Here is a 144179-nt window from a genome sequence, read left to right as displayed (position 1 = left end):
TGGTGCTTTCCCAAAATAGGGTCCACTCCTTACCCTCTGTCTCTCAGCTGCACATAGAACTGCATCCCCAGCGTGTGCCTGTGCCCCCGCGGCCCCCAGCAGCTCCCTCTCGATGCGTCCCAGCCACAGGTGGAGGTCCTCCTGGCTGGAGGTGCAGCGGCTGGAGGCCTCCAAGGCCTGCTCCAGCCTCTGCAGAACGTCCAGGCTGCTCAGGCTCAGCACAGAGCAGCGGATGCGGAGCGCGTCCATCTTCTCCTGCACCTGCAGGGCCTCCTCCTCTGTATCAACAATGATGAAGACATGATTAAGATAATAATGAAAAGGTGTGCTTTTTGATTTGTAGAAAAGCAATGTATGTAAATTGTTTTTTTTACATGATAGCGTACCTGATATTGCTTCCATGAGATCACGACCTGACTGCTGTAATTCTCCTAACTCAGCGCTTTTCACTTTAATCTCTTCAACAGCAGCCTGCAGAACAAAATGAAAACGTTAGAAGTAAATAAATTAACCCCTACAGTGCTTTGATGCACGGATTAAGCAGAATCCTACTATGCTCCCGGAGTAAGACCCCTGTTAGCCCAGAACTTACACAGCTCGATTAGCCCTGGGGCTAACATAGCTCTGGTCCATAGCATTAGTGGAGTTCTCCCTAGCGCTATGTTCCTCTACCTCCCAAATCCTTGGCAAATCCAGAAAGACCCGTCGTCTGGTCCGAAAATAACAAAGACTGTTTCGCCCCTCACCAAACCAAAGTGGACAGTTGTAAGCTTACTCTACTTAGTGGACGCGGTCTGAGCCCCCCACCACACGATTAAAATACATTTCTAGGGCAATATTCCACCGGATGGAGACATTCTTCCTGGTTGAAGACTGTTTTTACGAAACAGCACTTCCAACGTCGAGTTGAATAACACCCAATGAGACTAATGTTCTGCGTAATTCCGGATTTGCCAAGGATTTGGGAGGTAGACGAACATAGCGTTAGGGAGAACTCCACTAACGCTATGGACCAGAGCTAGGGCTAACAGAACTCACACAACTTGGAATGTGTGATATCCCTGCCCTTAGCTCAGAGCAGAAATAGAAATATGTACAGTATAATAAGTGTGAGAATCCCTAATTATTAGGTGGTATTATTCCAACCTTGGCCCGCTGTGTAGCCTCGGGGACATGCAGCATCACCCTCTCAGCGTTCCGCAGTTCTGCAAGCTCCTGCTCCACAGAAATCAGCCATTGCTGCAGGCCATCTACCCCTTCCTGGAAGAGCTGGGCCCTGGGCAAAATGAGCTCCAGGCTTGCCCTCCTGCCAACAGCAGTCCACATAAGCACCATTAGTTATTACTCGTTCACTCATATCACTCATTCTTAGTTTTATAAGCCTCATCACACACATTAGATATTTATATATCTGAACACACCATCCAAGTGATGAAAATGTTAAGCTGTCTGGCTGCCTGCATTAGCCTTAAACCAGAAATTGAATACAATTCCTGTCACACAGCAGACCTCAAAGCATTGCCATTTGCCAGGGATTGTACTGACCTTTGCTTCGCCTCCTGGAGCAAGGCCTCCCACTTGTGTTTGAGGGTGGAGAGCTTGAGCGCTGCCTGTTCCCCTTCCTCTCCTGGGTGGGCCTCCGCCAGCCGAGGGCCCTCCAACATCACAGCCTCCATGCTCTTCCTCCGGTCTGCTAGGAGGCGCTGCAGAAGCTGAGAAATGGCAGAATGCGCTCATGTAAAAAGAAATGGCAATATAACTTTTTCCCCCTGTTGTATCCTACAATTTATTAGACACATATTTTACACTTATCCTACTCGACCATGATTGGACTGATTGGCCTGTCTCCTCCACCAAAACTGAAACTGCTCTTTTCTCCTCACAGGAGATAAGGCTTATGTATGGACCAAATATTCTATAGTAACTAGTATTATCAGAACATAGACCAATTTCGTTATTATTTGAATTAAATGAAATCCTGTACGCTACCTTTAAATGAGGAGGACAAAAATCTGTGATAAAGACGTAATAATCTTGGCTGAATTCAATATTACTTGTAGGAATTAACCATTTAATGGTATACTTCCTGATAAATTTTACTTGCGAACTGCTGTGAGAATGGCAATGAGTGCCCTCTTGTTAACTTGCCTTTGTGTCAGTGTAAATAAAGCCCTGTCTCATGTGTCACGCTTACATTGTTCAAAATCAGGCAGGTTTCACCTCATCCACTGAACTCACAACAATGGCAGCCGTTTCCAACTGAATGGTGGATGGGTTTTCTGTTCCTTTCTTACCCCCAGGAAATGTTCACAAAGCCATACTTACTGATGCTCTTTGTGAGAAAGAATCCCACCTATTCATCACTGAATAAAGTAGAATTTATGGCATAAAGGGAGCATTTGAGCATTTTTTTCCATTACCTCATGTGCCCTTTCTATAGGTAAGTCTCTCAATCTTTCAGCTATATAGTATACTTCAAAGAGTTTTTCTTTTTTTTGCAATAACTATGAACTGATACAATGGTGTTAGTGTTCTGTTGTGTTACTGTAACACACCTTCTGTTCTTGCAGCTGAGCTTTCACTACTTTGACCTCTGAAGATGGGGGCTTCTGATTGGCTGTGAGCTCCTCTATCTCACACACCCAGGTAAGCAACGCCTCCAGGTTTGGGAGGTAAGGCTCCGCTTCTGTCGACTCATCCCTTAGAGTTAAGGCGGATCTTGTTCCCTTGATAAACAGAAAAATTAGGTGTCACGCAGTGCAGAGATTTTATTGGCCACTACACGTGTGCTGTATGCATGTATGTATGTACTGTATGTATGTACGGTATTGACACAGTTACAGAGTTTTGATAAGAAACACAACAGTGTCAAAGCCTACCCTCCATCTATCCAGGCTGGAATCCTGGTCAGAGCTAGAGTGCCCATCACTTTGAATCTGTAATACAGTATAAAAGCAAACACCTTACACAAAAATGCTGCGTTGTATCATACAGTAGTATTTTTAAGGCCGACCAATATGCTACAGTAAAAACAAAAAACATAACAAAACATTGCTGATAATGAATGAGATTTGACAGCTGATGATCAGATGGTGAAACAAAGAATGACATGGATAGATGACATTGAGGTTGGCTGGTGTTTTGCTTTCAATTGACCTCGGCAAGTTCCTCCGCAACTCCATTCAGCACCCTAACAGTTCTGGTGACGATGGGGTCACCTCCTTTATCTCCGGTCGGATACTCAGTGACCTCAACGATCTCCGTCACGATGGTCTCGGTCACCTCAGTGACCTCTGTGACCTCGCGGGATGCTAGGGTCTTCCAGTGCCAGGGGCTTCCTTCCCTGGAGTCTCTCCGTTGGAAGCTGGCCCGCCTCTCCGCAGCGCTCTTGTTGGGGTGAGCCAGCGGAGACCTGCCCAAAGTGCCCATATCCGGCGGAACGGTTATCCTAGTCAGCGTCCCGTTTCTGGATGTTTTTATCGGGGAAGGTGTGCTGTGGTGCCAGCCCTTATCCAGAGTACTGGTGCTCGTGATCGTAGGAGCAGGAGAGCTGCGGAGGGTTTTGTCCGAGACAGGCGTGCGAACCGCCTCCTCCCTCTCTCGGTCCATTTCTTGTGCCTCCTCACTCTGCTTCTCTGCGTCTTCCTCCTCCCTGGGCTTGTCGCTGGCCACCTCTTCTCGCTTGGCTTCCCCATGGTGCTCCGGGGTCGGCCGCTCTATCCTTCGCTGGTAGCACTCCTTCAGGAAGTCCTCGTCTGACCTCACGTGCTTGGACTTCTGGCCCAGGCAGCTGGGCCGGCTGACAAGGTTACCCATAATCCTTCAGCCCGGGAGCTAGTGAGGTAATAGGTGAGGGGGGGCCCCACGGCCATGCATGCAGAAGATCCTTCAGCTGCCTACAATAAGACAAGGGGGCTTGGGGTCATCATAGATTGTAAACAATATCTTCCTTTTTTAAATTATGCAACAGTTTGTAACTAATTTGATTGGTAAAATGTCCTTCAATGAGTGCTGGTATAGCATAAAGTACAACAGCAACAAGGTCTCACTCCTCTAGCTAGATAACTTATCTTTCCACCTAGTCAAGACTGATCATGGACATAGTAGTAAATGTTTTGTTGATGGATTCCTGAAATAACTATTGGTGGAGGGCGATTCAACAAACAAGTAAGCAACAGAATCATAAAATATCCCCCATTACTATTGATAAATAGTTCGTAGTAGAACTGGTGCTGTAAACTTTACATCTATCTAATCTGTCAATGAGTCAGTCAGTCAATGATCTGGATCTTGAGATTGGCTTAAATATAATTTCTAAGCAGAATGATATACAAAAAATATAAATTGAACTAGAAGCAGTGCTCTTCCGAGCAATGTCCCGCAATATGACATCATATTGCGGGACGGACGGAGGGGAAAACATACTCTCCACTCAGCCTTCGGCTGGTGGAGGCAATGAGGAAAATGCCACATTATTCTGCCTTGTACTGAACAAATCACACCTAGCGTGAAGTGAGCGGTGCTATTTATGAGTCAATTTCGTCAAGCGTCCCGCTAGCCAATCACAGCGCGCCATGCGAGCTTGGCTGGATTTAGGCCGTACATTGTAGCTGCGCTTTCAGTTTACTTAAGCCCAGACATATTTTTACACGTTTTCTCATTGGTTTTTGACTGGTCAAAGCCAAATGTTGGAGCTATAGCTCCAGTTCCAGGAGCACCGCTCAAAAACCTGTAGACTATATTTACGTGCTTGGTTAGGCCACTTGGCTAGGTCTCATATATGTGTCAATAAAATAGCATAGATATTTATGACCCCTATTATCAATGTTGAAATATTCTGAAAAATTTAAATCTGAACTCATTTCAGCCATGAAATAAGAATCCTGCAGCATTCCCACAATTGAGACCTACATAAAGTGTGCATCTCTCCAAGGTGGCCTAGAAGACAAGTCCTGGAAAACCCAGATCTCTGATTAGATATTATAAAAAAAAGCAGAAATCACTTGTTACTACATAATTTATTGAAGGTGAGAAGGGGTTAGGAGAGGACTGGGGGAGTGACTGGGACTTGATCTGGTGTTTTATTAGTAAACTACATAAATGTTATAACAAGGGAGCAAATCAGGACAGACCTCACATCTTGGCCTTTCTGTCTGTATAATGCCACTGATTGCTGAAGTTACAGGTGCTGCACCATGAATGTTTTCTATCATGACATTGTCCGTCAACAGGTTAGATGTCAGTCAACGACAGATGATCCCGACCATATTAGCTGACCCAAACACGTGTTGCTTCAAGCAGTCTGATCAAAATGAATATGGGCAGTGACAGTTTCAAACTGTCTGACTGCCCCCCAGTTCAGTGCCTTCATTGTTGTGCAGGTTAAAGGTGAGTGTAATTATGTTGGTCAAGGGGAGCTGAGGTGAGGCAGAACACAGGGAGGCTCAGTGTTCTCCCTCTTCTCGGGATGGCCAGGATCAGCCCGTACAAACGGCCACAGGCCACCCCAGGTCACGGCTAGTCACTTCAGATCAGCAGGGGGCCAATCTGGCTAAGGGAAGGGGAAATTGGGCAAGATTTGGGTTCCCCAACCTGCTCAGTGTGTTTTCTGGGTCGACGGAGCAGAAGACAGCAGTTTCACAGTGATGTGTCCATCTGTGTTGCTTATTATTACTTACAATGAACATAGAATAGCCCATCAGAGATCAGACTGCAAGAAGTCCAAATTGATTAAGCTACTTGAATATGAGGACATTTATCTTTGTCATAGGTTAGTGACAAAGTCTGCAGCAGTATTAAAGCAGTATTATTGTGCTAGCATCAGCAATTTCTAATTTACTGTACATGCAAATATTTTATTTTTATTTTTTCCTGCTGCCTTAAAGTGATGAAACCAATTAGAACCCAGATAGATCACCGCCTTTAATTAGATAAGGGTGCAAGAAACCGTCCTACTTTAATTAGATGTCTCCATGTGTGCATTAGGCTAGTAATTACCTTCATCATGCATGTCTCTGCCGAGCACATGATGCAGTCATGGGATCCACCGGGGAGCACCCAGTCAGATCAGAGAGTGGTGCCCAGACAAAAGCCCAAGATCAATGATTACTCAGTTAGCTCAAATCACTGGCCGGCAGTCTCCTGAGGAGAGCAGAATGTGTCTGAGGCCGTGTCCACATGGGTTAACAATTCAAGACCAAGGCTGGGCCGTGTCTGGTTACTACTGCACCTGATGTGTAGTCATTTACTGAATTACACGGTGGCTTGATGATCTTACATTATATATACATGTTACCTAACAAGTAAGGTAAATGCTTTTTAAAAATGCTAACTTGGCCAGAATGGCCACCAAACCAAATCGATCATGCACACACAAGCCAATGTTATTGCCAGTTGAACTCCTCCAGTACATTAATACAGGAGTTTTCAAAGTGGGTGACGGGGCACCTTGGGGTGCTGCGACGGCAGTCCAGGGGTGCCGCGAGATTATTTGATAATATTTGGAATCTATTTGGAAACTTGAAAAAATATTTAGTATCATTTTAAACTTGAAGTACTAAGTTATTTTCAGTCAGTTCTAGCTTAGATCTGCTGTTTTCACTAGTTTAGTTAATTTTATAGACGATAAATACAAAACGAACGGTTTCGGACATACAAGGTTTCCACTCGATAACAACGATATGCTATAAATATAAGGTGCTGGGAGTGAAAATTATAATGTAGGGGTGCCCCGGATTAAAACAAATATTCGTGGGGTGCCATGAGACAAAAATGTTTGGGAACCCCTGCATTAATACATTAACCTAATCTATTTAACAGGTATGGTTGACCCAACTAAAACCTAGAAATAACATTAGCTCTGGATGACATCATCTTAAAATCCTTTATGTGTGTGTTATGCCCATGCTATGACTCAAGCATGAACCAGACAGCCGATCCCCCACTTAACCCGTATCAGAGATGACCTAACCCACTCCTGCACTCAACCTGCCAAGAGAGGCTGCATGCGCATGTCATTCAGACCCAGCCTTTTCCCCCATATGTGCTCAGCTTTGATTTACGATATATGACCGCACTCCATTTCCTGATGAATCTGATTATAGGCATTGTGAAGCAGGCTCTCAATGGAGCATTAAATGATGAGGTTGGTTCAAAACGTATTGAAAGAAATATATATTTGAATTTGGTATCTATTTCCTGTCATAATAAGATGTAGTCTTAACAGATGTTTTCACGTGAGAGGACCCTGTTATTATGCGTTAATAATGCAACCTGTTTTGGGCACCACCCACACACCAACACGCTGCACAAAAGGCAGGACTGGTGACCTATTTACATGATATGAACCACACGCCCATTTCATTCTGCCTGGAGACCAAAGACATTGGCTCAATTAAAGAATGAGAATCGTGACCATTAATCACGAAAACAGTAGAGACACGTAATGTTGTGTCAGCGTCCATTCACGGAGGGCCTAAGTAAGTAGTAATCATGATAGTGGTCCCTAATCAAGAATGACAGCTGTGCATTCACCCATGAGACTCATAACATCTTGGGGTGGGTATCTAACAAGGTCATCCGTTCACCAATAAGACAGGCCTCAAACAAAGCATGCAACACATAACATCATAGGGCAATGACAATGACAACTAATTACTGTATGGTTCAAGGAATGCTAATTGTTTTTAATAAAATGTACGATCTTATCAATACCCTTAGATCAAAAAATAATTGCTGAATTATGATTACTGTCACTTACTATCTACAGCATACACTATGTTGGTTATGTTTCCTATCAAAATATATATATATACTGTATTTCTCCCAGAAAAAAAATATTTTCACTGAATCACATAATGTCCCATTTAATTTCCTTATTTAAATTAGTTTTAACATCTGAATCTCCATGTATCACATCTTATCAGTAAAAGTAACCTACAATGAGCCAATTCTGTGCTGAAACACTGCTTACACAGCACCAAACTATCAAACTCAAAGCCAGTATACTTACAACAGAATGATACATTCATGTTGCTGGCACAACTTTCTATTGGGAACGTTGGAACAAGAACACCCCTGGCATTTCACACTCCATGGGCCCCGGACCCGGTCCCTTTGGCTTGGTCAAGACAAGTGAAGAAAAATAGGCCAGTCACTTTGCATTGTCACATGGGTTTCTGCTGCAACCACTGACCAGCAAACTCCAAAAAAACTAAAGTTTCTCTGAGCCAATCCTGGCCTACAGGCAGTTTTGGCGGTTACATGACGCATACTTACCCTGAAGCAGAGCCGGGCACGATGGTTAGAGTGAAGGAATTCAACAAGGCTTCAATCACCATTCAAAAAAGAGAGAAAGGGAGAGAGAAAGAAATCCAGCTTTGTTTGAGCATCCTTTGAATGGCCTCCCAGCTCCAACATCCCAATGTGTACGCTTCTCACACACATGCATGCTCCCCTCAACACACATGCATAGCCCTCATGCACATACAGGTGCACTCATTCACACATACAGTACAAACACACTTTCCAAAATAACTCATGCTTCTCCGTTGCCCACAGCCACAGGCAAACAATGTCCTCCTCCTCCTCTCCCTCCACGCTGCACCCCTCCTCTCCTCTGCCCTCCCCTCCCCTCCCCTCACTTCTCCTCCCACCAGCTCTGCTCCTCTCCCTTTCTTCTTTGTTGTTGGAGCTGCGAATAGAGGAATTCCTTCCTTGTTAATGCCGCCAATGGGATAGTGCGCCGGGACGAGCACAATGTAGCCCAACGGCTCCGGTTGTACTCCCACAGTTCTCGGCCAAGAAGTGTTTCGGCATGGAGGGCAGGCGGTGCCAGTTCCCAGTGGCACAGTCTACGGCACTGCTCAGGTTGTTCCTGTACCAGGGCAGTTAGACGGCAAAGTGCACCCTATACCTTCCTTCTCCTTGCCTCTTTCCCCTCCCTCTTCATCCCCCTCCTCCTCATCCCAAAGCCCCTCCTGTGGGGTTCTCTTTGGGCTCAGAAACTCCACGCTGCTTCGGGTGAAAAAATGTGGGGGGGTGAACGAAAAGAGAAAAAAAAGGGAGAGTTTTCAAAAGACCCCCGAGCTGCCCTCGAAACATTCACATGTTAAGTGACAGCTGCCTCAACCCCTGCTCTCTCCAGCACACTCAGCAATAGACAGGGAGCGCGGTACACGGGCCACAAAAGGAGGGACCCCCACCCATCATCCCCCCAAAACCCAGCCCCCCAGTCCATTCAGAGTCAGTGCAGTAGTCTCCACGGCAGCAACAAAGACGACTAATTACTGTAAAACATCTCAGATTACTTTTCAACCCACTTCCAGCCATTACAACTCTGACCCATAAACAAAGAGCGCGGGAGAGCAAACGCAAAATACCAATCATTGCATGGATAATGTGCCGTCCTTTCTCTGGCCCTGGCCTGGGAACGCCAAAGGAAGAACTCCTGCTGTGTGCTCATATCAATCTCTCTCTCTCTATAGTCACAACATCATCAATAAATCAAGTGCACGACAGGAAAACAGCGTCTAAATTTTTGCTTCTTTTTCCCCCCTTACTGTGCAACTAAAACTTTTTTTTTTTGTTTAGCAAATAATATGCTTTAGTTATAACTTTGAATACCAGACCATCACCCTTTCAATGAGATCAAGACAGGATGTATTCCTTGAAGATGAGTGTCTTTAGGTCTACACGCAATATCTTCACTAACTGGAAGAGGACAGGTGTAGCAGCAGGTGCACTGAAACCCAAGAGACACATGTACAGGTGGCACCTTCACACAGAGGTGCTTATGCCCTGGAGCGAAATCAAACTGATGTGAACCTCTCTCTCTCTCTCTCTCTCTCTCTCTCTCTCTCTCTCTCTCTCTCTCTCTCACACACACTCACACTCACACACACACACACACACACACACACACACACACACACACACACACGCGCACAGACACACACTCTTGTCCCGCCCCTGAACCTCCTACATAATCCACATGGCCATTCATTCCAGTGGGTGTCTGCAAGAATTAATCGCAGGGAGAAAGTGGCAGACGGTGGACGAACCACATCATTGACTCAGTAAACAACCGCATGTGGTTCACATTACGCAGCATATAGCCGTCTCTCTCTGCGTGTTTTCAAACTGCTCCAGCCTGCCATTACGTTATGTATTTGTCCTGCTGATGAGGTGGAGGAATTTGGCTTCTCCTGCATACAATCTACAGCAGGGGTCTTCAACAGGGGATCCGGGACCCCTAGGGAGGCTCAGAGTTACTGCAGGGGGTCCGACAAATCTTTGTGTGATAGAAACCTTTTTTACTCCTTTTCCACTTGAACCTTAGCGTCCATATTCTGAGAACTTTAGCCAAAAATAGCAGATCCACAAGCTCACAACGCCTCGCAGCGCGAGGCGTTGTGAGCTTGTAGATCGGCTATTTTCGGCAAAGAGGTTTGGTTTAGAGGGGAAAAAGAGCAGACTAAGTACAGAGTAAAAGGTCGAGTTTATTAAGTATTGACGGTTCAAGTGGTTAAATATCTGAAACACCAATTTACATGAATCCAAAATACACTGATGATCGTGCTGTCAAACGATGAAACTATATGGAATCTATGAAAAGGTTGTGCTTCATATCTCTCTCTCGACTAAGGGGTCCTTGGCCTGAAAACGTTGAAGACCCCTGATCTACAGTGCAAATATAGACAATTTATACTGTACTGCAGCCATTTAATGTAAGAGCATGCAATCGATACCACTCTCACTGGTGTAAATTGATTTGTGGAAAATCTATGGATGAGAATATGTCTCTGGACCTGTCAATACAAAGTCAGTTCATTAGATGTGTTCCATCTGGTTTAACACTCAGGATTGGGTGTGTATCCGGAATTGCCCGTGTAGGAGTTTTCTTTTAAACATTGATTTACAAAGGTTTTATTTATTTTAGTATTATTAACCCATGTACCTGCAGAAACCCATGGGAATTTTAAGTAGTACATAATACTGAGTGATTACTAATTATGGTGAATTACATCATAAGAATTGTGTGCTTGTCATGAATTATGTAACAATATAAGGTACAGTATGGTTTGAATAAATATAAGGTATCAAATAAGGTTTTAAGTTGACTTGTGCTGTTTTCTTATACTTACAGTACGTCCTACCATCAACAGCAATATTAGCCGCGATCTACAAGATCACGTGTTGATCTTCTATTTCTATTCTATTCAATGTTTTCTAAAGATTATTATTTATATATTTCTTTTTTTCAAAATAGCAACATTTTTATTTTGGAAATTCTTTAGGTTATTTTGCCTATAATGACATGCTCAATATAGTGACACAAGTGGTTCAATCTGTTTTCCTGCGACCTGACTGTGACCTGAAATGACCACAGTAAATTATCTTAACCGGAGTTAACTTTTCAGTTCATATTACTATTCATCCTATAGCAGTTAAAACCTCCCTGCATAATGAATGAAAACAAAACAGATTGGTGAGAGTGATTACAGGCTATAAACACTTCTTTGTTTTTAGTTTTTTTCCAGAGGACTATGGGAGCCATGTCCCTATCCACCACAGCTTTTACATTTCTGACCCATTTCTGTCCCAACCCCCTCTAAATGTATGCAAAGTGCACAAAAAAAGACAAAAGCAAAGGGTGTAAAAAAAAAAGAAAACCTGAAAATGCCTGTCACTCTGGCTGCTGATGAGAAAGAGAATGAATTGAATAGAATGACCCCCTCGGGGTCAAGTTATTTAACCCCCTGTGTACCTTGGTACTGATGCAAGAAGATCCTTTTATGTGCCCAGACACCTTCATCTGACAAAAGGCTCATCAGACTCATTCATAAACTAAGTATGAAATGTCCACACACACAAACAGATAGCGATAGAGTGTCCTGTTATGAGACCTACACAACACAATCTGTGTAGTCAAGCACAAAGGGTTTCCACCGTGCCTCAAAGCAAATTTCGTCTGCGGTCCGGTGCAACTCAGGAACGGACGGGACTGAATATGTAGAAGGAAGGCACTGAAGCCTTTTCATTCACAGGATGCAGGTAACAGAGTGTATTTCGATGTCAATACATCTTCGATGACAAAGATGTATTGACATCCTGACATCCTGCATCCTGTGAATAAAAATACTTAGATTGTCCGAGTTTGCTCCAGTACTTTCTTTCTACACAATCCGTGTAGTATTTTATTATCACCCCAGATTTTACTCTGTAGTGTCTTCAGCTGTTTAACAAGCAGCCAAGTGCTTGTGTTTATCCCCTTCCCCATTTCTCTCCTACTGAGGAGCTGGCAGAGATGATGCGCTGCCTCGCCAGTTAAGCATTGTTGTGAACCAACAGCACCTGATCCTGGCATTCAGCATCCATCTCCCACCCTCGCTGTTCTAATTAAATCGTTTCGCCAAAACACAACGTCCCCTCCATTTCACAGTAATCACACATACGGCAAGTGCTCCAACCTCAAAAGGACTAGAGCAGGCACCCGGGTGGTGCAGGGGTAAAGTTCCTGCCCACCACTGTGGAGACTGGGCGCTGGCCACTCCAAAAAGCACAATAGGCTGTGTTCGCCAGTGCGAGGCTGGCACTGGCAGGTCATAAGACTCACAGTACTAGTGACGCCTACAGGTTGGTGAGGGCACCTGTTCAGCTGGGAGCAGCAACGATACTGTGTATAGGGGAATTGCACGTAAAAACAAAATCAAATTACAAAAGTTAGGGGTGGAGAAAAAACAAATAGTACCGTGGAAAGTTTACACTGCATGCTTCTAGCTTTGTACTCATGTGAGAGATAGATAAATATTGGAAATAAACAAAAAGGGTGCTCATTGGGGGAAACGTTTCATACACTTCGTTGCATGAGCATGATACAGGATTACATATGAAACCCCCTGTGTCACTATTGCTACAGTATGTACTACATTATTTAGATAGATGCTCAGAATTTTACTTCACTTCATATGCTGTATGCTGCATACATTATTTAGACAAATGCTTAGCTCTCTATTCACTTGTTTTCCTTGTTGTTGGTTGACTAGTGTTGGTTGACGACGCTCCACATCAAGTTTATGGTTCCAATACATTTTCTATCCACGACTTTTCAAAAATACCAAATCTACAAGCTCGCAGCGCAGCACTCGGTGCCGCGCTGTGAGCTTGTATATCTGCTATTTTTCAATAGTTAAAGTACCCAGGAACCAGAATTTGGTGTGACACCCCTGGATCAGTGTAATAGCTCATGTGCACGCTGCCAGCAGGCCAATCCCCAAATATTTCTTTCACATTGGTCAATGAGAACTATAAGCTATTGTTGTGAATACATAACTCAAGCCCACCATCTCTCCGAGATAGGGGATACGTGTTGGCAAGCCAATGGAGAGTGACTAGCCAATCGGAACCAAGCTGTCCATCCGCCATACAGGATCTACTACTAACCAATTACAATGTCCCTTGTGCCGGAAGAGAGTGAGACACAAAGAGGTTGTTCACCTATGATTCAGTTAAAGCCCATGTCTGATCAACACCAACAGATATGTGCGCATGCATGCACTCGCACCAGACAGCGAGAGAGAGAGGAAGACTTGCAGTTTGATGTTACTGCCTTTGCATTATTATTGAAGCGTGCCTCCGGATGGAGATTTGCGCTCCACTGGGCACCCCTTATAAGAGCATCTGAAAAATGAGATGTAACACGAGACGTTTCCAAATGAATGTGATTCCAAATTAGCTGCGAATGGGGTGACCAAATTTGATCATAGCCCCATGTGTGCGCCAAAGGACCTGATACAGATTAATCATACAGGCTTGTCTTCCCATCCTCCACCATCTCCTGATCTCCCTTGCCTTCAAATTAAATAAAACCCTCAATGGCTCCTCCACAGCACATGGTAATTAGGCCCTCTTCAGGAGACATGAAACAAGAAGGGGGTCCCTTATAAGGGTCAGAGCAGAAGCACGATTCAGCATGCACACTGTCATTTATCACCAGAAGAGCTCGCTTCCCAGAAAAGTGTGGGGTTTGTCTGCCCTCCCCACTGGGTTGCCTGGACCCCGCTGGGCTGCCTGGAAACTGGAAATCCTAGTCATTGGTTGAGGAAAGGAGGATTTAGGAGGGTTCGACAACCACATCATCAACCCGTGTTTGACTCAACTCTTCCTTGGATTGGAAGACAGGATTTATAACCATGAGTCCCGATTTTCCAATCAACAACGGGATATGGCGGGATAACAAAGGACGGGCTGTAATGTGGCAATAACCCAGGAAAATCTCTTTGGATCGAAATACTCTTACTGAGCAGAGAGATTACTTCATGTTATATGAGATAAGAATTGTTTCTGTAAGCATGACAGGCCGCCTAGCAATAGAAAATAATCAATTGGGGTCTAAAACCTCCATCTCTGTTTGAGTAACAGTTTATCTTCCACCCTGCTATTGACCAAACTTCATCCTTAGGTGATCCACAGCAGTGAAAACAGGCTTCTGTTCCCACAGGTTATGGCTGTGTAAGAGGGCAGGGATGCTGTTTGCTGGCTGTCAGGAGGAGAGAGGGGAAGGATAATAAGCTTTGCTCTTTCACCCTCTGTTTGTAGGTTGTGTGTACGGGCTTATTTGGGATGCATCGTCTGCCGCGGGCTCGGGGAAACCGGAGCACTTTAAGACACAGAGAGTCTTTATTCAGCAGTTCCTCATCGGTGAAGGGGGCGGGGGGTACTGAAAAGGCAGAAGAACTTTTGACCCTAATCTGACTGTCCAAATAGACTGAGTGCCTTTTCGACTTCTCAGTGACATAATTTATTACGTCATTACAGTGTTTTCAACGGATGTGCTTTGAAAGGCGAGCGAGGTAAAGTTGATGAAAAGTTGTTCATCATGGAGTAACAGGCATAACAGGCGCTTTATTCCAATGGATGGCTCAGTCTTTATTGACAAATATTCACTATCTCATCTGGCTAAAAACAAACCAGAAACAAACCAGTTTGTCTTGTGCATAAAGGAACATGTGAAGCAGTGAGGTGAAAATATTCAATTGTTATTTTATTTTCAATAATAGTTTAAATAGACGATCTACAACCACACAACGCTTCACACCGGGATGCATTGTGAGCTTGTACATCAGCTATTTTAGCTACATTTGCTTGACTGTCCATACAACAAATTATAAAATAGGGCATTGGTTTACCGGACCACCCTGCTCTAACTGGGTTAAGGAGGTTAAGATGTGCTGCAGCATGCTCTAACCAGCAGGTGTGTAGCTCTCCTGAGTGCTGTTGAAGGGTCTGTATGTGGGGGATGTCCTCATTCATGCGGCTAACTAACGAGTCCCCAAGGCCCAGACTGGAACCAGCAGTGGAGCAGACTGACAGCATTACCATGACAAAGGTCTGTGGTTGGATGCAGTGCGATAAAGATAAAAGACTGTAGAAACCAAAGCTCTCCAAACGTTGCGACCTTCCATTACACAACACTCTGAGCCACTGCCCTTTATTGGGCATGACATTATTTTTCAAAAGAAATTCCAGAAGAAAATCTAACCATTTCAGGAATTTTCAAAAACAAAAATGTGCGGATCTACAAGATGAAAACATGTTGCATCGTGACGTGATGTGATGTGAGCTAGCTTGTTGTACATTTTCGCTATTTTCTAAACAGGTTAAAATGTTAAAATAGTTAAAAAGACTTGTTTGTGCACTTAAATGTCAATCCCAAAGTAAACAGAAGGTCTTTTTGGCTAGTGGTTTGACCAAACTGAATTCCTTACATTCTGCCCAAGCTCACCCTAGCCATTGATTATTACATTTGATATACAGTAGGGTTGCATCAGAGAATGCATTAGCCTGAGAAATACATTCTCTGATTTCATTTAGTCATCTGTCTCTCCTTAACCATACAATCAATAAATCAATCAAACAATCAGGGCAATGGAGCACTTGCATGGACACTAAATCACCCAAAGCCAATTTATAACAATAAAATACATCAAAGACACTTAATCTTGTTGTGTGATGAATGCACAAAGCATTTGAAGGAATTCAGCAACCATCTATACTATAATTTTGCGAATGTCTGAGTGAGTGTCTGAAACAGCGTTTCTCCTCAGTGGCTGGAGCAATTGATCTGAAATCGCATCACCATTAGCATATGAACACACCTAACATAACTGTGAAGCCCGTTTGTCACTTTCACAAATCATATACTGTATATTAGCATTTTTATGGTGTATCTACTATCTATTCTGCATCTAGCATGAGGCACATCTATTCTGCATCTAGCATGAGGCAACATGTTTAACCAGCTCTCTGTGTGTGTGTGTGTGTGTGTGTGTGTGTGTGTGTGTGTGTGTGCAGGCAGGCGGGTGTGTGCGCAGGCGGGTGGGCGGGTGGGCGGGTGGGCGGGCGGGCTGGGGGGGGTAGCCATTAAACAAAACGGGTATTTCTTACATTGATGCTCCTACATATTATCATGCAAGCACCAGTTAAAGTTACTTTCCATCCCTCATATACTGTATGCACAGTGCACATCCCATAACCCACACACTGCACATCATTTTGGAGCTCATATCTTTGAACGGGTAAGGGCTAGTTTACTATATTCAAAGAATCCCCACAATGTTAACTGCTGATGTTTTAGAGTGTGCGTACCCAAATAGTGCATAATAGAAACAATGATCTTTATTTAAAAGGCTGAATCAATTATCTCAATGTTGAGTCATACAATTAGACAACACACCCATTCTGCTGGAATCCCACAGATATAAACAGTAACGAATTACTCATGTTCAGCAAACGCCTCGATGGCCAGATCAGAAAGCTGCTGGCTGCCAGCTCCTGCTTTTTCTTTTTCTCTTTCTCATCTCGTTTTGCCTCATCCTCCCATCTGAGTCTAATGTCCTTTCAGCATGTTCGCTCATGTGTGCAGAGGGCCTCCACTGGTGAGCCTGGCTGTCCAGCACTGGCACAATGGAGCCTGATTACCCAGTCGCTCTCTCCTAAAGAGGTCTCACTGCAGGACATGCTGAAGGACCACCTCAGGATCCGTCTATGTGTCTGCATCCTAAAACCCAGAATCCCTTGCACTTCTTCTTGCATTGTATAGACCTGTCTCTGTGTGACCTTGGTATATTGCTGAAGAAGTTCCAGACATGACAATCTGACACTTAAAATAAACTGGGAGCAAATATAGCAGTGTGCTGACTTTGTTTTCTTTATGATGTTTATTGCAACACATTATCTTCTTGCATTCCTTATCCAAGAATATATGCTGCCTTCTCTCTGTGTGTGTCTTCCCCCACTCTCTCTCTCTCTTTCTCTCACCCACCCCACCCAGTCTCTCCTCCTTTGCAGTTTACTACTGTTTGGACAGCATTACCCTCTGTGGATCCCAAAGCATTCGCTAGGCATGCTTACCCCACACCATGGGGACAGTGGATTACATGAATGAGGTTCGACACAACTCACTGGCTCCATTTGGACTCTTCTTCAGTTTTCACCCAGCCCACACAATTACAACACAAACGGACCGCTGCAGGCACAAGGATCTAAGCTAGTGTCAAGCCTGTATGCCTCGAGGGCATCATATCAAAGGATAACAACTTTACTCTGAACTTTCTGTTCATTTAATGACGGCCATTCGTTTTAGCAAGCACTGCATTTGTCTCTTCATCTCACTCTCAATGGTGCTTCAGTGTCAGGATAATGAGTCACATGGAGGCAGGCTGATGATGTACAGTATCTAGATGACGTTTCGATGATTGAAGCGTGTGAAAAGAAAAATAAATCGATATGAAGTGAGCCGAATGCTGTGACGAGAGAGGCAAAAGTATTGGAAGAGAGAGAGCTAAAGAGACATAGAGGGAGACATACAGTACAACCCAACTAACCGTGTTGTCCTGAGGAGGCAATCTCATCTCCATGCTCTTCAGCCACTGCCTGAGGGCTCTGATCTGTTCTCTGAATTCACACTGCCACTGGCTCAGGTCCTCTGTGTCTCTCCTGAAGCAGAGAGGACTATTACATAATAGCTATACGTGTAGAGATTATACAGATCAAATGTCAACAATTAAACTAGTCTAGTCTGTATCACTGTACTTAAACAATCAATGCATTGTTTATTTTTTTTAGTGTAATTTTTTTGTTTTATGCTTGAAACATATCCCAGTATCTGTACAGAATCTTATACTGTGTGTAGGCCTATATGATTATCTGATGATCTGTAGTTCTGTACATAATCTTATAGCACTAGCATAAAGCAAAAGTTGATGAAGAGATATGACAGCATAATGTACAGTATAAGCCAGGACTCGATTCCACAATTGCTCAGTTGCATTGGCAAAATGAGACAAAAGAATGTACCTAATCAATATGATTTTTACTCAACCAGGGCAATGTCTGAAATGTCTAAAAGATGTCAAGAGGCATCATTAGATCATGAGGCATCTGTTCTGTTGGTCTGGAACCTTGTTGCATCTGATTGTGTCTGCAGCAGACAGACAGTTTCCACTGTGCCCAGAACCCATTCCATGTACACTGTACATAATAATACTATACTGTATGTGCCTTTGTACTGCTGGCACGTCCAGACCAGTGTTGCCATGTCTGCTTATTATAAGTGACTTTGGGCTTGTTTTCCTGTACCAAATGAATGTATTTCTCTGCAGATCCCAATCTGACTTTTTTTCTCCTTTCAAATAAGCTCACAGCGACACAGCGATCGTGATGTGACACGTTGTGAGTGTGACCTTGTAGATTGTCCACTTTCAAATAGCCCAGATGCACAGGAGTCAAAGAGTTGTCCTTGTCCATGGCAATTTTTAGATTTTCTATTTTACACAGCATTATAATGTTCTTATTTTGATCATAAGACCCAATTACTGAATGCCAAGTCTCCAGGTTTTATTCTGAATATGTATGACATTGATTTACCACGACACTATGACACATTATGTCCACTAGTACTAGTGGTTCTCAAACATTAAATTTGCAAGGACCCCCATAACTCTGAGTGTCCATTTGGTTCCATTTGTACACTCAGAGTTACAGACCTTTTATGGTCATTCAGGGTTATGTGAACCCTTTCTGGTAATTCTCATTTTGTATATCCGTGGCAATCTTTTTTAAACATATGTTTGACTCCTCCACAAGCCAACATGGCGATGATGACCCCTGCCGATGGTTTAAAGTGTCATGTGGCCTATAGTTGCTTCTTTGGGCTTGTTTTCCTAGACCTCGTTGCCTATACCTCTCATCAAACCTGGCAACACTGGTCACAAATCTGAGACAATCAACCAACTGTCATCTCAAGCTGTTTGTTGGGTTGACCTATCAGTAGGCGGTCATGTTGTGTTTAACAGGCCACCCACATCCAGTGCTTTCAATCCAACTGCTTCTATATTGTTATAGCCAGTGTTGCTATATCTGCTTATTATAAGCGACATTGGGCTTGTTTTTTCTGTAAAGTCAATAGTAAATACATATCGGTAGTTGCAAGTGGCGTTTTTTTTGCTTGTTCCTAAAGTGTAGTTGCTTATTTGGGATTGCTATCTAATGTTGTTTAAACTAGTGGTTCTCAAACATTTTCATGTCAAGGACCCCCAAATTAATAAAATGTATAAAATATGTCCACGGTCCCCCATCTGAAAATAATTTGTGCCAGAGACCCCCATACAAGATTTGTGTGGATTTGAAAATATTCCACAAATTTACTTTGAAAATAGCCGATATACATATAGATTTAGTGCTTAGGCTATGTGGCCTAATAATCACTTCTTTTGGACTTCTTTGGATCACTTCTTTCATAGACCTGGTTGCTTATTTCTCTCGCAAAATCTGGCAACACTGTTTATAATCAAACTGTTTTCACCAACACTGACTACAGCCATTCATTTTATTATGAAGGTGTCTTTTACAACATAAAATTGCCATACCCATATCTCTGATCCTTTGATGCAAGTGTTGGTGACCCAAACAAAGTATCTCTTTCATCCTGAAAGAGGCAACAATATAAAGCCACTAATTTGAATAGTCTATTAGGACAGGTAAACATTGATTCATGTAGACTATTAAATCAATCATGAAATATAAATTAAGGTTAGCCTATATCATGCTAGCACCTCTTAGTCTTAAGTGAGTATTTTTGCAGTTTGGCCTTATTATAGCCTACCTAAAGCCATCATCATAAGACATGCTTGTCATAACTTGTAACACATTTTGGATTAAAAAACATGATATGAGATGTTCTTGAAAGTCAATAGGCCTATGCTATATGCATTATGCACAGCAGCCATTTTGGCGAGAAGGGTTGTTCCACAGGGGGTTCTAAATGATCCCTTACATTAAAAGGTGTGTGGGGGTCCTTGAAATACAAGATTTGAGAACCACTGTGGTAGCCTCATAGAGTAGCCTACATGAAATGCAACAGAGCCTTCATTAGTCATTGCTAACACCTGTGAAGGAGGTGAGAAGACAACTTCTCTACATGGCTGCTGTGCATAATAGCCTATTATCTACAGTTAACAATTCTATCGTACGTGTGTCAATTCGACACATAGGCCTACGCCTAAATTATGACCCTTCTTACGAGGGTATATTTGAGGCTTTTCCACGGTGTTCTTACCTCCCTGCCTCCTGCTTCTGATGGAGGATACAGGGTTGGGAGGGAAAGGGTGAGGTCTGAGTCGCCAAGGGAGCTCAGGGAGGAATCCTGTGAAGTGAATGTCCCATTGCTGGCGATGACAGGGTCTTCCATCAAACGTGTGGGCTAACATTTGGCACACACAAATATACAGACGTGCAGTGGTGGAGTCAAAGGATAGGCAATGCTATGCATAGCCTGCCCTATAGGCTACTGATTAACAATTGGACTATGCCATGATTCATGTTTTATCTAAAATGCCACTAAACTAAAACGATGAAACAATCTTGGTGTTGTTGGTGATCTAATCTAATGGGTCTTTCTTTAGACTCACTTATTTGAGTAGAGGATGGATTTGGTGAAATACGTAAATTAAGTTACAGTGCCCTCTTGTGGTTAACAAAAGTAATTATATTCAGGCTTGTCAACATTTAACATTGGCAATATTGCCTTAATAGTTCTTTCTAGAAATGTGTGTGTTGTGTGCTTAATCAACAAACATTGTTCAGTAGCTAAATACCAATTTCACTTGTTCATCTTGTGTTTATATGAATGACAAGCGGATTTGATGAAAGCACATTTATTTACATTATAGTGTTATCTTTAAAACATACATCAGAATCCACTCGCCATGCCTTTCATAGCAAATATCTGTTCATAATGATATCCAACCAGTTAGTTTTAATGAAATGCTGCTAATGTTTAAAACAGCATATAAAAACAGGTGTTGCTGAGTAGTAACATTTTCACTTACTTTCTTTATTTTACATCTATCTTTACCCAAAATATTCTTTGTAAAGTTAGTAAAACATGCAGGGCAAATTCATAATAATATCAAAAACATGATGAAAAATGAAAACAGAATATAAAGGATTTACAGTGGTAAAACACTTTCAAGAAGCAGAACAGAAATACTTCATAGGAAAGCAGCTCAAGCAAAAATATATAAGATAACAATGCTTCAAAATCATTTTCAGTTTCTGAAGAAAATGAATAGCAAATTGTCAACTGAAATGTAGTATTTCTATATAAAACATACATTCATGCAATGTGTGTTGTAACAAATGGCACATCTCTCCAAAAATAATGTTAGCACTTTGGTTTTGACTGAATTTACAGTGAGACATTACAGGAAAAAATAACTACTTAGTGGACTTAAGACTACATAAATGAAGATGCACTATATTCAATGACTACAGTTCATCTTCATAATAACACAAGTCCACACATCTGTGTGCAATGCCAGCTTTTCCAAAATAATAAGTGGACATAATGATTGACATTAAAATTCAAGTAATGATTATGCAGAAAGGTGATGGATGAAGATTGTTCCTAATGCATCCCAAGAAGGTGTCAGTCTCAACTTTCTTCAAATGTGATGTGTAACGGAAGAAAGGACATACTCAATGGCAGATCTAGAAACAAAAATAAAAAGCACAATTATGACCAAAGCATACAGAAACAAAATAATACAAAAAAAGATGAAATTTGAAAAATAAGCAAATAATAAAACTATGAAAATGGATTTGGTGATATTGACTTTTATATAGTTTGTTTACCTGCATAACTGGGTGAGGGTGATGGGGGCTCACAAATCCATCCAAGTTGATTGGCTCGTAAGCCCCTGCTAATTGAGTATCTGAACTCCCATGGTGGATGCTGAAGGGTTTGGGTAGCTGTTAAAAAGAAATACAGATTCATCAGTAAATCGCAATAATAAAGTTGAACACAAATCAGTTGCCTGCTAGATCTACAATCTACAAGCAATTTGCATGGGGTGGGGGGGCATGGAAACAGGACAAAAAAATAATGTAATAAAATAACAGATGAGTAAAGACAAAAAAGAAAAGAATGATATAGCAACTTACAAGAACCAAAACAACAGTTGCCGGTCAGGGACAGCAGGATCAAGCCTTACACCATCTTGGGACTGAGTTTACCAGGAACACAGGTTGAATAGGCTATATGCATATACGCCATTTTGTTCTTCTTCCGGGTGTCTTTCGACTTCCTTCACAGGTGTTACCGATGATACTAATAAAGGGTCTGTTCCATTCTGCTCAAACAGAGTCAGGGTGCTGCTATTGGGTTGGCTCACTGGAAACACTCTGCTACACCAGTGGGTCTCAAAGTGTTCTTGAGTGGATTCCAAATGTCCCCATACAGGTGTGTAACTCTGAGAGTGTACAAATGGAAGCAAATGGACCTGCAAGGGTCCATTTGATTCCATTTGTACAGAGTTATGGGGGTCCTTGAAATTAAAGAACCACTGTACAATAAATCAAACAGAGCCTTAATTAGTATCATCAGTAACACCTGTGAAGGAAGTCAAAAGAGACCCAGAAGTAGAACAAAATGGCGTATATGCATAGAGCCTATTGGTTGTCCAGTAATGGAGTGTATAATTATATAATGAGCAGATGGGATGTTAAAGTCCACTGGCATGGGGACATGAGTGCACTGTAAGAATAGCTGTGAATGGGGGAATGGGGGTACAGTCCACGTAATTGTGATGGGTGCACTCTTTTCCAGTGTTTTATTTTGGTAGTGTAATTTTCCTGTCTTATAGTTGTATTCTGCTCGGCAAGGAGTTGGCTAATTGGTTTACAGATAATCTTAAAAAAAAGAATCGGGCCAACCTCTATACAAACATTCACAAAATTTAAAGGCATCTACATATGTCTACAGTATATCTATGTTGGCATATCGTGTTGTCTATCATCAAAAGGATAACAAAAAAATAGAGGATACTCTTATGTTTCAAAGGAAAAGAAGGAATACTGGAAAAATATATCTTTTCAAAGTACATACTATATATATATTAGTTTCAGACTGCATAAGTATACAAGTTTTGTTAAAAAGAATAAAAGGCAAACTATAAAATCAGTTGTGGTCACTTGGAAAACAAAAAAGAAATTAACTATATTTCTTTCAAAAATAGAAATTGATTTGATGCTCAATATTAAAGAAACTTCAGATTGTTCCTCTCAGTTCTTAGCAGTTAAGGCTGGATATGTAAGGCATGGGTTTAGATATCTATTATATATGAAAAAACGCAATTTTCAGCTACCAAGCCATTTCTTAATGTGACCACGTGCAGAGCAGAATAAATAATGTATCTATTTTTAACCTAAACTATTTCTCCTATGAATTATGCAACTCTAGTGTGCATTAGCATCATAATTGATGAGTCCCCATGTTCTTATTGGGGTGGCCTTTTAACTGCTAGTGCTTCAAGGGCCAGGGTTAACTAATCCTGGTTAGAATCGGCGGCTGTAGCCAGTGGAGCTGGACGTGAAAGAGGAAGATGAAAAGTTCATGCTGAAGCCAGAGCCAGCGTCAATGCTGCCTCTCCGAGAGCCTGATCTCGATCCAGTCCTGGAGCCGCTCCGGGAGCCACTGAGAGACCCTGGCCCGCTGGCGTTGTAGGGGCTATAGAGGCCTTTGCTGGACTGTGAGCAGGCCTCCAGCAGCCTCAGAGCAGATCCTTCCTCCACCATGCTTCTGTCCATGGCATCTTTGAAAGAGATTTTGAGTTTGGTTTTGGGACATGTTAGATATTTGGAGTAAGCGCTGACATCTCTCAGCTTCTGAGCAGTGCGGGCATCAATGGAGCCTTTCCTGATGGACTCATCTAAAGTCACTCTGCCCTCAATGTCTGGCTCAATAAGCCCACCAGTGAGATACTGAACCTCAAGGAAGCGCTGCCCAGCCTCATAATACAGCCAGCCTTTCTTTAAAGCCTGGGAGGCAGACATCTTTGTTTTGGTTCTGGGGTCCTCAAATCCAATGAATGCTTTCTGAGCCAGGTTGATGCGATCAACCATGACCTTATCCAAAAGACCCTTTTCAGTTGCTTCAATGGCAGTGAATCTCTCCCCAGTTGTGGGATCAATTATTCCACCAGTGCAGGCCTGGGCCTCCAGTAACCTTTGCCCGGTTATGTTGTCTACCAGGTTTCTGTGCATAGCCTCAGTGATCGACACCTTCTCCAGAGTGTCTGTGTCCAAGATTCCAGCTATGGGGACGGTCACATCTGTTGGGTCATTCCAGATGACTGCTGGTGCTTTAATGGAGGGTATGGGGCTCATGGGGAAAGAGGAGGTGGATCCAGTGGTCGACCCAAAGGAGGATGAGCGAGAGCGGAAGCCCCCACTGTTTCCAGAGAGCATATCTGCAAATTCTGTGATGGACAAGTTTCCAGAACGATATGTATCGAGAGCTTTCTGGTCAATGAGACCACGTGTGAGGGCATCATGAACATCATACTGTCTTCCTGACCTTCTGTCGATGATAATAGATTTTGCAGTACCATCAGAGGAGGTGGTGGTGACCTCTTCCCATTCACACTCTTGCTCAGCAAGCTCCAGGTAGGTCTGGTGGTCGATAAGTCCTTTCCTGTAGGCCTCATACACAGTCATCTCTTTGCCTGTTTCAGGGTCTACAATGACTACCCTGCGTTTACGCACAGAGGACTTGGAAGAGGTTTTACTTTCGCGTTTCTTCTCCTTGAGAAGCAGAAGCACCAGGCCAGTGTTTGGGTCAGTAAAGCACCTTTCCATTAGCTCAAGGTAAGTTAGATTTTCCTCAGTGTTGGGATCAAAGAAGCCCTTGGTATCATCTGATGGATCTGTCAGAATCTCATTCATCTCTTCATCAAAGAGCCCACGTTCGAAGGCCACCTCGACTGGCAGACGGTGACTTTCATCAGGGTCAATGATTCCACCGGTGGCAATCTGTGCCTCCAAGAGACGGATGCCATGGTCTTTCAAGATGAGACCCTTTTTCATGGCTTGGAACAGGGAGATTGTCTTGCCTGAATAGGGATCTCTGTATCCTGTCACTGCACGTTCAGCAGAGCGAAGCTTGTCTTTGAATTCTGGACCTACAATGCCCATTCTGACAGCCTCATCTACAGTCAGTTTGAGGTTTTTGATTGGGTCGATGACATATCCTGTGGCTGCCTGGGCCTCAAGCAATTCAAAGGCAGTGCCTGGCCTGATCATATTCTTCTTCATGGCTTGGTAAATTGACAGACGCTCATTACTGCTCTCTACATAAACACCAGCAATACAGCTTGTGCCCTCAAGATATCGTGATAGTCTGGTGCTAACTTCCTCCACTGAAATTAGGCCTTCATTCAACTGAGTGACAGTCAGCTCGTCAATGATATGTGACCTGAGCAGCTCCTCAATTGTGATTTGCTTCCTCAGACCCTTGAACATCAGTCTCTTGTCTCCCAGGGACAGGACACGCAGCCCACTATCCAATTTACACCTCTTGAGCAGTTGAGAATATGACAGCTTTTCTTCAGTGACAGGGTCAACGAATCCCTTGACATCATTCAGCCTCTCATTGGTTTCCTTGTTGATGTACCCTCTCTGCGTGGCAACATCTGCTGGAAGGTGGAATTGGAATTCAGGATCAATGATGCCCCCAGTGGCAGACTGGGCCTCCAACATTTTTAGGGCATACTCCTCGAGTACAAGATCTTTCTTCATTGCTTGGAAGAGAGAGATGGTTTTTCCACTGTATGGATCTTTGTATCCTGTGACTGCTCTCTCAGCTGACAGAAGTTTGTCATGGATCTCTGGGCCAACAACACCCTTACGAACAGCCTCATCAACAGTGAGAGTTTCATTTTTCACTGGATCAACAATGAATCCTGTGGCAGCTTGTGCCTCAAGGAGGCCGAGTGCAATTTCTGGCTTCAAGAAGCCTCTCTTCATTGCCTGGTAGATGCTCATCCTAGACATGGAGTCAGTCGTGACCCCAGCAACACATCCTGTGCCATATAGATATTGCTTCACACTGGTCATCTCCATTATGTCCTGGATGTTCCTCTTGCCTTGTTTGAGAAGATTGTATGTCTCCAGGTCAATGATGCGGGCATTGTACAGCTCTTCGATAGTTATCCTCCGCCTGATTGTGGCACATGACATCGCACTCTCCCCTCTGATGATCTCTCTTTGCTCCATTATCTCGATAATTATGATGATCATGCGTTCTTTAGTGATATTACCAGAGCGATATTCGGCCATGAGCCTCTCTCTCTCCCGCTCTGGGAGTAGATTTGAGTTCATGACATCCCAAAGATTCATTGGCTTATCAATGAGACCTTCAATTGAAGGTAGATCAATCTGGGTAGTGCTCAGGTCATTCTGAGTCTGCTCCTCAGTGTAGAGGTATGTCTTCTCCACAACAGTTGGAGACTGAGGCTTAGAGAGCGTGAGGAGAACCAGGCCTGTCTCTGGATCTTTTGTGCACTTGTCTTTCAGCTGCTTGTATGTTACATTCTCGTCAGTTTCGGGGTCTGAGAAGGCTTTGGTATCATCGCAAGGTTCAGAGAGGGTGTTGGCAGTTTCTTTGTTCAAGATATTCTTTTGGTACGCAACATCAATGGGGACACGATGACTGTTTACAGGGTCAATGACTCCTCCTGTGACCATCTGTGCTTCCAACAGTGGCATGGCATGCTCCTTCAAGATGAGCTCCTTTTGCATTGCTTGGAAGAGAGAGATTCTTTCACCCGTGAATGGGTCTTTATAGCCAGTGACAGCTTTTTCAGCAGAGAGCAGTTTTTCATGTAGCTCAGGCCCAACAAGTCCTGATTTCACAGCATCATCTACCGACACAAACTGGTTTCTCAATGGATCTACAATGAAGCCAGTGGCAGCTTGGGCCTCAAGAAGAGAAAGCCCTGTGTTGTGTCTAAGAAGCTTCTTCTTCATAGCCTGATAGATGGTGATTTTCTCCTTTGTTGAGTCCAAATAGATACCACCTATACAGTCAGAACCCTGGAGATATTTTCTGACATTGGGATTATCACTGACTTGTTTAGGTGTAGTTTTGCCTTGCTTCAATAGGTCAAAGGTTGATTTGTCAATGATTTTTGAGTCGTATAAGGAGCTTGCTGGGACAGGAGCCCTGAGACCCTTGAAGCTGGACTGCTCTTGTTTCTTGGCCTCTTTCTCATCTACAATCGTGATGACAATCTTTATGATCTTTTCAATTGTCACCTTGCCTGACCTGTACTGTCTGATAAGTTCAAGCCTTTGTTCCTCTGTGAGATAATCAGAGTTAATGATTTCCCAGATGGTCATCTTCTGTCCTTTAAATGGTCCAGACTGAAGCTCCATGGTTGCCTGCATGGCCTCTTTGGTCTGTGCCTCTGTGTATGTCTGCTCCTCTTTTGTACTGATGGCTTCATCAGAAAGGGGAAGAAGCTGGAGGCCAGTGTTCTTGTCAGTGACACATCTCTTGAATAGCTCTGAGTAGGTGACATTCTCCTGTTTGTTGGGGTCAAAGAAACATTTTGTTTCATTTGTGGGGTTGAGCAGAATCTGGTTAGTTTCATCGTCAAAATAGCCTCTCTTACAGGCAACATCATGTGGTACTCGGTGGCTTTTCACTGGATCGATGATGCCGCCTGTGGTCAGCTGGGCATCAAGCAGACGGATTCCTTGTTCTTTAGGTATGAGATCTTTCTTCATGGCTTCAAAGAGAGATACAGTCTTTCCAGTGTATGGATCCTTGTATCCTGTTACCGCTCTTTCTGCAGATAAGAGTTTTTCGTGTAGCTCGGGGCCAACAACACCTGCTTTAACAGCTTCATCGACAGTGTGCTTTTGATTTCTTACAGGATCGAGCACATATCCTGTTCCAGCTTGGGCCTCCAGCATATGCAAAGCAGGTCCTGCCCTCATCATGTCCTTCTTTATCGCCTGATAGAAAGACATTGTCTCCTTTGTTGAGTCAATAACCACGCCTCCAATACAGTTCGTACCCTTCAGTGCTTTGTGGACAGGCGCCATTTCGGACACCTCTTTCACTGTTGTATTACCCTTGTGCAGCTTGTTGTACAGATCTTTGTCAATGACCTTAGATTCCAGGAGCTCAGTGGCAGGGACAGGGGCTCTCAGACCATCAAAGGCAAGTTCGTTCTTCTTCTCTTTCTCCTCTGCTACAGTGATCACAATCTTGATGATTTTTTCTATTGTGATTTTGCCTGTCTTATACTGGCGGAGAAGGTCCTTTCTCTGGTCCTCACTGAAGTACTCAGAATTAATGATTTCCCAGATAGTAACAGTTTTGCCCTTGAATCTTCCAAATGGTATAGACACAGTTGTTTTGTTGAAGACTTCCCTGGTCTCCTCCTCTGTGTAAATCCTAGAGCAATGGGCAGCCTTATCTGTGATTGGCAGGATAAGCAGACCGGTGTCAGGATCAGTGATACACCTCTCCATCAGCTGAGCATATGTCAATGGTTCCTGTGTGCTGGGGTCAAAGAATCCCTTTGTGTCGTCTGAGGGATCCTCCAGAATTTTGTTCATCTCTGTGTCATATTGTCCCTGTTTGCAAGCTGTTTCAACTGAAACACGGTGGCTATTAATAGGGTCAATGATGCCGCCAGTAGCTATCTGAGCCTCGAGGACTCTAATGACTTGATCATGTTCAATCAGACCCTTCTTCATAGCCTCAAAGATAGAGATTCTCCCATCGGTGTATGGGTCTTTGTAGCCTAAAACAGCCCTCTCAGCAGAAAGCATTTTATTGTGAAGTTCAGGGCCAATCAGGCCCTCCTTGACAGCCTCGCTCACAGTGAATTTCTTGTTCTTTATGGGGTCAATCATGTATCCTGTGGCTGCCTGGGCTTCCAGGAGGATCATGGCTGTACCTGGAGTGATCTTCTTCTCTTTCGATGCTTGATAGATTGATATTTTCTGATTAGATGGTGTCAACAGACCAGCAATGCAGTTCTTTCCTTTTAGAATGGTTCTCAGTTTTTCACCCTCACCTAGCTCTTGCACAGTCGTTTTGCCTTTCTTCAGTTTATCAAAGTCCTTTTTGCTCAAATGACCAAGATCACGGAGTCTGCTTGCAGGAACCTTATCACGTATGCCATCAAAAGCCAATGGATCAATTTTACCCACGCTGTCCACTTCATCACCATTTTGGCCATTGAAAACACTCCCTGTCGTCGACACTGTGGTCTCAAGGACTACTTCGTTCACAGGGACTTTGGCAGCTGCTTTCCGAGCCTCCTCAAGCTGCTGCAGTTGGTCCCGCAGTTTCTGGTTCTCTTCTGCCAGGATCTTTTCCTGCTCTAGCCTCTGCCTTTCCAGCTCCTGCATCTCTTTTTGTTTGTTCAGCATCTCCTGCTCAGCCTCTTTCTGCTTACTGAGGGCAGCGTTCATGGTGTCCTGGAGTTTCTTCTTCTCCTCCTCCATTTGCTTTCTCTGGCGCTCTTGTTCGTCTTTGAGGACTTGGGCCTTTTTGACCTCCTCTTCAAACTCTTTCTCCAGCTTCTTTTTCTCATCCTCTATGAGCTTCTCCTTCTTCAGCAGCATCTCCTTCTCAGTCAGGAATGTCTGCTGGAGCAACGTCTTCTCTTGCTCCATTTGTTTCTGCTGAGCATCAGCCATCTGATGGACGAAAGAAGACAAAATAAAAAGTTAAAAAAGTATTTTTATGTATGGCATATTCTTCACACATTTGGCTTGATTTAATTTCTAATAAGGTGTAATTTGTACAATGCACTGTGCTTATGCATAATATTTATTTTACTATAATGTCAGACCTGTGATTATTACATTTATTATATTATAGATTACTAAAAGTTTATGGAACCATTGTATTCCAATGTAAGATTTGTTTCGTGATTGTGTTTATTGTCACTTGGTAGGGATTACTTTTATGTTAAAGAAAGGATTAGAGCATTATAATGCCTTATAAATGAGCTTATAATGCATTATAAAGGTGACCTTAATATCAAGTGTTAGCATTTTTTTTTCTAAAATTATGTCTGCGAGATGAGAACATTTGAGAACTTTTACCATATCCAAATCAGGGTTAAGGGTCATTCCCACCGGGCAAGATAAAGATAAAAAAAAAGCTTTTTCATTTGAAGTGGATGGTAGTGTCCATACTGGGCGCTACCATCCACTACAATTGAGAAAGATATTTGTTAGCTTTATCTTGCCCGAAGGTAATGACCCTTTAGCCAGTAATTAGTTACTTTTAATATATTACTGTAATATAATTATTTACTTGGTATTACTTGACAAAAAACAGTAATAGTATACATACTATGTAAAAAAAAATAGTACATATTACTTGTTAGCTGCCTTTTGAAAACATTATTGTTTAAAAGGTCAAGAGAGGTTGCTGCTTTATTTTATAACCTTTTTGGCTGATTGGTGACTCTTATTATTATTATTCCAAACATTTGGATTCAGTTCTAAAAGGAGCTGGCTAAACAGATTGTGTTGTTGAACTTCTCTCTCTCCCTCTCTTTTGGTGGGAGGGAGAATGGGCAAAAATAATATGTAATATGTAATGTAATATATAACTCTTGATTCCAAGTAAAGTAAGTGATATAATATTAATACTTTTTTTAAAGGTAGTGTGAAGTGATATTTTTTGGTTAAAACAAAAAGGCTTTTGTTAAAAGGTTAAAGCATTATATTCTGATACTAATTGCTATAGAGTGTTTGTTCTGTAACAGGGGTCTTCCTGTCACTACAGTCTTTAATAAACAGAAAATAATGTTTCAGGTAGGACAAAATGTCAGCCAATCAGGAGAGAGTAGGCATTTATCAGCTTAATTTTTATAGTGTTCCTGTTCCAATTTCGTCTGCTAATTTCTTTGTCATCACTTTTTTCACTTGTTTAATCTGTATCCTGACTGAGTTCTCTATCCTGATTGGATAACATTGGACCTGAAAATGCATTTCCTATTTAATAAAGAGCAGAAAAGATATTCAGACTCCTGTTACTGAACAAACAATCTATATTAATGAGTATTATCAGAATATACAGCATGTATATCTTTCCTAAAGGAAATAATACCCTACCTTTAAGGAGTAAGTAATGTGTAATAAGTAACATTATTCTCATCCTAATATGAGTAATATTGCCCAACACTGATCCAGATTGGAATCCAATTTGTTTTATGAAGTCTGAACAGAAAAAGAAGTCACAAGGAATTACAATTCTTGTAAGTCATACTTTAGCCACATTCAGAGGTGGTTTCAAATGCGATTAAAATCTGATTTCTAAAGATTTCTCAGTCAGAACAGTGAACACTCTAACCTGATCTAAACACCCAAGTCGCATATCTAACTGTCCAAAAAGCCACCCCATCCAATGACGTCATAAGAGAGTGCAAGAGTAGATTGTTATCTACGAGTGTGAGCGATAATCATAATGAAAAACAAAACAATAGCGGTATTATTTTATGGAAGAAATGGCGAGTTGAGATATGGCCACCTTTTTCATTCATGTACTTGTATTTTTGTTGTGTCTTCTGTTGTTTCTTGAACTTAAGCAACGTCATAACGTTGTTACGTTGTTATAACAGCAACCAAAGCAGATAGGTCGCGCAGGGCAGCTCTGGGTTGATGTTATTTTTTTTGATATAGCATTGTTTTGGGAACAAGGAAATGGTTGGACATATGGGACGTTACAGCATGGTGACAATTATAACGTTACAGCATGGTGACAATTATAAAACGGTTTGGTCAAATCAATAAATCTGATTGGTTAATACAGTGGGTGTGGTATAATAACCATCTAACATGGGTACGAAGTCTGCCTTTGTACCGTTTTCTATCACTCCACAGCTAAGACAAATGCTAATAGAACAATGGAAGCTTGTCTGCAGATGATCACTATTTCACCTGTACGGTAAAACAGTTTCTGTTAAAATCTTTGGTGAGAAATAGGCCATGCATTGCTCAATATTGATGATTGGTGATTTGGTCTGATATAATCTCTCATTTGGTCCATATACTTATTTTATGTATACATATCTATGTAGGTCCCTGGACCTACATACTGTAGATACTATATGTATAGACGTAACAGATATATGGACCAAATGTTGAGAACCACCACTCTACCATACATATTGGTAGAGCAGTGGCCATACAAAATTATGTTTTATTTATTAGAATAAGTCCTGGATGGTACAGTATAGCTTTAACCTATTTGTAGTATACCATCGCTGTCGGGCAGAAAGCAGCTATCTCGATGTTTAAATCTTTCTTTTTAAACCCTGGCTATCTCCACATTAATAGTTAAAAACCTCCACTTGAGATGCATTTGGGTAAATGGATGATTATAAGGACACATTCAAGTATCTATAAACATGTTTTTGTAGTTGTTGTTTTTTTTGTTTTGTTTTTTTCATTTCCTGAAAAGTTAGTTAATAAGTTATTATATATTTTTTAAATACAGCTTTAATTTTGGTTGAATCTGATATGATTTAAGGAACGCAATAATATATATTTTTTTGGAAAGAAAAAGAAAACAAAACATGAAGCTGGAAAATATAAAAGCGTTCCAACATTCCAGGATATAATCAGCATGAACATAGTGCATTGTAAAAAATTAAAGTAATGATGAAATCAAAGAAATTGAACAAAACAATCAAAAGGATGTGATTTCATGATTAGTAGGTTTGATAAATAGAATAAAGGATATTTAAAGGAAATTTGGGTTAGGGTTTTCAGATAGACGGTTAACAATGACATAAGCTGCACTGTTATGCCATTTTGACACAATACCTCTTTAGAATTATTTTGAAGGTCTTCAGCCTCCTTTTTCAGTCTAGCCTTCTCGCGTTCTAGGTCTGCGATAGCTTTGCGCAATTCATCTGCCTCTTTGCCGCTGCTTAGTCTTTGGATTTCCAGTTTTTCTACAACAGTCACTCTCTCTTTGGTGGCTAGTTCTGTCTCATGGAGACGGGCAGCAACTGCATCTGCTTGCTCCTTGAATTTCCTAGCCTCCTCTTGAGCTTTGGTTTGGGCATCACTGAGTTGAGACACTTGAAGTTTGAGCTTCTCTGCTTCCGCTCTAATCTCCAGCTGTCTCTTCCTCTCTGCCTCAAGTGACTTCTGGTAGCCCTCCGTCTCTTCATCAAGACGCTGTTGCATTAATTGTTTATCTTCAAGCAGCTTTTGGGCCTGCTCTTGGGCCAAGTCTTTTTGCCTTTGTAGCATTTCCGCCTCAGCTCTCAATTTAGATGCCTCTTGTATGGCTTGCATTTTTTCCTTAAGCATCTTTTCTGCGAGTGCTCTTTGCTGATTGAGGTCAGCTTCAGCAAGCTGTCTCAAGTGTGCAGCTTCATGGGCCTCTATGCTGAGCCGGGCAGCTTCCTCTGCCAGCTTTTTCATATTCTCAGCCTCTTCTTCAAGGCATTTCTGTGTGTTATCTTTGTCTTTCTGAATGAGGCGCTTGTTTTCTTCTTCAATTTTGAGTTTCAGTTTGAGCAGCTCCTCCATATGGACCTTGACTTTGTACAGCTCCTCCTCCACCTGGGCCTTTTGTTTGACAGCATCGCCAACCTCATCCTTCAAGCGTTGCAACTCTTCGTCAAGGATTGATTTCTGCGTATCAGTTTCATCAAGCTGAAGTTTTACCTTTGTAAGCTCTTGCTCTACTTGGAATTTCTGTTTCAGTGTTTGCTCTGCCAGTTTCTTGTGCTTGGCCATTTCAGCATCGGCCAGCTGCTTCTGTTTGAGTGCAGAAGATTCTGCCTGTGCTCTTTTAGCGGCTTCAAACTCTGCCTCCTTCCTCAACCTCTCAGCATCCTCCTGAGCTTTGGCTTGATTTGCAGCTTCTTGTTCAGCAGCCTGTTTCTGCCGTTCCGCATCCTCTGCTTGTTGACGGAAAAGAGCTGCCTCCCTCTCTGCCTTTTCCCTAGCAAATTCTGCCTCTTTAGCATGCTTCTTGGCTTTCTCATACTCTGCCTTAAGCTTCTGCTGTATAAGGTTGTCTTCTTTCCGCTGGACAAGAACACTTTGCACTTGCTGTTCAGCTGCACTGCATTTCTGGGCTGCTTGTTGAGCTGCGACAATATGCATCTCTGCTTCTTTGTCTGCCTCTTCTTTCTGCTTTCTGGCTTCTTCTGCTTTCTTTTTGAGACGTGCAACCTCCTCTTGTGCCGCCTTCTGTTGCCTGGCTGCTTCTTCCTCTGCAGCAGTGATCTTCTTCACCTTTTCTTCTGCTTCCCTCCTCCTCTTCTCCTCCTCCAGTGCAAGTTTCCTCAATTTTTCTGCCTCCTCCTCAGCTCGGAGTCGACTTTGTTGAGTTTCGTCTGCAATGTTTTTCAGTTTGTTCAGCTCTAGCTCTAGATCAAGCTTCCCAGATGAGGCCTTTTCAAAGTTGAGCTTGAGAATTCGGATTTCCTCTTCAACAATACGTCTCTGTTTGAGAGTGTCATCCACGATAGCTTTCTGTCTTCCCATCTCAGCCTCAGAAGACTTCTTGAGCAGGACTATCTTCTCCTCAATGTCTTGTTTATGCTGGGTGGCCTGATCTTCCAGATTCTTCCTCTGGTAAGCCTCTTCCTCAGCTTGCCGTCTGAGCCTCTCATTTTCAGCCTCCTTCTCCTTCAGGGCGATTTCGGCCTTTGTTTTCATACGAGTGGCTTCATTGATGGCAGCAAGTTTCTCCTTGAGGATCCTTTCTGCCTCTGCTCTCTGACGAGCAGCCTCTTCCTCGGCAACCTGCCTCTGACGCTTGGCTTCCTCACAAATGGATCGAAGTTTGGCGGCCTCTTCTGCCAGGTCCCTCATTTTAGCCGCTTCGGTCTCCAGGAGTTGTTTGCTTTTTTCTGTGTTGGACATGCTCTCCTTTTCTGCCTTGGCCTTCATTTGAAGGAGCATGTCCATTTCACTTCTCACTTTGATCAGTTCATCCTCCAGCTGTTTTCTGTCTTGTTGTGCTGCGCTGACTTCGTTTTTCAGTCTGTAAAGTTCACTATCAAGTAGAGATCTCTGCTGTTCTGCATGGTCAAAGTCTGCCCTGAGGCGTATTAGTTCTTGTTCTGCAGAGAGCTTTTGCTGAGCTGTGCCCTCAGCTATCTTCCTCTGCCTCTCCAGTTCTTTCTCAGCCATCTCCTTCTGCTTCAGTGCAGACTCTTCAGCTTTGGCTCTCTTTTTGGCTGCACGCTCAGCCTCATCTTTTTGTTTCTCAGCTTCCTCTTGGGCAACGCTCTTTTTGTGGGCTTCTTCCTCAGCCTGGAGCCTCAGGCGGAGAGCCTCATTGGCCTTTTGTCTCCATTTTTCAAGTTCTTTTTCAGCCTCCTCCCTGGCCTTCTCTGCATCCTCCTGCTGTTGCTTGAGCCGTGTGGCCTCCTGCTGTAGGTGCAGGACAGTGCCATGCTCTTGTTTAAGAGATTCCTCCAACTTTGAGGTCTTTTCCATGTAGGACAAGCGTTTGCTCTGCAGCTCAACAGCGGCACTCTTCTGGGCTGCGTCCTGGGCCAGGTTGATTTGTCTCATCTTCTCTACCTCTGCCTGCTTCATTTGCCTTTCTGCCTCCTCTGCCTGCATCTTGAGTTGATTAAGGTCTTCCAGGGCTTTTTGCTTTTGCCTTGCAGCTTCCTGCTCTGCTTCCGATTTGCGTTTGAGTTCCTCCTCTGCTTTGCGCTTCTTCTGTGTCTCCTCGTTGACTTGTTTGCGTAGCTTCTCTGCCTCCTCTTGCGCTGCCTTTCTGAGTTTCTCAGCTTCGTCTGCTTTTCTGCGGAGCTGTTGTAGCTCGTTCTCCGCTGTGGATTTCTGTTTCACCGTTGTCTCAAGTTGCATTCTGATGAGATAGATTTCCTCCTCAATCTTGACCCTGCTCTTCAGCGCCTCTTCAACCTGTTGGCTTTTGTCCTTGATCTGTTGCTCTGAGAGGTTTTTGAGCTCATTAAGCTCCTGCTGGATGTTGTGCTTTTGCTTTTCTGCATCTACAGCCACAATTTCTCTCCTGCTGACTTCCTCCTGCATTTTGAGCTTCAGCTCATGAGCCTCTTGCTCTGCCTTGGCAATGGCCTTTGCATGACCTTGAGCTAACTGCTTCTGTTTGTCTAACTCGGCCTGCATTTCAGCGATTTTTTTCCTCTCTTCCGCTTTGAGTTTCTCTGCAGCTTTCTGTATTAGTGGAAGCAAATGGTAAAGGAAGAATTGTAATTAAACATGAAAGGTTAAATTTAAGGTAACACTTCACATTAACCGACTCAAATGAGTGTGTATTATCACCATAATTACTTTGGTAATCACAGTATAAACACACTGATATGAGCAGTTTAATGTATTGTATTACCCACTCTATGTTAAGGTTAAAAGTTAGCTAAAAGATCAAGTCAAACGTTTAGTCACATGTTCATTAAGATGTTAAATTCACGATGCAGTTAAAAGTAATTATTCAAGGCAAGACAACACAAGACAAATGGATGATGGGGATGTATCAATTAATGTATGGAAACAAAAGATCACTTCACAATACAGCAAGGAAATCATATGGCATGCAACTGTAGCTGTTAATCTCAAATTTGTGCGACAAGTAAACTGCAATATTATATCAGCAAAACTCTTTCCTTCTACATGAGCTCATTTGGTTTAGACTGCCATAGTGGTATGAGCAATGCTCAAATTTCCACTTGACTGTGTAGCACCTCACTCAGCCCATTTTATGATCAAACAAAAAAAAACTACTCTAAATATCAATGATAAAACTACACTACATACAACATCATTGGTACATTGGAGTAGGAATTCTTGGTTAAAGTAGCCATTTACATCCTCAGCAACTTCTTCTGATCTCTTTCAATTCATAGGGGGTTCTTTATGTCACTTGTCAAGAAAATGATGTAAAAAGGAAAGGCAAGGTCAAAAGGACAGTCAAGCATTAAGTTAAGAGACCACTATTCAGTAGTTTAACAAGATTGATAGTGCCCATGAGCAATAGAAATAGTAAAAGAAGGCAGGATTTGTTAAAACCGCTTAAACCCTATATATTTTGTTATACAGTATGACAAATAGCTAAAGTAGCCAATCTGCAAGCTCACAACACATCACAATGTGATGCATTGTGTGCTTGTAGACGCCAAGGTCAAAGTGTATAATAGCAAAGAGAAGTTGAAGTTGCTGCAGTAACAAACAGTATAAGAAAGAAGTGGTAGCAGATCAGGCTAATACGTAAATGCAGTATAGTTCGAGAGAGATGGGTGAGGATGAGAGACAGAATGAAGGATATAGATACCTGACGCACTGTGTATAATTTTCCTCTTTAACGCCCAAACAAGTTAAGCATTCATCATGACAAAGCACTGGCAAGCAGTTAAGAGAAGCAAAGGAAAATAAAACATTAGGGTTAGAAAAGAAATCAAGACTTTGAACTCGAGTTAATTAGAAAAAGGACATTTGAAGACCATGGAAAACAGCCTGAAGCATAGTGAGAACTTTGAAATACATATAAGACAAAGTGATCAATGAGAAAAGAAAAGGGAAAACACAACAGTGAAAGAAAGGCCCCCTATGGCAAATCTACAACGGCACATCACTTCACATCAAATCAATGAAGATGCATTGGCCAATTTAAACATATTTTTATGAAAAGATGATGGTTTTAAAATGATATTGGGGATGCTCTTCAACCTTAGTCTCGGTCTGCATTATTCTCAGCACATTTCACTAATGCATTCACTGCAATTTCACTGCACTCCAATGCTCCAAACATCATGCATCCACCATAACGGGTTGTTTGAAATTAAGATCCCTAAAATACTGCCATCTTATTAAAATATTGACATGGCTATGGGAAATACTACAGCTTAGCTACAGTATGCCAATGTTTCATGCTTGTATGTAAATGCAAAGGAACAAATCGTCACCAGTACATTAATTGTGTGTGGACTCTGTGGAGGGGTGTATGTCCATGTTGAAGAGTGAACATAATGTGCGTGCATGTGTGTGTGTGTGTGTGTGTGTGTATGCATGCGTGCGGTTGGAAGGTCGGTTGATTGGTTGGTTGATTGGTTGTTGGACGGTCGGTCGGTTGGTTGGTTATTTGGTTGATTAATTGGTTGTTTGGTTGGGTTAAAGTTAGACCTCAGACTGGTTCTGAACCCCAGTGAGATGTCACGCACCTCCTCGTCCTCCAGGCGGCGCTGCGAATCTGTGATGAACTTAATGTACTGACTGGTCAGAGTCATCAGCTCGCTGTAGCGGGTCCTCAGAGTCACATACTGATAGACAGGGGAAAAAGACAATAAAGTAAATAAAATGTAATTATTTTAAGCTGCCACACTTTTGTAATGCCCCTAATCAAGGTTCTAGGTAATCAGTCTTTTCACAGTAGTTTGAAACCAACCTCCTGAATGATGTTATCAGATGCAGAATCCATCTTGGTCTTCTTAAGTGGGGCAGAAAGTGGTTCCATTTGAGCTCTGTAGGCCACCAACTGGAGTTCATAATCCTGTCAAAACAATTAAAGGGTTAGAATCATAGTTATGTTTCCTTAATATGATGCTGTACAATAGTCACAATAAAATGCAGGGTAGATGCATTGCTTACTGTACCTTGATCGTGTCAATGTAAGCCTTGGCATATTGTTGACACTCATCAACCTTTTCCTTGTTCTTCTCTATCTCCTCCAGAAGTTTCTGTTTGGAATAACAAAAAAAATAACAAAAAATGTGTGGGTTTATGGGGTCATCTCACTATTTTAATGAATTACCAATGGTGAAACCAATTTGCTATGACATGAAAACCTGGATAAACTACCCAACTTTCATTACTGGGCAAACAATGTACCTTCTCCTGGGCCAGTTGCTCCTTCAGAGTTTTGCTGTCAGTGATGGGTACAGCCTGGATCTTCTCTTGCCTCTGCTTGGCATCTGCAATCCAGGTGATCAGCCAGTCATAGCTCTGCCGGTAGTAGCCCAACTGGCGGCCCAGCTGTTCAAGCTCCCTCAGGCGTAGGTCGATCTGGGTGAACACGACCTTCCAGCGGTCTTGAAGCCCGGACAGGTGCTGGCGGTAATGCTCCAGGTCAACGTCACGCTCGCTGTGCACGCGGGACATCTTTTCATTGACTGCAGAAGCCTTCTTCAGTTCTCCCTCCAGGGCATCGAATACTGGCTGCTGGCCTTCGGCTTCAGTTCGCATTTTCTATGGGTTTAGCAAAAAGCAAGGAGAATGTCCTGATTCCATGCATTTTACACATCTTCAATATAATGTAGGTGAAACTAGTAGTTTTCATTGACAATCAATGCAACAGATAGCCTACATACAGTAGAACAGGGCTATAATGCTAATCAACAGCTTCCACCCTAATTTGACACAGTAAAACTCACAACAAACTACTGTGCACTCTAAAACTTGTCAAACTGTCAAACCACGCTGCCGAACGGAAAAAAGCTCTCTCCTGCCCAAAGTGTAAGACTCTAGGACAGAGGCCTGTTTGTTCTGCTAAAAGGTTTATACAACGCAGAGGCAATGCCTAATGATACTGACCTTCAGCTGGGTGCGGTAAGTCTCAACCTCCTTGACGTCATTGGGAACGGTGTGCACCTCGCGCAGGCTATCCTCGTACTTCTTGAGAACTCCCTCGGCACCCTGCGTGTTCCGAACCACCACTTCTATAGTTTTCAGCCTGAAGCAAGGAAAAGTACCGGAGCAAAAGGAAAAGCAGCATGGGAAAGTTACGATTTTCTCTGGTCATATACCATATTCACACAGTGGCCATTTTGTTCTAACTTCATACTTGGGGATGGGGTGGAAAACCCCTACTTCGAGTATGAAGTAATAAAATAGCCACCAATTTAATAAGGTAAAACAAATGTAATTGGCAAGTGGGGTTCATGGGGAATCATGACTCACTTCTCCAGATATACGGAGGACAGCATGTAGGTGTGATCCATCTTCTGCACAGTGAGATCAAGCTCCGAGCGCAGGACTGGGGCCGACGCAGACTGCGGAGAGGAGGCCAACACCTCCTCTGTCTTCACAGCCACCTTGTTAAGGTCTTGCTTGATGCCTTCCAGCTCTGTTTGCACTTTCTGTGGAATGAAAGAAGAAATTAGGGGGTTAACTAAAACAGGACACAGTCACAGAGAAACTGGCAAAAAGGGAAAAAAAACATCACACTTGTCGAAAGAAGAGAAACAACAATGAGGAGGGAAGAAAAAGTATAATCACATCCGCGTCAACCTGTGTGGGGTTCTGTGCCAGCTGCACAGGCCACAGGTGCTGAATAAGTGCCAATAGACTCAGGGCCAGTACGGACCACAGAAACTGCACTAGTAATGTGGTCAGCGGGCCTGAAAGGTTGCCATCTTCTGCCTCCTCCATTGAGCTGCATACAAATTCAAAGCCTAAACAGAACGGTCGGAGGCACAGCGATGTTCTCCGGTTCCATGTCCACTTCCCTCTCCAGAGCGTTTTCTGCCAGGCACACAGTTGGGCGAAACCTATCCCTCCTCCCTCTCTCTTTCTTTCTATCTAACTCGGCTCCGCCTAGAACATTTTCCACTAAGTCATTGCTCCTCTCTGTCCTAGAGCCTTGCCTTCTTTCTTTTTCTTTTCTTCTCTTTTTTTCTACATTCTCAAACCATTTATTCTAACCAGGAAGAAAATTAGTGAGAAAATTAGTGTCAAATGTCCACCTATTAGGCCGTCTTATATTTCCACGCCGCTCTGTGAAGAGCATTGTCTTCCTGTGTGTGCGGTGCCTGTCGGCAGACCAGAATAATGTATTTTGTTGTTTCCACTTCCTTAGAAATCCGCTGGTTTTATCTACTACTGTGTGTGATTTGTAAATGGTAAGCAAGATATTTTGAGTGAGCATAGTACCTTCTGTTCTGTGGTCTTTTGAGCATAATGTTTCAGAGGCTCCTGTGTCACAGGTTGCCGAATGCGTGCCACAGTTTGGCCCTCACAGCCCTCGATGCGCAGACGCAGGTCCTTGATCTGACTGATGTAGGACTTGCAGACAAACTCGTCTTGTTCACCTGTGGAGTAACACAATAAGGGAGTTAGGCTTCATTTATACTTTGTCATACTACTGTGTTGCATGACGAAAATAATGTATTTTCCTGTTGTGCAATGAAGTATAAATTAGCCTTTAGATAAACAATTACAATTACTCCCTCTGATTAAAGAGTGAATAGATACTGTAGATGGGGGCATATGGAACTCATTAGATTTAACTTGTGTCAAGGTAATACAAATGAAAAAATAGTATCATAAAGTACAATACAAATGTAGATGATTAAATATTCTACATTTACAGTATATCTTTGACAGGGATGGAGCATAACATGGCATATTTATGAGATGACATTGCGGATAAGTTGCCAAATCATCATCAATCATGTCCTTTCACAATATACACAGTATTTGCATTCTCAAGCCACTGCAATTTGTGGATACTTAGTTGGTAAGTGCCCGTTGGAACAGCATCTAACATGCATGTGTTCATGTATTGTCTCTCACACGCACGTACACACACGCGCGCATACACACTCGCTTGCTCGTGGTATTTGCACATTTCATTATTATTATTGTCAGCCTTTGCACCTATTTCGTGGTATGACTATTTTGCACACGACAATAATCAAATAGCTTAAAGCCTGATAGCCTAACAAACCTCAGCAAATAACAAAATAAACATGCAGTCACTCAGAACTCTATGAGCTATAGCAACGGACAACATGGAACATGAACTGTCAGTTGCTCTAGACAGGAGTGATGAAAAGCACTAGTGTAACTGAACACTCCATCCATGGCTCAAACGCATGGCCATACATTGTCCTGGTGAGCTATAGCTTAGAGCCCCTTCACTCGGTTAACATCACTCACCTTTGCGTTTAGTAACCATTTTTCCTGAAAGGTGAATTCACAGTTATCTGATGATACTAAACATCTGCAGTCACTAACTACAAAATACAGAAGTAAATCCAAATGTTTGATACAGTATAATGACAAAATGCAGCCAGTTGAGTTTGAACAACGTTGCACTGACTTTAACCACTTAAACCCTATATGTTCTAAAAGCATTACAATCAGAGACAGATCTGTTTTATTTTCACACAAATGTTCGCCGAATGTTCGCCTAAATGACAAGCCCAGAATAGGGATGCTAGGGTTCATGTGGTTAAGTAAAGCTAGCTCTTTGGAGTAACTCTGAGGTAGGCTACCTTTCTCCAAGGAGCGAAGCAGGTTGTCAAAGTGCTGGGTTGTCTTGGCGTAGTCTCCCTCAATCTGCGTTCGGTCGTCTGGGCCGAAGAGCTGCGAGTCCTGGCTGTCACGCATGAAGTCCTGGTAATGGAGTTCCAGGTTCTTCATCATCAGCCTGTATTCCTCTGTCTTCATCGTCTTAAACTGTACAACAAAAGAGGAGGTGTTAAGCTTGATGGCGTAATTTATTTTGCCAAAGCATAAATAAAGGACGCTTAATGCGAGAGTGCAATTCATTCCACAATAATCAAAAGAATGTGCTACTATAATGGTATTAAGAACATGTTGCTATTCCTATTTTATTACATGTCATTACATGTCATTAGGTCGAACACCCTTTGGATCGACCACCAACCTCTAACCCAAACCCTAATCCTAACCTCAGTAAAACTATGCCTAACTCTAACCCTAACCCTAAACCTAACCTCAGTAACCGTGACGCGGGTGATTATCTAACCTACCGACGCTCGCGGGTCATTATCTAACCTGCCGACGCTGTTTGACCCAACGGGAGTTCGACCTATGGGGCAGTCACCATTTCCCGCGCTATAAAGGGTAAACGCTGTTCCAAACAGTGCAATGAATTTCCCTGTTTGATTGAATTTAGATTATCTTTAATGTAATCAACCTTCTAAATCCAGGTATAAAAGTGTTGAATAGTCTTACAGAGTCTTATCTCCATTATACAGAATTCGTCAATGGTGAATTTAGAACCACATTGTCATAAGAAAAAAACAGATATCATTTACCAAATGCTTATCAGTCAATGTTGACATTCTCAATGGCTTTACACATGGGGGGCATGGCGAATAGGCCTAATTGATATGAAACTGTGAATTACTCTCTGGCGAATATTTAGCATCGAAAATACAGTTAATACCTACAGGTGGATGGCTTTATTTGCAGGGCAGAAGTTACGAAAAGTCAACATAGTTCCAAATAAACATTACATTCCTTTATCGCGACATTACATATGACACATACATACTACCCATGACACAAACAACAGTTCCAAACAATGTATTTTCGGGGCGAGTTAATCGCATGAAAACACGCCCCCGGGATGTGTAAGGATATTCAGAGTTAAGTGGACACTGTGGATCTTATTATGTGTATACTGTGTACCGTAATACATTGTGTGCAGAACATGTGTACTGTAAGACTGACCATGGTGATGTTCCAGGTTCGTATCTGCTGGATGTCCCTCATGAGGTACTGCCAGGACAGTAGACTCTTCATGTCCACGTGGAGTCTCTGCCACAGAACCGTCATCTGCTGATGTCCGGCATCCAGGCTAAAAGGAGGAGAGGGCAGATAGAGACAGAGGTACCCTATGTCAGAAAGACTGTAAGAGAATGCACTTCGGCAATTATTAGACACGTACGGTAATGTACGATGATGTTGATCGCCAAAAACAGCCAATCTACAAGCTTACAGTCGCGGCAACGCTCGCTTGCAAACCAGTTATATTCGGCGAGCAACACCACTGCACGATGAAGCATACATTAGGCTTAATAGTTAAATGAACACATGATTGTGCTGGACTAAGACTTCACCTGGCCACGCTGTCCACTGCCTCCTTGTTGACTGGGGGGACGAGGAAACAGACGGAGGGGACCACCGCCTCATGGCCTGACTGGTTCAGCACCTTCCATTTGAACGGCTGCGAGTTGTTGAGCAGAGCACATTCATCTCCTTTATGGACAATGATCTGAAACAGGAGCCAGAAAAGCCTATTTTATAACCCACATTTAGTTGATGGTCATTTTATAGACTTTCTTTCTTCTAGACTCTCCTATTTGTGTGTTTGCATGGATCCTAATTTTTTTGTAGTATGTTTTGTCTGTTTTATTTAGGAAATTATTATAACTAGGACCTTGCCCGGGGGGTGTGCACAGTATATGAGGGATTGAATGTAGGAGTCTCAGAAGTAATGCTGGAGAACCCTGACGTATCAGTGATGTCAGTCATCTCCAAATTTGGGCATTGTTTCAGCATGCGGATGATTTGTTTATATCGCTAGAGAGAATAACCGCTAATGTTGAATGACATTCCTTATGTGTGGTCTCTATAGACCATAGTTATAGATACACAAATTGTACCGTAAACAGCAGGCACTCACCTCCATCTGTTTGAAGTCGCAGACAGCCTGAACGGGCAGTTTGCCTTTGATAGCGGCGGTGGGGTTGCGTGGCTTCAACTGGATGATGGACCTGGCTCTCTTGTTCAAGCTGGTCATATGAGTCTTGAATTCATTCAATTGCTCCTTCTCATCCTGTTGTGAAACAAGATAAATTCAATCACAATCAATTAACCCTGGGCTCCAAAACAAGAAGGACATCTTCAAATCTCCCCGCTTGGTAAAAGCATCTGTGTAAATATTTGCCCCATGGTCTGTGAAGTCAGTTATATGTGCAATAATGACGCACCACCGCATCCTGCAGCAGATCTTCCAGGCGTGTGGCCGTGGTGGAGCGATCGCAGCTGTACTTCTTCTTCATGCTGTCCTGCATCTTCTTTAGCTTCTCCTGAGCCTCTTTCACGTCAGCGAAGAACTGTCAGGCAAGGAAACAGCAAAGAATGACAGAGAATTAACTTCCGAAGGTTTGACTTGTGTGAGTGTTGCATGGGGTGTTGAATGGGGCCGCTATTGAAAGGTATGTGATTTTTCTTTTGGCATCATTTTAACCACTTAATCCCTACATACTTCACTGCACAACGAATCATGAAAACAGATGATGTACAAGGTAATAACACAACACTTTGGAAGCTTGTAGTTCTGCTATTTCTGAAACATTAAAAAGAAAATGCAACAACTTGATCCATACCTGGTAGTAGGCAGTGTTTTCTTTGAGATGAGCCTCGATGCAACAGCACAGCTGGAGGATCCAGCTCCACTGAGTCTGCAGGGCAGCTGTGAAGGCCTGGCAGGATCAAGGAACAGATTACTTTGGTTAAATATTGAGTATCGACAACGGCACATGAATGCCACCAGGTGGCGTTCTAGTACTCAGTAAATGAAAATGTCTGCATCAAAAGGGACAAGGTCCTGTCCTGATAATCAAATGTTTTACTAGTGCAACATTAAGTGGCTTTCTAATCTGTGTCAGAGGAATATAATCTACTGCAGGAGACACAAAATGTTCTATAATAATATGAAATGAACCAAGAAACTATGTTGAACAATCAATCCGATAGAACTAATCTTTTGCTTTTGTTGCAGAAGCCTTGGGAGCAGTGTTGAGAAAATGTGCAAATTCTTTCTTTCTTTAACAGGAAACATTGGTATTATTCACCTCAACCGTCTTCTTGCCTGGATGAGCGTCTCTGATGAGTTTGTCACCCATAGCCTGGATGTCATTAATCTTCTTTTCCCTCAACTCCAGCTCACGCATAAGACCCTGAAGAACAGAGACATGATAATTAATAACAACCCTGGGACCACATTCATGTTAATTTGTTCTATCATCCATTTATCCTGTTCTTATTCACTCCTTGTCTTGACATCATCCCTCACAAGTTGTAGCGTTGTATGCTTGGTCAGGACCCCTCGCTTTTTAACACCCCATCCTTTTGAAGCTTCAAGGTAGTCCAATCAACTGGACTGTCATGTGACTGATGATGACAGACTGTGGCTTTGATTGATAACAAGATAATATTGCCATAAAAAATATTGGAACCAAGTTGAACAATTTAAACGAAGGCGTTAGCCAAACGAATGCCTGTGCCAACCTGTGCAAAAGTGGTGGGAATCAGTTAGGTCATTCATTCTGTCATCATCAACATTGTATATAAAGGGGCATCCTTCGTGTCAACCATGGATGTGAAAGGTACAGTACCTGACTAAGTATCAAAATATGACCAACTGGGAGGGAGAATGTGTTGGTTTTAAAATGAACATTCTGAGAACAACATTAGCATTCAGGTTGGGTTCATAAAGCACACTACCGAGTAGTTGTCCTTCTTGGCGGTCATATTGTTGTTCCTGTCACTCCAGTCAAAGTTGACCTCTTCCTCTTCTTTGTCATTCAGCCACATCAGCTCCTTGGTGGCAGCGCTGACAAATGCATGGAGGGAGTCCAGGTTCCTCAAGCGTGACTTGGAAGAGTTCTGGGAAGTTCATGTAAATGTGTTAGATATGTACAAGTTAAAAAGCTCATTTCAATATGGTTTCAATATTCTTATAGAGTATTTACCAGTAGCTTGGCATACTGAAGGTCCAGTTTACCCAGATACTCTCTGTATGTCCCCTTGCTGACAGGAGACAGTTGGGTCTGAAGAAAATCACAAAGAAAGTTTAGTTAATCCATGGATGTGTGGGCTACCTGTATACAGTATACACATACATCACAGTTACAAGTTGATGGATAGTAATTCCAATGGCCAGCAAAGGTAAGATGGTTGTACTGGTTCGGTACTACCTCGTCAACTTTGGCCCGTTCAATCTTGTTGCGGAAGTCTTCCACCGTCTGATGTAGGCCTCTGTGGCTGCCCAGCTGGGATTCCACAGTGGGCAGGTCAGAGCCCCACTCGGCCTCGTCAATGCGACGCTGATTCTCCTCCACCCAGGCCAGCAGGTCCTGGGCGTAGCGCAGGGTCACGTCGTCCAGCTCAGGCCGTGCCTTGGAGACGGTCTGCTGGGCGGCTTGTGTCACGGGCGCCTGGGCGATGGTCACGGCGGACTTCAGACGCAGGTTGTAATCACTGCGCAGGTTCACCAGGCGCTCATGGATGCGATATACCCTGTGGGAATTACAGAGTCAGTATTATTTTGAATCGTCAATACTTAATAAACTTGACCTTTCACTCTGTACTTAGTCTGCTCTTTTTCCCCTCTACACCAAAGCTCTTTGCCGAAAATTTTGGCTAAAGTTCTCAGAATATGGACGCTAGGTTTCAAGTGGTTAATATAAAAAAGGAGAAAAAAAAGCTTCTATAACACAAAGATTTGGAGGACCCCCTGTAGTAACTCTGAGGACCCCCTAAGGGTCCCGGACCCCCTGTTGAAGACCCCTGTTTTACAGAGACAGATAAATTATTCAATATGCTTACAGTGTATTCGATATGTGAAGGAATGTCTAATATCGACGTTTCTCTCAGGATAATTTCACGTGGCAGAAGTGACTCTCACCTGCGGTACATCTGCTCGGCCTGCGGGTGGCGCCCGTCTTTGAGCAGCTGTACATCGTTGAAGAGGAGGCGGATCATACCGTCCGCCTTGTCCAGCTCCCTCTCAACCTCTGCTGTGTGCTGAGCAGGTTTCCCAGCGTTCAGCAAACGGATGTCCTGAAGGGATGAGAACACACACAGAGTCTTCTACCATGTCTAACATGCTGTATACCATTCACAAAAGGGGAAAAAATGGATGCTGACTGACATGTAGGAAAAGGGCCCGCTCTACCCCAGGGGTTTTTCTAGATTGTGAATCTACATGTCAGTTTAAATTGGTATGTTGTTGCACTGAATGTTTTTCTGGTTTTCTTTTAAAGACTTTATTTCTTATTGAGTTAGTGTGGAATAAATAAGTTCCTGGCCAGCTGGTTCAAACAAGGGCTGTAAAAAGTCTGGTCAGGATGTGACACTGGATCACATGACATGTTATGTGTCATTTAAAAAACATCCTGCCACATAGCTGAGGACAATGGCCCTGTCCGTACTCCGTAGACTTTTGCATGTTTTTTTCCTTAAACGCCACATTCATTCCCTGGTTTTGAAAGCAATTACTACAGTAAAGACCCAGATCTGAGACCTTATTTTTTATCTAGGTTCCCTGAAATAATCTTTACCCTGAAATCATATCACCCATGAAGCTCCACTGACTACAACAGAGCAAGCATGATCGGAGTGTGAATACATGTTTAGGAATTATGAAACTGTTGTACGGCATTGTCCACAAAACACGTTTTTTTCACTTGATCATCTGTTAAGTCCTCAACATAATTAATTATTAATGAATGATTAATATGAAAAGTGGTTATTATGTATGTTCATTTTCTTGACTTGATAACATCTGTGTGAGCGGTTTGTGAATCTTTTTCCATAGACGCGCTAGAAGGGCTTTACGCAAGCAGAGGTCGATAATGTTTGTTCGTTTTGACTCTAATTATGTTTCAAACAGAGGATAGAGAGTGACTGACCGTCTGCAGCAGGGTCTCCAAATGGTTGAGCTGTTCTTCGCACACCCCAGACTCCATCTGAACTTTACCCACAATCCTCTGGAGCCTCTCGAGTCTGAGGGAGCAAAGAAATACGACACATTAAGATGGATGAGATTGCACCAATAGTAGACCAGCTCAGCCACACTGTCGCAATGAAGACACTTGGATTCCAGCTGGACAGCAGTGTTGCAGACCATGCATCCTCCTTTACTATCATTATCATTCTTCACTATGCTTTTTAAACTAGGAAAAATGCAGATACAGATACAGATATATGAAACAAGGTGAACTAGTGTGCACAACCAACAACTGGGATCAGGTGCAGGATAGACGGAATGAAAAATGTGCTCTCATTATTTCATCTGCTTATTTTTGAAATGCCTAAATAATCTTAAATTACATAGAATTGTTATACTACATTATAGATTATGATTATGACCAGTTTGAGTCTGAATTCCAAAATATACATAAATGCCAATATGATTTCATCAACCAGCCATGTGCAGCACCTCATAAACCTCACAAAGCCATGAATGTAAACATGCAGTACAGTATATAAACATTATAAAAATCAAAGCTCTCAAAGAAGGTCATACGACAAGAATGAAAGTAAGCTAGCCTATGCAGATCTGTCATGAAAGCCATGACTCTATAATTTACAAACCTAATGCATCTCACTCAAAATTATTCATGATCAATTTTGGCAATTACAACCCTCTTCTGTGCGTTTTTTTCTGGGTAAGAGAGACCCTATTCTTCTCACAGTCCCACTGTGTCCTGGTAATTCTTTCTGGCCTTAGCGCTGAATGAGACAAATGTCTCAGTTCTGTAACGGTAATGCTTGCTCTGCTTGTTCAGCCATTCCATGTCGCTTCACCATGAACGAGCCACTCAAGAGTGCCACTGCCAGATGACCTGGCAATCTTGTGACAAGGCCCAGCCCATTGCCATGCATAACACACCACCAGCAATACGCCACTAATAAAAAATACTGAGTATTTAATGCCATGCTTTTTTAGTTAGTTTGTTTGTTTTACTTGAAGACAGCAGTCTATTTACTTCATAACAACACCAACATATAAAAAAGGCTTTTCCTGAGTTACCCTAAAAGAATATCACTAAAAGTATGAACGTATGCCACTGTTGTAACTATCCAAAATAAATGTACACAAACGTAGACTTGTTTTTGAACAAGTTATATGATTACTGCAATTTAACTTTACTCACCTCTCAAACTCTATCCTGAGCAGCTTTTCTCTCTCAAGAATGGCCACATGCAGTAGACCCCATTCCTTCTCCACATCAATGGGGTGGTAGCATGGGGGGACCTTCACCTGACCAGCCTGCACTGCACTCTGTGGGGGGTTGAATATGTAATATGTCATCATTAACTAGTGAACAAGAGAAGAGAAGAGAAGAGAAGAGAAGAGAAGAGAAGAGAAGAGAAGAGAAGAGAAGAGAAGAGAAGAACTTGCCTCAAAGGACTGGAAGATATGTTTAGACCGATTCTTGTCTGCCTCCTTCGTTGGCAGTTCTGTTTCTTTAAACTTCAAGAATTGGCGCCACAGGATCTAGAGTGGGAAAAATTACATACAAACTTAATTTAAATCCAGTAATGACTATTTTCTAACTTTCTTATATCTTGTAGATTTGTATACCTTCTATATACAGTATACTGTATATATATATATATATACTGTATATGTATCTCTACAGTACACACACACACACACACACACACACACACACACACACACACACACACACACACACACACACACACACACACACACGCACACAAAGTATATGTATTTTTTCAGCACAAATGTTAGTTGTTAAGTCTAAATAAAACACTGTGAAAGTTCGTCTAGAATACATTGTTAATTATCCATGAGTACAACTTGTTATACAACATACTACAGCACTGACTTAGTGAAAACACAGCATCCCTCAAATGAACTTGAAGGTACAGTAACAACTCCTAATTGAGATGATTGCATGATGCTGAGTAACTAAGTTACAGTATGTTTAGTTGCCACTGTTCCTGTACTTTCTGTATTCCCATGACCGAGTCAAACATAATTGGATCGCCTGCGTTATCAAAGAGATTTCATTTGTTTGACCACTTTGTTGTCTGGAAGAGTGTTAAAAGAATAAACATCCTGCATTTGATGATGGTGCATAATCATTATTTGATCATTATTTGTCAAAGAAAGAAATTATTTTCCAATCTGAAAGCTCACAATGCATCACATCCACAATGCATTGTGAGCTTGAACTGTAGATTTGTTAATTTCGGCAAGGGACACCACTGTACAATTAAGTATAAATCAGGGTTTAGCGTTATACTTTCATAGTCTTTGCAATGCTCCATCCACCCTGTGCTCTTGCCAAGCAAGAAAGCTGATCAACGTGTAAATAGGTATTTCAATCAAGATTCCAACAACTGTATTTCTATATTTTTATCTTATATTTGTCTTGGTCTTTTTTTGTAAGATTATACTGCTTGTATCTTTAATAGTAACAAATAAAATTGATTCTCTTGTTGCTGTTTTTAAATACAATAAGTCTGTGCATAACATCTTCTCTATGGAATGGAATAAACACCTAATGAAGAGCAGCATTATCTTACTGTCCATTGAAGGAACATTTGATTTTCAGATTCTAAGCCGTTCCAACCCACACACACTTAGACAAGACACGCTAACCTCTAGCAGTAATTCCACCAGTCTGTCCACAAGTGTGGTTCCTACCTCAATCTCCTCAAAGCTGGCAGGGAACTTCTTCTCCTCAAAGATCATGACATGGTGGCGAATCCACTGCAGCAGAACGGTCACCAGTTCGTAATACTCCTGCCAGCGGATCTCCAGAGCCTGCAGTAAACACAGCAGAGACGACACTGTCTCACGCTAACTCACACTGACACACACCACGCTAACTCAATTGAGCACCCACAACCCTGGTCTTGTCTAACAGGACAAGAAACAGGCAAAGTGGGACGATTGAATGGGGGGCAATGGCAGGGGTGAAGATGAGAGAGACGGTGTGAGAGAGAGAGAGAGAGAGAGAGAGAGAGAGAGAGAGAGAGAGAGAGATTTCACACCTGCTTTGGCAATGTAAATGTGTTTTCCCAGCCGAAAGCCCATTTTAATTGAATTGAGTGAGTGTCTATATAGTTTTTAGCTTTGTCTCTCTCTCTGTGCATGTGTGTGTGCATTGTGCGCATCGTGTGTGTGTGTGCGTGCGTGTGTGTGTGCGTATGAATTTTCAATGCTGCACCGAATCAGTACAGAACAGTTCTGCAATACAACTGTAAATACTGTAGTCACTAGGGTATTTACAACAACATTGTAATGGCTGAAGATAATAACCCTCTGTGTGAAGAGGTGAGTGACGATGGCACATATCTGGGTCGGTCCTTGTCCCGCAGAGAGGGGAGAAAAACATGAAGGCTTGTTAATTTCCTGTCATACTTGGGATCACAGGACTTCCATTGCTGTGTGAGCTGCTTCGGGTCATGGGGGCTAATGGTGTCAACTAAAGCTCATTGTTGGGCTCAGTCCCAAGCCTGTTCAGTTTGGTAACATTTGATTTCAATTTTGATCATTAATCTGTGTGAAATCTGTGCAAGCTAGCAGATTAGTTCTTTTTGGCAAACAAAACTGTCATACTATGGAGTATATAATTTATAGGCTTAACCACTATTTGTTGACTGGTGTCCGCCAAGGCTCTATGTACTGTATAATATTTCAGCTCCTCTTTACCCTATACAGTATAAACTATAGCTAAAAAATAAATAGAATATCAAAACATGTTGCGTTGCAACAGGAATGTGAGCTTGTAGATCTGCTGCAGATCTACAGTTCACCCCAGGTGCCAGTGTTCAATCTACAGTAACTTGTTGTACAGTATTATGCTGTGATGTAGCTGTCACTCACGTTGGAGGAGGAGGCACCGTCGCGGGCGTCAGGAAGACGAGGGAAGGCGTCGTACAAAGATGACACGTAAGTGATGATGGATTTCTCGTCAGGGTGTGGCACATCAACATCTGAGAGAAGAATATAAGGTAATACGTTCAGTTTCAGTACTAACAACACATTAACAATCACAGTTTACAGTAAAACATCACAATAATAAACAAGGTTAAATGTCACAAGCTCCGCGTAGTTATTAAATGTATAATGAATAAAGGACTGAACAACAATAGCTTCTAAGTGGTCAGGAGGAGGACACACCACACACACACAATCCGAATCCTGAGTTGTCTGATTGACTATTACCCAGCATACCCTAGTCTATATATATACCTGCACTTTGTATCACTGATCAGTATACACCTGATGCAGGCCGGATAGGAAAAGTTGTGTGTTAATACAATTATTGGGAGCTGAGAGACAGTGTGCGGATTCATTCTCCTCTTCTGCAAATTGATGTTCCACATGTTATTCACTTTAGTAATTATGGATTTAGCATGGAAAACATGTTGGCCACATTTCATTTTCTTCTAAATTTAATTAGATCACATCTGAAATGACTACACACAGTACACAGTAAACTCCTCAATGTTAAGTTAACTCCCTAACTGAGGACTGAGGATTCAAACAGCTAGGGTTTGATTTGCGGCGGGGGGACGGGGGGGAATCCATGCCTTTGCTCATTACAGTTTATCGCCAGTGGGGATGTTTTATTGCTGCTTCTGGTCAGACTGAATCTTTTGGGAAAAGGAGACTATACTGTATGAAACAATTTGATTAATAAAAATGTATGTTAATCTCTATTTGGGGCAATGTTGTCCAAATTTAACCCTTCAAACAGCCTTACCCTCTGGGTCTAGCAGACGTGTCACTCCCAGGTCTTTCTCAGCCACGTTGAAGGCATTCTCCAGGTTCTCCAGGTTGGTCTGACGGTGCACTTTACTCATGTCAATCAGCCTGGGCCTATAGGCAAACACAAACACGGATTGTCAGTCATCAACAGTATACACAGTAAAGTATCTTTGGAGATGCAGTAGCTCTGGAACAATTGATTCCTGTAGTCTAGGATGGGAAAGGAAAGATATACTCTGTATATAAAAGAAAGATATATATTTCAATTAAAATAAAAGAGATTATTGTGCCAGTTTTAACCACTTTCAACCTGGCATCACTATTTTGGGCATGTCATTGTCAAAATGTTTCAAAATAAATGTCTACAAGCTCACAATGCATCACCATGCAACACATTGTGAGCTTGTACATCAGCACATGAAAAGGTTTGGGGACTCCTTGTCTAAAACTACATTAATTTCTATAAGAAATAAGGGATGTGTATTGAACTCAATAGTATCATCATCAGTCCTGGGTAGGGCAGGATTGGTTTAGTTTGGCAGCTGGATCTCCACATGCACAGTCAAAGTGACACCTACAGTACAGCACAGTTACTCTGAGTAATGTCATGAATCCTGAGTTGAACCATTTATTAGTTTCATCACCTAAGAACGCGGATGGGGATTGCACTGTGCCAGGCACCAACACAAACACTGCACACTGACAATCTACATTGATCCAGCCAACTACTTCTATGCCTTTTCACTCATGGAGCAGGATACCAAAGCCACTGGCCCTGTGTTATGTTTGAGGTTAGCCGCACTTGGTTTTGTTAGATACACGCTACAGTAGAAGAATTCCGGACCCGGAATTTTTTTCACATCAGTCTATGAGATCAGGTGTACACTGAGTCCTTTGGGCATTTCAGTGCGTCTAACAAAAGCTGAGCATCAAAGCACTGCCATGCAAAGAGCAGCTACAATATCCAGTACAGCATGTTCTATGCTGGCAACTAACCACACCTTTAGGCTACTTCAGGCTTTCCTTTTTTCACTCCTTTTTTCAGCAAATACAGAATAGGCTACAACATTAAAGGCATCTTAAAACGTCAAAGAAGGAAATAAACAAATTCATCATCCGTACAGCTCTCTGCCCCGGCGTGTAGAGCAGACAGCAAAGTGGTCTCCATGAAAGGGAGGGCACGCCACCAGCCTCACTTCCCGGACATAGAACTGCCTCTCTGGCCTGGAGGAGCTGCCGCTGCGCTCTCTCCCGCTTAAGTTAGAAGAAGCGTTCCATCCATAACTTAGTTGGTGGTCCCCTGAGTACTCAGGGGACCGGGGGGACCGGGGGGACCCTGGGCTCAGTGAGCCCCGGTCCCAGGAAGAGCCTCTTGAGGGACCATCATCACAGAGCATGACCACCCGATCGTCCAGATCGCTCACAGAGTCCGACACGCTGCCAGTCGAGCTGACACTCCTTTTCTTGGATTTCAACTTCTTCTTCAAGCTGAACATTTTGGTGACCACGCTGGCAATTAAAGTACTCCGTGAACAAAAGGAGTTGCGAACTTCCACATCCCAGGACCAGGGCTTGAGCTCCGCGGGTGAACATGTAGAAATGAAAACATAATGCTGTACTAGCCTGACCTGAAAACAACCCAAGGCAAAGGTAACCACACCTCCCCTGGCTTCATGAAAAGCAGATACTTAACCACTGCCTAGAGGCTCAGAAGAAAACTTTCACTAACCTCTCTCTCTCTTTAAGGTACATGCTCAGGTTTAAGGGAACCTGCCCCTACAGGTATCTCTTTCTACCTCTTTATAATATAATGACTGCAAAACTAAACCACACATTGTTTAGCGACTACACTTCTTTTATCTCACCTCTCGTTTCTGGACAGGTAGGATAGAGTATGAGTCCTCGGTCTTGTTCATGAGTTAGCCGCTAAATCACCTTTGCAATTCAAGTCAGCTCAGAGGCAATGGCTATAAAACGTCTATAAAACATCATCTCTATTGGCTTTAATGTAAATGGGCCATTACATATTTAATAACTTATTGTGATTGATGAAAGCGCTCTAGTTTTTTCCAAAGATGTTTTCCAGTGTTGCCAACTCCCATGAGACACATAAGCAACCTCACCACCAAAAAGAAGCCCAGAATAATTATTAATAATTATGGCTGCATATTCATAATAAAAAATATTGATTTGCATGATTTGGGGGAGAGCAAATAATACACCTTTGATATCATTCCACTAGCAAGGAAAAACATACCACAAAACGTCAAAGAAATTAATTCGCTTGCAACAAGCAATCATATTTATAAAACAAGCCCAAACCACGACTTGTGATATTTTCAAGCAACTCTAGAAGAAAAAATAAACTAAAGTCACTTATTATAAGTGGACTTGGCAAGTCTGGCAACACCCACTGGTAGTATTCCAAGCCTAAGGGCTTGTCAGGTTGACATGAGTGCATTAATTCATGACTTACTGAGGCAGAATGGGGCCTGTACCATCAGGCACACTACTGTCAGCAGGGATACGTGGCTCACAATCATGCTACTGTGGTTGGTCCTACTGTACAGTTATGTCTGGTGAATGGTTATGATAAGAATAACAGGTAAACAGAGGATTGCTTGCATTTAGTCAAGAGGAGGCAGGCACAACTAAAATACATTGTTATCTGATATCTGTTACTTGATCTCTGTCACCAATTGTGAAAAAAAGAAATAATTGAAACACTGGCCCAGAAAGATTATAATGCTGCAAAAGAGCAGGTTTGAACTGGCATGATGACAATATTAAAGTGTAGTTAGTCCCAATTTTGCCCCACTTTGCATTGAATACAAAAATATTGATAAAGATTGATTGTTCAAGTCTCACCAACCAAATGACCGTGCTGTGCTGAAATAAACCAAAAAGGTGCAGTGCTGGGTCTGGACCAAAACTGGCTGACATTGTGTGATAAAAGGAGGACACTTTACTGCACACAGTGTCACTGTTGTGCAATCAAAGGCCCTGGGATTTGTCAAAAACTCAGCTTTGCTATTCATGGTTTTCAAAACTGAAAACTTGCTTTGCTTTAAGGAACATACAGCTGCTGCAAGCAGTGTGTGGCTCAGCTTAAGGCACAGAAAAATAATATGGCAACATAGCTGGATCTGATGTGAACCAGAGGGTGTCAGCAGAGAGATGCTAATGAAAGCTAACCTCTATCAGTTGTCCCATGGGCAAAGGTGTTGCCATAGAGTAGACGGTAACAACCCTCAAGTATTTATACGTTAATACTGTTTAGATTTGTTTAGACTGTCACAATATTAAATGGAGTCAAAATAAGAACTACATCTCTCATAATATAGTTAACACAATGATTCAACAGGTTTTACTTAAGTTTTTAAGAAAGGTTCTGTCACCTATTCAGGATGAATATTATGCAATGCCCTTAGATACAACCAGAGACATTTTGAACAAAGAAGAGCTTGTTGCTATGCTTCACTGGTTGAATGACACACACTATTCTTGAATATTTTATTAGCCTTTTGATTTGCCCAAAAAAAAAACATGCTCATAAAGTTTTCACTGTTCTAAATGAATTTTGACAAGGTGCACTATATTGCCTGGGGTGTGCAGAGGAGAGATTTAAAATGGTGCCGCCAACATGTCAGACCACTTGAAGGGAATTGTAAGATTTAAATTGCACAATCCCACAGTTGTGTAGTGTTCGGCTGACAAAATGTATGTCTTTAAGAAGCTGGGAAAAAATGTGTGATTTAAGAGGCATTCGACATTGTGAAAGAGGTGATGCACCTAATCAAGCAATCCCTAAAACCAAAATGAAACACATAACCTGCAAACACTCTATCCAACATGATTGATAGTGATAACTGGAACTTTAAATTCAATCACTGACACAATGCTGAGACAGCCAGAGTGCTGTCACTGTAAAGTAAGCTTTAATTCAGCGGCAGAGGTCAGATGATGCATTTCACAACTTTTTCAAGTCAGTGATCTTGGTCCCCAAGGATTTAACAGAGAAACAGTTTCTCAGGAAGAGAGACAGTTTCTCAGGAAGAGATATTCCCCAAAATGATGGCTGGTGGTCAGTGAGATATCAAGGACACATTGCCACACATTGCCCAGAAGAGAAACAGAAAACAATACTTTGGATTTGGTGAATAGTGAACTGAGTAAAACATGTTGATGATAAAGACACTGGGTTAGTGGTGGACATGGAAATGCTCCCTCTTTGGCTAAGCGGTAGATGTTTGGTTTCTCACGTAGGACATCTGAGATTGAATCGAACACAATAAAGATTCATTGTTCAAGTGAGTCTTATGAAGCCTCATCAACCAAATGACCGTGCTGTGACGAAAAAATAAGTAAAAAAAGCAAAGACGATACACTGAGTCGTTTCCAAAATGTTTACTGTACAGACGGAATCGTCTCAAGAAATGTGTGCGCCCACATGAAACCTCTGAGAACGGCAAGACCGTCTCCAAAACGCACCAAAACCACTGTAGTATATATGCCAGGCCTGTGAGTGGCGCTGTAAAGCTGCCACAAAGCACCAAAAAGAGAGAATAGAGTGATGTTATTTTATGTCCAATTGTTGCTGATGGAGGTGCTGTGGGATGGAGGAGTATGGCTGTAAAAGCCCTATCGCACTCAGTAGCACAAACGCAACATGTTTGATGTTGTTGTTGGGAGGGTTTCAAAGGTGTACGTATTCGGGCACCCAAGACGCCGGCTGTGTGTGGAAGAAAGGTCTAAACGACTAAGAACTTGTGCAGAATCATCTAAATTTGTTTTCGTATGGTCGCCGCCTTAGTAGCCCAACATCTCACTTAGCTTGGGGGGATTCCCCTATGGAACAGATGTTAGGCTTCTCTTGCAGGAGACCATGTTTCAAATCCATGTGATAAACATGTAAACGCTAGCATTTGAGCAGAGAGCTACTGTATAGTCAATGATAAAATGACCACTCACTGGTGCTTGTGTATGACAGCGTTGAAGAGCTTTCCGTCCCTCCAGCTGGTGGTGAAGTTGTCGCAGCGGATGCCCTGGTAGTCCTCCGTCATCCTCTGAGACCACAGTAACAGCTTCTCCTTGGCTGTCATGTCATCGGACTGGCCATTAATCTGGATGTCCGAGATCTAAGGGGAAAGGTTTCAGATAGGGAGAATGTTAAATAAAATGCAAGATGTTTGGAATTATGTGGAAAAATATATTTAGAGAAAACAGTAAATACATTATTCATTAGTGGAAATGAGGATACAAAGTATCAAGCTGGATTTTAAGTTGAATCCCATCCAGATTTTTGAGGAAAGGGTGTCAATCCCAATTAGAAAAGTAATGAATCTTTCCATATTAGCCAAGAAGAAGAAAGTGAGAACACCATTATTATTCCATGTCTTGTAAAGGCTTGCTTTCATGTGCTGCTCTAACCTGTCTGATTGGATCATGTACTGTATACGTAACATTAGAGATCATTGACATGAAATAATATTGTAGACTGCTTCTGATTTGGGTCACAGGACTCAGCATGACTTCTGTCTGGTCTGGCCTGGGAAGCTGCCTCTGTGTGATGCATCCAGATTACTGATTTCATTTGGGGAGGATGGGAAAAGTTAAGCATGAAGGTGAGTCATAGCCGACTGAGCTTCCCTTGAGTTGCTTATGGCTGTTGCCACTGGTGTGTGTGTGTGTTTATGATCCACCCTAGATCTCTCATCTCGGATGAGCTGCAAGGCTCCATGAGTCACCAGCCAACCACTGCACAGCTAGTTTTCCCATAGAAGAACACCCCCCCCCCCACCCCCCTTTATTCTTCTTTCATTTAGTCGAGGGAACCCTGTTGGTGGTGTACATCTGTGGGACACAATAGTCCCTTAGCTTCACCTGAACAGTCAGATCCCTCCTTCATTTCTCTCTGAATCCTTTGACTGGTGACTAGGGAGGGTGTGGCCCTGCCTATTCAGCTGGTAGAGATTGGGATAAGCGCCAGGCAACTCAGAGGGCAGAGTCAGGAAGAGAATCTCGGCTGCGCTGTGAGATCAAATGGGACATGGCCTGTAGTGTTGGATTTCAGGAGCTCTACTGTAATCCTGACACGCCTTCCCAGTGGGAGCCAGCGACAGCCTGACTCATATGCTCGCCACTATTGACTCATGTTCTATAAAATGGATCCGCAGGGCAGCATTATAAACGGTATGTCCATGTCCCTAATCTCCATGAGTGATTAATCACTTTATTGTCCCCTTTTAGTATGTTAGTATCTCTTATGGTGGTCTTAAACTCCGATAAGGAAAGGGTTCATTAGATTGAAGAGTGAACGAGGAGAGTGAAAGATAACCGCTGAATCCCATAGTGAAAGATAACCACTGAATCCCTTCTGATTGGTTTGAAGTGGAGGTCCCGGAGACGGAGGGGTTGGCGGCTATAATGGGAATGAAACATGAGACTGACAGAATAGGAGACCTGGAAGTGGAGGATGATGGTCCAGATCAGACCCAGGGTCAGCTTGGGGTTCCCATCTGCGATGTCGTCGTTTCTGATGTTCACCAGCTTGACCTGGGAGAGACGCGAGAGCGTAAGAGGACAAATCCCAAGACAGAGATCATGCAAAGTAAAATGTAAAATTTTAATACATCCATTTGTAACTCTGGAATTATACAAATGTAACCAAATGGACCATTACGGGTCCATTTGGTTACATTTGTAAACACTCAGAGTTAAGGAGGTATATACTGCTTCATACCTGCCGATGTCTCAGGAAGTCCAGTGCTATCTGTACATTTTGTAGTTTGTGAAACCGCATGCGGCCTTTCTCCCTGGGCTAGAGAGACAAAAGGACAACAGGACACATTAGAAACATGATAGGCAGGATGGAGCGTTACCATCATCAGAAATGATCCTCTACTGTTCTGAATTGGAGGTTGGTACCAAATGTAGGATGTAGTTACATACTGTAACTGGGGAAAACCAAAATAATGAAGAAAAAAACAGATAGAAAGACAAACATAGGAATGACTGGTGAATCTCACAGATCTGTCAAACAAAGAATACGTTTTGATCTAGAATGTGTCCATAGAGATGCTGTAGTCTACAGCATATCTATGGGAATATTCTACAGTGTAGACACATTCCAAATCATATTGCTTTGGTTAGGGATGTACAATATAGGGGTCATCATATCGGTGTTGGCCGATAATCCTTCTATAAATGCTCAAAATCTCTGTGTGCTTGTGAGTGAGTGTGTCCCCTCGAGAACCACCTGCCTGCCTGATTATTTCCAAAGTCTCTGAAAATGACAACAAATGTGTCATTTGCAATGACTGTTCAACTTCAATCGTGTGAGAAAATCGTTTAATACCAAACTTAATAATCAACATCCCCAAATATAGCACTCCTCCGTACATAAATAGTGCATAGGTGAGGAGGAGTGCTATATTTCAGAGAGAACGATCAAAAAAATATCACTATCAATGTCAATCAGCCAAAGTGACAATATTGTGCATCCCTAATTTAGGTACAAACGAGTTGTTCACCATCTCCATACAATGATGGAGTTTTAAAAGAAGAACATGATGGAAATAATTGATTGCTTTACATTGTTGCAAAAATAATGAAGGTGGTGTTATCATGGAATGGCAGAGCCAATAACATGATTAGTTATTAGCTAGGTCATTTTAGACCCAGGTAAAATTTGCTTATTTTACAATAATGCTGGACTGTGTAAATATAAAAGTTCTTTGATTATAAAACTGTAATTGAAGATGTAATGAGGATTAGTGTGGAACAAAAAACACAAGCTATCAAACAAATATTAAAAAGTTGTAAAGATGTAAAGAATTGTAAAGCTTGCACCAAATGTTGTCAAGTATAATGTCTTGTCAATCGGTCCTGCAATGTGACACTATTGAAAATTAAATATGTTTATAACTAGTAAATAAATGGTTTGCAAGCCTGTCAATGAGAGAGATGTTTGAATGAAGGAGCAGGCAAAGTAACATTTGAGAAGCCAGTAAGCCACAACGCAAAATCATGTCCCACTCACCATGCACAGCCAAGCCAGTGCACAAAAAGAGGTGCCTAAGTTCACCCACTCACCAACCGCAAGCTGCTGACCACGTTCCTCTCCCTCGGCTAGCCACAGCGAGAGCAGTGCAAAGAGAGGACGCAAAGGCCACACGGAAAAGTGCAGCACACACGAGAAAGGGTGCAAAGAGGCATACACAAGGAAGAAGAGAAGGAGGATGGGGCAGAGAAGGAGAACCAGGCATCAGACAGGAGCACACAGTTCAAAGGAGAGAGAAAGCCAAAGTGGGGTTAATGAGTTATGAAGGTGTCAGGAAGGTGAGCAGAGCTAGTGTTATTAGCGGAGAGTTACGGCAGCACAGCGTGGCATATGTACCCTGATAAATCCTCAGTGTTAATTCAACTCAGAGTGTAAACGTTGAATCTTACACTCAGTATCTCAATGAGTTAACAACACTAAGGGTTTTTCAGTGTAGAGGTCTGAACCCAAGGGTGTTTGCGTTATAGAACCATCAACCATGGCACTCTAACTTCAAGATATTCTAATTTGAAGAGAGAGATTTTAATCATTATAAATAGTAAGAAAGACTACAGTAAATAAGGTATGGAAACTCACTTTTAAGATAGTTATTGTTATTGGAGAACACAAATACGTTAGACTCAAGAGATGTCAAACCAGGTTGTTTCTCAACCATGTCCTGTTATGTTTAGATTGGCAAGATTTGGCTTACTTTGAGCTTTTGATTGATAACTTGGATGAGATGATACAAAGTTTTGTTGCCACAGGGATTATATTCCATATGCCATCCCTAAGGCAACCAAATTGATGTTATCAATCAGGATTAAGGAAGGCTTGGTTTTGGAGGTTAAAAGGTTCAGTTACAGTAGCAGAGGCAGGGCTTGAAGCGGGCAGGGTCAAAGTTCAGGTCCACTCACCAGCGTCTCCCCAGAGAGGACCTCCAGTAGAGAGATCAGGTTGTGTCCATCTCGAAGATCTTCATACAGGTCAGTCACGTGACGCTGTGCCTGGCAGGAGAAAGGAGAAGAAGACAGGAGTTGGACTGAGTTTTGACTTGACAAATGATCCCACGGTGGAGAGCCCATAAATTGGGATAATAGCTGTACCATAGGCCAGCGTACTCTGTGAAACCTGCTGCTATAGGCTGCAGGATGCTGTCTGCAACCGATCTAGAACTTTGGCAGTGCATTTCAGAACTTTGTTTGGCGTCGGCTAGCCCTACTGATACCGAACAAAGTTATTTGGATTGTGTTTGGATGAATGCTACAGCCAGAAGCCTGACAGTTACACAAATAACCACAAAAGCACACAGCTTACAAACAGGCCATTGCAATGTCAACATAATCTTTAAGCTAATTATGTTATTTCATTTTTGGGTTTTATTCTTTTGTTGGCATGCATATTGAATGAGTGGTCAAAATAGTGTGGTTTCTGCTTTGATACAGAGGGTGTGGTAACAAACAGAGGAAGTGAGAGAGATGTGGAATGGTGCAGTGACAGAGAAGGAGGTGAACAGCTGGCAGAGCTGCAGGGACTGTGGGCTGCATGCATAATCAGCAGTGGTGTAAAGTAACTACAAGTACATTTACTTAAGTACTGTACTTAAGTACAATTTTGAGGTATTTGTACTTTACTTGAGTATTTCCGATTTTCCAATACTTTTAACTTTTACTCAACTACATCTCGGATCCAAATATTGTACTTTTGCTCCACTACATTTATTTGAAAACTTTAGTTAAGTTACTTTGTAGATTTGGATTATTACAAAACATACATTAAGCACTTCAGCGCTATATACATTTCAGCCATTTGAAAATAGACGATTATGCAACGCATTGTGAGCTTGTAGATCTGCTATTTTCCCCCAAAAAATGTAAATTTGATATTTGGGATATTTTGCATACTGAGTACATTTACTTTTTGTACTTTAAGTACTGTACGTTTTGATGCCAATACTTTTGTACTTTTACTCAAGTACGTCATCATCATCATCATCATTATCATCATCAATCATTTTGAATTCCGGACTTTTACTTGTAATAGAGTATTTCTATATTGCAGTATTGATACTTTTACTTGAGTAAATCATTTGAGTACTTTTTCCACCACTGATAATCAGACACTGGCCACAAATCATCACTAGACCAGCACTGAGGTACAGTCCTGAATGGAGTACCTACCTCTGCTCTCCGATGCTGGGTGGAGTGGAGAAGAAGAAGGAAGGATGAGAGATGGAGAAATGAGGAATGATGGATCATAAATGGAAAAGAAAAAGAGAGAAAGCAATGAGAGAGGGAGAAACAGATGTGGTTGATGAAAGTCAATGAGCATGAACAGAAGTACGACAATTTGAAGAGAATTCTATCAGAACAGTGGTGGGATTATTGGGATAAATGGGAACATGAAATTGGAAACCTGATTGAAAACAGAAATAGTATAATTAACCACTTAAACCCAATATACTTAGTTGAAGGAAGCCCCACAGGTCTATTCTCTATTCTATTCTCTTCGCCGAACATAACTATCCTCTACAAGCTCACAACGCGTTGTTGACATGTTGTGAGCTTGTAGATCAGCTATTTTAGCAGAATGTTCGTCCCAGAACAGGAAAGCTTGGGTTCATGTGGTTAATTATTTTAATTCCATTATGATAGAGTTCAGCCTTGCAGATCTTCTTGATATACATTTGTCTTGTGCCATGTGGTATATTCATGCTCTGCCCTAAAGAGGAATGAATGCAAATGTACTCTGCAAGTTGTAACAGTGATTCATTTATGTTGGCACCATTTTCCAAAAAACATTATACAGTAACACTACTGACAATAACTCACTCCTGTCAAGGATAACAGTTTTTTTTTTTTTATGTAAAGACACCTTTGGCCACTAGGGGTCACTGTTTACACATACAAAACACTTCCAGTTACAATCACATACTATTACTATCAAATCAATATAGGTGTGTTGTCTGTTTGCACTAGAATTGTACACTGTATTGCAGAATTGATAGTAAGATTTGAGTGAGATTTGAGCTAATATCACAACTAGTTACTCCATGATGTTGGGATTTTCTACACGTTGCCATTGAAATTATGTCGTTCTCACCAAGACTTGTTTACTCTGTATTGAACAAGGTGCCTGTGTTATCCACATGATTGCAGTCACATTGTTTTGGCTGGCAAGTAATGTCACGCTGCTACACTTACTCTGTAAAAGACTCAAGTATAAGCCATTTGAACTATCTTTGAAAAGGTCCCATGGTGAAAACCTGACGTCCGAAAACAACCCTTCATCAAAGTCAAACCACAGAAGCATGGGAACTGCACTGTGCACTAGAATCAAAACAAAAGAAGCATAATTACGCTGCATAGGTCACTCAGAAGTCTCTACGCTGCTTTATTAGAATTACATAATTCTTCTCAACTCTATCCTCAATTAGGGACCACTGATAGTGCTAGGTATGTTCATCGGTAGCCAAATATATATATTCTGCCCAGAGAAGAGAAGTGGTACTGTACCTACACTGCAGATGTACATTAAGTGCTTTTACATAACGTTGCATAAAATCTGCTGCCTGCCTTCTCTCCCTCTGTCTCCTGCAATAAGATTTACTCTGCAAGGGGGAAATCACCCATTATAGCTCCTTCCAGCTGCACCCACCCAGGACTGGCCCCTGTCGAGGCAGCCAATACAACCATCAGTTTCCCATCAAGCCTATAACGTCAAGAGAGGAGGAGCTGGCTTTTTACACAGGCAGACACAGGCGGACTATTAACACAGTCCCTGCCGAGAATATTGTTTTCCTCCACATCGAGGATTATAGCGCACATGTTGTACACTCTCAGAATTACATGTAGTGCGGGGCGCCCACTGGCCTAGTGGTCAAGGCGCATACCACATATTTACATAAGTATGACATTTAACAGCAACATGTATGCAATCAATCACAACTTATGCAACTTCTATGCTCCCATGCATCAATGCATTTCTTTCCGTTAAGACCTGGTGGCATGCACAATACTGTACAGCAGTGGTTCTCAAAGTGGATTCCAGAGACGCTGTGGGTTCCTTTAGGGGGGTTTAAATTGACCCATACAGGTCTGTAACTCCTGACAGTGTACAAATGGAACCATTTGGTTCTATTTGTACACTGTCGAGTCAAGGGGAAACTTTGACATTTTAAAGTTTTGAGAAACACTGCTGTACAGTATGCAGCCACCCAGACCCGGGAGTCTGTGCAGCACATGTGCAACCATTGGCCTGCTCACTGTGCGCCCAGAACTGATTCTGCCTTTTTAGAGGGAGCTAAGTGAACCCAGATGTCTATGACTCACAAGAAACACACAGAAGAGGGGGGGAGAGAGTTCGCTTATATCAGGAACAGAATATGTTAGCGCTGCGTGCGTTTGTGGGAAGGTAAATGCTCTCTTTGTGCTGCTGTAATTCTTCTTTTTTTCCCCTTCGCTTGTTCCATTCATTTCTAAAAACGGTTGAATGTCTTTCAAGCGATGATGGCGAATGATGAGGAGGCCCTTAATGGTTTAAGCCTGCCAGTGGGAGTTTCTCTGGAGGACCAAATGACACAGCCGTGGATATTTTTACATGGGGTGTGGGAGGGGCCATGTGTTTTGCGGGGATGATTTTTCATTTCTAATGAGAAGCTCCAGAGTGAGTTGTTTGGCTTGTTACAATGGACCCACCCCTGTCCCCTGTACCGCCATCGGTGTGACTCGAGTGTGATAGATTGGCCGCTTTTCAGGCCAGAGTTCTGGGCCGGTAAGTGAGGTAGGTGAGAGGAGAGGAGTGGTGACGGACAGTTTACACAGTCAATCAGCCGATGACAGGCTGGTCTTCTGGTAAGCCTTCGGCTCACAGCACAATACTAGTGGCTAATTGTGGGACGTGCATGCGTGTGTGTGCACACGTGCGTGTGTGTGTGTATAAGTGTATGGGTAGTATTAATATCTTGTGAGGGTCAAATGTTCCCACAAGAGCAAAAGAGAAGAATTTGAGAAGTTGACATTGTGGGGGGCTTTTTTCTGGTGAAGAGAAATGATTGTTTTCTGATAAAAAAGAGTTAAGCTTACAATTAGGAAAATATTCACTTGGGGTTAGGTTTCGGATTAGGTATTTAGAGGTTAGGTTTATGGGTTTGGTGTTGGTGGTATGAATAATTTATACTTAGTTGTGAGCCGGTGTCATGCACCGAAAATAGCTGGTCTACAAGAACAGCTGAATGCGCTGCGTGCGGTGCGCTGTGAGCTTAAGTATAACTCGTCCAACTCTGGCTTTAGGGTTAGTTAGGGTTAAAAAGGTTGATGTCCTCACACGTATAGTAATATGTGTGTGTGTCTGTGGGGGAGGGGGTGGGCGGGACTTCTCTGTGGGTAATCACTACACTCCCACACAGGCACTTCTTAGACGTGTATGGGTCAGAGCCTGCTCTACAGATAGTGATGATCCGAGACTCAAAACAATCAACAATGTTAAGAGTGTGAACTTTCAGGAGCCCGACGGGGGGATCCTTACCGCGGTGGCATAATATTGTGTTGCCCTGGTAACCTGTCTGAATAGGATATGGCGTATACGGTGCGCTCAGCACAAATGGCCCAGAACAGGCCGAGGTCACAGTGATGGTTAAAACCACATGATGTCATCTGCATACCAACAACAGCCTATCCAAACATGGTCCTCCTAAACATAGCCTAGAGGTGAGGAACTCTATCTTCCAAACCTCTGTGATTACAGCCTTTATTGTCCCTTCCCTAAATCTGAGTTTACAAGATTAACAATACATCCAAACTCCCAGCTATAAAACATCTGGCCACCGGCATCATGAATCAAGCCCAAATAAAGATCTTCTCAGAGTAATTACAGAGTAAGATGATTTTCTGGAGATGAATGTGTACCACACAATTAATCTGTAACCACCAGTAAACACCCAACGTACACCCAATGCAACAGTCTTTTGAGGAGTAAATACAACAATAAAGTTGTTGGGAAAAAAGACTCTTTCATAGAAATCAATGCTCGACTAAAGAGTTAGAAATGCACAAAGAAATTCCACTCTGATTATCATATTAAATCTCAGATGAATAATGGCTGTTGAAATGATAGAATATTATGTTGATATGTGTGTGTGCGTACATGTGATGCATTACAGTAGAATGTGTATAGAAAAACAAAGAGCCTTACCTTTATCAAGTGTTTGTTCACCCATTTTGTGAAGGTCTTTTTCTGTACCCGATCCCGTTCATCTGTGAACACAAAATGCACAGTGGAACATCAGACATTGATTATAGAATAAACAAGATTCTGTCTAATACGTCATCGCAGCCATGAGGATCTCAGACTTCAGCTCAATCCGTGTGCCATTCACTTCTATCATGAAATTAAAGTTAGATATTTCACAATATTTAGCAAATAATGTGAAAAAGGCATGGAGGTGCTTCCTTGGCCTAGTGGCCAGCATGTGGAAGAAATTTGGCACAGATCCATCAGATCAAGCAGTTTGTGAGATAGTCCAGACACACACAGCCACGCATACAAAGTAGTGATGAAAAAGTGAGTAACACATTACCATGTGTATGTATATATATGTACCATGTAGTCTTTGACCTGCCAGTCAAATATTAGACCACACAGAATGCACAGTCAGGGGAGGGGTGTAAGTATAGCAATGTGGTTGCACTGGGGACTGTGGAGTGGGGCCTGTGGGGTGAGGGACTGTGGAATAGGGCCTGTGGAGTGAGTGAGAGTACAGGCCCTCCAACAATGTGTTGGGTGGTGTTCTTTGAAGGCTGTTGGTACTTATTTTCATACTGTATGTTCTGGGAATGCTCTCCATTGGCCAGATTCTAGGAGATGCTTGCCTCTAACCTCTCCGAGATGTTTGAGCACCTACAGTTTACAGTTTAGGCATTTAGCAGACGCTTTTAATCCAAAGCGATTTACAATAAGCAGATAACATCACAATAATAAATAAGATAATATGTCAGTACATCATCAACAATATAACAAATGCAAATGTATATCTATCTAGAAAAAACACAATATAATCAAAGTTCTTAAAAACCTAAAAACAAAAACAAATGCTAACTAGCTTCATGTATGGTCATTGATTTTTTTCTGTAGTGCTAAGGGTTTAGGTGGAGCACCTCATTTGCCTGTTAAACCCATTCCTAATGATCTGTTTAACCTTCAGTGGGCTGGATACCGACCAAAAGACAAAAGATACTACTGTAGCTGGATTTTTGTGGTGCAAAGTAAACATATCTACCGTTGTTGTGTTGAATTAAGAAACATGGAAGCGCTGTGTGGGTCCGTAATTATCAGAAACTGAAACAGGTGCTCTTTGGAGAGGATTCAATTGTTGGTTAAAACCTTCAAGTTCCTTCTCTTTATGGTAGGATATCTAGTTGTGTATTTGAAGCTATCAACATCCCGTGTACATGAGGTGAAGGAGTCAATGACAGAGATGTGGAAATCAGACTCTTTTAACCTTAAGCACCTTTTAAAATGATCACCTGTCAGGGTTGGTGGCCTGGTTCCTAGGGTGGGCCGCGTGTTTATTTATATAGGAGAAACAGCTGTTTCTGTGAGTTTTCTTGCTTTTAGTTTACTTTTTTCTTGTATATTTTGTGCACAATGCCAATATTAATTTCACTAATGACTTTGTTTTCACATTCATGAATGTTGTGAAATTAATATTAATAAAGAAGAGAGATTTGATCATGAAAAACAATGTCTTGAGCCGAGTGTTCAAAGAATAAGTTATTTTAAATTGTATACAAAACCCACTTCCATGATGGTTTGAAAATGTTTAGATGAAATAGTTTATAGCAACAAAATGATATGAGTATTCCACATAAACTATAACTATTCAATTAAATGAAATTAAATTAATTGAATTGAATTGAATTGAATAATTGAATAGTTTCAATTTAATTTGATTGGAAGTTCTGTTATATGAGAAAGGCCAAGGATGATTGCTGGGTAATATGTGACAACATGATAAAATATAGCTAGTTTATTCACACAATCTGAACTCATTTTGCAAGCCGTTCAAGCAGTCATCATGCCTTTCATGTTTCATAGCTAGTAGCTAGTTTGCACTGGGTCCCACTGTAACTAACTTACACCAGTAAAAATGTAATATAAAACAATATCAAATCATGGAAAACGGAAAGTGCCAAAGTGTTGCTGTGTTATTTCCATATGATGAAACAAAGACGTCACAACAAGGTGGAATTAGACATGATCACAGCTGTCTGGGCGGTGCGTGTCTGTAGCTGAGTCACACAGCATCACAGCACATTCATCGTCGGCAGATGTGCCAACGTTGTCTAGGAAGGTGTGTAAGGGCTTGTCTCTCACCACGATCACAGGGCAAGCAACCACATAGGCTCCATCACACACAGAAGAAGTTTCCCACAGGAACAAGGATGTAATGAAGTGTTGTGATATGCTTTCTTAAACATTACACGTTGTATTTGTCAAAGCCATGCCTATCACTGATCGGACAGGCTATTGTTTTTGGACAACTGTATAAGAAGATACAGTCTTCCCTCCAGGGAATACACCCGTTAAATCAACACACTTGAACACACCTACTTTTGTGTTATGAGTGGTTTAGAGTGTAAATACTGGCAACAAACCACAAGACATGTTCCTGCGATTTATTATGATACATTGAAGTCTATCTGATTTGACTGCTTTTGGGAGGAGTCTTTATCCTGTAGGGTAATATAAGTGTTTATTGTAATGCTTTATGTCTTTCTGAATGGAACACGTGTTTCATTCTGGTGACTCACATAACAACAAAAATCTATAAATCTCATTCACAAGTTGTATCTGAAAGAACTATGGACACAAACACAAAGTCCTCTCCTCTGCCTTATCAGTCTGAAAAGGGCGTGACATGCTGCCTTATTAAATGTCCATACTGTATGACACACCCTGCAATGAAAACCACAGTTTCAGTACACAGGGCATTGATTCACTGCTGCCTTCACAAAAAATAAGAACGGCACCCAGGGGCTAATATTCCATCAGATTATTTCTGGCAATTATTTCTGCCATTGTGTTATTGAAACCTCAGGTCGCATAGAGGCCAATGGAACTTTTACCTCATGTCATTCAGCAATTAATGCCAATTTGCACGCAGTGTCGGTTCCTCCCATTTGGAAGGTCAATGACTTGTTTTGACCTACTGGCTGAAGACACAGAGTTGTTTCCCAAAGGTTGCCTTCCATACTGTGTATAAGTGGAATCCACTGCAAGAACTACACCTTTACCTGTATGTACAGTATCGGTCATTCACAGCCAGCTAATTCTTTTCAAGTCACATTATTTGGTATTGGTGCAATTTCACCTGCAGCAATGACATCTCCTTGTGTGCCACTTTTGCCCTTTAGAATGAAAGGTTATGCAGAGCGATGAGGTTGACTGGAATTAAAGCATCAAATATTACTGAGACAAATGAGTTTCGGAGAGGTGTATGCCATGCCTCGCCTGTACAGTAAATCAGATCTATCAAATATTATAGTAACCCACAATGCAATCACAATGGCTGTTTAAGCTGCCTGAAGCCAACTTCTTGACTGCAACCAGTCCAGTACAAGCCAGCACAGGGCAGGATTTTTTCATAACAGCCAAGGTGCATCTATTAAACCCTTATACCTGAGTCAGCACTTGGAAGTCACATCATAATTCTGCAAACCTTTAAAATGTCTGGCATTACCAAAGAGATTTAGGGGGGGGGGCAATCCAATACAGGCAATCCAGACATGCTATACAGGCTAAACAAAGAAAGTCAACCCAAAATACCACCACACCTCCATTAAAAAGTGAGCAAGTTTTCAACTCTTTTGTTAATCATATCACTTTTGGTGTGACCCTGAGTGGAAGTGATGAATTTCACCCTGACGATGTTACCATTACGCTATAATTAATCTAAGTGGTACAGTAACTGTCTCATGACAGAAGTAGAAGGCTTTAATTGAACAAAGATTCTTTCAGCTAAAAACAACAGCAGAATATGACCGTTAAGCTACTGAAACAGCATGGGATGGATAATTATAACACAGCCTAGCCATTAAGGCCACAACTTCAACAAGTTAGGGACTTTGCGGTCCACAGAACCTGAAAACCATCCAAACCTGAAATTACAGGCATAAAATGCTTCCCTTTCCCCCTCTCACAGGAGAAAACAGTAAACTCTAAATCCCTTTTTGTACCTGACACAAATAGATGATTGACCAATGTACAGTATGTCTCATCTAAAAGAGCTGCAGTCCGCAAGTGTACAAATGTAACCAAATGGAGCCGTACTCCTATAGAGTCAAATGAACTTGGATTAATACTCAGATCAACATGAATACCTTTCCTTCCGTCTGTAGCTTTGAGCATCCCCTGGTAGTACCCTTCATCAGAGGACACCCTGTCTCTGCCCACGCTGCTGTCAGAGGACTGCGAGGAGACATTCCTGTACTTCTGCTGATGAGAGTTCATTGTCACTGTCCCTCAGTGCTGCGTGACACTCACAGAATAATAACGATGATAAGAATACAAATCCTTTCTGTCTTAAGTCTCTGTGTGTGTGTGCCTCAGTCTCCGGTCCTCGGTATCTCTGTGGAGGCAGTCAGTCAAAGCATGCAGTCCTGTGGTCCACGCTCCAGTCAGCACTTCACAAACCTATGATTTCTCTCCCTCCTTCTCTCTCTCTCTCCCTCCTTCTCTCTCTATCCCCTGCTTTTGGTTCAGCCCTTCCTTCCTTTTTTCTTCCTCCTCCTCCTCCTCCCTCACTTCTCCTTTCAGAAGTAAATGATGCCTGTGGGCTACAGAGTCTCGGCCCGTCCTCGTACGTGATGTGTGAGTGTGTATTTAGTGGCAGCATGGTTGGAGGGAGGACATTGTGGGCACGCCACGCCCCCTTCCTGCTCCGTCACGCTGGTGGTGGAGGTGGTTAGCGGAGAAGAAGCGGGACAAAGGTGTGGTGGTGGCCAGCGTGCACGCTGTGCTGTACACACCCACATGCAGACACACTCTCACTCACTAATCACTTTAGGATAGGCTTGTGCAAGAGCACACTCATACTCTCCCAGAACCCCACTAACTGCTTGTTTGAACACGAATACTGTACAGCCACACAAGCTGAGTCACTAGTAATATTAAAGTCATAACGGTGGCACCAAAGACAACTACGTAATAATGATGGTTTTATTGGAGTATCGTGGATTATGGGATAACGGTCAGGGTGTAAAACAATTAGTCATTAGTTCCCAAAAGATGCCAGGTTGTCATAGACACATGCGTGCATGTGTACACTGTACACACAAACGCAAGCACGCGCACACACACTCTGCATGGCTAATCATTCATTATTCACAGCATTCCTCTGAGATCCCTTCTCTCCACAGTGATAAAACAAGAAGTAAGAGCAGTAGGAAGAAGGTACACCGCATAGTTGTGTATGCATTTCTGAGCATTTAAGTTTAACCCCATATTATATTTTATTTTTACTGTTATTGAAATATTTATTTATCTATTATTTAGTCATTTGCAAGATCAAATTAGTAGCACATTAGTATTGATATTGAGCTATTTCATATTATTTCACAATTATTATATATAATTGCAGTAGAAAATTGCGGTAGAGAATGGTAAACACTTTTATTCTATTTGATTGCACTGCGCTAGTTCAAACTGTATGGCTGTTTCTTCATGGGAGACATTATTTTAGTTTTTGTTTTAAACCTGCCACATGTAAGGATAATAACAAACAAAGAACCATAACTCCAGTATCTTGATCCTAATCCTGGGATCTTCAAGCCATGTGAGAAAACAAACAGACAAGAGTTTATCGTATAGCAGCAGACCACACTGAAGGAACGAGAGAGAGAGACAGAGAGAGAGACAGACAGACAGACAGACAGACAGACAGACAGACAGACAGACAGACAGACAGACAGACAGACAGACAGACAGACAGACAGAGAGAGATAGAGAGAGGGAGAGAATGTCTCAAACTACAGAGTAAAACCCTCCGTGCTAATTTATCCATTTGTAAATCTAAGAGTATACAAATTGGTTACACTGGCTACAATCTCTGAGTTAAATGAACATTGTGTGTGTAAGACCTGGAATCATCTTCCTTGCAGTTTAAGCCCGTGCCCTTAGGGCAGTATAAGCTGACAGCTCAGCCACAGCAGAAGGTATTACCTGACCCGTATCCTCCAGACATGAGGAGCGTTCATATCTCATTACCCTCCTCACTGTCTGAGATCATCATACTGTATCATTGGACACCTAAAAAACACTTTTCTCCCTCACACAGCATCAAAGCACCTCTATGATATGAACATGAAGCAACTGTGTGTGTGTGTGCGTGTGCGTGCGTGCGTGCGCGCGTGCGTGTGTGTGTGTGTGTTTCTTTAATTCGAAGCCACGTTTGCAAATCTGGAGACACACCTTTGTGATACCACGCCTAGGCAGGTTGAGGAATTAAGGAGTGGTTATGAGTGGGAATTTGAGTAGGTCCAAATGAATAATGGAACATAGGTAAGTAGTGTAAAACATCTACTGAATCCACACGGCTTAACACCATATCTGTTGCAATTAGATTTTAACAGTTTGTCTAATTTATTCATGGCAATTAGAGGGAATCAGAAATTAATGTTCATGCTGGAGAATGTGTGTTAAATCATTTATTGCTCTTTGCGTGATGGAATAAATCGTTACCTTTCTTGCCAAATTTCATTTGTGAGTCAGGGTGGTCTGTCTCATGTTTCATTGTTGTTACACTTGGTTGCAAACTGTCTTGCACTGACATTTTCAGTGCAAGACAGTTTGCAACCAAGCTGCGATGTGTTGTGAGCTTGTAGATCAGCTATTTTTGATGTGTGGCACCAGCGTGCAACTAATTATACTGCAAATCACTCTTTGAAATGCAATGTGGGCGGCATAGCTTAGGGGTAGAGAAACTGGTATTAGAGCACGAAGGGTATAAATCCCGTAGGGTTCCCAGTTCGAATCCGGGCTCCCCCTGAGTTAATGTCGAAGGGTCCTTGGGCAAGACTCTGAACCCCTAATTGCCTCCGGTGAGTAGGTTGGTGCCTTGCATGGTTTCCTCCGCCACCGGTGTATGAATGTGTGTGTGAATGGGTGAATGTAATGCACAATCTATGTAAAGTGCTTTGGATTAAAAGCGCTATATAAATGCACCATTTACCATTTACCATTTACCAATGTTGTAATGGGTCTTTGGAATGTTCTCCCGGTCTGTCAATGTGACTTGTGGATGCCACAACAAAGTCTCATCACAAAGGAAGAGAAGAGAAGAGAAGAGAAGAGAAGAGAAGAGAAGAGAAGAGAAGAGAAGAGAAGAGAAGAGAAGAGAAGAGAAGAGAAGAGAAGAGAAGAGAAGAGAGATACTTTTACTTAAGTAAAACCTTTGAGTACCTTTTCCACCACTGGCATTTAGCAATATCCTCCTGGCAGGGACACCAGTAGAGACACCCTACTTCAACACCATGGGGAATACTGCAGGGGAACCCGAGACCCCCCGGACGGGATAAGGCGAGGACGGCGAGACCGTGGAACGTCTTAGTCATGAGATCGTTTCTCCAGAGAGACGTATCATTAAGGTCTCAACATGCTTATTACAGTGCTCCCTCAGTTCACTTCATCAAAACCAGATGGACAATTTCTATATTTTTTAAAAAGCAGAAACTGTTTGGTGTGATTCCGAAGCCAGCGTTTTCTCTCTAAATGAAAGGTTTTTTGGTTCTATCTATTTTCTATAAAGGGAGGGGATGGGGACAGTGGGCTGCGTGTTCCCACACTACTGACTTTACGTCATAGGCTGAGCACTGTGGTTTGGACAGTGCAGAGAGGGGGAAACAACACAGCAAAATCTGAAGTGTTACTTTAATTCTCTCTAAAGCAAATGCAGTATGATTTAAAAGTAGAAAATCTTGACCTAAAGGCACATAGAGACAAACATGCTCAACTACCCCCATGGGTATATTTAAACTCATAGTAGATTTAACCTAATAACTGTGGATTCTTTCCCAGCTAATACTGTAAACAAAATCTAGATCCTGTGTGAAGACATGCATTCTGAGCTTCTAAATTCACGTTGACAGCTGTTTAAAAATGCCTGTTTTGTTCAAATAAAAGACACAGCAGCTTTTCTTAAGTAGTCCAGCACGAGCTGTCGTGACTCCCTGACTGTGCTTCACAAAGATTGGGGGCTCCGTTTAAAATAAATGGTCTCTAATCACTGGTCTGTGTTCAATAAATCCACTCATTTATTTTTGCTAAATTTTCCAAGACACACATCAAACCAGATGCTGTTTACTGCTGCGCAGGGAGGAGGTCGCCTGAGTGGAGACATTCACTCTGCAGTTAAGAGGCCAGAGGTTAGTTGGGGAACTCACATAAACAAAAGATAAAATCAATAATCTTTAACTCTACTCTCTGGAGCCTCCCTGTTTTTATTTTCTATTATACAGCTTATCATAAATGTTTAGACAGACCGTTTAAAAGACCGTTCTTGCTCCCCGCACAGATTCTCGGTCCTGATACACTCAGCTGAACATGCTGTTTCAGAGCTGACATAATCTGCTTTTAAGCAACAGCCATTACCATTATCATGGAAAACAAACAACTTAGCGAACAGAACAAAGCATCTGCAATTGGGGCCTTAAGTCCAGTGTTAGTGAAGAAATTAAGGGGTTTAGAGAGGGGCTGGGTAGACAACACCAGACATTGTAGGGGAGGAGAAAGGATTGAATAACACAGGTTAGGTTACTGGGTGCACTCTCTCTCTCCCTATTTTCACTGTCTCTTTATTCTCTGTGTAACCCCTCCTCCCTCTCTCTCTCTGTTCCACTCCTTTATCTTTTGCCCGTTTTCTTAATCCCCCTTTGCTTTCCCTCACTTTTATCACTTCAGGTAAAAGCAAGTGGAAGCAGGCGCTGACTGCCACACCCCGCCGGGAATGGAATGTTAATAAATCCAGAGACAGCCAGTACAGAGTACACACCCTAAAACCCACCTCATCCGACTATGACTCTTATGTGAGTTGAAGGAAGAGGAGGGGGAGTTAAAGCATGATCAAGAGGTGAGGTGGGTCAGACAGACAGAAGGGTGGAGCAGACAGAGCAGGAAGAAGAGGCAGTGCCAGTGTTGCCAGATTTTGAGAGAGAAATAAGCAACCCCCACCCCACCCAAACTATTGTCAGATGGGGGTTTGTGGACAAATATATATTAAATTGGGGGTCCTTGACATGGAAATGTTTGACAACCACTGGTTTAAACAACATTAGGAAACAAGTCCAAATAAGCAACTACACTTTAGAAACAAAAAAACAACCCGCTACTACCAATATTTACAAGCAACTTAAAAAAAAGAAGAAGCAGCCCAAAGTCGCTTATAATAAGTGGACATGGCAACACTGGGCAGTGCATGAATAGCGCTATATAGTGAATACTGCTGTCTCAACTGATGTACAGTGATAGCACAGCAAAACAGCACAGCAAAACAGAACTCATTGTCACATGAGCTAGTAACTACCTACTTTTTTGTGGTGTTAAAAATAAATAATATTGATATTGAACCTTGCCAGTTGCTTGCCTCAAATGTACTGGCCTGTTCTGAAGAGATACATACAAGTACAAATTAGGAACAACACATATTGTGTTAAGAAAGTATGCTTTCTTTTTTTTGGAGGAACACGCATAACAATGGCGCAGTTCATGCAAAAGAGTCACTGGATGTCTGAGCTAAGAATAATCACAGGGATGGTTGGCAGTGTCCCCAGACTGACACACTGGCCACCGTCACCCACATGGAGCTATACGGCCAGGCTGCAGCTTTTAGATGGTCTGGGTAAGAGCTGTAGTTGAATCCGTAAACCCAATTTAACCCCTCTGGATTAGCTCAGACAGCTGAGTTTTAAAATAGCTAATTGAACCACAAACAGCTCCACAAGCCTCTGCGGAATGTCCCACATCTGGGACTTCACCATTGTGTCTCGCTCAACTTTCATTTGGCTGCAATGCAAATGCATTTGGAGTGTTTTGATGCGAGTTGATGTTTGAAGATCCCCGTCCTCTAGTGACACAGAAAACGAAATGCGACACCTAACCTCCCTCTACGGGTGAGCTTGTCAAACTGCAGCTACATGGGTCATAAAGGTTGTATTCTTCCCTCGGGAAATTCATAGAGCTATCATCGAAGATACCAGCCTTTATTACTCTGCGTTTTGCATAGTCTTCCCATTCCACTTAAGAGTTCCATTCAAATATCCATTCCGTTAAAATATCAGTTCCATATGGTCTTATTCATGAGTTTGAAAGGACTGTGTAAATGTGGAAAAAGGGGAACTTGAGAAGTGTTGCTATAGCAACATCCCTAAACACACAGTAGCTGGTGTGCTGGGAGCAGGGTAAGTCCTCTCTTACTCATGTCAGTATTTTTAGACACAAAGCCGTTGGAGTCCCTCATGAATCACAGACCTAATGCGTAAAGGAAGACACAGAAGACACCGCACCACCACATATACTTACTTCTTTGTAAAAGGAGAAAATAGGGCATTATCATTTCTGACCACTAGGCTGTGCCAAAGCACAAGCAAGTCCAGATGGTGTGTTTAGATTGGAACTGAACTGAGACTACACAGTATATTCCTTGCAGTAGACATTAACTACTGTAGGAACATGTTGCCTTGTTGAAAGACAGATTCCGTTATGAATTGCAAAATGTACTGTATTGTAGATAGAATGTAATGAACTCCTAAACAGCTCCTAAAGTCAATAAAACCCTGCCAATTGCTCACTACCTTCACTATACACATATTTGTAAGTTTAGCGAGTTAAGGTCAAGACATTAATTCATCTGTTTAGTTACTCAGTAACAGCAGGTCAAAATTGTTCACTCTGACTTGACAAACATAGCGCCATATACATTTTACTAACCTATCCCTGGACCCACTTCTTTAGTGTCTTCAGACAGCAACTGGTGTAGTTAATTATAAGACGATAGTAAAACATGATAAATTACTGGTGAGAACAAGTTGCTCATTGTACAAAACACTTATCTGGCATTCAGCAATTATGGTTGAATACAAATAAATAAATAAGAGATGAACTATTATATCAATTCAAGTTAACGGCAAGAACAAAATCTGAAAATAAACCGCAATGTGAAGTGAGAGGCATTGCCTGTATTTAGAGCAGGCTGTACTAATGTATCTCACTCACATTGTGCGTGCTGTGTAACTCCTCCCCATATCCATATTGGTCAACTCACCTGCACAACACATTTTACTATACAAATATCTGCTTCGTTCTGCATAGCTTATCTCATGGAGATAGTCCTGCCGCTCGTATGTCATTCCAAAAGTACGAGCACCATACATCAGCACATCGGTAGAGGCATCAGGTATTTCTACGCCTGCCATTATTCCCGGTGGGAACACGAGCAACAGGTCCTTTTAAGATGATGATGGTGGTGGTAGTCCCATAGTCCCCTGGAGCACACGTGTGCAACTGACGACATGTGCCAGCTGGTCCCAGGCCATGGGGGAAAGAAAATGATAAGACACACCACCTTTTTACAGGTGACAGTTGCGTGGAAGCCCTGCCCTTCTTGTCTAATGTAAAATCATTCACCACACCTGTGGGATCACAATACAAACCTGACCTTCAACTTCACCTAGTTATAATGTGCTCCTATAGAGAGCATGGAATGCATTTCAAGAGGCCTTCAAATAGGATGCCTTAATCCCATTGTTGTTTATGTTTGAAATAATGCCAAAATAATTATCAGATATGTTAATTGTACTGATATAGGCTGTTTTTGTATGATAGTTTGACAGATATGTTTTTTATTTTATTTATGATTTGACATGATGAATATGGTTATGTCTGTTTTATGTGATTACATGATTTGTTTGTAAACAGGGCATCTCATCGCAAATGAGACCTTGGTCCAAAGGGTCGACTCATTTACATGCAAAAATTACAATAATGATAATTACAAAATATAAATATTCAGTAATAGTGTTGCTTAGGCAAATTCATCATGAACAAAAGAAAAGGAAAATAAACGATTGCATTGTGAGTATTGCTCAGGTGTGAGCATTTGGCTAATTAATACACAAGCTGACAAAGAGGTGAGATATTTCACAGGACTTCTTGGTGTTGTAGATTACAGTGTTAATACTTCAGGTTCAGTGAGCCATGAAGAAATGTGGGCTTAGATCCTCATAACCGGTTCAAATCTGGAAGTAGTATTCCACATAAAACCAACAAAGTAGCATGATTCTCACGTACTGTCTCTCTAGGACACAGACCGCTTCAGCTCCACCACTAACGCCCAGAATTACATTACAGTATATGAAGGACTACTCAGTGGAGGGGAAATTACACTGAAAAAGATAAGATCTTTCATTCAACTAAAATAGAGGGGTAGTGATTCACAAGAAAGATAAGTTGAGTAAATGTAAATCAATACATTTTGTTTAATCTCACATTTAGATTTAGTCTCAAATCAAGCTTTACCCCCACCCCCCAAAGCAAATAATTGCTATCGCCATACAGTAGTTTTCAGTGTAACCACCATGTAACCTGGAAACTGGAAAATCACTGAAGGATAAACAAACAACAGTAAACAATCCATCGCCTAGCAGTGGTGCATGTAATAACACACTAACACATTTATAATCTAGCGAGCCAATGGAATGGCCTACGTGGGCGGTCACACACTGACCAACGCCAGTCAACTTTAGGAGGTGAAACTTTATGACAGGTCACAGGCTGCTGAACAGAACCTAGGTCACATGTAAAAGGGACAGTGGCCTGAATCAGTCTACTCCTTTTACAGAAGACTCACCTCTGTCCTGGATTCCAGCAGACAAGGCTTTGGGACCCATCATGCCTGATATCGACAAATGTCTGCAGGTTTAAACTGCTCAGCCGGGATAGCAGCATGCTTTGTTTTCATTAATACTTGCCTGTCAAAATTGACATGGGCTCTTAGAGCTTTATCATGTCATTACCGACCAACAGATTGTGAACTGTACTTGTAAGGGAACATATAATTAAGCCCTTTTAGTCATCAGAATGTACTCTTCAGAGAGATGATGAAAGGGTAGTATCCAAAGATTTACAGTGGGAAAATTCTCTGTAGATCTCAGTAAAATAAAGGTAGACCTTTATTGTCCACTTGAATCCTGGTGTCACTATTCTGGGACTAACATTCTGCGAAAACAATTAGGGGTAAGGCTCTATTTTGATTGTCTTAAAGATGGGGTGCCATGATTTTTCCCCCTCTAAAATTCTTTCCAAAAAAGTGTACAGAAAGAGTTAAAATTAGGTTCTTATGTGGCCACACCCACCAGTTCATTAAGTATGCCTGGTTGTCATGGTGGGTGGTGATGACCCAGCTGTAGTTAGCCACACCCACAGTGTTGGGTGAATGGTAAAAGGGGAGGGGTTCATTCTATGATATACCTGTAATTGTATGTGTGTTTTTGGACCGGCACTTTTGACCCACAAGGTGTCAGCCTCCAGGAAAAAACCCAAATACAAAAGGAATACATAATTGCTCATAACAACCACATCAGGAAGGAAGTACTGTTAACCCCCTAGACACATGAAAAACAGAAAAAGTACAAAACTATATGGCACCGCCTCTTTAAGTAAGGCCTGTCTATACTGTCTCCGACCACCAAACCTTTCGTCGGAAAGGTCCGGTTCAACTACAAAATGACATCACTCGCATCTTCTGAAAAGCATTACCATGAATTAGTGGTCGAAGACAGAATGGACAGGCCTTTAAGTTAAAATAAAGCCCTTAAGTGTCTTACTCAGGGACACTTCCGGCACATACTGGGCAGGCCGTTCTGGCCAACTGGCCTCTCTAACCCCTCCGCTACTGTCGTCCCTGGGTTTACCGAAACCCCAGTGGTCACAGACTGAGAAATAGCAACAGCTACAAGAAACACATGGTGCATGAAAGTAAACAGTGTTGATGTCAGCGCGGTGGACCAAGGGACCAAGGGGGGCAATGAGAAATCCCCAGATAGATTCAAGAGGTCTATAAATAAACCTCCATTATAAGACCGGATGTGTTTCTATGGGCCCAGAGGCCAGAAAGCCAACAAACGCAGCAGATCCAGTATATACTGCCCCCCCGGTACCCCTGTGCACTCCTGGTGCATGTGTTCACTGTTTATTTTGAAATTCTGGAGCTTTCTGTTATGTCTGCTGTGCCAGTGCAGCATGGAGGACATGGGTTGTTTCGAATACAGGTATATGCTCAGCTCCTGGCATTATTAAAATGACACACTAGTGTATTTGACTGCTGCCCTCCCTCACTGAATGCATGGATGCCTCTGGAGTAGGAGTTGTGATTGTTTCCAGGAAGCACACACTGCTTTCCACAGTCCAGGCCCAAACCAGAGCCACTCATCTACTACAGCCCAACAACAATCCCATTTTGGAGAGTCCTAAATGACAGATGGCCGATATTAACTAATAATAACTAGAACGTGTGTGTATGTGTGGTTGCCTATTTATTGTCTGTCTGGATAGCCAGATTGTCATGGGAAGCTTGACCAATCCTCAAGCTTGCACCACCCCCCCATTGAACTCAATGGACTTACTCTATGATGGTGACGTCACTGAGAATGCTGCTTCCTGATTGGCTAAAAGTTTATCCAGGAAATTAAGAAGTAGAACAATAATGTGTTGCTTACAGCAACCACACCAATAATAATTTCAGCTCACAGAGGAGTACAGGAAATTAGGGGTTACGTGTCTTGGCTCAACGTCACCTGGACACATTGCCGTGGCCGGGACTCAAACCTGGGAACTTCTGCTTCCCAGGCGAGTGCTCTACCTGTTCAGCCTTGACCACCCCTGTTTAGACTAATATTTTGGAAAAGGGTAATTTTATTTATTTAACCACTTATGCTCCATCTATTAAAATATTTTCAAAAATAGCTGACAAGCTCACAATGAATACTGAGCTTGTAGATCTGTTTTTTTTAATGTCAACAACACAGGGCTGTGAGTCTGTGACACTCTATAGTCATCTTTGAGACAACCGGGGAACAATTGTGGGGAGCATATGGTCAAATACAATAGGAGCATTGGCCTTTGTAACTCAAACAGGAAGTTGCACTTTGGTGGCAATTTATAAATTACTTGACACCTTCTTTAACTACAAAACTTCTGTGAGGGCGATGAGCAAGAATGTGAGCCTGATTTAGCTGAGTAGCGCACCTGCTCAACTTGTGCTGCCTGAGAAAACTTCTTGGAACTGGAAAATTCTTCCCCAGCCAGTTATGCAAAGCAATCTAACATGCCATTAAAAGCCTGGCTTTAAAACCCACGCTTTATAATAATACCCTTCAACGAGCATAGCGTTTACAAAGACACGCACAGAAGCTGAGCATATAAAAGAGAATCTGGTATATTTAGCTAGCTTACCCCCAGGGGCAAAGTGCCATGTATGGCTACCTGGGAAAACACACTCAGAAGAGGAGGTCAGAGGACACTGAGAGAATGCAGAGTGACGCGACTTTTGTGTAAAAGAGAGAGTGTTTACAGTTTTACCCAACCACTCCTCTTTCCTCACGACCTTTCAGCCGACCTCGTTTCAACAGGGTCAAAGGAGCGTGCATGCGCGTGTGTCCGTGTTCTCACCTCCGGACCACCAGCGCAACACAGTACATCTGACTACGCGCTAAGCTCTCACAGTGAGAAGATGGCGAAACCCCTTAGACTCTAGGGGCCTAGGGTGTGATCTTGATGCTCCTCATTGCGATAACTGGCGGCTTTAGCTGAGGTGGAAGTGATAGGATGGGGGACAGGGCTGTCATCGTGCTGAACTGGTGCCAGTGAAAATGGACAGCTGATACAGCTGATACACAACTGAGAGACCTTGTTCAACAGTCACTATAATCAAGATTCAAGATATCATCAAGGAAAGCCTACATTTGGACCTTACCAGTGGTTTGGAATGTTCAGTCCAATTACTATAATATAATTAATATAATACTTGACGTTAATTTCTTGATAATTTCTAAAGAAAATCATGGTTTGTTTGAAGAAGCCATCAAATTCCATTAATTTCAGTCCAGTATGACAAAACCTGCTTGAGATACAGTGTAGTTAATCTAGCACACTGAATTTCATTCCATACTTTCTGTAAAAGAAATATGTAATCATTGCACTACAAATGTCAATTGATTTGACAGAATGATCTATGAAATGATATATTTCAAATAACTGCGCACTGAGCCAACACTTTAGCCAACAAATTATTAAGGCAAGTTTGGTAACATTTTAATGCCTTATGGGGAATATGTAATCATAAGCGCTGCAGAATCTAAAAATAAAGCCATTAACAGTTTCCCTGGGCATTCGTGTCTCACACACATGACATGAATCCAGCCTAAACATAAACAGAGAGATCAAAGTGTTACTGTTGAACAGACGGGCACACCTGTGCTCTCATCTCTCTGAACTTTGGTCTGACATTTCAGGGTAGGGCAGGTCCTGGTCCTGGGACAGTCTCCAACCTGACAGGTGCACTGAGCCATCACCTACACACACTGTTTGATCCTATTAAAACACACACTATATATTATACGCCCTGTCTCAATAATACACAATCACACACACATCAAGACAGAGCAAGCGTGACTAGACACATTGCTGGGGAACCTCTCCACAACGGGACGCAGCACTCAGCTCCCACTTTTATGCAACAAGAAAGGGGTTGGTGGAGGTTTGGGTGTGTGTCAGGTGGAGAAGAGACCTGCTATGGATCCCCCTTCCATAGCAGGTCTCTTCTCCATTCCAGATTGCCACTTTCAGGTCACACAAATGCTAGACCTAAGTTGGAGGCCTACTGTGCAGTCTCAATTTAATGAAGGCTAATCTCTTTGGCAGTCACTTCAATTGCCAGGCTGTAACGTGGCAAGAGAAACAAGTGGTATCACAGTGTCTTCACAGCAACAACTAATGAACTGCAGCATGGTTACAATTATGAAGGTGACCTTACATGCACATCATGTCAAACCATGAAGATGTGTTAGTGGGTATGTGAATATGTATGATGGATATCTCAATGTATGATTGTTTAGTCATGAATTTAAGTTGATTTACTGGTATGAAACACACCAAAAATACACTGTGCATTACTGCCATCTCCAATGGCAGGAATGAATGAATGAATGAATATTTTCGTGTCTTGTCCCAAGACCCATCCCTTAAGGGGTTTATAAGACACCAAACATATAATTATACTTTGTACATCAGCACAAAACTACAGACAGTACAAGGTCAACCACCAACAGGGCATAATTGAGAGGTGAGAGAGGAGGAGAATATTGGCTCACACAGCTTCCAGTTGATCCACTACAATCCCTCTCCATGGGGACCCAATGTTGAAAGGTCAGTTTTCATCCGATAATGCATCCTGCATCTCTTACCTTGCCCGTTGTTTTTTCTCGAGCGCCAGACTGCGATGAGGGTGATTATGTGCCACAAAACCACCAGGGCAGGGAGTGCGTGTCCTGGGGGGCTTGCCGGCATTAGGACCTTGATAAGCTGGGGTACAAGATTTGGCCCAGATGACAGGTGGAAGAGCATCGTGTGAAAGTGGAGCGAGGTTGGGCGGGTGGGGCAGTAGGACTAGGAAGGGGGCGAGCAAGGAATTTAAGAAAGGGACATGCCATTCGACACTTTAGAATTCCCCCTGTTTTCACCGCCCAACACTATTTACTTGATTTACTGGATTTCCCTGTCTGCTTCTTCTGGACCTTCATTGCAGAGCCTGTTCTAAACTAATCTCATGTCCGTGATGTTATTTTGGTTCTGTATTGTCCACCTAACATATAGAATATCCGTCACGTAAATGTCAGTGTGTCAGAGTGTTTACAGTACACTCCCCTCACAATGGGCTTGTCAGACTTCATGTTAGTCACACTGATGTGTTCACGGGTCTCTCCTCAAACACATGATTGGCACAGCAAATATTCATCTGGATTAACGAAAGCGTTTCTGAGATTCCACTACAACTCCTCCTTCTTTTCCAAGTTTTAATTTCTGAGAAGAGAATGTTGAGGTTCCAGTTCACAACTGATTGTTTGTTGCCCAGATGAAGACCTTGCAAGGTCGAAAGATGTTGGCAGCTGCCTTTTAATAATTGAAGGCGTTTCCTCCTTTTTACTCCTGAGTGCCTGAATCGTCTGTTTTTTTCACAATTATTTTATATACTTCTCTGATTCATGTGATCTTGGTATAGAAGCTATAGTTAATGTTTAGGGAAGATCTTTACCATAAAGACATTCCATAATACTTGTGAATTTTAGAACCTTTACTCAGAGTCTGTCCAAATAGTCAGAGCTACTGTAGACTAATTAAAGTGTGGAAAAATAACCTTTCATTTTACTTAAATGTTATGAAGTACCATGTGTCAAACAGCCCACATAGCCTATTCCATGCCAAACACAAGCACACATACCGTACGTGAGCCTTGTTTGTTTTTGACCTAGCCCCAACAACTATGTTAAACATCCATCGCTCTGATGAAATCCTCCCATCCCATCTCTTACTCACTCATCCCCAGATACCTCCTATTACATCGCACTGTGATTGCAACATGTACTGAATGTACTGAAATTAATATCTCAAAACTACTAACATCACAGAGATAGGAAAGTCATCTAGTTTCCCAGACCACATTACCATATACCAGTTGTTCTTCCATTTTTTGGCTTCAGTAATCAGTACCCTCTCTCCATGATTTCTGAATCCAAGTGCCCCCTTTACTTGACAACAACAACATTTTGCTTATAAAACTATAACTAGCATAATTATGCTACAGTATGAGGGAATGACAAACCATGTTTTGAAAAATATAACATTACAAATAAGAAATGGAGTGAAAGAGCAATTAGTGCCTCTCAAGCAGATTAGATTTATACATTGGCCAAACCATTTAAGTAAGTCCAGTTTGTAAGTCAATATGTTCAAAATAAAACAGCATAATGATATAAGTATGTTTCTTTCAGTAACAGCTGTACTAATCAACTCTTACAGATCAGGAGGTTTTATCATGAAACATAAGAGTAAAGTCCATGTTCCACTTTCTCCCATATATCCCCTGTAGTACCTCCGTGTACCCCTAGGGGTACACACGTACCCCCATTTGAGAAACGCTGCCACATACAGTACAAGACTACATGGGTGGCGTGTCACTGAGATACCCTAACATTATAATGTTTGTTCTCGCCTCCCACACAACATCAACAACAACAAACAGGGTTTCACAGATGTCCACTGCTTGTGTGAGACAATAACAGGTGGCCCTGTTTTTACAGCTATCGCAAATAGCCAAGACAACCATAGCGAGCCATCACACACACTCACTCACATACATACACACACACACGCACGCACGCACACACGCACACACATGTCATTCTTTAAGTCACACCCGCTTGTTGTTGATGCACATGTCTATCAGATGTCAGCCTGACTGGAAGGACACTTCTTAAAGGTAGAGGGTCGGCACCCGGCAGCCTTAGCAACAAACAGGCTAAAGAAAACTTAAAGAAGCCAGCCAACGTAACTCTTAATTTAAACACGAAGACATTTCACACAGTGTCTGCTATAAATCACGTAGTCAGCGATGGTAAAAAAAATAAAATAAAACAGAGTGCCAGAAGGACGGACAGGCCGAGGGCCACAGATAGACACACAATGTTAACTCCACTCTGTCAACCTACCAGGAATGATCTTCATCTAAAAGACGGGAAGGAGAGAAAGAGGAGGCCGCTGAGAGAGCTGAAATGAGGGGGGAATGGAGGGAAAAGATGAGGCTCCTGTTTGTTCCACTATCCACTCTGCCCTGTTGCCCCTCTTATTGTCAATGTACTCTTTGCTGGCCTAACCGTTTGCTAGGGGAGGGGGAGGGGGTGGAGGGCGGCAGACTGACAAGGGGGCAGGGTCCGGGGGGCTGAGAGGGGTGTGTGGACCGGGGGAGAGGGCTGGTGCTGTATGCGGGTTATAAATATCCACCAGATGATCACACTGTGTCAGAGTTAGCAACTGATGGAAGCTCACTGGCGGCCACTTGGCTGCACGTCGTCCCTGGAGATTCCCCTAGAAACGCAGGCAAACTCTCCCCTCCTCACTGAGTGATGACGGAGGACGTATTCTGTAAGATTAGATCACAGGTCTCCACCTGGCCACGACACCGATCCAAACCATCTGAGAGCACTCAGAGTGAGATAGAGCATGATGACCATATGGCAGAGCCATACTATACTGTCAGCACATACTCAGACTCATCACCTAAATCCTGCTGTGACAGGAAGCACATTGGTGCCATAAGGTACATAGCTTACTCGTTTATGTATGAGATTGTGAATTGGATGTCATTAGGGTAAAACCCTTGGAACTGAATTGAAACAGAAATAAATTATAGCAACAGAGGAAGGAATTAATTATAAAAAAACAGGAATAAGGACCAAGGAATGTTTACTTCATGTCTAGCTCTGTAATCATTCAGCACAAAGAAAGAAACACACAATTGACCTGCTTGGATGTCAGTAGTGGAACTCCTGTTGTAACGAATGAGGTCTGAGGCCCAGACCTCCCTTAATGCCCATCCCCAATTGCTTTTGGGAGCCCAGTAATGGACTACATATTCTAACTATAGCACATTCAAGCTTATGCATATGGCACTGTAAATGACAGTGTTGACAATATACATGCCATTTCACTGTCATGTTGGAAGTAAGTTCATTCAGTCCCTGAAGGACAGCAGCTGGCCCTAGTCTCTTCTCCTGGGCAAGCAGGTATGAAATGTGGATGCCGCGTTCGAATGTCTACACTGTCTCAGCAGCGTAGGCGGCTATACAATGACACCAAGTGGGGGCTTTCGAGAGGTTCATGGCATACACTCACTGCTGGCATACTCACATGTCTGTATGAACCCATGACCTAGAACTGTATGAGTACATGTCTACCACCATCCATTCATCTTTCATGACCTGCCCTTATAGCCCATAAGGTATTCCAAACTTGAGCCCTGTGAAAGAGATTCCTCTGGGCCCACTTATGCCACCGAAACCCAACCTGGGCTCCTAATATGGGAGTGGTTAAGATACAGAGTAAATCTTCCTGAGGTTCTGCTCCGCTCTAGTTAATAATCGATCATAACTTGGCAGACAGTGTGTTATCTCCTGAGAAAAGACACAACACGAGTGGGTCATGGTAAAAGTCAAACGCTATAGAGCTTTGAAATAAGTACAGTATAAACACACTGCAGAATCTCTAACATGTGTGGAAGATGTCAGTGGGGGGCGGGAGTGTGTGCATTAGGGTGTATGTGCACGAGTGAGCGCATTTCCACTTATAGAAAGCTCACAAAGCTAAACAATCTTCCAGCATGCAACTTTTATTAGTCAACTCCAATAAACCACAAAGCCTCTGTGGTGTGTCGACTTAGGACCGACGTTAAAAATGCACCATGGGAAATGACTAACATCCCAATCACTCTTGGCCAAATCCTCAATATAAGCCATATGTTATCGATCTATGTGCGTTGTGCCTACAGTCAGTGGGCAGCAGATGGTTCTATAGCTACAGCAGTTTACCCACTCATTCTCTGGCACTGGCCAGCCAGAGCTCATTAGATTGTACTGGACTGCAATTAAAGCTGCTTCCAGCAGTCTTTTTCCCCTGTGGATGCCAGCGAGAGGCAATACAAACTGGCAGTTAGCACTCCGTTGTTGGAGAATTATACACAGCTAGGCAGCTAGGGCTCCTCCGTACACTGTGTACACAGGAAGATCCTCTGTGTTAATTTAACTCTGGCAATGTACAAATGGACCCGAATGGATCCATTAGAGTCCATTTTACACCGCCAGAGTTAAATTAACACAGAGGATCTGCCTGTGTAAACATGAGTATACTTACAGGGCTATGTAGGCAGCTATTTAGGTTTATCTATGGTATTTAATTTCTCTACTTTAAATTTATCCATTTCTCTATCCTGAAATATACTCTCTTGATGCGTCCAAAATAATTTTAGATGGTACTTCAGAGGTACAGTAGAGTCAGCAGTAAGAGATATGCCCAAGCAGCTAGACTGGTTAACTTTGTTTTGAGCAAAACAGTGGCGAGATTGCCAGCCCCACACAGCAATGCCGGATAGCTGCCCAAGCCACAACACAGGCTATTGATAGAGGGCACAAGTCTAACAGGACTCCGTCCCCCGGTTGTTTTTTTCACCTTGGAAAGGTCAGGCTCGTAATTTAGGCTAACAGATTTGAGACTGATCTGGGGTGAGTCACGGCAACCAAAAGAAACAATCCCGTCCTGCTATAATGAAAGGGTCCGAGCCGGAGAGTATAGCTAGAATTTGATGAATTACACAAAAATGCACTGGGCATACTTTCAGAGATGGAAATACAGACTGGAGAAACTAAATGGCATGTCTGGGATATGACTTGCTCTAATAGCCCCTGGTGCCATATGTGGTGGGGAGACTTTAAATGCCGCTTCAGGCTCATTACAAACTCTACTTGTTGTACTGCTTTTGTTTGCGAACGCACAGCCCGCTTCATTCATCAGTAATCAAATGTCACAGACACAATGTCACAGCCGCCCTTTGTTCATTGGCACAGTAAATGTCTCCGACAAAGGGGCTTGAGTGTGTCCTTGGAATCTCAGACTGGGGAGCCAGTTTTCCTCGTGAAAAGGAGCTTAGAAGCAATGTTTCCAGTGATACCAGTTAATGCGACCAGCTTGACCAAATGCACCTGGTATCCTCATGGCTATTACTGATAGATGCCTCATTTGAACAAGACAAACAGACACCAAAGCAACCCTAGGGTGTGGCTAATTCTGATGACAGCTATTCAATTAGCCAACATACCAAGTGACTTAAGTTTCTGCACTAAAAAGGGCTCTCATCTTGAATATGATTCTGTATAAAAATATATATATTTATTTGATTGACAACATAATAAAACATGGCTACAGCACATCAAGGCCATAAAAATATGAAGTGAAGTAAATTTTAGGAATTTAATCAGTGTGGTAATCTAGTCTGACTCTGTACAGATGGTTATCAAAGCTGGCCGACAATGACTGATAGCAGACAGTAGATGTCAGCAGTGAGTTAGCAAAAACAGTGGAGTGGTCATCTGTTGTGATGGTACTGCTGTGTATATGTGATCTCAGATTCAAGAGGCTTTGTAATGTGTCCCTTTAAGGTTGAGGATGCAGTTAGAATGTGATCATTACATAATCATGATGTAGATTAGGCCTTAATTTAGTTTTTAGATATGAACAAAACATGATGATTTAGTTCATATATACAGGATGAATTGCATCTTATGATGAGCTGCGCTTGCCATCTGTGTGGCTGTAATACCATATACGTGTGTGTGTATGTATGTATATATAAATATATAGAATCAGAATGAAGAAGTTCTTTCCTGATGACTAACACAGAAAATTGATCCAAGAACGATGGAGCTAATTAGATCCAGACCTCACGTGTGGAACCAAACAAACACACCCAGAGAACTATGAGCAAACTGTTCCAACTTCCCAACTCTCTTCTTGCTCACACCCACAACAGACAACGCCCCATGTGCGTTGCTCTCTCTCCAAAAATCCAAATAACCTTCCAAAATGACTCGAGTCCAGTCATAAGACAGTGATTCCAAATGATCAGATTAACGCTGTGCAGTGTGTGTGACAGAAGTGAAACTCAGGGATTTGTCATTTCAACCAATACATTAGTCAGTACACCCAGAAGCATTTTTCTGGACATTCCAGAATTTTCTGTTCTCCGATCCGGGGGAGAGGAGTGTAAAATGCACTGCAGGCAGCCGAGGCAGGTTACGATAATATATCATCTACGCAACCCCCACATCCTAACCATAACATTGCGTAACATGTGAGGGGGCACAGACCAGTCTTATCTTACCCAAGAGAGGGGAGAAAGCCAGGAACATAATCATTGTGCCAAGAACACAGGCTTAATGGAGCAAAGTGGAGAAAAGCACAAAAGCACCACACCCCCCTTCTGTCATTGATTCTCCCCTCGACTCCAACACGCAAGTCTATCTCTGCAGGGACCAGGCGAGGCTGCACGCTTCGCACACACGGCTCCACCTTGTTGGAATTACTGAACGTCTGGATCATCTCAGCTGGCAAAAACACAAAAGATGCCTCTTGGGACTACTGCTGTGACTGAGAGACAGAGAGAGCTCAAAAAGCCCAGTTAATACCAAAGAGAAGCTAGGCTTTCTTAACTTTGTTTAAAAGTGAGTTTGGGAGTATAATAACGTTCTAATTGAGAGATGATTGCCACTAAAGCACATCAATGTGCTGAGGGATAATACTTATGGATGTGAGTTGGCATGTTTTGTTTACCTATGTGGTGGCATGTGTCCATTTGTGGTGTTATTTTCACCTGTGGTTGTCTATAAGAGAGTCATCTCAGTCTTGTTGCCTTTGTAAAAATGCACAATGCACATCAACAACATTCTACACTAGGGCGTGAGCAACTTCCCTAGTATCGCAGTGTCATTAATACCACATTCACGTACATATGTTGTAATCACAGCCGTATCTAAACTGACTCTTACTCATCTCACTGCAACTTTTCCCAAAGAGAAACTGTTCCCAGCACACATAAAAAATACACTGTAATGTAAGGATGGGCTCTATGATATGTAACTTCAATCTAACAGAACTATAGTCAAAGCATCCTAGATAATGGTTTGAACGAGAAGTCAAAACAATTACAGCAAAAATATAGCTGTCAGACCATAAAACACAATACGCATATGATACCACAATTAGACACACAATCAACTCATCCCCCAAACACACAAACCTCCCGCACTTCAAAGAAGGGGCGTAAACCCGACCAGCAGCTGTGACATCACATGCAGCAAACAGAGCAGCTGGGACAGGACAGGAAGTAAAGTAATTTACCTTCTATGAAGTTAGGCCAGGTCTTCTCCTCAGGTTCTTCCAGCGAGTGGTCCCACTCTGCGTCAGGTGAGGCTCCTTGTGCGCCGCACGCTGCTGCCCCTGCCAGCAGCGCCCGCTCAATAGCAAGCGCTTCAAGGACATCCAGGTCCAGCTCCTCTCCTTCCTCCTCAGTTTTCACAGGTTCAGGAGGCGACTGACCCCCAGCCTCCTCGGGACTGGCGATTTTCTTCACCTCAATTATCTCCTCGACCACTACAATCTTCCTCCTCATGGCTGCCTCGTCAATGTCGGGGTCTACGGGCTGACAGGTGTCCCCCAGGTGTGGCTGGGCGGCTGCAGGTGTGGCAGTGACAGAGGGTGTGTCCTGATCCTTCTTCCTGTCTTCCTCCTTCTCCGAGGCCTCAGTCACGGAGAGTCTTTTCTCCCTCTGCTCTGTGCTGCGCTTGGCTGACTGAGTGGCCGACTGTTGTACAACTATGGGAGGCTCCCCTTGTTCGGTGAGGGGGCTGTCCTGTTCCTCGGCTCCGACTGCCTCTGCTGCTGCTGACGCTGATTCTCTGGCTGCGGGTGCTTCCCTCGCGGAGGAGGATGTTTTCTCTTTCTGGCCCTCCCGCTTCATTTTCTCTGAGAGCAGGGCTGGCTCCTCCTCCCCTTTGTCTGCTTGGGCCTCAGTGAGAGCAGCTGCTGCCTGTGTGATTTCCTCGCTGCACATTCCTTCAGCAGAGATCTTTTTGGGGCCATCCGTCACTGCTGGCTCAGGGCCCTTGACAGGACCCTGTTTTATGGTGGCCTCAGGCACTGATATCACCTCTGTGAATGTTAGTGGCTCTGCGGCAGGTGGGGAGACAGACTCAGTAATTATTGTCTCTGAGACTTGAGCTAGAGCCTGATTTTCCCCTTTCTCCTCTGCCTCTGATGATTCTTCCACAGCTATGTTTATGGTTTCTGGGGAATTAGCCGCAGGCTCACCTGCAGGTTCCTGCGACTCTATTGGCTGTGCAGAGGTTTTCTCTGCAGGTTTGGAGCTTTCTTGTTTGAGCTCCACTTGGACCGTCTTTTGCAGGGTCACTACTTCCACCTCAGTCACAGTGGTGACCTGCTCGTATTTCACTGTCTCCATGTGGGTCACTGAGGTCAGCTTAGAGTCGGTGACCTCATCAGTAGGGCTTAACGGTGGTCCCTGTGTTACTTTGTGTACACTGGTCACTTCAACATTCCCTGCCATCGGTGCAGTGACTGTAACCTCCACCGGGGGCACTGTAGAGAGTTGATCTGAGTGAGCTGGTCCTGATTTAGCAATGCTCTGGTCCACAACTTGATCAGCCACTTCCTGTGTTATCTCTATTTCAATGGTTTTTTCAACCTCAGGCACCTTTTCTTGCATCTCTATTTCAATGTTTTTTTCAACCTCAGGCACCTTTTCTTGCAGAGGGATTATGGTGTCAGACAAATGTGATGATTGTGGGGTAATTAGTGGCACATCCTGTGTCACCTCATCAAGGGCCTTGTCTTTAGATTTCTTCTTCTTCTTTTTTGATTTAGGGCCTCGCTCCATCACTGTGTTTATTTCCACAACCTTTTCTGTGGTGATGATGTTAACATCGTGCAGGGGGGCAGAGGGCTCATTATGCAACAACACAGTGTCCTCTACTGTGGATTGAGAGCTCTCCACAGACACTGGTATTTCTTCAGCTTCCATGACCTCTGAGGTCATTGTAACACTGGTACTCACTTCTGACAGTGTGTGTATCTCTGCAGTGTCCTCTGTGACACTGTTGCACTCTTCAACAGGAGCTGTCGGTGCTGATGTGCAGGTAGTCATCGTTGTAATGGCTGTTTCAACAGCCACTTTTGGGGCGTCCTCGGCGACGGTCACCGTAGCAACGTTGGGCTCCTCAACGGCTGTGAGTTTCGTTTTCAAGTTTTTAACATCAAGAGGCTCTTGGGTCAGCTTAACTTCAATGCCATTCTCCACCAGGACTGCATCAGCAGATAGTGCTGGCTTGCTAATGTCAGTTTCATTTAGGAGCACGGAGGTCTCCAGAGTGACAGAAACCTCTGCGGTTTTCTTAGGCTCTTCTTGATCGATTTTTTTAAAGGATGCTTTTTCTGGGACCTCCACCTCTTCCTTGGTCTCTTCTACCATCAGCTGCATAGTGGGAGGTGTTGGGGTAACAGACTTTATCGTGGCAGTTTCATCTGGGGATTTGGGGGTTTCTTGAGTAACATCACTCATAACTGCGCTCTGAGGTTCCTCTTTAGTAATTTGATGTTCAGCTGGAGCCATAATTTCTGCTTTAATTGGTTCCTCTGACACCTCCCCATTCATCTTCTCATCTTTGACCTCTTTAACTGGCGCTGCGGAGATAACTGGTTTAATGGCAGCAGCTTCTGGCTGCATGGGAGCCTCTTTTCCAGCTTTCTTGGGCCTCTCCTTATTGGCTTTGATAGGAGAGGGTTCATCAGAAAGCTTTGATGCTGCAGCACCTGCAGCCACTGCAGCCACAGATAATGGCATTGCTGCCTTTGTCTGCAAAACTTCCTGTGCTGAGGCTGTTTTTTGAACCTGGATCACCTGAGCATTTTCCCTTTGGACTTCAGGGGTTTTTCTCTCCTGTGCAACCATGACTGGCTTACTGCCACTGGCATCTGGGTGTCGATGAGAACTGCCTGCCACAGAAACATTTCTCACCTGGTTCACCTCCATCGCTGTCGTTTCACTGCGGAAGCCCCTCCCCTTCCTGGGTAGAGGCTGAGCCTGGTCCTCCATTTCCCATGATGATTTTGGTCTGACAGGCTCGGCAGAAAGTTGCCGACCCCTGAACCTGGGGGTCCCATGAGAGTAGCCCTCTTCTTCTCCGTCGCCCGCCTTCTTGTGGCGATAGCCTTGACGCTCAGTAAAAGCCTCGTGGCTCTCTGCCCTGGCCTTGCCCCCTGGTTTGGGAACGTAAGAGGTGGGACCTTGAACGGTTTGGACCCGAGCGGCCTGGTGGGCGATCGCCAGGGTGGCCGCTGGCCTCCTAACCCTCTGAAGGGAGGCGGGGACGATCTCGGGAGGCAGGCGGAGGTAGTCGCGCAGGTAAACAATGCCCTCGTTGCTGAGGTACCAGTAGAAATGCCTCCAGGCAAACGTTTCCTTCACGTAGCCTTTAGACTTGAGGGAACCCATGGCACGAATCACCTGCAGGTTACGCACGCCTGGTATCTCAGGGTGCATGGTCTGAGGCCTCTTGTCCTTCTTGGCCACCATGACACCATCTCGAAACAGAAGCTCATAGATGGACCTCAGCTCCCTGAGGGGCATCACCATTCCAGCCACCATTGTGCTCTAAGTGCTCTAAAACTATGACTAAAAGTATACACCAGACACAGATGAATAGCTGGATGATCTCACTCCTTGGACTGTGTAATGGTCCAGTGGCAAAACCAGCTGCCACGTGCTTTTCAACTGATATTAAAAAAAGAAAAGCTAAAATAAATCCTTTTCTTTTCTCTTCACGTTACTTCTTCTTCAGCTTATTCCTCTTCTCCTCGATTCCCCGGTGAAGAAAATTAATATTCCTCAGTGGGAAGAGTTCTAAACAAAGTTCAGAATGTGCTGTTCTAAGTGAACAGGCTCCGTGCTGCCGAGACGGCAATGACAGAATGAAAGAGAGAGAGAGAGAGTGTGCAACTGAGGGAGTGAGAGAGAAATAGAAAGAGAGAGAGAGAACGCCACACACTCTGTACAGCTCCTCCTACCTTCCTTGTCTTCTAATGCTGGAGAGAAGCTGGCATGGAAAAATGAGCCCTTCTCATAAATGAAACTGAATGACAGCGAGGAGGAAAAGGACAAACAAATCTTTGTAAAAGCAGACAGACGTACAGCAACAATATGCTTGAGAGAAAGAATAACTGCAGAGCCAAGTGTATGGAGTAGCACACCTATGGAGAATGCTCAAGCACGTTCTGTAGCTCTGAGACTTTTACAGCGACGCCCACCTACTCACTTTTACACACACAGTCACATACCATGTCAGGCAAGCACACGCCCCCCTTGCTGGGTCTCACACGCACACACACACACACACACACACACACACACACACACACACACACACACACACACACACACACACACACACACACACACACACACACACACACACACACACACACACACACACTCTCTCTTGACTTAAAGAGTGGGTTGTTCGACTGAGAGATTAGTGATGAAAGAGACACACCTATTCTGCATGAATGTACACTGCAAAGTCCTGAGAGGTAATTTAACTGAGTGTAGACACTCACACTTAGGCGTCCATTTCTACACACTCTTGAGTTCAATGAACACTCTGGATTTGATAGGGTTATCCTACTCCGAGACACATGGGCCATTCATGTACACCAACCACAAGGTGTCCAGTTTGAACCTCTCCAATTGGATATCACTGGACAACTTTCCCTCTGAACACAGTCTGTGAGCATTAACGTGTCAGAGAGCTGTGCTTTGACTGTTTGACATTTGTCTCTGATGTGCTCCAGTGTCTGACATTTGAAGAAAAGACACACAAGACCCTGAGTGATCTTGTAAAATGGTATCGGTGTAACTTTGTCTATATATACACACATGTTTTACAAAGCGTTTTCTTTCATTCTCCAGTTGGAAGGACATGTAAAGACATTGTGTCATGACGTTTTTAACAATTCAGATACCTGTAGCGTATTTCCAGCCCTGTAGAATGCATCCAATAATAGATGTGATATTAAGTTCTAGCCTATTCATATCTGTGTTTATTTTGTGGGTCACGAGCAACCGACAGGTGGAAATAAAATAAAGAGAATGACCAATGATTCGCGTTGTGGCTCTTAAAGTGATGCAATTGGCTGTAAGAAGCTCTAAAATCATGCTCCCCTGTTTCAGCCGACTTATAAAGAGTTTACCTTAATATAGCTGGGGACCCAGAATCTCCCTCACACAACTATATAAAGAAGTGTACATTGTAGCCATTAGCTAACCTTCTCCATGCTCTCAGGAACATGATATCGTATTTCTATCTCCTAGATCACTTCCCTCTCTCTCTCTGTCCATCTGTCTCGCTCTCATCTCTCTGTGTCAGTGAGACTCTCCCACTAAACAAGCGTAGTGGGGTGGGACAGAAGATGATACTCAAAATATAATTACTTCTCTCATTTATGAAAAAGCGCAGACGGAGTGGAAACTGAAACAGTTTCAGAGCTCAAGGACTTCAGTTTGCGAAGCTACAGTGGCCGTGGCTGGGCAGTACTGATGATGCACACTTCCATCGCTTGGAACCACGTCGCCACCATTACACACATCCAAACACTGGTGGGAAAGTGTTTTCTTTTGATTTGCCATGGCAACAGCCATATAAAGTGAGCCAGTTTTGAGTGAGTCAAATATCCTGTTTCGCTGCTGCGGTGCAGCGGATGGCCATAAATGTGTCCCTCTTGGACAGCTGGATGACGCCGTCAGTTCTGCAGACAGTCGTCCACAGACGTACTGTACCGTGATCAGCTAACACAAACGCCTTAATCTATTTGGCTATGTCAGCAGTCAAGTTGCCCAAATTAATCCGCAGGCATTATAGTTTTGAAATACAGTAGGTGCTTTCGCCCGCAAGCCACATATATATATAACTGTATGCAATTACAGTAAACCCAGAGTGGTCCTTTTAGAGTTGCATAACACTCAATGTTACAGTTACGAACTGGCATACCGTATTATATAACGTATAGCTGCTTGTTTTTGTTAGTGTTTTCCTATCATTGCAGTTCATCATGTTACTTACTTTGCTGCTGTCCGATGAGTCGAACAAAAAATTATTTCACTCTTATGTACCTGTACACAAGACGTAACAATAAAGAACCTTCAACGTTAAATAGTTGCTTTTTAACTAACACGGTTTGTATGAAACTTCCCAGCTGGGGCAGTGTCTACTGGCCAGTTATAAACTTTACTTATATGTTTACAGAGACTGTCATGAGAAAGACTCGTTTCTCACAGCACTTATTTGCCTCTGATGACCAATTATTTAGATTAGGATGTGCTAGCAGAGGGTTCTACCACTAATTGCTCCACCTACACCAGATGTAGCATGCAATGTCCCTCATGCAAGCAGTGTGTATACTGTAATTATTCAGACGGTTATAGCTGGAAGGGTATGTGATTTACGAACATTGTATATGTTCCTACAGAGAGAATTTCTTTCACAAGGACCATGTGATCGCAGAAACATTCTCACCAGTCCTGTACATCCCTTAGTGCTTTGACAGAAATATTTCATGGCATGCCAAGGCCTATCACAGAGTGGAGGTGGTTGTAGAACTGTCAAACTGGTATTTGTGCGTGTGTGTGTGTGTGTGTGTGTGTGTGTGTGTGTGTGTGTGTGTGTGTGTGTGTGTGTGTGTGTGTGTGTGTGTGTGTGTGTGTGTATACAATATGAGTACTTTGGATTGTGAAAGAGTGAATAAGTAAGATGGTATTGATTACACAATGAACTTCCAGTTCGTAGGTAACAATGGTTACCACAGAACAAGCAAAGTGTCGTTCGTGGGCAGTGTGCAATTTGTTGGCAGCCCGTGTTTGTACTGGATTTTATCTGTATGTACTGAATGTATGCACTATGTTGTCATTGTGTTTTCAACTGCAGATACTGCATGTGTCCATGGCAAAGTTCTCCTCGGAACAATAAAGCCTATCTAATCCTATCTTATCTCAAATCCCTTATGATGGAGGAAAGTCAAGAACATATGCAAATTAAACCAACCAAGTAAAGAAATCATACATGGCAGCCATTTTTCTCAGCAAGGTTCAGGGTTTCGCAGTATGCATACATATTGCAGATGCAGTATGTTGGTTACTTATTCACATGTTTTGATATTTATTTAGATTTACTACGACTGCGTGTGTGTTTTTGTCTGTGTGTGTGTGTGTGTGTGTGTGTGTGTGTGTGCGCGCGCGCGTGTGCGTATCATTTAAATATGTAAATATGTAAATTAAAATATTTGTCCAGATTGTTTTCTTTGCACTCTACAGTACTTACAGTATGTGACCATTGTTGGTTGACTAGGGTTCATTCATGCCATTTACTCTGATCTCGCATTTGTATGTCATTCTGGATTCTGGATAAGAGCATCTTCCAAATGCAAATTGTAATTGCTCAATTTCCCCCAACCTAACAACTATCACAGACACTGCCTATCTACCTATCAGATTACCATGACTGTGGTTGTGCTTAACGCCTTCTTACACTATACGCTGTGGAGGTCGGTTATATTTGATTGGCATTATCGTCTGAATGATTGGTCAAAAATAGATGCAAAGAGGAGGGTGGGGTTGCATATGCTATATCTGTAGAACTGTCTAATCAGACCACAAATCTGACTCAGAGGCAGCATGCACCCACAAATGGAAGTATGATGCGTGACAATGTAACGATTGAGACAGATTAGTACAAATATAATCATAAGGGAAGGGGGGTCTCAGTAGATATTGTGCCTAGTAAGAGTGCACTTCTGCTTTCCCAAAATAGATCTGTCAGCACTGACTGTGGGGGACTGGCTACCGGCCCAACGTAACGGCTATGTTCTCTGTGGGCTTAGCGCTCCAGCACACGTGCCTTCCACTCTGATACCAGACCCCCGTCACTACATCCAAGTTCAGAGAAAGCAAAGGTCAGCAGAACATTTCCTACAGGCTATTGTATGAGTCCACATGAATGGCCCTCTTCAGAATTCAATTAAAGCTGAGACATACCAGTGAGCCTCTGACCCATGTGTCTCAGAGAGTTCCATGGAATAATGTACATTTTCTTACAGGCTTTTTTATGAGCTAACTACAGTACACGGTAAAATCCAGATTGGTAATTTAATGCTGTATGTTTCTGGTCCTGGAAGGACTTCCCTTTTTACAATTTCAGCGTTAAATTAATACTGGATTTTACTGTGCCCTGATGACGTATTGGAGTGCAAGTGGTCCGTCTGAAAAGCAAGATTTACAATAGCAACATTTTGGCAGCTCTGTTTGAAGGAGGGATTTGAAATTGACTCCCTCCCCTCCCTCAGCCAATACAGAGGAGGCACTGGAGTTTTCTAAATAAACAGAAGCAACTGGAAAGAATTATGCCTCGTACAGTACAGTACTTTGCCATGTGGCAGGAAAATCGAAGTTGAGTGCAAACTGAAAAATGTATTCTTGAACACATTTCATGTGGGTAATGGACAAATAGAATAGAAGCAGAGAGAGCGAAGGGCATGAACATTAATCATGATCGGAAAGTGATGGAGAAACTTGAAAAAATGAATGAAGAGGCATGTTAACATCAATAAAAGTGTCTCATAATGTAGAGTCTTTATATTGAACCTGTCGGCTTGGTCTGGGTGGTTGACCCTTCATCCTGGGGACAGCTGCCCCTCTGAAAGAGCTGACACGTGTAAGAGGACTAACACCTCGGTCAGGAATCTCTCAAAGATAGAGATTACTGGAAGCAGCTGGAGCGGTACACCGTGAGGTCTGCGTGGGACACACTAATTAACACAGCCACAAAGGAACATCTGATGTTTTAGTCCTGTTGTTTAGTCTGTTGACAGCTATGTCAATAGAATGCCCAATTGTTGATGTCTCCTCCTGCAGTCCTTGGTGTCTTTGGCCCAGTTGATAAATACAAAGGAAAGATAACTAGAAATACTGCATCATGGTTGTTCCAAAGAGGCAAAAAACTGTAATAATAATACTAATGAAGTAAAAACATCCTGTTGCTTTTTAAATCCATGGCTGTCCAGACTCATTTGAATGAAGACTGTGGCGGACGGAGAGACAACTGTCAACAGGGACATACACATTCTAACAAAAATAGTATCTACTGTACAGGAGATACAGTAGTAGCATTTATATGTTTTGGGATGCTAGTGTCCAGGACTGATCTCTGTACTTGTGTTTGGAAGGACTAAAAGCAACCTGACTCATGCCATGGCCACATTGGCCAGGATTTCAAAAGACTAACCTACTATCCTGACTGAAATATGAAACTGACTGGTGGGCTTTAAAAGAGGCTAAAGGTTAAATGCCATGGTGATTCATTATGACATTTTGCGTTTGCTTTGCTCCTTCCTAAACACTCACACGAAGCACTGAGCAGTAATTGTAAGACGATGGCACCAATGACTTCTTCGATGCCACAAAGCCCGTTGTCAGCTTGTTCCCTGAGGTCACCTTGAAATAATATCTGGATGTTGGCAGGACCGTCAGTCGTGACAATTAGCACACGGCAAGGCTGTGGGAGTAACCTTTGAAATGCAAGAGGGATGAAACAGCAGGGATTGACCCGCTTGCACTGTCTGCGGAACTCATTTGAGATGATCTAGTGAGATTAAATGTGGATGAATTGAAGTGAGTTGGTGTGCTTGGCTTGCATTGCTTGCATGCTCAGAGGGGCCTCAGAGAAAGTGAAGCATGTTGATCATTCTCCAACATGCAAATTGATTTATTGACCAGGGAATGTCTTGCACAACACCAGCACATCTTGTAAAGAATCTGCCTGATACATATTTCCCTCTTAATAAAAAAAAGGGTTAGAAAAAATAAAATAAAATATTATTGATTATTGCTGCAATTTGTAGTGGTTCATATTGTAATTTAATAGAGAGATTTAATAGAGATAAATTGTGCTCTCAGTCTCAACAGCAACAATTCCTACAATAAATTCTGTACTGAATTCAATCAGAGACCACTAAGAGTTGTTCTCTTACCTCAGCCAACTAAATCTGTTTCCAGATGTAACTCATAAATATTTTCGAATTCATGCAACTCTTATGTTTGGCTGTTACATAACAGAGAGCCTGAGCAGCTATAGTCCCTATGCAACAGGAGCTGATGAAAAGCTGGCGCTGCCTGCAAAAAGTTCTCTGCAGTCCTTTTTTCCACGTAAAAGTGGAAAATTGGCAAACACAGGCATACAGTGCAGATGCATGTGCTTGAGGTAAAATAAAGACGACAAGCCTCGCTTATATTCCAAACTCTGCAAGTCACGGATCACTTTGACTTCTCCTTTTCCAGAGTGGAAAGAAGTGAAGTCACAGATTATGCCCCCCTTAGCCTTCCAAAAATAATCTTCGGCACCCAAAAACACTGCCAAGTTTCACTCATCCTTAACCCTTGTCCCTCAAACTGACCACCCTTCCCCCGTCCCCGCCACCTCTGTCTCTCTCTCTGTCTCTCTCTCTGTCTCTCTCTCTCTAACAAGTTGTCAGGTGTTGGGGATATAGTGACCGACTGAGCTACGCCCCCTACAGCTCCTATGACCAGCCCAGTGGAAGCTCACTTCCAGCCACAATAGGACTACTGTAGGCAAACTTTAATTAGATCAGTATCCATACTCAATGTGGCCTTGTTGGGTACATGTTGTACTGTAGTTCAGTGGTGCCAAATGTTCAAAAGTCCAATATCACTTTACCATTTGTGACATAAAAAAATAACAGGTATCGGATTTCAGATATATTTGGTGGTAAATTATATAAACAACAACATTGAAGGAGAACAAAAAGTCTTTGTGTGCAGTAAACGAGTTCCAGCAGTGAGATGTGCACAGATTTGAAACAGCCCTCGTCTCCTGTTTTCCAAGCTCTGTGAGAGTTCTAGCTTGTTACTTCATTGCACGTTGGTGCCGCGTGCAGACAATAGCCGATCCACAAGCTCATAACACGGCCAGGTGCGATGCGTTGTGAGCTTGTAGATCCGCTATTTTTGGCGCAAGACCCCAGCACACAACAAAGTATGAATCAGGCTTAAGTGCAGACTCAGCTACGCAGCAGCCAGGGATCAGGATGTACATGTGAGACATGTACTACATCTATTGGGATTTGGGATAAAGAAAGTATACCTGGAACACATTATGCATTATTATTTTTAACCATTATTTTATGCTCTAACTATAAAAAAAATAGCAGATCTACAAGCTCACAACGCAGCACAGAGTGCCGAGCCGCAAGCTTGTAGATCTGATATTTTAGAAAAAACGTGAAAATTTGTGCAAGTCTTTGAATATATTTGACCCGATTCTATAAATGTCTTCCAAATCCTTCTAAGGTTTTTGAAAAACGCATGTTTCTATGACAATGTTCGCTTTAAAAATACATACATTCAAAGATTTGCACAAATGTTCACAACGTTTAAAAAATAGCAGTTCTACAAGCTCTTCGCGCACTCTGTGCCGCGCTGTGGCCTTGTATATCTGCTATTTTTCAATGGCTAAAGTATAACATATAATTCCAAGTCTTAATGGGTTAAAAGCTATAAAACGAGAATATTCTGTGGATTGTGGGACCCATATAGAGACGTGTGGCCCTAATCGGACTTCACGAGACCATCAGTCATCTACACAGTATGACGTCAGTTGTCATATATCATATATCATGTATCTATGATGATGTAAGGCCAATAATGTTACCGATCAATCGGCAATGGATCGGATCGGGCCGATCAAAGCGTGATCGGCGATAATCGGTGGTTTAGATCAAAAGGTAAATTCACCGATCCGATCCGATCGGTGCATCCGATCAACTAGCCGTTCAGTATGCCCACTTGAGGCCATTTTGGGGTATTGATTTCCACAGTGCTGAAGGAATAATTAGTTACTGCTATGATAATAAATACATAGTAATGCTGGTAAATAACTATAAGGCAAATATATAAATGAATGCATGAGTGAATGAATGAATTAAAGTTAAAACATTAACATTTAGAAAATATAAATAATAACTTGATTGGATCGGTGATTGATCGGTATCGGGTGATCAAACCTTTGTGATCGGTGCTCGCTGATCGGTTCCAAAAAACCTGATCGGACCATCCCTAGCCAATATACATCCAGTATTTAGATCATAGACCCATTGACTTCCACTATAACATTTAAGTTAAGTATTTCAAAAAGGATGAAACAATGAAGTACCTCCACACATGATGTACTTCTGTGCCTACTGGCAGCATGCGTACAAAGTTTGGTGCTGAGCGGTCAAGCGATTTACAAGATTATAATAGCTCCGGACAGTCACACACACAGCACAGACAAACAGACCCTGTCATGGATGCCTAACCTCTTGCAGAGTCATGCTGAAGGGGGTTAAGTATTGCAGAAATGCCATGGATGCATGATCAACACGACACCCCTGGTACATTTTTAGTTTTGCCATTTTATGCTTATTTTATGATAGGCCAGTTCAGACTACGGACACAAAATCAAGGCAAAGACAGAGGAGACACATGTGCAACGAGTCAGAGGTTGGATTCAAAAGCTGGTTCCTGGGCACATACAAAGATCATAAGGCCACCAGGCACCCAATCCGCCCTGTCGTACAAATTAAATAAAACACTTAATCAAATAAAGGTTTGATATAAAACCCTTGTGAGAGCAACAGGGCACGAAACAACATGACTGACAGGAATTATTATGAGCGCAGTTATGACCAGTGACCACACCCCTTTATTATGACATAAGCCTCTAACCAACCAATGGGAGAATAATTTACTGCTTCCTCACCGTATCCCTTTCCCACCTTCACAGCCAGTAGCTGTAGTGTTGGTGGTCTTACCTTTCTTATAGCTGTTCCAGAAGCGGTCTCCAAGGGGGTCTCCTAAGTCCATGCTGCTCTGATCTAACTTGATAGTGAAAAGGCTTCCGTCCAGTGCTTCCTTCAACTAATAACAGCAGCTCAGGCCGTTTCCACCACCCTGTCTGAACCACACTGCTACTCCTTGTTTTCGCCCATGCGAACCCCACTGCCCGTCCGGTGGAGCCTCATGGCATGCAAGACAGGGCAGGAAGACAGAATGGTGGGACTGAAGGGGCACATTCAGCGTCGGAGGGAGATGGTTACAGAGGAACAAGGGGTTCTTTTCATCTTCCAGTCCATAAATACAAAGCTACAGTACACTGATGCCATAAATCCAAGGCCAGAAAACATCCCCTTTGCTGCTCCGCCTCTCCTGCCAATATCCCATACAGTACATCTAATAGCACCCACGTCTTGTTCCAGCACTACTGACTGCGTCGCTCGCACAGTGGCTGCCTTGTCCGAGAATGCCCGCAAATCTCGACCCATAGTCATTAAGACGATGGGTGGACATTGCAAAAGAGAGGGTACGAGAGAACTAAAGGGAGAGAGACAAAAGGCAATGACGAACTTTGGCCACCTGAGTTAAAAGCAAAAGGGACCAGCACGGTGTCCAAGAACAACCACACAGTGAGTCCAGGAGTGTGTCTCTTGCATACTTATAGCATGGTTTATGGAGAGCAATTAGGCCTTTTCCAAGCTGTTAAAGACCCCTTCAGCCTTAGAGGGGTAAAGAGTTATTGGAGAAGATTAGAGTAAAACTTATTAAACACATGCTCACATAGCAAATTCTTTCTGTGTGACTCTAAATAACCAACTGTTTCAGAGTGGATCAGCATTATTTTAAGAGCTGATAAAAAATAAAATGGAACATTTCCTAATCGCTGTATCAGCTATCAGTCTGCTCTGCTGATTGTTTCTAATGATCCACCAATCACAGTCCATTGTCTCAACAAGGTGGTCCATTCAAATATGGCTCCCAACTACAATGAATCTGTCTTGCATGGCTCTGAAGTTAAATTCAATGTCTTCATTCATTTTAGGTTAGCTCCCCATGGGGGATTTCAGCATTGTGTTTCCTGATTTAGCTTAGCATGCTGCTTGGCTAATTCAATGTTTCTATCTATGTTCTATCCGTCTGTCATTCAATGTTATATGAGATACATAACGATTTCCTGTGTAAATAAGCCGAAAGTCTCACTGGCATCTCCTTTTAGTTGACCGTGTACCAGTGAACTGTACTGTCATGAAACCTTTCCTATGCAAAGTCTTCAATCAATCAATCAATCAATCAATCAATCAATCAATCAATCTGCATCTTAAAGGAGTAGTTTGCCCCCTAAATGACTTTTCTTCTATTGATTACTCATGCCATAGAGACTTGTGTTCAATAATATTTTTTGTATTTGTCGCATTCCTAAGACAAAAAAATGTGATTATAGTAAATTTACCCCCATTGATTCCGGATGGGGACCCGAATGCAGGGCACTGGATGGGGACCCAAAAGCATGGCCCTGGATGGGGAAACTGTCAGGGTACATTTTTTAAATCAAATTTAAAATCAAATATATAATATTTGTCTTAGGAATGCGACAAAAAACTAAAGTCATTTTGGGGGTGAACTACTCCTTTAAGAGCAGAGTCATCATGCCAAGTATAACTGTATTTCTTTTATTGCAATACATTGTTAAATCTATGACAACTTGTCTTCCTGACTTAAAATATTATAAATGCAAGATAGATAGATAGGATAGATATGATATCTAGATAGATAGATAATCTATCTATTAGATAGATAGATAGATAGATACCTTCATTATCCCATGGGGGAGCATCAACACAAGGCAAATAGAAAAACAAGAAGCATCAACAACACAGAGCAACAGTATACCTATACGGAAGTAAAAACAAACATAGTGTCCATTACAGTCAGTGCTTCATAAGTGTCTCACCGTATATCCTCGTCAGAAAACAAAACAGGTCATAAATGAAAATGACCAGTGCAATGCAGTGCAACAAAAAGGTGTCCATTTAGTCAGTGCAAATGTTTAGGAAGTGCTCACAGTGAAATATAGCACATACACCCTACCCTAGTAATCTCATTAGAAGAACTGGGGAGGGGCCGTAGAGGAAAGGGCATGGGGTGACTCAAATGTAAGAGTTCATCCTATGTCGGAGCATGACTGTGCTCTTCAAGTTTCTAGACTCTCTGAAGAACATGAAGGAGCACAGCCGATTCCACAGGATGTTTGATGCCGATTCCACAGGATGCAAGCTGGGCCTTGCAGGGTTAAAACTTGATCTGAGGTAAACTACTGGTCCACACAGACCTCAAGCAATTAACTTCACTTCAGATAAATTCAGTTTTTTGTCCTCTACTCTAAGTTCATTTGATCTTGGCCTTTGTTCTGATTAATCCACAGCATTGAATCTGTCCAAACCTATATCCTCATTCTTCTGCCTCAAAAATCCTCTACATTTTGTCACTGTAGTCCAAAGATGCCTTGTCTTGCACAAGACTTCCTAGATGAAGTTGAGCTCATGTAAACACACGCACGCACGCACGCACGCACGCACGCACGCACACAAGGAATATAATTGGACTTTCTAACAGTGCTTAGCTGAAGTCAGACCTGCACAAAATGGAAATCCAGTTCCATGATGGTGGAAAGAGAGAGAGAGAGAGCATAAAATGGCTGTTGGAAACATCAGGCTGGTGAGTGCCAGCCAACAGGGGCCAGCCTGTTCGCACCACCCACTGCAACAAACCACCACTATGATGAGAGGGCAGCGCTCTTTCATTCCCTCATCATCACACTGTTATGGTTAGAGTGCTTAGGTTACACACAATCGGAAATGCACGGGAGGAAATAATCTGTCCGTGGGACAAAGCAAAAAGGAAAATGGATCACTACGAAGAAAAGAGTCCAAGAGGTACTGTAAAACAAAAGGCCAGTTCATGATTTAAATCAATACATCCTTTTGAAATATTTGCACACTGAGTCACCGATGGCAGAAATCGCACGTGGTCGGGTGTGGTCGCGACCGGGCCGTGGGGTTGCTATGGCAATGTGACTCATACACTCAGGACCCAGTTGAGGTAAATACCACGTGTTGTCCGCAGCTGAGGTTGCAGGGAATGCGGCCCAGCCGTTGTCAGGGGCAACAGTCCTTCAAACAAAAAAACTGACAGAGGATCCGGAGTCTGGCCTTCCTGGCTCGTTGTCACATTGGCAGATTTACATTGCAACCTGAAGAGGCTGAGGTGTATTTTTAGACAGACGTCCAGACAATCGGGAACTTTAACATACAGTACATGTGTAGATGTCTGAGACGCAGAGAACGTGAAGGTTTCTCACGACGACAAAGAAAAGACGCAGGGATACGCACGTCCACATATGCACACATGTACAAACGCACACACATGCACAATATAGCGTGATTTATTAACCACATTCCCATAAAACCCCTTCCATCTGGAGAGAATGAATCAGTTGCATTCTTTCCTGTGGCATGAAGAGAGAAAATAAAATAAACGGCTAAAGAGGAACTGCCTTTCCTGAAAGGAAGGCTTGCAGTAACTTACTTACTTTGTTTGTGACTGAGGAAAGAAAGGCTCTATTCTAATGCTTCACACACATCAGTTACAGTAGTGAGTAGTGACTCACCGTCATTGTTATCTACTTGGCTCTTTCGGCACACTGACTTTCACTGAGTTTATCTCCCACAAGAGGGCTCTTTCTGCTCCCTCTACTGCAAACAAGCATTGTATTAGATTGTGTATAGAATCAAGAATCTACATGTAAACTACCATTCTTGCCAACTCTGTAATGTTTACATCTTATTATTTATACTTGTGTTTATAAATGTGCTCTGTCCCTATCAAATAAGCAAATAATTCAAATTAAATCATGAATTAAGATCAGCCAAATACATTACCAACAACAAAGTACATTTTCAATGTAACACTACTCTCGACCATTCTACCTATCTTTTTCTCCGTGAGAATTCTTGTTAAGGCAGGTTTGAGAGGTGTCTTGATGGTATCTCACTGACTGTTAGCGGTTCTCACAATCCTGTTATTGCTTTGCATTGCTGAGAGGTGAGGACTGAGTAGCAGGGCCCCATTTCCAGAAAGACAACGACTTCCAGACAACCTTTACAGACACTCTGCAGAGAGTGATTAAAATGATGGTTGCATAATATATCACTGAATGCAAAAGTTCTTACAATGACACCCTTGGAACACAGTAAATAAAGTTGTGAAAATATAATTGCGACCGTAGGTCGCATTTACTATCAAAAGCTCCACCGGCTGTCCGTGCGTCAGTCACACGTCACACTTTTGCCCTGCTCATATCTCCGCAACCGTTGCCCCGATCCATGCCAGATTTTGCACACACACTCCTTGCCTGCCAAACTACAACCTCCAAGGACCCCCGGAGCTCCAGGGACCCCCAGGTCCCTGGGGGACCCCCAGGTGTAAAAAATGACCAAATGTGCAAAAATGACCAAATGACCACCCCAACGGGGCTGCTCACGGGGAATTCCCGGGGACCACCGACTCCTGGTGCTCCAGAACGGATGCAAAAGTGGTGGCGCCCCCAGTGGAGGACCCCCTGCCACTGCAGCGCACATAAAATGCCGTAACTTGGGCTAGGAGCGACCGGGAGAGCCGGGGCCGGTACCTATTCGTCCGCCTCGGCGGCGCGGAGACCCCACCCCTCATTTCTCACATGGCCCTCTTCTAGCGCCACCATGAGGCCGATTCTTGCAAAACACATTTTTGGACACTGCTCCTACAATTTTGCCCCTAAAATCACTCAAATCGGTACACAGTATGTCTACACTCATGTCATCAACATGGATCTGTCCCATATAGCGCCACCTTCAGGCCGATTTTTGAAAGCACATTTTTGGACACTGCTCCTCCAATTTTTCCCCTATTATCACGAAACTCGCTACACAGTATGTCTACACTCATGTCATCAACATGGATCCCTCCACATTTTTGGGGACACTGCTCCCTACTCTTTGTGTATACATGTGACCTACGGTCGCTTATCTCCCGATTAGGGAGTCTTACTGGTGATAATATAGGTCCGTGGTAAAACAAATGCATTAATATAGTGTCTTTCCCATTATTCTTTAATATGAGCTTAAAACTCAGTTGCATCACCATTATGCAATCCAATTAGGTGAGCTTGGAGAATGTTGCTCAGGTTGTTAGCAATCTCAACACCTTCGGAAATAAGAATACTGTACATGAACCAACATAGAATGTTACTCAACAAGTGTGAGCAGCAATGCCACAATGTGATGTGAAGATCCTAATCTGTCAACAGTGTGGTAAAGCATTCACCCCAAACACGGCCGTAATAGAGAGGCATCATGCCACTCTGTGCCACTGACTGCAGGCGAACTATCAGATATAGACAGAGATAACTGTACAAGAGTAGAGAGCCTCACGCCCTGATGGTGGAATGAGATATGATATCTCATTGTTCTCTCTCTCTACTGTACCGCCGGGCTAACACATACAGAGACTAATGTTCTTTCCACCACAGTGTCTTTGAGACACCTCTGGCCAGTGTCCAAGTGCTGAATGCTGGCAAACAATTAAACCACACCCAGCGGAGCCTCAGGGTCTGTATAATAATATCCTATGCTAGGTGTGCACAGATAAAACTGCTGCTTATCTGTGAAACGCGCTGAGGTATCTGAACAGTACCGAATAACCCAGAACAACTGAACAACAATAACAGAACAACTCAATGGTTGCTGAAGGTTTGTCTCCTTTAGTCATATACCGGTATGTGATAGTATATCATTTATTGAGCTGAGGGAAGAAGGAAAATAACTATTAATCATTTGCCACCAGTGCTGCAATAAATGAGATTTCCTATTTGGCTCGTATCGGTATTGCTGGGTTGGGTCAAGCCGTATCCTGTTTTCCACTGTGACACCTACCGTAGAGCAAACATTCTGTTGAAGACAGGGAATGCCAGTCCAAACAAAGTGAAGGCAAAATACTACAGTATGTACATCCGTTTCCACTCAACTGTCATAAAACAATCCATGGGTCAGGTGGGTCCATATGAAGAAAGTTATACTCCCTTGCTAAGTGTATGTTAACAATTTGACCTTGACAGAGTGTGTTCCCCCGCAGGGGAGAAAGGAACAGAGTATTGCTATAGCCAACAGCCTATCTGGTTTCTGCCCCGACAACGCTGAAAATTGCTTCAGGTCTTTGCAACTCCCCTGAGGGTTTCAACAAAAACTATTAGAGACATTCCTCATTCAAGAAACTCTTCTTAAATTTCTACTATGTTTTAGTTTAGACCCACTGCATGAAACTGAAACTGTGTGTGTAGCTGCCTTGCTTTGTGTCATACACAGATGTATTAAAATGATATTGGATGCGCGTGCCTGTTAAATAATTAGAGAAGATCAACGCCCTGTCTAACACAGTAAAAGGCATGCACCGAAGGGTTGTGCAACAAGAAATGGAAAGCCCAATTATATTCAATAGTACGACGCTGTCACTCGGCAAAAATAACAAATCTACAAGCTGACAATGCTTTCGGCTTAGCCGCTGATTTGACGAGTGATGTTCCCACGCGTGTACTGTAATTGAATTTGCATAGAGAATGTGGATTCTTAGGGCGTTCACACATTTCCAGATGCATACACATGTCTCAGAGTTTTGTGTGTACCAACAACTTCAGCTAAGAAGAAGAAGTAGTCTATGCTTGTGGAAACATGGAAACATTTTGCTGCCTGTACTGTACCTGTATGAGTGAGTGAGTGAGTGAGTGACAAATAAACTCCTATTTATTCTGGAAACACTCGCACAAGCGCTTTAAGTTCAAATTATGATCATAAGCATGATTCATGAATGAGGCCCAGAGTTGAACCAAAAGACAATAATTTGCATGTGTTGTATTGAGGTGATTATTCATTTTGGCTTTTCTTCCTTATTAATAGATTTAAAGTGAAGATGGACAGGAAATGGAGAGAGAGATGGGGAGAGAAACGCAGCAAAAGTCACCGGGAATGGAACTCGAAACTGCGATGCACTGTCAGGCTACATTGAGCCTAGGTGTCCGGAACGCTAGTCCAGAAGTCTTGGTCTGTATTGAGGTGAAGAATACTTGTTGGAAGCATCATGGGGTGAAATGGTAGGCTATATACATTACAGTACTGTTTGAATTGTGTATTGTATATACCTGCAGCTGATGCATGGAAATGAGACATAATAGAAAGGCAGCAATGGTACAGCATGTACTTGGAAATGCAAAACCCACTGCATTTAAGTTTCAAAATGATCTCAACTTCTTTTGTCATAGTGATAGGGGACCCATGTCTCAGATCTCTCTGCACCTCGGGTGATGATTTGAGAACCATTGTGTGGTGCTGCCAAGTGAATGCTAAAGCCTATAATCTCAGTCCGCTTTGAGAAGCCTGCCAAAAAAAAAGTCAGCAGTATTCTTATGGCATTACCCCACGGAAACACACAAAGAAGGTTCTGATCACAGAAGATGTGAGAAAATATGTGTTTGTGAAGCTATCATCACATTACTGGAGAGCATATATTCTTGGCATTTTCAACCCTTCACATCGTAAAGTTCAAAGTTACTGAACAACCTTGTTATCCCTCACCGCCCATATATAACATTCCCACTCATCCAGTGTGGGAATGTTACCACTTCCACCGAAGATTTACATAACAGTATATAGAGCACTGAAGTTTGTAGTCCTATAACACAGGGAATATTTTTTGCAATTTTGCAGTTCCGGTTCCATCAAATACATCAGTAAATACCTCACTCGTGAATTTTGAAGCTTTTAAAATGGCGGCTGCTAACAAGTACTGTAGCTAAATGAGACTACAGAGGTTGTCGGGAATATTAAACATAGCACAATGAGCATTAGTGGTGGTGACGCTGAAGCCATGAGACTATGGTGCTTGTTTATAGCCTAACGTTAGCTTTTTACTTCTGGTGATTGCATTTATGCTTCAAAAAACATAAAAGCAGTGTTCATTTGTGACGATTATTTTGCAAAATAAAACGTATAGCCTAAGTATCCTTAACTTTTATTTGCCACAGAGCTAACATTCAGTAATCAAAAATCCCATAGCCTTTTTTAGGGAGCCAGGAAGATGAAGAAGAACTTTCTCTGTACGCCCCAAAGATACATCATCCCTTGACTGCTCTATAACTATGGTTAGTTGAAATTCACCCGTCAGTGATACATTGACACAGCAAAAATACCATAAATGCAAGCAGAGAAACCTCAGTTACTTTAAACCTGTCTTTATCATATACCATTGCCTCTGCCTGCTGCCATGTAAAGATATCACCTCTTCTATGGGTGGTGTTATGATAAAGGGTAACTCCTATGGGTGTGAACAAGCATTCCAGGGCAACATCAGAGGACGATGACAGTCTGGAAAGGCAAGTCACAGCCCAACCCTTTACTACAACTCTTCCAGACACACTTCAAAAACATGACCCGCTGCAAACCCGGTGTCAGAAAGCTCTGAATGATTTAAACATGCCTCTAGGTTTTTATTTTCTTATCTTCAAAATTCGAATTGGAATGTTCTCTATGCATGTATTGTGGCCTGGGTCTGCATTGTGTGACTGCCTACAAAAAAGAGACTAACCCCATAATTACAGTTTACACCACTCTCTTTTGCACTGTTTTCCAATAACTCTTTTAACAACCTTTTACTGACTATCTGTGAGCTCCATGTCCGCACAATGTACCATATAACATTTCATTTTGCTGTTATGTCATGATGGGTAGAGTTTACCACTCCCCAAGTATGATATGGTCAGTAACCTACCTTCTTTTGAGCTGCACCTCACCACAACAAAATTAAAACGTAACAAACAAAATAAACAAATGTGTCTTATGAGGGTTTGTTCCTCAACTGTTTAAATAAAGTTGATGATGAAATGGAACAAATGGAACCACTAATGGAACAAAAAGGACCCTTATGGGTCCATTTGTACAATCTCAGAGTAAAAAAAAAAAAGAAAAACACTGAGGATTCTACAGTGTAGATTTGGGTCCCAGAGATGAAAATCATAATGAAAGGGATTTCATGGCCTTAAAAAAATAAAACTGGGGGTCCTTGAAATTAAAATGGTTAAGAATGACTGAATTAGAGTACTCATTGGTTTGAGATGCCGTCAGGTCATCCAGGACATTCTTCATACATCAGTGAAACAATGGAAGAAGAGGCACTCACCTGTAAAAACACAGAGAGAATAAAGTCATTAACTTAGCATAATAAGCACGTCAGAAAATAAATCAGAAAACATTGTGAAATATAGTGCTGAACTAACACTGAGGACAGCAACTTGGGAGTAGTCGTGCATGGCGGGAATGAACATGCCCTCTGACCCTTACGTCACCCAGGTCAATGAGTTGTGTCTCTTCCATTTGGCTGGTTTTTAATAGATGACAGCTGCACCAATAAGTTCTGATTCAATGCATTTGACTATGTCATGAGTTCATTTCAATCTCATTGCATAATGTAAATGCAATGTGAGAATGCAATACAACAATTTTCTTGGACAAGGTGGAGAGGCTAAGTATTTTTGCTCACCAGGTCTCTGAGCGATTGTTACAGAGGGGATTATGTAAGACCAATTATTGTGTCTAAAGCACACCAGACAACCTCATGTTTCAACCTCTAGTTAACTTGCAAATAGTGCCATCTACTGGATAATAAGAGCAACAGCTGCCAATTTCCAGAGTTGGTACACTGTGGATGATACAGCTCAAATGCTATTGGGCTATGCTATGCCCCTTGCACCTCCTGACAGAAACAAATAAGGTGCTATTCAAAACATTATTTAGCTAACAACATTTAAATCTGCAATACCGTAACTTTTATGTCCTACACTGGATTCAAAACCTGGTCTCCCACATCATGAGAGACAAAATTCCTACGGCTCATTCAGGAGGCAACCCCCAATTGGCTGGGGGAGATATTGTTCTTTATAACCTTCAGGCAGTTCTACTACCTGACAGCAGGGTCTATACATTTCTCTGAATAAGCATGTCCACAACAACTGCAGTTCTTTTAGACATTCAGCTCAGGATTAACTATTTACCATGTATTGCACAAATCCCCAGAGCATGGCATAATATACAGTTATTGTTTGAACCTTCAGTTGCATGATTTAAGAGATCACATAATCATAATCAATCCATAGAAACACCAAAACCATTAACATAAGTAACTACATTCCACAGGCAGGAGGCTGGGGAGGTGGAGGGATTTCTTTACACTGACAGCTGTGTTCAGGTTCAGGTTCAGGTTCAGGTTTATTAGTCAAATGCATATCCATACAGGTATAGACATACAATGAAATGCTTGTGCCAGGAGCACTCTCAGCCTTATTACACACAAAAAAAACAAGACAACAACAGGTCACCCAGGACAACCCAAAAACAACAAAACAACCATACAGTGTAACAGTGTACAGTTTAAAAACTGCGTATATTGCACATGACTACCTACGTCTCGCTTCCATCTCTTCGTTAAGCATCCTGATTGCTTGAGCATAAGAACTATTACTGAAACGGGTGGTGTGAGATTTGATGCTCTGGTAACGTTTTTTGGATGGGAGGAGATAGAACAGGGAATGGGCGGGATGACAGCTGTCCTTTAAGATGTTCTCTGTCTTTTTCTTACAGCGTGTGTTATAGATTGTGTGTAGCTGTGGTAATTCTGTGCCAATGATTTTGGCAGCTCTCTTCACAATTCTCTGTAACTGTGTACTGTCTTGAACAGTCACGTTACCAAACCACACTGTGATGCATCCTGTCAAAACACTTTCTATGGTACAGCGATAGAAATTAACAAGAGCCTTGGTGTCAACCAACCAGTGTGACAGCTAACATGTAAAATGAACAGAGAATAGAGGACCGCTTAAATTAACCACCTGAGATGCACTGTGGTTAAGAGGGTGTATGGGAGTTCATGTATAGCAAATGAGAATGAACGTGAAGTGACAGACTGCACTTTGGAAGTATGAATAAATGAACTTGTTAGCGAGGGGTCTGGGGCAGTAAGCAATGAACTATCGCAGGCTTAATATGTAGTCACTAGTTATATTGTATTAACACAACATTATACTAATAGTTCTGGATTGCATTAATGGTACCAAAAAACTGGTTCACCATGGACTTAAAATGCTCCAATGACCCAATCAATCAATGCCACGACTATTTTAGTCCAGGTCAGATGTGTTACAGCATGTCCTCAACTCCTCATACTGGGTCACTCCAGTCTACCCCTAACAGTGACGACCACCCATATCGTTTGCTGGACTGTGCATACATGTTATTCATGCTGCGCTACAGTTTCTCCTCAATTATGTGTTAACCACCCACCATGATCCTCCTCCTACTGTTTGGAGTGTGTAACCAACTCTGTTATAAATCACCACCCAGTGACAGTGGGGGAATCGGCACACAGCACTCTTTTCTAAAATTGGATTTCTCAGACCTCTGACATTTGCTTTCAGCAGTTGACCAGAGTTGCATAAGTGTTATTTATGATACACACAATATTAATTATTATGAGCTTATTTACTGCGTAAATAAGAGAGATTTGACCCATCGGCACACTGGTTCTATGTGTTTATAGTATATAAAGGATGGCCCCCAGAGAATCATTCAGAATTTGGATTATCAGTTAAAATGGTTTTCTGGGCGGTTTTGAGTGAGATTCCAATCCCCGACAGTCCAGCTCTGAATGTTTCAAGTAGTTTAGAACAGTGGTTCTCAACCTTTTCAGGCCGCGACCCCCAAAATAATCATATTTTAACTGGGGACCCCCCCAACCTGACAAGGACTAAGAGTTGAGGCATTACATTTTGTATAACACGGTTCTATTTAGAAAATAGCAGATCTACATGCTCACAACGCCTCACGTTGCGAGGCGTTGCGAGCATGTACTGTATATCGGCTATTTCCACAACTTCTGCCTCTAATCCTTATATACAACTAAGAACGCCCAGCCGCGCTGCGTGAACAGACCGACCGACCAGTATTTGTCATTTTAGAGGTATTAAAAAGTCCTAAAATTGTCACTTTAGAAATGTGCATATACCCTCTATACACTTAAACTTTATGTTGGTTTGTTTACTGTTGAGTGAGAAAACAATGTTGCACATTAAGTTAATCATCTGGGCCCCCCCCCCCAAAAAAAAAATTGGGGACCCCCGTGGGACCCACAGGTTGAGAACCACTGGTTTAGAATACCGGTAGTTGAAATGCCAATAAAATCGAGGCATATATATGTGCATATATAAGAGTTGTGTTTTCAGCACCGTCTGGTGGCCAGATTTGTGGACAGAGTGACATAAAGTATCAGTACATAATGTACATACCCAGACTGACAAAAAGAACAGTGAATAGTTTAGAATATTATGTGAGTCAACTAAAACATAAATACAGGGGCCATTAATTAAGAACACAGCAAACATCCTCACTTGGAAATCTGTGATCTGAGAACTGCTACTGATGAATAACACCCAGACAGGAAATGACAAAAGGTTGAGCAATGGTCCACTGCTGGACAACAGTTTGGTAAAGATATGTGTGTGACTTTTGCATTGGCTTTAACCATTTAGGCCCTATATTAGCCCAGGAAATTAGTAAAACAATCGTTCACTTTGTGATACAAGCACCAAAGTTTTTAAGTAGCATGTGAGGGGTCAAACTAGGGGTTTTTCATGATCCTATATCCAATGCAAGCATTTGTTTTGCACAAAAACATTCCTTGGACTAAAAAAGGCCCCACGAAAGTATGGTTTAGTGATGAGTTTACTGTATAGAAAGGCAACCCTTTCAAAAAGAAATTGAGTGGCTAACATGATTTTTGGGAAAAGTAGGTCCAGGAGAAACTTTATGCAGTATCACAAACCGAACGATTTTTCAAAGAAATTGTCTTAATTTCCCGCACTATATACTTCGTTGACTAGGGTCCCCCACGTGTCTCTATACTTGGCCCCCTCCTTTTTCCTTATCCAATAAATACTGTATCTTGTCTCAAAATAGCTTATCTAAAGCTCACAACATGTTGCGTTGTGACGCATTGTGACCATATTGACCATACTGGAGGGCTATAGAGACAGCAGTCAGTTGCAGAAAGAAAAATCCCACCCAGATGGACAGACAGATGCTTCTTTTTACTCTGTAGGGGGTCTTCAAGTCTAGCCACAGCTTGATGACGATACAGTGGGAACTTTCATCAGCAGGCAGTGTGGCATTAAAAAGGCCTTATTCAGCGAGAGAAGAACTCCCGTTTGTTGGACTCAGCCAGCACATCTTCCTCACGGGCAGCAGAGCTGCAAACATACTGGCAGTTGGAACAGAGACGATGGTGGCTCATGAGTAAGCTTACACACACAGTGCGTTAGACAGTGAATCTTTTCAAGGCCAATGTTTTTAGTTTGTTGCCGTTATTGATAGTATACAGTGGAGATATAGATAGGAAACAGGGTGAGAGAGATATGGAGGACGAAAAATGACTTTATTCAAAATAAATAAATTAATAAATAAATGAAATTATAAATAAAGAAATGCAAAAATAAATAAATAAATAAATATGCAAAGAAATGTAAAAAAATATAGATAAATATATATATTTATGTGAAAATGTTTGTGCTCGGGGACCACCTCCAGGGACCCCCTGGAGCTCCGGGGACCCCCGCGGACCCCCTGGCGCCGCCGCCAAAGGGCTTAAAAAGTGGCCAAAAAGTGCACCACTTTTTGGGGAAATTCGGGACTTTGACTGTGCGGACCCCCTCCATGGGTGCTAGGACCGGGACAAAAGTGACAGCGCCACCTGGTGGCGCCCCCCCCGCCACTGCAGCGCACATAAAAATCTATAACTCGGCCCTCGAGCCACTGGGAGAGACTGGGCCGGTTCCGGGGGGGTCCCCGGAGGCAGGCCCACCCTGGGGGACCCCCGCGGACCCTTGCGCCGCCCCCAAAAAATAGGCCAAAATACCCAAAAGTAGCCGATCTACGAGCTCCAGCTCCACTCCGCGGGCCCTCCCGGGGGTCCCTGGGCCCCCGCTTCTCAGGGGGGGTCCCCGGGGGTCCCAGGCCACCTGCCGAGCGCCCCGGTGGCGGACACCGCAACTGCAGCTGGGAAAAAAGGCCGTAACTCGGCCCTCGAGCCACTGGGAGAGACTGGGCCGGTTCCGGGGGTGTCCCCGGAGGCAGGCCCACCCTGGGGGACCCCCGCGGACCCTTGCGCCGCCCCCAAAAAATAGGCCAAAATACCCAAAAGTAGCCGATCTACGAGCTCCAGCTCCACTCCGCGGGCCCTCCCAGGCCACCTGCCGAGTGCCCTGGCCCCGCCGTGCCAAAAATAATGCCAAAAAACGGCATGTGGTAGCAGACCCCCAAGCTTGAAAACTTAAAACGCTGCAGCAAGTGGCCCCGTCGGGGACCCCCGGGGACCACCCAGGCCAACCCCAGGCCCCGAAAAGCCTCGCCGGGAGCGCTCTCTGGCCTGTGAAAAGACGAGGATACAATGTACCCTTGTCTTTTTTTCAGCTTTCGAATTAATCTTTGCAAACAAAAAATAGTGATTATTGTCAAGATTCCTCACCAGCCGGGCTGGCTTTGTCAGAGGCTTAAAAGACACTCTCGGCGGGGCTTTTCGGGGCCTGGGGTCGTTCTGGGTGGTCCCCGGGGGTCCCCTACGGGGCCACCGGGCTCGAGCGCGAGGCCCACATGGCTGACTGCAGCGTTTTACGTTTTCAAGCTTGGGGATCTGCTACCACATGCCGTTTTTTGGCGTTATTTTTGGCCCCGGGGGACCGGTGGGGCCAGGGCGCTCGGCAGGCGGCCTGGGACCCCCGGAGACCCCCCTGAGAAGCGGGGGTCCAGGGACCCCCGGGAGGGCCCGCGGAGTGGAGCTGGAGCTCGTAGATCGGCTACATTTGGATATTTTGGCCTATTTCTTTTGGGCGGCGCGGGGGTCCGCGGGGGTCCCCCGGGGTGGGCCTGCCTCCGGGAACCCCCCAGGAACCGGCCCCGTCTCTCCCAGTGGCTCGGGGGCCGAGTTACGGCCTTTTTTCCTGGCTGCAGTTGCATGCGCTCTGCGCATGGCCGGCTCCGGGGCCCCGAGCCGGACGCGTGGGTACCGGTCCCGTCTCAAACGGTCGCTCCTAGCCCGAGTTATGGATTTTTATGTGCGCTGCAGTGGCGGGGGGTGCCACCAGGCGGCGCTGTCACTTTTGTCCCGGTCCCAGCACCCATGGAGGGGGTCCGCACGGTCAAAGTCCCGAATTTCCCAAAAAAGTGGCACACTTTTTGGCCACTTTTTAAGCCCTTTGCCGGCGGCGCCAGGGGGTCCGCGGGGGTCCCCGGAGCTCCAGGGGGTCCCTGGAGGTGGTCCCCGAGCGTGTGCCACTCTGCGGTCTGAGGCCGAGGCCCCAGAGTCGAATGCGAATGGAAATCTGGCACTGAAATCTCCTCATAGCTATTGTGGCATGTGTGGCTTTGATCACTCTGGGTTTGATTGCTAAAGCCTGAAAGGCCATTAGCATACGGTTCAAGAAATACAGGAATAAATAAAAGAATAAATAAAAGAATAAATAAAATAATAAATAAAAGAATAAATAAAAGAATACAAAAATAAAAGAATAAATAAATAAATGAGGAAAAAAATAAAAAATAAGGAAATATGCAAACAAATACATAAAAAATAAATATATACACAAATAAATAAATAAATAAAAATATAAATAAATAAATGAATAAATAAATAAATACATAAATATATATATAAATAAATAAATGTTCACATAAATATATATATATATATATATATATATTTTTTTTTTACATTTCTTTGCATATTTATTTATTTATTTTTGCATTTCTATATTTATAATTTCATTTATTTATTAATTTATTTATTTTTAATAAAGTCATTTTTCGTCCTCCATAGAGAGACAGGGAGTGACACGCAGCAAAGGTTGTTGGGATCGGGACTCAAACCCGCGACGTGCTGTCAGGCAGGCATCAGAGCCTATGTGGTATAGGCCAGCAGGCTCCCTAAGGCCACTGTTAGGATCCAATTACTTAGGCCTTGAAACATAGGCATGGGAAGGGGAGGTCTTTGTTAATTCCACAGGGGAAATTCAGTTTCAACTCCACCTGCTCGGGATGGGGGCTGGGGGGCTATTAGAGGTTAAGTGTCTTGCTCAGGGACACTTCAACACGTGGACATGGCAGCGACCTTACCAGACAGACGGCCTCTACACCCACTAACTACGGCCGGCCCTCCTGTATGGACATGAGTGGACCAGAGAGAGGTGGACACTGAGTTTTCTACAAGGAAACCATGGTAAAAGTAGGGTGCGGTGATGTGCGGTACGGCCGCAGAGCAGTACGGCGCGGCGCGGTCATAGCAATTTCGATAATTATAATGAATAAGCTTCAACAAACTAGTTCACATGAACGATATCGAAGTAACTAAGATATTCGATTGGGTACATACATATATTTTAAAAAGGCAGAATTACAAGTAACATACATTTCATGTTGAGGACGAGGCTATAGTTCCTCAATTTCCTGGTCAGTGAGAGTCAGCCTAGATGCACTGCTCTACCCTAACCTCTCTCTCTGCCTGTTTCAGAGGATTTTTTTGTTTGTTAAACTAATTAAAACATGTATTTTACAACTGGTGAGCTTCCCTTCCTCCCTCTATGCCTGTTATGTCTATACTAGAGCTGCCAATATTCCTCAGAAATTAAAGTTTAAACAAAAGTTAAGAACCAACCAGTCTGCTTGAAAATTATGCATCTGTATAACAGCAGACAGTTTACAGTGCAGAGACATAATTGCCTTCCTTTGATGCATTAAGTGGCCATCAACTACTAAATGGCATCAGCTGAGCTGGGCACACACACACACACACACACACACACACACACACACACACACACACACACACACACACACACACACACACACACACACACACACACACACACACACACACACACACACACACACACACACACACACACACACACACACACTCAGCCCTTCCCTCTGCAGTGCTTTGAAAGTGACTGGAGTCTGTCTCATTTCTCTCCAAAAGCCTTTAATTGGGCTTGAATATGATTGAAAATGATTAAGGATTACTGTGATTATGGTAAGCTTACATTTCATATCACACTCACCATACCCGAAACATTCACTAGCCCACCTAAAAACAAAAAAAAAGTAGTAAAGAATGTGATGGTGTGAATACCTTTTCCACCACTGAGTAAAAGTATAAGGTGAAAGAGTCATGGCTTTGAGGGTTGATTTTCTGTCATTGTCTAAGGTTATGAAGGCACGTTTTGTTTATTATGATGTATGCATTATGTGTGTATTTTGTATTTTATTTACAAAAGAAAAACCTTCCATTGAATGTCATCATCATGTATTTATGAGATTGCAGTAATACAATTAATTGGAGGTTAGTGTTGATACCTTAGCCTTGGTGCATGTTTGCTCGAGTTTATTTATTTCTTTATAGCGTGGCTAGCGCCCACCTGGAGAAAAAACTACCAGCCGCCACTGCCACACCAATAAAACAACTAGCATGAAGATGACATGCAGCTGAACAGTATGCCATATACAGTACTACAGAGCCAGAGCTGACTCCACTTACTGAAGAGGCTCAGGTCCATGCAGAACCACACTAATATTTTCCATCAGTCAGTGGTGTCCTATTCTTTGCTTTGTGGTGGTGCAGCCGCATCATAAAAGCTGCAGACACAAACAGGATGAACAGACTGCTGAGGGAGGTGTGGTTCTTTCCTGAGGGCCAGTGAATGTGGTGGCTGAGTGAGAGGAGAGTGCTGGTCAAACTTCAGGCCATCATAGACAAACACCTCTCATCCACGTCAAACATGCTGGCCAGGCAAGGCAGCACGTTCAGTAACAGGCTCATCCTGCCTCGGTGAGCACATCACCATCACATTCTATCTCTCATCCCTAATCCCCCAACCGCCAATCACAGACATACACTATGCACCTGGACATTTTCTCTTCTGCTTATTTCTACAGTATCTGTATATTTGTAGAATGTATTGTTTATTTGAATTTGTACTACTTTTATTTTTCTAAGTTTTGTTGTGTTAGTATTGCTGCTGTAGATTTTCCCATGTCAGGGATTAATAAAGTACCTACCTACAGTACCTGCGAGATGTAAGTATAGGTACTGTAGGTGCTGTAGGTAGGTAGGTAGGTAGGTACGTAGGTACTAGGTAGGTAGGTAGGTAGGTAGGTAGGTAGGTAGGTAGTAGGTAGGTAGGTACTGTAGGTAGGTAGGTAGGTAGGTAGGTAGGTAGGTAGGTATGGTGGGAGTCTGGAATGGTGGGGGGCCATGAGCTGAATATGGATAGAGGGAAACAGAAGGTCCCCGGTTCGCCGCCCTATCCCCGGTCTACTGTAGGTGTCGAAGAGTCCCTGAGCAAGACACTTAACCCCTAACTGCTCCCTAGGAGCTGTATTAATAACACTTGCCAACTTGCCAACTGCTTCTAAATGAATAATTGTATTTTCGTGTCTGGCTACCTTTCACAGCCCATCCCTCTAAGGGATTATTCAGACTCAATTTAAAGATAACAGTATTTCCAGTGCCAACATGCTGACACCAAAATAATAAACAAACAACTTTGCAAATGTACTGTAACCCCAAAAAATACCCCAAAGGAGTGGGGACCATATTCTTATTATTATAAACGCAGTGTCCCAAATACTATGGTACACACCATCATTAGTGGTATTCACACATTCTGTCTGGTCTTCCCTGCAAGCACAGACAGGAGCACATACTGTAAACAGTAAAAAAAAAAAAAAACAATGATCTGTTTGCACGGATGCAGTGTTTGTTGATGTCTTTCTGAGTCATGTACTCGTACACTACCAAATCTTGAGTGGTCATTTAAGTCCAGAGTTCAATTTACACTCAGGTTTTGCTGTACTACACAGAGCTCCATCACCCCAAAGTCTAAACAAATTACGTTGACCTCAACCCAGTGGAACAGCACATCATTTTGCCATAAATGGTTTGGACTGTGTCTTAGATTATGAGGGGAAGAACCAGGAAAATGTCTTTGAAGCTTCATAGAGCACGCACGCACGCTTGCGCACGCACGCATGCATGCACGCACGCACGCACGCACGCACGCACGCACGCACATACACACACACACAAATATGATTGATAGAGTGAGAGAATATGACACAGACATGCACACAAATATGATTGATAAAGTGAGAGAATCCATTTCAGGATTCTCAACTACTCGAACCCTAGCAAACATTCTCTGAAAATAATTAGCGTAAAGGAAAAAAAAAGCTGGGGGCCTGCCTGGTATAGACCCCTTGGGGATTCCTGTCAACTCAGTATATAGGGTTCAAGTGGTTCGCCATACAGTAGCACTGACACCTGATGTGTGTTAGCAGCTTGTGCTATGGTCTGCCCTATATACACCCCCGCCCACAGCCTAGCCTTTTCCCCCCCCTCTCTCTCTCTCTCTCCCTCTCCGTCTCCCTCTCTCGCACGCTCCCCACCTGTTTCACTGCACCTTTGCCTTCTCCTGTCTCTGTTCTCTCCTCTCAGCCTCAGCGTTGTTCCTTTCTCACGCCGGTTCAGCTTACCTTTGCTCGAGCAGTACAAGTCCATGCCGAACAGCGACCGATAGAGACCTTTGGAACTGCAACGGCAGACACCTTTCACAACTTGTTCTTCTTCTTTGCGATGTTACCTTTCTCTCTCTCACTCTTTGGATCTTTAACTTTCTTTCACAGCCTGTGGTCTCTTTCGCCCTCTCTCTTTTCATACACGTCACGCTGTGCAGATCAACAGAATGGGAGTCTACCCCTCCTTCACAGGTCAGAGCCGCCCTCCATAATAAAACCTCTGTGTTTTGTGTGTGTGTGTGTGTGTGTGTGTGTGTGTGTGTGTGTGTGGTTGTGTGCCTGTGTGTGTGTTGTGTGCGTGGTGCTCAAGTGTTTGACAGAGAGCTAAAGTTTCAGATCCGCAACAAAAGCAAACAAGGGCACAGACTTCAAAGGGAATAAATAGATATTTGTGAAATAATACAAGAAAACACAAAACAGAGAACCGTCTGTCCATTTAAAGCAAGATGTTAAGTGTCTAGTGTTCTCTTCTAAGAAGGTACTAAAATATGAAACCAACACGGCAGTAGCTATTGCACAAATGCATGTGTATAAAACAAGACTATGCAGGTCTAATTGAGCTGGACACTTGATACAGCACTGTACTGTATATCATACTGGCTCACTTCCCACTTATTTGTGATTTAATATCTGTTCTGTTTTGCTAAACTGGAAGTTGAGTCATTCTTTGGAAAATGAATAAAATATTACAGTATGTTTTCATTTGAATGCGTGTTTCTTGCCAACGCCAACTATGAACTAATGAAGGACTTTCCTGCTTGACTTGACTTCTCCATCCATGCTCCATTTAGGCTTGTTCTAAAATGCAGTGGGAGAGAGCGTGGACCGTGAAGGAAGCTTTAACATTAATTCAATAATAATCACTTTGTCATTAACAGGGTAGGAAAATTAGTTTCATTTTTGTGAAAAACAAATCCTAAGATTTGACCAAATGAGTGAAATCTAGGGCCATGTATCTGTTTTGTCTGTTATAAACGTGGCAACTTTCTGTCCAGTTACCTGATGGACCATTTTATTTGAATGAACTCTCCTAGTAAATCTATCTCTGCCAATTACGTATATGACCTTGCCCACTAATTTTACATTTCTTCTGGGCCATCTGTTCTCAATTTTGACCATGACCATGCGTCCTTGACCTTAAAGGAGCTATAGTCAATTTTTCTGACAATGGCCAAAATGATTATTTTATCATTATTTTACGCATTTTGTGGTAATTCTTGAATAGAAACACATATATGAAGCTTAATCTTTTTTATAAAATATTTTCAAAACATTATTTTTTATCTTAGGGTCCGTTTTTCAAGAAAATATTTACTGTAGCTCCTTTAAATAATAATCATCTCTTCGGGGAAGCCCACTGAATTGAGGCACCCTGGTTCAAGCAAATCCATCCACCCGTTCTTGAGTTACTGTATTCTACTAATATACAAATGGAACGAAGAGAGACTATAACCCCGTTCAACTCTTAAATATGAAATGCCTGCACTTGGATAATGGAGATTCATACGTTTTCATTTTTTTGTCAGTAAAGCAGAGTTACACCGAAGATGGAATACATGCCACATCACTAGCTGTTTTCAGCAGGAGTGATAGCCTCCCAGGGGGAAATAATTCCATGCTGAATCTACAGTTTAAATTCCTAAGATATGTGTGGAGATATCGTAAAAGTTATTAATATGGATCATGGATACATGGATATATTAAAGTAGAAAGAGATAGAAATTATCAACATGCAAGCACACAGGGAAAGTCAGTCAGGCAAATGACATTGAGATGAAAGAGACCCAGGGGTGACATTCTCCCCACAGGCCCATGGTGCCAGGGGGTTGCAGCGTTTAAGTGCATTGGCACAGAGCCACATGGGCATTTACTGTAGACCTGGCTTTGTGCTAAGTCAGCTGATGGGGGAGGAACCAGTGGGTAGTGGGTAGGCCTTCTCAGGGTTTAGAATATACGCACAATGTAGACTTGTGTTTCTCAACCTGTACAGTACAGCAAGTCGGGACCTGAAAGTGGGTTTGTGTGGCGCTCTGTCAGGGTCACAAACAAAGATGGGGGAATATTGTGTTATTTAGGCCTCATACATTTGGTGTCGACATAATTGCCAACCAGTTAAAAACCAGGAGGCATGTGCGGTATGTTAGAGGTAGGAGGCGTGTGATATACGCAACCAAACTAAATTATCTGATTGAATTGTCTCCAACTAGGGTTTCACTTTTAAACCAGTGCAAGTGGGTACAGTGAACTGTCTCCAGAGGGTCAGTTGCAAAGGGTGGTGTAGTATCAAGTTGGATTACTGAGCAGGTGTTGAGCTGAAGGGGGATGGTGGTTGGGGTTAATTATTTACATGTACTCTCACATAATGACATTCCAGCACACACATTATACTGTAACTGCAAAATGCCTCTATGAAACCCAGAGGAACAGTTGATTTACCATTACATTTTAGCTTAATAATAAGTCACCACCAATAAATGGCAAACAGGAATTTGGTGAGCAAGTGTTGGAAGATGAAAACACTAAATCACACGTGCTCTTGGAACAGAAGGGGAAATATTTTCCATTCTCCTTCTGGCTCTTATTACTTGGGATAAGGGAACCAAGATGTTCTCTAATATTTGATCCAATATCTTGGGGAGGGGGGGGGGGGGGTTGTTATCTACTGTTTGTTTGAACCAAGTTCAGAATGATGTTCAAGCTATTATGTCTCGATAGTGAGCCATGAAAGAGATTTTCTGACGTTTGTATTTTACATATGAAAATACGAGTACGAGTAGTCTCTAGTTCAAAGAGTCAGGACATCTGGGGTGCAGGAGCTTCTGAAGAAAAAAAATCCATCAGACGTGCTGGATGACGGGAACCTGCTGGCCTAGCGGTCCAGGCGCATACTACATAGGCTCGGTGTAGCCTGACAACGTGTTGTTGGTTCAATTCCCGATCCCGACCAACTTTGCTGTGTGTCACTCCCCATTTCCTGTCAGTCTACTGTCCTATCAATCAAGGCATAAAAGCCCCAAAACATATCTTTAACTAAATTAAAAATAAATAAGTTCTGGATGAAGTCAATTTGTGCGTTGGCAGGAGCATGTATTGTACTTCACTTTTTAGGCAATAAGCAGCTGACAGAGGGCAGTGTGGAGATGCAGTATACATTATGTCAGCTAGTTGGGAAATAATGGATGACTGTGTAATGACAGTAATTTAGCGGAAATATTCATAACCATAATAAGAGTTATAAAGTCAAGATGTCAAACAAAATAAAATGCAAATACAAGTCTACAAAACTATTTTCAAACAATGCTTGCAGCCATTACCAGTAGTTTTGTATTCTCTTGTACATTTAAGTTTGGTCCTGAGATGAAGGACACTTTCTGGGTTCCCTAAAACCCTCTTTGAGGCTGATCAGCACGCTAATCTTATTCTGAAAGACAAAAGTTTAGCTTCTGAGTTCTGATTCATGATGTTACTTGGGAAAAATTCCCAATGCAACACAGAAACTACATCTTACCATTGATAGTGTGTTCCTCTTGATGCTCTGTACAATTTCACTGCTAAATATTGAATTAATTATCATATATAAATGCCTACTCATGAGCATTGTAACTGTTCATCAAATGTTATCTACTGTAGTACAATACAGGATTTTGAGTGATGGTAAAGATTAAAAAAAAATATCTGTCAGATATTTTTTTAACTGTGACATATTTTTGTATCTGTATCTTACCATACCCTTGAATGGAGAAAGAGATTTTTTTATCTGGAGAAAGAGATTTTTTTATCTGGAGAAAGATCTTTTTTTATCTGTTATCTGGCCCAGTGGGAATGGGCCTTAAAGCATGCAAAGCCACACACATATCGATTCCACACTCACTTGTGCACACACACACACACACACACACACACACACACACACACACACACACACACACACACACACACACACACACACACACACACACACACACACACACACACACACGAAACATTCACTTTTTACTATGAGGAAGTGAAGATAAGTGTGCTCAGGTAGCACTTCAACCTGTACTTCCTCCTTGCAATATATATCCATCAGAAGGAGAATAACTGAAGCCACAGCTGTAGGAGGAGGACATGCTTATCTCTGCTGTGAGGTCTTTCCCAGGGGCCTCACTACCACTGTAAATAGCTCCACAACAGAGAAGGGAAACTACCCCGTGATGCATTTCCTAACAGGGATGCAGGGATAACCCTGTCACAGGAATGTCGTGGATTATGTAAGTACTTTTAAAGTGGTTATGGAAATGGCCATGAAACCGCAAGCATGCATGTCCAAAGCCCATATGGGGATAATATGTTGAATAGCAGGTACAGTGGCAGAAAGCTAGTTCTCAGAATAATATGATATTGTCCCTAGTAGAGGAAATGGTGAATGGTTCATTCAAGGCCATCGTACTGAAACTGGGATTCCAGCATGCACATAATCAGACACATAAGCATCTCACTTTGGATCACAGCCAAGGAATTTGATGGAATTCCCATATGCGGAAAACAAGTGGAAGGGGTGGATGGAAGATTCATGCCCTGAGTAACAACAGGAGTCACCCCAACCATTGTTCTAGCTGTAACCGTCTTCAGCATACTGGCCGTTAGCCTCTACTACGACTCAGAGATTGTTATGACGGTACATGTTACAGTCTCCCCCACAGATCTAACACGTTTTTGATTGCTTCTGATAGGACTGGAAATGGGTGATTCATTCCTTTCCCACCACTGACAGCCGGGTAAAAAAACTGACAGATTTGGTCTGTCTGCTCATCCGTCTGGCTTATAAACTGCTCTTAAAAAGCCAACGGCCATGCGGCCTGGCTGTCACAGATTGGACATTGAAAGGGAAATGGAAAAATATCTGGCAATAAAAGCAAACAACTCTTTTTTTTTCTTCTTTTTTTCTATTTGTCCTTTCATCCAGCCTGTCATCTCCAAAACAAGGATGGCAAAGTCACTTCTGTTGCCTGGTGAGTGAGTCACTTCCCGTGCAAGATAACAACCAGCAACAGTCTGACATTGGTCTACTGAGACTCTACCACCCATGAGGAAACTAAACATTAGTTTGGTTTTCCCATAGATTGTATGCTGCTGATTGTGGAAGAAAGGAAAAACACACAGTCTCATACACAGTAATGAAAGGTCTAATTCTGACAAGATTCAAAGTCAAAGTTTTGCCAAGCTGTAGGAAATTGGAAATAAATTGCTGCAGTTCTATTTCATCTGGGTCTCGTTATATTCCTTGACTTGAACATTGCATACTCTCTATGTTAATATGCTAACATATTTGACATTCATATTGGCATATATATAACTGTACAGAGACAAATCCTTTGTGGTCAGGCACACTGTGGCTATGACTTTCATGTTTATTTGGTTACAGAATTCTCACACAGTAGGACATTGTTTCACCTTAACCAGGCTCATACTGAACAAGCAAACATAATAACTTCAAAACACACAAGGGGGCATTGCTGCACAGTAGCCTGTGAAGAGGCAAATAACAGACTGGCCTTTCATCTAATATCAACAGATGTTATAAAGCAGAATTCAATTTCCTGAGTCTTCAAAAAAAATCAAACCTCGGTTCGAAGTGGAGCGGTGAATTTGAGCAGCTGTACCCTATGTGAGTGAGTGAGTGAGTGTAAACTGTGCCTGTGAGTGAGTGGTGAGTGTGCCTGGCCTGCACAAAACAGCGCCCCTCCTTTAACTAGTGTTTTGTGTGTGGCCACTCAAGGTATTGCCAGGCTACGGACACGGCCAGCCAGCCACCCAGCCAGGCAGCCACCCACCCAGCCACCCAGAGACATACCCACGGACATACCTGTTCATTGGGAGCGCTTTCACCGCTCCAAAAAGGACTCCTGCTGCCTTCCCTTCCTGTCTTTGTTGTCTCTGTTTCTTAGATTTTGGGACCAGATCTTTTTTTTATTGATAGGACAGTAGACTGACAGGAAATGGGGGGAGAGATAGATGGGGAGTGACATGCGGTAAAGGTCGTCCGGATTGGGAATCGAACTGGCGACACCGCCAGGCATCCATGCCTATATGGCAATGCCTAAGTGGTATGCGCCCGGACCAGTAGGCCAGCGGGCGCCCCATTTGTGACCAGAATTTGAAAGGTGAGATATGAGTCTGATATTACAGCACTTAATCTAGAAGAAACACACCTAGAGAGACACACAGCGTAGGAGGTGGACAGCCTTAAGTGATTACACAAGTCAAGGATGTGAAGGAGACTTGCAGCAGTAAATGTGAAGAGGATGTATTTATTTAAACAAGATCGCTACGTTTACACATGCAATGAGCCTCACGCTTGCTCCACTCAACGCTTGACGCCCTGTGGGCATGTCGCAAATGCACTTAGTGGGTGTCTGATCAGATCTGACAGAAAATAGCCTTCAACTCTGGCAGTGGGCGGGCATGTGTATGAGATGAGCACGTAGAAGACAGTTTCACTGGATCAAGCCTGCTTGTCACTATGCCTGTGTGATTACTGTTTGCCCATGCCTCCCTACCTGCCCACTCGCCTATGAATTACTAGGAATGTCAATTGCTCTCTGTGTGAAAAGACCTTTAGAGCCACGCTGCTAGCGTGGCTATATCTTGTGAAGGCTCTTTGTAAGTACATCACTGAGAGTTCAGCTGTGGCAGGCTCTTTCCAGGGTCATTGCACTCTTTTTTCTCCTCCTCACGCTGCTGTCTACTGACTGATATGCCAACCTGAACTTGCTGCCCTCACATCTCAGTGTGTGTGCCTAATGAGTCAGGGAGCGGGACAACGGGTGACGGATGACCAGCTGGAAAATAGCGCTGCAGTGATAGAAAACTATTCTCACAAGATCACGTACATGCCAATCGAACACACACGCACGCACGCACGCACGCACGCACGCACGCACACACACGCACACGCACACACACACACACACACACACACACACACACACACACACACACAGAAGCACATACTGTACTGTACACACTAGTAAAACCCTGAGTGTTCATTTGCCATATGGTAAATTACACTCACAAGTTAAATACAATTGTGAGGATATAAAAACGTAACCCTTAAGCCTGAGTTGAGCACCTGTGTCGTGCACTGAAAATAGCCAATCTATAAGCTCACAACACGTCACAGCATGATTTGTTGTGAGCTTGTAGATTGGCTATTTTCAGGGCATGACACTGACGCACAACTAAGTATAAATTAGGTAAACTCTAAAACACTAAACATGACCTGGAAATGCCTAATCCTAAACCTAACCCCAGCCTGAATCTTTTCCAAATTGGAAGCATAACCAGGGGTGAGATGCCAGGGGTGAGATGCCATGGGCTCGCGTGGGCTCGGCGATCCCACACTTATTTTGCTGCACGCACGCGCGCCTCATATGCACACACTAATTAACAATAAAAACAGCGTGCGCGCATGACGTCATGAATTTAGAGGACCCACACTTCTAAATTCCATATCACACCACTGAGCATAACTATCCCCAAATCTTTTTTAACCATGACCAGGAATGTTTTCCTAACAATGTACATTTCTCAAAGTTTCTCAAGTCCTCATAGTATACTGTAGTAATAACCACACGCATGCACGCACGCACGCACGCACACACACACACAGCTTCTCACTATGTTGTCAAATGAGTAGGCCTATATGCATCATTATCCCGCGACTGTGGCGCCTCATAATGTTTGGCAGCAAAAGGAGGTCAAAAACCATCCTGAACTGAAACAGTGCTACCCTGTAATCAGCTGCTGATAATGTGACTGCCCAGTATGTTATTGGCACTGCTTTCTGTTCAAATGAATGCACTGGGATCATGGGCCAGCAAAACTACTGTATGCATCAAAGAGGGATTACTAAGTACAGTGCTTGAAATGGTATTTTGGCGCAACATCTGTGTTTTTGAGAGAATAACCTTGTAGATGAGCATGTATTTCAAAGGATACAATATTAAAGGAGTAGTTCACCCCCAAAATGACTGTTTTCTATTGATTACTATTGAGACTTGAGTTCAATAATATATATTTTTTTGTGGCATTCCTAAGATAAAAAATGTATTACTGTACAATAAATGTACCTCCATTGATTCCGGATGGGGACTAGCCTGATATCAGACTCAAAGCTGAAGCTTGGCAGTCCGCTCAGAGAGTGGGCGGGTCTATGGGCTGGAGCCAGGCAAGATGGGGACCCAAATGCATTTGGGTCCCCATCCAGAATCAATGGGGGTAAATTTACTATAATCAAATTATTGTCTTAGGAATGTGACAAATATAAAAAAAATATTATTGAATTCAAGTCTCCATGGCGTGAGTAATCAATAGAAAAGAAGTCATTTTGGGGGTGAACTACTAAAATAATTCTGTGTGACCTGGATGTAGTGTACACAGAACCAGATCAATTCAGAAGATGGAAGTAAGACGGTCATTTAGGTTTTAGGTTTTGAGGTTAACACAAGCCTGCAGAAGCCAAGAAAACCATAGGCCACAGCGTCTTTGTCACGTGACCCCGAAGAAACTAGGCCATGATTCTGTGAACGAGCAATGGGCCAGGGAGGAGAGAGGAGTTAGACTGGCATTACCCCACACTGGCACAAATCACTGAGCAAAGACAATGAACTGGGCCTAAAAGAGAGCTGTTCATATTTCTAATACAACTAAAAATAAAAAAATCACACCCAGTGTGAAGTGAGCGGTGTCTTTGAGAATAAATATATGCTGTAATTGTTGTGGTGTCATATGGTTGCTTTGCGGAACATACGGACGGACGGACATACACACAAAGCGAGATGCAGGAGCGGTTAACACGGCTCCCACAGTGAGTGTGTTTTCTATTCATTCTTGCTACTCAGTAACACTACTCAACTCAAATCAAAATGTATTCATTAAGCATGTTTAAAACGACCATGGTCAATCAAAGTGCTGTACAGGTCAAAACTAAAAAGAAGGGTTTACAACAGCATTACACAGCAAAGGTGCTCAACTAGAATTGAAGGCCAAGTGAGTGTTGAATAAAGATCGTAAAACCTCTAGGGACTGGGCAGAACGAATATGGAGGGGCAAGCTATTATATTCCAAAGCCTAGGGGCAGCCGCCGCAAAGGCTTGGTCATCTTTTTTTTTTTTGGAGCTGTGTGAAGCACAGGCTCCCTATACGTGGCCGTGTGGGTCTGTCTGTGTGTCTGTCTGTCTGTCTGTCTGTCTGTATGTAGCCTGAACTTCCTAAACTTCGGCACGCCACTAGTCCCACAGTTTTGCCACCACACACTCGCGCCATATGTCAAATCGAACGGCTTACTCGGGAATCGTGGGCTATTACTTTTCTAAGAGAAAGGTTCTATAGTTTAATTGATATTAATTTATTAGTGAATTAATTTTCCCCATTGACTTATAATGGGAATCACAAAAACTCACATTCAATTATTTGTCTCTCGCAAACCATAGGGGCTAGAGTTTCAAGACTTGGAGAGGAGGTTCATAATGATTTCAAGGATTAAATAAAAGATAATTGTGTCATTTGGCCGCATGGTGGCGCCATAACACCCCACTTTACGTTTTGGCCTGTAACTCTTGAACCGTAGGTCGGAAAATTAAAAATATTTTTTCCCTGGATTCCTTGGGTCATGACGCATCTCCCCGCATCTTGCGCCATGATAGATTTTCCGCCATCTTGAATTTTCTCCAAAACACACTTTTTGCTCCTTTTCCTACATATTTTCTTCAAATGTCACAAAAATCGGTACACATGATCCACACACACACACACACACACACACACACACACACACACACACACACACACACACACACACACACACACACACACACACACACACACACACACACACACACACAGCTCCACTTCACACGGGTGTGATTTTTTTTTTGCCTGGTTCCAGCTGGTCAGCTGACGTTAGAGCTTTAGCTGGGGTGTGACAAAGTAGAGGCGCCGGCCCGTTTAGGGCTTTAAAAACAAATAACAACAACTATGGCTCCACCTGGATTCAAACGCAGTTATCCCGCATGAGAAACCAAACACGCATGAGAAACCAAACATCTACCACTCAAAGGGGATTCCCGCCTTTGTCCAGCAGAGACATTAATCTTGAGCTCTTCAAGCAGTGCTGCTCTACTACACCTCCACCTTTAGCCACAGGGCTGGAGGTTTAACCTTCCATGCCATCGGCGTCCCGGACGGGAAACAGGGGTGCAGCACACTGTGACAGAGGGAAATGAGGGCCACGCATAAGGTCCACAGGTCGGAAACAGGGCTAGAGCAGAGACCTCCTCTGCTCGCTCTAGTGACTGATTCCTTTGTCACCACTGACTGGGAACGGGGAAATGACGGCAGCAAGACAAGCAGGGTTCTGCGTGCAGTAACTCCCTGAGCAACACTCCCAGACAGGCCAGGGAATTCCCTCTGTAACGACTGTAATGTGTGCATGTGCACGTATGTGTGCGCACACGCCAGGGTACAGTACACACACACGCGCGCGCACGCACGCACACACGCACACACACACACAAACACACGCATACAGTACGTACTGTGTATACACGTGAGTCAGTGTGTGTGGTTCAGTGAATGTGCCAAGACTAGCTACAGGCAGTGTGCATTGTGCAGAATAAGGAATAAGGAAAGGAGAGGTGTGTTTTAACCAGCCATCCTTCAAAATGAGCTAAAACAGCAGATCTGTGAGCTCAAAATGCATGACATCGCAAGCTTGTAGATCTGCTAGTTTTTTCTTTTTCTTTTTACGTTTTCTGAAATATTTTGCCTAGATAATGACATGGCCAACACAGCTACTGTATGTCAGATTGAAAGTGGTTAAATAATCAGTTATTGATTCTGAATGAGAGAAGTGATCAACAGTTCAGTCAAACTGTAATGATTAAACTTTTTTATTGCAGAAAATATCAAGTGAACAGAATGTACTGTACATTGCAGTGTTTATTTTGCAGGTTTCTATGCAAGTTCAAGTTTGAAGCAGACTTCCTTTCACTTATTGTACCTATGGTGTGGAATGCACCTATGGAACGCACACATGATTGTGGGCTTCCTTTCTTTTCTTTTCAAATCTTTTTATTACATTTTCAAGTAGGCATAGCCCAGAGGCGGGTATACAATCTCAAAAAGATACATCACATGTAAAAAAAAACAAAGTACATTATTATGAGAGTGAATATAACCCATCCCCTATCCCCCCTCCCCCCACCCTCAATCCCCAGGACGGTTAAACTTTCAATAAAACAAAGTAGATAGATAATCCAAAAATAAAGCAGAGTAAGTAATCAAAGCTTGCATCCTTCCACTTAAGCAGAATGGCGCGCCTAGCGATCAATAAAGCGAAGTCGACCATACGATCTTCCGTCCGTGTTAGAGGAAGGCCCTCGCTTCCGACTGTACCAAACATAGCCAGTAAGGGGTCCGGGTCTATGTCGCAATGTAAAATGTTGGATAGTGTGCTGAATACACCCTCCTAGAACGGCTGTAGCCGTGGGCACGTCCAGTATTGATGTATAAGTGTGGCCTCATTGTTACATTTATCACAGCTAGAACTTACGTCGGGATATATGCTTGCAAGTCTGGCTTTAGAAATGTGGGCCCTATGAACTATCTTAAACTGTATTAAACAGTGACGGGCACAGAGGGAAGATATGTGTATAGAAGAAAAAATTGAGTCCCACTTTTCCTCCGATAATGTGAGCCCTAGATCCCGCTCCCAGTCAGCTCTTATCCTATCCAACGGCGCGGATCTCAGATTAGAGATGGTGTCGTATAGGATTGATATAGCGCCTTTTGTTGTCGGATCAAAAGATAAAAAGGTATCCATGGGGTTAGTATTAGGTTTGTCAGGGAAATCGGGTATTATAGATCTCACGTAATGCCTGACTTGGGATTGTGGGCTTCTTGAGTGTTTCCTTTTAGACAACATGCTTGACTTATTTTTTCTTTACTGTGAGTGTGTGCGTGCGTGTGACATAGTTAGGACGAATGGACTAAAGATGCAACGGCAAATAAGTTAAGACATGGCAACATTCTTGCCACAGATTATCTACCCATAATCACTATTACAGTAAGCAAGATTATTCAAAAATCTACTGTATGTTTTAAAAAACGACAAGAAAGTGATCTGTAAATCTGCCCAATAGAGTAAACTCCATGGTTACATATTGTGAATTACGACATTCTATTACCTATACATCTCACCCATTACAGAATGGAGGTAAATGTAAAGAAATGTGTACAAAAATTGAATACTGAGTTCATTTAAATCTGAGAGTGTACAACCAGGTCCATTTTTGGTTCCATATGATCACTCGATGAGATAAAAGAACACCAAGATTTTACTGTGCATTTACTGTATCTCCCCGCTAAACCATAGACATCGAAAGGTAGACGTCTCCTTCGGCTCTGGGGGGTCTGTATCTCGGGCAGGAGCGCAAGGTTCAGCGTGCGTCACAGAAACGGAAGCTCGGTAGGCCCAGTGTGATCTAGGTAGGCCAATCAGAGGCAGGTGGGGGAAAAGACACATTGTGATTGGCCAGTAGTCACTTTGAGTGGCAGCGTGCCTTCCATACCTCCGCACATCCGCCCTCCCGTTTTTACAAGTCGCTCCAATGAACTGCAGTGGCGAATGAGGTATCTAGCTTTTTATATTTATGCTCTACTACAGTCTACACTATCTGTTAATTTGCTGTCATACACTAGCACTAGTAATGCATGATTACAACAGGATGTAATAGCATTCTATCATAGTATACATTATCCCCCAGTACAGTGGGTGTCTGTGGCTATCTATCATCAGGCAGAGTGGTGCACGGCATGACAGATTTTATATGGCCCCAGGAAGAGCAGCCCAGACTGAAATTGATCCTAAAGCTGAGATACGGTATGGGGGGAGAGAGAGAGAGAAAGAGAGAGAGAGAGAGAGAGAGGGAGAGGAAGAGAGAATCAATGACAGATACATGATCTTCTTGTGCTAGCACTGCCACTGTTCCGTTCTATTCTGATGTTTCTCAGATTGGATTAATCACACATCAATCAAGCTCCTTCCTGGCAAGCACTCACCTGAACTCACCTGGCTGAAATATTAGGTCATATTACTTTACGTAGGGATGCTTCATTATGGGCCTGTTGTGATGTACAGTACTATACTGTACACTGCGCAAATCATGTATGGATAATAGCCTCTGTCGCGATAAATTGCTTGTTAGATACACATGCAAATGATGCAATCCATGCCAGCACTTAAAGAGAGTGCCATAGTGCCTTCCCAGCGCCCTGACGCTGCAGTTAGTGATGGACAGGCATCACAGACGAGCTATCGCCTACTTCCAATAAGTCACCTATAGGTCCTTGTTCAAATGTTGCACAGTGGCGAGATGCAATAAAAGTGTTGCTATTAGTGCGTCTGTGTGAACACTAACGCGCTGTCTCAGAGAGCCGTGATGTCTTTGAGAGTGAGAGTTCGTGTAAGAGAGTGAGACTTGGGTCTGACGTCACGTCACGGCAGGGCACTTACGAGAAACATTTGTCCCGCATTATGCGATAGCGTTAAGAGGCTCCACCATAGTGAAGAACTGTACAAACCAATTTATCGCGCAGAAAGACTCTGTGATGAGCATGCTACAGTATGTGAGAGGAGTGTCGACTTGGGGCAGCAATCTGTCTGTGTGTGTGTGTGTGTGTGTGTGTGTGTGTGTGTGTGTGTGTGTGTGTGTGTGTGTGTGTGTGTGTGTGTGTGTGTGTGTGTGTGTGTTGTGTGTTGGGATCCTGCGCCGGATAATTTATCCACTGTAAATCTCTGAGACCACCTCTAACTCCTTCAACTCCTGAAGACCTTCCCTCTCATAATAAATCACCTTGTTCCTCAGGGTCAGTGTGAGTAAGTAAGTAGCCTTGGGAACCAAGCCATTTAGCCCATAGTTCAGGAGCCTATCTCCAGTTTCCGTAGCGTGAGGCAGCATGATGTGTGTACAAGTACACCCCTTGGACAAGACGCTAGTATGTCGCAGGGAATTACCCCAACACCATTGATGCTTCAAGCAGGGAACCATTGGTTACCATTTCTATAGTCTTTGGTATGATTCGACCAGGAATTGAACCACAGGCACTGACCTCCCAGTGCTGGACACTCTAACCACAAGTACACTGAGGATCATCAGGTCACACTTGCATTTCTAAATTTCTCTGTTTGCCTCCTTTATCAGTATTGTACAGTAGGTGTGATTTATACTCTGTCATACGTCGAAAATGGACAATCTGCTAGATCTGCTTACGTCTGTATGGCTTATGTTTGTACAGTATGTTTGCCACCAGGGCTGCGTAACCACAGGAATTCTCATGAAGCTATTGGTACACTGACACTTACGACAATGTGATGACATTTTAACTAGTGCCATGCTGTCATCCTCACTTCATCCTTCAAAAACATGACACTGACAGGGTCTAATGACAGCATAGTTTCCCTGCAAAATATGTCATGTTAATAAACTGTATGTCAATCTTGCCCCAATGACAGAACGATGGATCTGAATGAATTCAAAAATGTGAAAATACATTCACACACAAATTATTCACAATATTTTAAACATTTTCAGGGGTTACTGCCTTTGACTATTGGCAGAGTGCACACGACATTTGCCACTGATCCGTCCAGTTATTAGCCACACATGGACAGACCCTCTCTCTTACAGGACCACACCATCAAAAAAAAGTCATACAGAGGAGTCTACAATGGTAATCAAATTCTTCACATTCCTGAGATTAGTGAGCCTGCTTGTCATTCATTGTAACGTGACAACAGAAAATGCTGCGCTGTGCACAGCACGAGCCAGGAACTGGTTTTAGAAAGATACAGTAAACCTGATAGGTCGCTTTGACGTGTACAGATGAGAACATACAGTCCACTCCGTCCATGCATTAAGTACAGTAGGAGGACTACTACGTTTAGGTAAGCCAAGATGCTGTTCATATTTGCCTGGTGGGTTTGCATGGGAAATCTGAGGTCTGTCAGAGCACCGGTGACACCAATGCCTACATGTGTTTTCCTGTGAGCACTGGCTGGGCTATGACAGCCACTGACACACTTTCTTATGTAAACAGTGCAAAGGTACAGTAGCGCACAGCCAAACACACATTAGCCAAACACAGATCAGAGGACCCCGTTCCTCTCTATACTCTGCCCTGTCCGATTTGCTTCCTTCCATGTCTATTTCTCTTCCTCCCTCTCCCCGACGTTGACCTAAGATCTATGTACAAATATCACACAATAGCGTTCGGTTTAAAGGGTCCTAGTCAGGGACTGCTGAGGAAAAACATCCACTGCTCTTCAAACAATGCTACTGCCGGACACCCCTCCCAGGCAGTTTCGCTGGAGCGGAGCACAATAACAAACAAAATGTTTTTGTTTGTCTACCCGACCCTGATCACACTCTGTTGTCCTGCGTCTACACACATCTATTCCTATCTCTGTCTGGTTGTTCTATGCTATGATCACTAGAGAAAGTCATCAGGCACCTGATAGCTATTATTCTGGCAATGATATACAGTAATCAACATGTCAAATACCTTTAAGAGACATGATCTCATTTTGGATTGACCTGGAGCCATCCATTGCGAATCTTTGACCTCCTTGAGGTGGTGATGGTGATGATGATGATGATGATGATGGTAAAGACGCTAAAGATGGTGTGATGATGTGTGAGGTTGATACAAGCTTTGGTATTATGTCTTTCTCCTCTCAGGCTGCGATGGTGCGGCTACAAAATCTCTCACTACAGACTGAAAAATGTCTAAGCTTGATCCGGGTTCTCTTGTGCACCTTTCTCCTCTCTTACTCCAGGTCTCCTGGCCGGGTGGCTGCTCTGTTTTGGTCCCTCTACACAGCATGCGCACAAACACACCCATTCTGTGTGTGTGTGTGTGTGTGTGTGTGTGTGTGTGTGTGTGTGTGTGTGTGTGTGTGTGTGTGTGTGTGTGTGTGTGTGTGTGTGTGTGTGTACAGGAATCTGAGCAGCGGGGAAGCTCCTCCCTCATCCCCTCCTCTTCTCCCTCCTTCTCCTGTTTCACCTAAAAGCCGGGCTTTTCATTGTGAGCCATGCCTTGGTGAGAGACGCATTTATCCATCACTCGGCCAATCGCACAACTTAAGAAGCCAGACGGCTTAATTGCGTTTCAGCCAATCAGGATTTAACCCCTCTGGACATCCTGTCTCCTAATAATAATTTAATGTGAGGATGTGAGTACTGTACAAAGTGACCACAGACTAGGGAGAGAGCTGGAGATAATAACAGTGTCAGAGAAACAAGAAGGCAAGAAGGGAGGGAGGATGTGATATTAAGAAGCAGGGAAATCAAATCATCAAGGCGATCCCTTTTCTCCGCCTCTGTTTCCATACAACACTGTTCCCCCATCTTGCGCAGACTGACCACAAACATCCGAGGCAGATAAAAGTCAAGAATGAAAGCTTAAACTAACTTAACCACATGAACCCTAGCATCCCTATTCCGGAAGGGCGAAATTAACCGATCTACAAGCTCACAGCGTGTTGCAAGAGATTTGGTGCAGAGGGGAAAAAGGAGGTATAGACCCCTAGGGGACAGTACACGATATAACAGAGTGTTTAGAGTATACGATGGGACAGCGTTGTTGATTGTAACTGTTTTCAAATTCTATGCAGTGCCAGTTGGTTCACAGCCCAGGAATCATCTCCATAAATGAAGTCATATTATATTTGCAGCCAACATGGAGTATCCCTTTAATGTACTGTATATGATACCCAATCTATTATCATAAAAACTCACACATTTATTCCAAAATAAACTCTACTGAAATACAAACAGCTCAATGTCATAAAATGAATTGTTCGATGAGATGAAATAAAACTAATGTCCAAAGTCTACAAACTGAATCCCTTAACTCATACAGTGCCATCCGGCCACAAGGGGTGCTAGAGTGCCAGAAATTTCTCCATAGACCTTCTTTATAGCTTTCGTCGACCCTCTCCCAACTGCCTTGTGTTTTCACTCCAGTCAATGCTATGGTTGTCGAGAGGAGGAAGCTAGCTGACACGTAGCCAAAATGCTAACCCCTTTAGAAGCCCGATCTAAAGCTATTTCAGCCGCAAAAAACTTTCTCTTTGGGTCTGGGGACACAATCCGGAGAAAATCCTGTCTAAAGATGTGATTTATTATTGGAGTGGGCGGCGCGATTTGGCCGTTAGCGCGAATACGGCCCGTGGATGGCCGAGTCTAAGTCCCGGCCAAGGATGGACGTCTAGACCGGGGCTTCATTGAGGCCTCCGATAAAATAATTCATTTTATTAAATATCCCGGACATGTTCGGGATAGGCACCCTGGAATACGTCGCGCCGCCTACAATGAACATTGGGTGAACATTGGGGGGGGTCTAAACTTTATTTTAAACCATTTTCAATGGAATAAATCGTCGGAGCATCTAGCGTCTCTCGTTGGTGAGCGCTGGGCGAGCCGGGACCACCCACGTTGCTCCAAGCAGCTCGGGGTAAGTAAAATAGCAAATAAAAAATTGTTTTTGATCCAGAATATCCCGAACATGTTCGGGATAGGCACTTAAAGGGTTAATAGCAAGATAAGATATCACATCAGCTCCCAGCTGAGGAGGACAAATAAACATGCTCATATTTCATAACAACCTCTGGTCATCTCTTATCAACTAAGCCTAAGGAAATCAGTTGCAGCGTCAGCAGCAGAAGCTGTGGTCAGAAGCCAAGGATGTGAATTAGGCAGGGAATAAATGATGACAGCCACTGGTGTTGAGGCCTACAGTAGACACTAGACAACCTTGATTCAGACTATCATTTGATTCAACACTAGGATGATCGCCTCACAAATACTAAAGGAAGGCTGGAGGAAATAAGTGACATTTTTGGCAACAAGGAAAGTGGAAGTCTAGCCAAGGTTATTATAGGTAACTAAAACTGAAACAAAAATAAAGATCAGTAAGATGGAAGGATAGATAGACAGATTCACAGTTACATTCTCTTCTCAATAATTACACACTTTACACAACACATTACATGACACAAAAATATAAATATAATGATTTGTAACACATGAATAAGTTCTCTTTGTTGGCTTAATCCAAAGCTTTTTCTAAGTATTCAGCAAATTCAAATACCTTGTGTTCAAAAAGCCTGCATGTATTCATGTGTGTGCTGCCCAAGCCAGCATGAAGCCAGCTCTTGGATGTAGCTGTGGTTGTCGTGCGTGTCTTTTTCCTTCTGAATAATGTTTTACACACGATTTGCACAGCAGCAGAAGAAGCTAACAGCCAACAGTGTACACTACACACACATAGATGGTCCCAGCTGTGAGCGTATGTGTTTGACTGTTTGAATTGGCTGACACCATAGCCCTTTGGACTTGTGCCTCTCTCCCCCTTTCTCTCTTCCTGCCCTGGTTTGTCAAAGTGATGGGTTGAATTAAGGAGATCTACACTGTACAAAAGGAAAGCAGAAGGAATTTCGCTCTTATATTAACATTGGGTGCACACTGTAAGATCCTGATTAATTTAACTCTGAGAGCATAACAATGGACCCCTCTACTTTTAGACTTTGAACCGCTTTGAAATGCCAAAAGAATTTCTACACTTGTAGATTTGTCATTTTCACCGTGCGACACCGCCACATAAGTATAAAATAGGGCATAAGTGGTTAAAGTTAAATGTGATTGATCGATGTGAATTAGTTATGTTGGAACGCCAGGTCATTTTTGCTCTCTGAGACACACAGGTAAATATATACCACCAGGGGAACACTGTAAAATGTTGAACCTACATGACAACAGAGCAGGTAGTTTGTCCAGGATGATTTGTGGTGTGGGTTCTTGAAGACGTCAGAGCATTGGGAATGTCTCTGCTGCGTGATAATGAGGTGGAAAACAGAGGGCCTGGTCCAAACATCCCTTACACCATGATGACTAACCCCAGAGTCAATGGCTGGAAATCCTAGCCAGCGCATTTATTTATAATATAAGGCTAGACAGATAGGAGGAAAGGAGGAAATATCCATCTTATCAA

At 42.8% G+C, this 144179-nt stretch overlaps 1 protein-coding gene across 2 annotated transcripts; it reads right to left on the bottom strand.

Annotated features, from left to right (window-relative positions):
* Nucleotides 1-23895: 23895 nt before the first annotated feature.
* LOC308301280 (plectin-like) lies at nucleotides 23896-140956 on the bottom strand (the record flags this gene model as incomplete). 2 transcript variants are annotated; one of them, XM_080745205.1, is made up of 33 exons in its annotated part: nucleotides 140691-140956; nucleotides 67866-67927; nucleotides 63854-63868; nucleotides 62591-62680; nucleotides 60375-60452; nucleotides 60095-60187; nucleotides 58604-58770; nucleotides 53628-53743; nucleotides 52745-52854; nucleotides 51560-51679; nucleotides 50282-50377; nucleotides 50034-50161; nucleotides 48786-48879; nucleotides 47780-47934; nucleotides 47070-47391; nucleotides 46845-46922; nucleotides 46597-46758; nucleotides 45945-46049; nucleotides 45477-45572; nucleotides 45078-45203; nucleotides 44771-44923; nucleotides 44205-44359; nucleotides 43816-43942; nucleotides 42609-42792; nucleotides 41263-41420; nucleotides 40291-40469; nucleotides 39925-40063; nucleotides 39223-39579; nucleotides 38988-39071; nucleotides 38780-38884; nucleotides 38556-38654; nucleotides 33205-36558; nucleotides 23896-30060 (listed from the first exon to the last, which is right to left on the bottom strand). In XM_080745205.1, exons 1-33 carry the CDS (start codon nucleotides 140734-140736, stop codon nucleotides 23896-23898), a joined length of 13518 nt encoding a protein of 4505 aa, XP_080601331.1. In that variant the 5' UTR covers nucleotides 140737-140956. The 2 variants fall into 2 exon arrangements, with proteins under 2 accessions (XP_080601331.1, XP_080601332.1); XM_080745206.1 differs by lacking the exon at nucleotides 63854-63868.
* Between the last annotated feature and the right edge of the window lie 3223 nt (nucleotides 140957-144179).

The sequence above is a fragment of the Nannobrachium achirus genome (genome assembly GCF_963921795.1).
Source record: "Nannobrachium achirus genome assembly, chromosome: 2".
NCBI classification, from domain to species: Eukaryota; Metazoa; Chordata; class Actinopteri; order Myctophiformes; family Myctophidae; genus Nannobrachium; species Nannobrachium achirus.
Note: the sequence above shows the minus strand (reverse complement) of the source record. Positions and strands in the feature narration are given on the sequence as shown.